Source organism: Hyaena hyaena, unplaced genomic scaffold (assembly GCF_003009895.1).
Source record: "Hyaena hyaena isolate Hyena2069 unplaced genomic scaffold, ASM300989v1 scaffold_217, whole genome shotgun sequence".
Taxonomy (NCBI): Eukaryota; Metazoa; Chordata; class Mammalia; order Carnivora; family Hyaenidae; genus Hyaena; species Hyaena hyaena.
This window is the reverse complement of record NW_024080849.1, coordinates 1,777,864-1,899,759: the sequence shown is the minus strand read 5'-3', so window position 1 is coordinate 1,899,759 and position 121,896 is coordinate 1,777,864. Positions and strand designations below refer to the sequence as shown.

At 43.4% G+C, this 121,896-nt stretch overlaps 1 protein-coding gene across 3 annotated transcripts; it reads left to right on the top strand.

Annotated features, from left to right (window-relative positions):
- Positions 1-7,092: 7,092 nt before the first annotated feature.
- On the top strand, positions 7,093-95,069 carry SLC22A15 (solute carrier family 22 member 15). 3 transcript variants are annotated; one of them, XM_039242759.1, is made up of 12 exons: positions 7,093-7,276; positions 25,103-25,315; positions 51,918-52,050; positions 52,721-52,885; positions 56,167-56,296; positions 61,915-62,130; positions 70,914-71,054; positions 73,117-73,202; positions 88,252-88,372; positions 90,575-90,647; positions 93,513-93,701; positions 94,010-95,069. In XM_039242759.1, exons 1-12 carry the CDS (start codon positions 7,190-7,192, stop codon positions 94,097-94,099), a joined length of 1,644 nt encoding a protein of 547 aa, XP_039098690.1. In that variant the 5' UTR covers positions 7,093-7,189; the 3' UTR covers positions 94,100-95,069. The 3 variants fall into 3 exon arrangements, with proteins under 3 accessions (XP_039098690.1, XP_039098692.1, XP_039098691.1); XM_039242761.1 differs by lacking the exon at positions 94,010-95,069 and adding an exon at positions 92,002-92,052 and having other exon boundaries at positions 93,513-93,598; XM_039242760.1 differs by lacking the exon at positions 52,721-52,885.
- The last annotated feature ends 26,827 nt before the right edge of the window (positions 95,070-121,896 follow it).

Here is a 121,896-nt window from a genome sequence, read left to right as displayed (position 1 = left end):
AAATGGTTTTCTGAGAAAAACGATTCACTTCCATTAGATTTGCAAAAGGCCATGTGACCCCCCCCTCCAAAAAAAGGTGAAGGATGCATCTCAAGTCCCTGTAGGAGTGGAAAATGAAACCAAGAATATTCAAAATCTTGTGCTAGAATAGATAATTGACTAGAGGGCCTGATTTGCTCTGTTTGGCTTAGAATAAGATACTCTTCTCATGCAAATGAAGACTGAGGAAGAGGAGTTTTGTTTATATTGTTTCAAAATGCATTGTGATCTTTTGGCTCAAAATAGCTGTGTGCCAGTAACCTAGGAATTCATTTGGTTCTGAAGATCATGCAGATTCATTTTGTTACTTTGTGAATTTTTGCAACTTTCTACTAACTGACTTTCACTATTCAGAGAGGTAACAAGATTTGGCTATGTTCTTTTTTCTTTTTTTTTAATTTTTTTTTTTGAGAGAGAGAGAGAGACAGAGAGAGAGAGAGACAGAAAGCATGAGTTGGGAAGGCTCAGAGAGAGAAGAGAGGGAGAATCCCAAGCAGGCTCTGCACTGCTAGCAAAGAGCCCAATGTGGGACTCGAACTCATGAACCGTGAGATCATGACCTGAGCCAAAGTCAGATGCTCAACTGACTGAACCACCTAGGCGCCCCTTGGCTACGTTCTTTTCAAAGCAGATAAACACTGGCCCAGGAGCTGATAGAATGATAGGCTGGAGAAGACAGACTGGATTGTAAAGCTTCCTTTATACTGTAATTGGTTCACATTGTTATGTTTGGATTTGAGGCTGTTTTCACGAAAGTTCAGGTAACGGAGCAAGTGTGCAATTTCCACAGTTGCCATCCGGAACTGCAGCCAAGAAGGAAGTCTTCTCTGGAAAGCAGGAATCCAGGGAGAGGGAGCAGCCCCGATGGTTTAATGCCCTATTCCTTACACCTACAACAATGCCCAGAAGGGACAAGTTGCTCAAGCCAGTGTTTGCTGAATGAATCTAATACTTGCGTGTTCCGAATGGTTTAGGATTGGTGGCCTCTCCTGAGATTGAGCAGACCAAGTGTGTCATACTTGGTTCTCTGAAATCTACTTGGACTCCCTATTTTCTGAAAGCAATGTCAACTGCTGGTTTTATCCAGAAGGCCCAGTTGCAGCTAGAATTCTCGATAGGCAGGTCATCATCAGCTTTGTGCCATACTCAACAGCAGAGGTGGTTTAGGCAGTTCCCACAGCCTCTAGATTTTAATCTTGGGCAACCTGGCAGCATGTGTATGGTAGAGGGTGAATTTACTCAATGTAGCCGGGTTTATCCACCCCATGCGTACAGCAAATTCATCATTTTGGTGTATGTTCCCTGTTGGATAATTCCCATGTAAGAAATAGTAACAGCAACCACAGACACAACAATATGGACATTTTCATTAAAACTGAGCACTCAGGAATGACTTTGTTGAATTCAATCAATGTCCTACTATCTAAGCTTAGTGCTTCTTGGGACAGCACGTAAAATTGGGTTCTAAGTGAGCAAAACACTCTACTACCTAAATTCAAGCAGACTTAATGGCTAATTTCCCTCATCTTTCATATCGCTCTTCCATAACCTCCTTAATTTTAGACCTCACTCTATTCATCCTCTTTTGTTTTACTGCTAAGGTTTAAGACATGGGAATGGTCAATTTCTCCACATTTAGATTTATCAGTATATGTTTGTCACCCACTTGAGGATGGTTTTTGAATGAGAGTTGTTAGTTTGGGAAGCAGGTTGAAGGAAACCTGTCCTTCTCACTGCCAATTCCATTTTCTTGTTGCTTCTCCTCCTTTGGCCTTCATGCTCCTTCCTCCCAGGAGGAAGGTTTCCTTGTGATCTGGTCCTTCCCATCTTATTTGCTGTGTTTCTATCAACTTAATGTTGACAGAGGTAGCTGTACTTTGGCTGTCTTTATGAAAGTACGCTGCTATGAAATACTAACAATGAAGTAGGTTAGCACAGCCTGAAGGTTTATGCAAAAGGAAAAATGTTCTGAAGATTTTTCAAAAAGATAGTAATTCTTGGTACATTTAGGAGGGTCTATAGCACTGATTGCCAAGGATCTGATGCAACACTTGACATATGTGAAGTCTATTATCTTGCACACCAAATCTCAGTAGCCTTCTGGGACATCAATTACCAATAAAGCAGAAGACATGATACAGTCTTCTACAGTGGTTAGGTGTGCAGCTTTTGTAATAATAATTTTAAAAAGATTGTAATGATTGAGTCTATTTGCTTCAAAGCTTTATATAATGTACCAGATAAAGTTTACCCTTTTTCTTCTCAGATCCCCCAATGTATGTATTTGATAGACACCCTATTGTAAACATTATTTTAATTTTTTATTATTTAAAAAAAAAATCACCCGAGATGCTCATTACTCCTGAGTGATAAAAGAAAGATTCAGGTACTATAAAATTATGGTAGGAAGGGGCTTACGAAAAGAAAAATGAGAAAAGAATCGTCAGATGGGGAAAACATGCTCTCCAAATGGAACTCTTTGCTAAGAGCCACAGATGCAATACCTTGAGCCTCAGGAGAGCTTTAATTAGGCCAGCTCTTTCTTCAGCGCATGCTCAGAAGCTCTGGCACTGACTGTAAATTAGGGCAAGAAAATCCAGCAGGGACCTGGGTGGGTTAAGGGGGAAGGGCAGGATCTTAAAGGGGCAATGACTATTTAAAAGAGCAATGCCGGTCAGCCTCACCGGTCCTGTCCACCACTACCAACCTACTCCACCTTCTGTGTTCCCTATCTCAGTTAATAGTATCTCCATTTTTCCAGTCATCAAGGCCAGAAACATAGGAGCCATTCCTGATTCCTCTCTCTTTTGCCTGTGCAAAATGCAGTCACTATCAATTTTTGAAATTTTACTTTAAATTTGACTTGACTTCTCCATCTATATTCTTCTTCTACTGGGTTAAGCCTTCAGGCCCTCCCTGGGTCTTGAGTGGGCCCTTACAACTGGTGCTATGTGCTTTTAATACTGCTGCCGAATCATCTCTTAAAAATCATGCTACTCCAGCTTAAAACATTCCATGGTTCCCATCACTTGTAGGAAAAAGTTCAAGCTCCTTAGTACTGCATACCTGGCCTTTATCAACCCATCATAGCTCATTCCTGACAGTCCCCAGCTTGCACTTCCTGTGCTCATAAGAGCCAACTGCTTTTAGCATAAATGTCCAATAGAAGAAGAATTTGTATATAAACTTGAAGGGAGTAAGATGAAATAACCCACTTTATACTCAACACGTTAATTTAGCTATAGCATATAAATATTAATTTATCGGTTTTTTTCATCCTCACACATCATGATGTCAAAGAAAAACTTTCAAAAGTTAAAAATATAACCCTTTTACCAATAGAGAATGAAAAGATTTTATTTTAATTGATGAAAGAACCAGTACTATGGTAAAGCTGGTTCTACGAGCAGGTGAGGAACTTGTAATTCCTAGAAAAAAAAAAAGAAAGTTAACAAGGAATTTCTAGATTTGATATTAAATGAGCTAATAATGGTTTATAGGGTAATGAAATAATGGATTATCTTTTCCATTGAACATAATCATTTACATGTCTACCTAACAAAAATCTACAAATTTACGTGTAAGCACGCCGTCTCTGGACTCGAATTCATAGTAGATACAAAGTTAAACACAAGTCCGTTCTCTTACTGAAGTAAGTGACCCTAGGGTGGGCCTGTTAAACAATGTTTTGTTCCCACCTTGCAAGGCCACACAGCCCTCTTCTTGCTTTCTTGTTATTTCCAAGTGTGGGAGAATTTTTCTGAACAGTTTTTAATAAAAACACTTCACATGAATCTTCCCTGTCAGTGTTTTAGCACCAAGCAGTAACTTCTTGAGTCACCTAAGGAAGTTTTCCAGCAAATAGCATCTTTATGTTCTCCTATGTTTTCTCAGATAAAGCATTCCTGGAATTGTTGGAGAGAAACAAAATTTCCCTTAGCCATCCTAGATTCTCTGGCTGGTCTAATAATAAGAAAAGATAGATTAACAGGAGAAAAACATTTAATTTCACACCTACAGGGAATATGAATATGAGATCCAAGTTCAAAGGAGGCAATTGGGACTGATATGCCATCCTGAACTAAGGAATGGGATCAGGACCAGGGCTTCAGGGGGTGAAGGGTGATTCATAGGACAGTAAGAAGAGCAGATATTTGGCAATTGGATGTTTGTCCTACATTATAGATAAGTCTTTCGGATAAAAAATTGTCTCTTAGGGGCGCCTGGGTGGCTCAGTCGGTTAAGCATCTGACTTTGGCTCGCGTCATGATCTCACGGTTTGTGAGTCTGAGTCCCGCGTCAGGCTCTGTGCTGACAGCTCAGAGCCTGGAACCTGCTTCAGATTCTGTGTCTCCCTCTCTCTCTGATCCTCCCCTGGTCATGCTCTCTCTCAAAAATGAATAAACGTAAAAAGTAATTTTTTTAAAATGATTTCTTAGTAATAGCTCTCTTCCTGGGCCAGGCCTATCTAAATTCTTTTAGGTAGTTTAAAGGAGGGGAAAATTTTTCTGGAGTTTGCTGTGCATTCAGCTAAAAATAGTTAACATGCCAAAGTGACACATTTTGGGGAGACTTGTTTTGAATCCCTTCAGAATCTTGTGTGGTTTCCTAGGAGTTTGAAAACAGATATATTAAATAACTATAAAGATTGTAGAACAGTATATAGTTATGAGGATGTTAAACATGTAAGTGTAACTAGCAAATTAATAATAATAATATAATAAAGCAATCTATAGGCCTCTAAAATAGCAAGAAGAGTGAAAGGCAGGATGAAAATAGCTTTCAGGCTCCAACAGATGGCCAAGAAGAAGAAAAAAAAAAGATGGCGAACAGAAAATACTAAATGAAATGGTAGAAAACAATTCCAAATATATCACTCACAATAAATATAAATGGATTTAACTCACATGTTAAAGGACAAAGACTATCAAATCAGATGGACAAAAAAAAATCCTCCCTCTCTAAACATTTTTAACAAATAGTAAAAACAAAAGGATGAAAATAAAGATTACAAGGAAAACATTAAAAAACCCTTATGTTGCAATATTAACATTAGACAAAATAAAAATGAAGACAAAAAGCATTAAAAAGAGGAAAGAGCTATTTTATCATGATAAAAGGAATGAGTCAATTGGTACTTTTATGTACCTATAGAAATAAAACTTGATAAAAACTCAAACATTTTGGCAGATTTTGACACATTTTTAAAAAATTGATATATCCAGTAGTAGTACACATTACGTGCTTACAATTAACATGCTTCATCTAATATATAGAGACTCTTGCATGCAAGCAAATGGAGAGTATTTTCAATACATTCAATCCATTTTTCCAAAATGACTACATTCTTGTCATTTTAGAAAACGAATGTCCAAGATTTAATATCATCTGGGTTCACAAAGCATTTAAATCAGTAATCAACAATAAAAGGGTGGTTTAAAAATAGCAACAACTTTTACTTGGAAACTAAAAAAAGAAAAGGCAAGAAAAAGGAAGAAAGCATTAACAAGTAAGGTAGTGGTTTGAAGAGTATATTACAATGTCCTGGAATATTCAGAACTAAAGGCAACAGAAGCCACACCACGACAAAACTTATAGGACAGAGCAAAGAGAAATGCATAGCCTGAAATGTAATTATTCTTTAAAAAGTAAAATTAGGGGCATCTGGGCTGCTCGGTCCGTTAAGCATCATTTCTGCTCAGGTCATGATCTCACAGTTGTTTGTGAGATACAGTCCCGTGTCAGGCAGGCTCTGATCCCACCGGACCTGCTTGGGATTCTCTCTCCCTCTCCTTCAAAATAAATAAATAAGCATTTTTTAAAACAGTAAAATTTAAAGCAAATAAGCTAAACTTTCAAGTCATGTAGCTAATAAAAGAAATACAGAGTAACAAAAGTAGCTAACGGTGAAAAGAATTCGCACAAGCCACAAAATAGAAAAGAAACGCAGGAAGAAAAACCACAAAAACTGGTTCTTCAAAACACGAATAAACTCCAGCATGACTGATAAAAGTGAACAATAAATATAAACAATATTAAGAATGAAAAACAGAACAGAAATACAACTAGAGTGTGAGTTTATAAAAGCCTATGAGAACAAGATGAACAATTACAAAACCAAAAAAAATTCTCGATTTAAATAGCATTTTCAAAACCTACAAGTAATTTAAGAACACAAAGCCACAGAAGTATATCTGATATTTCTATCTCTGTAATAGAGGGATTCCCGCCGAGACAAGGCAGTCCAGACGGTTTAAAGGAGAGTTATTTATACCAAACATTTCCAACTCATTTTGCTAAGCTGCTCTGTATGATCTTCATGCCAAATGCAAACAGGGACAGTAGAAGAAAGCAAGCTTAGGCCCATCTCACTCTTTTAGATGTGAAAGCCTAGGAAAAACATGAGCCGCTCTCTCTCTGTCCACAATGCATTGAGGGTCATGGCCTGGGCTAGGGAAAACTAGGCACTGTTAAAACCGACCTCAGGAGCGGCAGGAGTGAGGGGACTCGCAGGTAGGCGACCCCCTCCCTCCGCCCTGCCTCCTCTCCCCCAACCCTTCCAGTCTGGCAAATGCTGCTTATCCTACTAACTCCTTGGCACCCATCACCTCCTGGTTCACAGCTTAACCTTGGCTCTTTAGTGTTTCCTTTGTACCTCGTGCATATTTCTACTTGCAAATGAATCTCCCGGCTTTGCAAGAATGTGTTTATCTGTGACCGGCCCCCCCCCTCCAGCTAGCGCCGCGTGGGACGGGAAAGGCTGGCCAGCCTTCGTCTCCGAAACGCCCCCAACCCCTCGATTTGTACAAAGGGACAAACAATGCCGAGCCGCCACCGGTCCCCGGTAGTCACTCGCCCGCCCCAAGCAGGCCCGGGGATCTGCGCGGCAGCCGTTTCCGTGTTTCTCCATCGCAGAGGAGGCCTCAGCCCGCGCCCACTTCCTCTCTCCTCGCCCCCTCGCCGCGCGCACGCCAGCCCCTCTCCCACTCAGATCCCCTCGCCGCGCCGCGCGTGCACCCCGCCCGCGCACGCGCGCCGCCCCCGCGCCGGCTCTGCCCCCGCCCCGCCCCGCCCCTCCCCGGCCCCCGCTCCAGCTCCCGCTCTGTGCCGCGCTGCGGAGCCAAGCTGGGGCCGCCTGGCTGTGGCGATCATGGAGGTGGAGGAGGCGTTCCAGGCGGTGGGGGAGATGGGCATCTACCAGATGTACCTGTGCTTCCTGCTGGCCGTGCTGCTGCAGGTGAGTCCCCCTCCGCCCCCAGCGCCCCGCGGCCCCGCCTCCCGCCGATCCCCCGAGGAGCCCGCCCGCAGCCGAGGCTCGGCAAACCCCCGGGAAGGAGGGAGGGAGCGAGCCCCCCGCCTGGGCCCCGGCACAAGGTCTCCGGCAGGCCTGGCCTGCGGTGTCCGCCCCAGCCTCCGATCCTAACCCGGGGCCGTTCCGCCGGGCCCACCCACCCTGCCACCTCGAGTGGGAGAAGGAGTGGGGGCTGGTTGGGGGGCACTTCAGCCCCGGATGAGCCGGTTATTGGTAGTGGATGCCGGGTTCCGCGGTTACTGGGAATGCGCCGCCGTGAATGCGTGGCCGAATGGTTACTCACCTGCGGCTCCGTCACCTTGGAATCTAGAGCACACAGAGCGTCCTCCCGGGTCACCCGCTGCCGCCACCCAAGGTCCGACCCAGAACGGCCTCCTTCGGTTCTGGGTGTCTGCTTGCTGTCTTTTCTTGGATGCCAGGGGGCTTTCGGTTCCAGGTGGATTCCATGCGTGGGGTTTATTTCTCCCTGGTTAAGTTCTGCTGGGTCATTCTGCCCAGAGGCCAGCCTCGGGGCTGAGACTCTTATAAATTGAATAATGCCATCTACAGTATGTGTAAGATTCAGTTATAAAATAGAATCATTTCTTCACCCTACAAAATTCTCACACACCACTTGCCCACCCCAGCCTAAAAATGGGGGTTTAGGATGCTCAAGGTCATTATAGATACACTTGGCCAGGCCAGAGTTACTCTTCCTTTGCCAGCCTAAATGGCCCATTTAATAACATCGATTACGTCTCCCAATATTCTAAAGGCGTTTCATTCACAAATTCTTTATTAGTATCTACTGTGAGTCCCTCATTTTACTGCTTCTTTGTTCAACACATACTGAATGTGTGCCTACTATTTGCTTAGCAGGGGCTACAGTGGTGGGCAAATCAAAGCCCCTTTTCCGTGAAAGCCTGAGAGCCCCTCATTCTAGTGGGGATGGGGTAAGGCAGGCAGACAGTTCAATAAATACAATTAGGGTGTGATGATAATTATTGTGAGGAAAGTACAGGGAAGTCATGAGCATAACCACCAGTTGCTTGAACCTGGCGTAAGGCAGTGGCTCAACAGGAAGATAGGGGTGGGGGAGGGGGAGAGTCACCTTACTGATTCTGTTTTCCATTAAAATGTTTGCAAGTTCAGTTGTTTTTATCACCAGCCAGAAGAGCTGTTCAAATGATGGACTGATAGATGATGTCAGACCTTTTTTCTAGCAAAGCACATTCTCAGTTCACAAATATGCAGAATTCTGAAGTTCTTTCAGTTCGTTGTTTCAGCTTTAACTGTAATTTTCCTGTGGGAAGAAAGTATTTCCTGAATCACAAAACAGTATTTAATACAGAGAGCATATAATTGTACCCATGATGCCTGGTGTTCATTTATAATACTTTTTCCTTGAGAAAATTCTTTCATTCATCTTCTAACCAAGAATTCCGGGAATATAATTCCTTTTCTGAACAATCCCATCTCCCCATGCCTCTACCCCACCTGTTGCCATTATCTTGTTACAGGCCTAGCCAGGGATCTGCTTACGTAGAATAAGTTTGTTTTGATGGAGTGTAGCACTAACAAGTCCTCTGTTCTGGGTGACTCAGTCAGTTAAGTGTCCCACTCTTGATTTCTGCTTAGGTCATGATCTCATGGTTTGTAGGTTCAAGCCCCACATCAGGCTCTGTGCTGACAGTGCAGAGCCTGCTTGGGATACTCTCTCTCTCTCTTTCTCTCTCTCTCCCTCTCTCTCCCTTCCTTCCTGCCCCTCTCCTGCCTGCGTGCTCTCTCTAAAAAATAAGTTTTTAAAAAGGCCACTGTTCTGGGTTCGAGACCTGTTGTTTTTCTCATTTACTTTTCTTCATGGCAGACCCAGTTAGTTAGAGTTTAGAGCTCTAAGTCCATGACCATGATTGTTCACTGATCCCTGCCTGACATGTGGTCAGTATTTGCCACTGGAGAACCAGGTCTTACGAGTATTGGGAATGAGTGAGTGTTTATCTTGTAGGTGTGGGGTGGGAATGAGTGAGTGTTTATCTTGTAGGTGTGGGCTGGGAGGCATCCTCTTGCTGTGTCTGTCCCAACAGCTCCCTCAGTCCAGGCACAAGTGAATCCTTCACAGCAGTACATATTCACGAGGACTCACGTGCCCCATTAAGATACTTGATCGAGGTGTTCTTGGGGTCACCCAGAGCTGTCCTGGATATGAGAGTGGACATCGACAAAGACTTCTCTTCCAAGTCTCTGGCTGGAGACGGCTTTGGCGAGGGCTGGCCTGGGTAGTGGGTGTAGGGGCCCCCAACACAGCTGTAACACGGTGCTTTCATCATCTTGTGCAAGTTGCTTCTTCCAGCAGAGAGAGAAAGCAGGAAGCCCTTTTCAGGGCTGGCTTAGATGGGAAGTTGATGTTTGCTTCAAGAACCAAAGCTCTGGGCACCTGGGTGACTCAGTCAGTTAAGCGTCTGACTCTTGATTTTGGCTCAGGCTCAGGTCAGTATCTCACGGCTCGTGAGTAGGCCCCGCGTCAGGCTCCACACTGACAGTGCAGAGCCTGCTCGGGATCCTCCCTGTTTCTCTCCCTGCTCCTCCTTTCCCCTTCTTTCAAAAATAAACTAAAAAAGAAGGAAAGAAAGAAAGAAAAAGAAACACCTGACTGTCTCAGTCGGTGGAGTGTGTGACTCTTGATCTTGATGTGAATTTAAATCCCGTATTGGGTATAGCGATTACTTAAAAAAAAATCTTCTAAAAACCAAAAACACCAAAGCCCTGATCTAGGTGGAACAGATGGACCAACTGCCTAGTAGCGCTGCCAGAGAGAGGGAGCCTTGCCGGAGAGCCCTGTACACTGTAGGTGGGGTGCCAGAGAGAGGGACAGCCAGACAGGGAGCCTCTGCTTCGTCAGGAAACTTTTCTGCACCTGCAGTTTGGTAATGACCAATCCCGGTCGAGAAACACAGAACTAGAGGAACAGAGATGGCAAATTCAGATCTTCTTGCATGTTCTTCCCTCTGGGTTTTATGATTATATTCATTTTTAATGGTTTTAACTCCCTTTACTTCGAAGAAATCCAAGTTCAATCTGAAAGGACAAAACCACATTACCAAGCCAACTCTGAAGGTCTTTTCACCGACTTCGTGGATCTTGGATAGCCATCATGTAGCCCATCAAAGGTTACCTCAGTTTCCTCACTGTTAGAGAGGAGATTAATCTTCATGTGCTTTGCAAACACAATCTTTGGAATCTCTATGGTGGTCACCTTTCAGATACATAAAGGATAGATGCAGATTTTATAGATTTCCCTTCATGTGCTGATGCAAATGCCCCCTGATAGTAGCGCTCGGTGGTTTGAAAGCATAGGGGCAGAAAGCTAAAGGAAAAGGGATCGCCTTAGGTAAAAATAGTTGTCTTATGAACACACAGCAATATTTACCATTTTGTAGTTCGGAAAACTCTTGCTCTCCAAATATATGTTCCCTCCTTTGGCCAAGATCTATTTAAACATGAATAATTCTGTGTAATTTATTCCCGTTTCTGTTTTCTGGTGGTAATTCAGAGTTGATGCCAGCCCCATCATTTTGTGTTTGCGTATGTGTAGGCTGCCAGGCCGTCTGTCCGGAGGAAGAAGGTTGGAATATGGTTCTTTGTTTCTTTTGAGACTTTTGGTCACAAATCGAAAATGGAACCAGCTTCTTTGTGTTCTAAGCCATAGACTCTGGCTCCTTCATTTTCCTGGGGATCACGCACCACAGACTGTAGTATAATTTGCACAGGATTTAAAACATGCACGAACCAATGGCGACACGTAACCTGTAACAGGCATTAGTTTCACCAGCACAAGTGTGATGTCATGGTGGACCCCAGCTTGAGGTACAGACTTCTGGTGTTCTGGAATGCATAATTTTAATGTAGGCTCTTACCAACCCCAACCTCATTTATCAGACCCTGGAGCTACCAGCGCCTTCAAATCGTTCACGCAATAAACATCTTTTCATGGTGGTTTCGAAAGTGGAATGATTGACTAGGTATTGTGGAGAAGAGGAAGGTGTGATAGCCAACACAGGAAAAGGTGTTTACCTTCAGTGGTCGTCTGGGACAGGCGTATTAAGATGCCTGTGAAATATCATTTCACACTTATTAGGTGAGCAGACATGAAATAGCCTAACGGTCCAGGTGTGCTGAAAATGAGCAGGGGCGGGAGCTGCACCGTTCAGAGACCAATTTGGCACCGTCTAGTAAAATTAAAGCCCAGCTTTAGACTCCTTGGTGTACGTCCTCCGATATTGCTGGCACGTGTGCATGAAGATATGGCTTGGGTGTTCACTGCAGCACTGTTTGTAATAACAAAAACTAGTAGCCACCTTAATGGCTCCCAAAAAGGGGCCAGGCAATTAAAATATGGGCTATAACAGTTGATGTGAATGAGCCAGATCTGTAAACAACTACAGGAATGAATTTCCAAAACACAATGTTAAGTGAAAAAAAAATAACGGGCATGATATACACAGTGTGACACATAAGTCTTACTAAAAATTGTAAAAACGTAGGGGCTCCCGGGTGGCTCTGTCGGTTGAGCACTTGACCCTTGATTTGGGCTCAGGTCTTGATTTTGGCTCAGGTCATGGACCCAGGGCCGTGGGATCAAGTCCTTCGCTTAGTACAGAGCCTGCCTCAGGTTCTCAGTCTTTCTCCCACTGCCCCTCTCCCCTACTTCCACGAGCACTCTCTCTAAAATAAAATCTTAAAAAATTATAAAAGCTTAGGAAACTATACCGTATTTGGTGTATCAGTGTATATGGACAGTGTAGAAGTATAAACGTATGGGGTAGGAGGCTCCACCCCAGTTCATGAGACTGGTTACCTCCAGGGAAGGAAGGGATGGGTGGGGGTGGGAAGGGTACAGAAGAGATTTGCTCTGTGTTCATAATCCAGCATTTTAAAGCTCTGAAGCAAATATAATAAAATGTAGCTTGTTGATTGTGATGGTGGGTTCCTGAATTTTATTTCATTTTGCTTCTCTGTGTTAAATTAAAAAAAAATAAGGTGGTATAGAAAAGGTGGGCATCCTGAAAAGAACATGCTACGTGTAGTTCACTTCATGAGAATAACTGTCCGCCCTTCCCTTGCTAGCCCATTGACCAGTTCGCGCTGTGAACTGGGCTCTATGCCTTTCACACTTAGGAGGATGAGGTAGAGTGAGTTTTGTGGAGGGTGTGTTGTTGAACTTTGCGTAGAACGCTGTCCCAGTACTGTCTCCTACCTGCTTGCATTTGCCTCCCTGTCATCATTCATGGAAAGACAACTTTGGTGCTTCCAACCCCTCAGCCATAAGCATGTACTGGAGTCCGTACGGAAAACGTCAGTGAGGCCGCTGTTAGTCTCTGAGACCAACCCTTGTGCCTCAGGACAGTCCCATCACCGGCAGGGGGTCACCCGCGATGACCACATGCAGCATTAGAGCATGACTTCCAAACATGGCAGCATCTACCTGGTTCTCTGTTAGTTGTATGCTGCCCCTCCCCTCAGATTTAGTTCTGTCTGCCCTCAGACAGTGGCTGTGAGTGGGGTGATAATCTGGGAAACTTCTGCTCCTATTCTGCCATCACTGTAGGTGAGTGGGGCGCTTCCTAAGGAGACCATAGCTACACTCTCCCCCAAGAACGTCCTTGGGAAAGCTGTTGTGTCTAGACAGACACTGCCCCCTGGCGTAAAGCAGATGCAGTTGCAAATCAGACCAAATTTCCAGAAATCCAGGGAGGTTATGGAAATTCAAGGAGACTGAGGGAGCTCCCTTGAGCCTCAGGCATCTGAAGAATTGGGGTGTGCCTCAGAAAGCAACTAGCTCAACACCCCTAGAGCATCCACATCTCAAGCAGCGTGCCTGCCGGGGCCACACACAGCACAGCTACTCAGCACATGCCCTGACAGAGGTGTTACCTTAACAAGACAGCACACCAAAACAAAACAAAACAAAAGAGTCATTAAAAATGCGAAGACACACAGTGTGTGACAGAAAGAACGCTAGGCTTGAACGCTGTGACCCTGTGCTGTGAGATGGCGGAGAGCGCTTCTGTAGGTGACCCCTCAGCTGTTGGTGCGCTCTGGGAAATGGCTGGATCACGAAAGCTTAATTCCTTTGTTTTGCCAAGTTCAGGATTCCTCCAAGTTGCCCGGCGCCCAGCAGTGAGTTGGCCTTGTGTCGATGTCACCGTGAGGTCTTCAGAACACGAGCTTGGCTCTTCACCACGAGTCAGAGACTGCCTTTTACGGGACAGCTGGCAAATCCCTAGATACACACAACTCAGGAATTTCATCTCTGACTCCCTTAACCAAACGTTCAGACAGAAATCATCATCTGCATTTATGGGCGTTGTATGAGGCTCAACACATAGTATAGGGGGATTGTAGCAAAAAGAGAAAATAGAAGAGGAAAGAAAAACAACCACCAGAACTTGGACCACTCAGACATGAAACGTGCTCACATGTTGATGGATTGTCTTCCAGACTTTTAGTTATACAAACATGTACATTTGCCTTTTTTGCATACATTTGTATCTTAGCCTGGTTTTTGCCTATCAGTGATATCGTGAGCCCCTTACCGTGCTCATAAACGAACAAGCACAGGCTTTATAATGGCTGTGGCCGTGTTGCAGTGTGCGGCTGTACCGTAACTTCCATACTCCATTATCTCTTGTTGCAGACATAGGCTGCTTGATTCCTCTCTTTCAGAGTTCTGATCTCCATGCTCTTGGACCGTTATCTGGCTTTTGGCCTGTACTTCTCCCAGTTGGTTGGTGTCCGCTATTCCTAAGCCCAAATGTCTCCTGATTCCGTTGCTCACACTCTCTCCAGATGTTCTTGGTTCCAACGTTATGGCTGGAATAGAAGTTCAGACTTCCTAAGCATCTCCTTTCTTTTACTTTGACATTAATTTTTACCCTTCCCTGTCATTACATCTCTCAGACTGTCCAAGGGGAAGGCATCTCTGCCCTCCTTCCAGGCACATCTCTCACCTTTGTTCTTGATTCCGTATCACTCTTTAAGTCCTTTCTAATCTTCCGTCTTTCTGCATTCTCTGATGTCCCAAAGGATGGCCTGCATAGTAGGTCTAGGTGGTCTATGGAAATAATATCAAATAGCATTAGCTTATAAAGTGAAAGGGTTATTCCCTCTTCAGTTCTTCCTTAATCTTTCTTTTATCTTTTTTAATTAAAATTTTTATTGTTTATTTATTTTTGAGAGAGAGAAAGAGAGAGACAGAGCATAAGTGGGGGAGGGGCAGAGAGAGACACACAGAATCCAAAGCAGGCTCCAGGCTCTGAGCTGTCAGGACAGAGCCTGATGCAGGGCTCAAACCCACGAACTGCGAGATCTTGACCTGAGCCAAAGTTGGACATTTAGCTGCCTGAGCCACCCAGGCACCCTGATCTTTCTTTTATCTAAGGAGGAAATCTCATTTGGTGCTAACACATCTCAAAACTTTTGCAAATATTTCTGTTTTAACAAAGGGGATGAACTAGAAGCAAGAATTAAAGAAGGCTCACACTTGGGCAGAAAACCTGACCTAGTTGAAAATTAATAACATTATTCTGTTCTTATGGTATGTATTGGTCATTTTCATGTAAAACTGCTCTGTCAATCATGAACCATTTCAAAGGAAACACAGAGAATAATGTCACAAATATACCTGTACCTACTTGCAGGTTTGATAAGTGCTAATACTGTGCATATTTGCTTTAGGTGGTGTGAGTCCCAGTTCAACCAGAGAGTCAGGAAGCAGAACTCTTGGGATGGGGACACATGTATGTGTGTATGTGTTTGTGTGTGTGTGTGTTGTGTATGTTTATATGTGTATGATTATACGCGTAGTCAGTGAGTAATTCGTTACAGAGATTTAACTGTGTACAATTGTGAGAGTCAGTTACGCGGTCCCTGTGAGGCTGTTGGCTTTGTGTCTGCTGTTTGAGCCTGAAGTCTGTAAGGAGGGCAGTCTGGAAGGGGAAGTGTGGTCTGGAAGCCATCAGAATTGACGGGAATCTGCATTGTTCTCGTTGCCTCCAGCTTGATGAAGCAACTGCTTTTCATCATGGAAAACACATACTTGGCCCCAGGGGTCAGAGAAGCTGAGGGAGGGTCCAGGGGAATGTGGGTCAGTTGCAGGCCCAGCTGCTGTGCTGTACCAACAAAGCAAGCCAGCAAAAGAGATGGCAAAGAAGGGTGGAAAGCACCTGCCCTAGCCTTCTGAGCATAAAAACCAAGATGGCTGCTCCTTTGCTTTCACCCCTCCCCCCAAATGCTGCTTGAAAATATCTCTCCGGGCCCGCCTTAAATAAAAACACTCTAGCCAACACTTGGCATTATGACATGGTGTTTATTTTGATAGTTCCATCTGGCTGGGCATAGCTCTCTTGATACAAAATTTTATTTCCCTGCAAATTTACTTAAGTTAAAAATGTTGAACTGAATTTACAAATGACATATCTGATAAAGGATTAGTATCCAAAATATATAAAGAACTTAAAAACCCAACACCCCCAAAATGAATACTCCAGTTAAAAAATGGGCAGAAGACATGAATAGGCATTTTCCCAAAGAAGACATGCAGATGGCCAACAGACACATGAAAAGATGCTCAACATCACTCATCATCAGGGAAATACAAATCAGAACTACCTGAGCTATCACCTCACACCTGTCAGAATGACTAAAATCAGCAACAGAAGAAACAACAGGTGTTGACGAGGATGGGAAGAGAAAGGAACCCTCTTGCACTATTGGTGGAAATGCAAACTGGTGCAGCCACTGTGGAAAACAGTATGGAGGTTCCTCAAGAAGTTAAAAATAGAACTACCCTACGATCCAGCAATCGTACTACTAGGTATTTACTCAAAGAATACAAAAATGCTCATTCAGGGGTGCCTGGCTGGCTCAATCAGTTAAGCGGCCGACTTTGGCTCAGGTCATGATCTGACTGTTCGAGGGTTCGAGCCCCGTGTCGGGCTCTGTGCTGACAGCGAGCTCAGAGCCTGGAGCCAGCTTTGGATTCTGTGTCTCCCTCTCTCTCTGACCCTCCCCTGTTCACGCTGTGTGTGTGTCTCTCTCTCTCAGAAATAAATAAAACATTAAAAAAATTAAACAAAAAAACAAAAAAACCCCCCCAAAATCCACATTCAAATGGATACATGCACCCTGATGTTTATAGCGGCATTATTTATAATAGTCAAATAATGGAAGCAGCCCAAGTGTCCATTGATTGATGAGTGGATAAAGATGTGATATATATATACACATATATATACAATGCAATATTTATTCAGCCATAAAAAAGAATGAAATCTTGCCATTTGTGATGACATGGATGGAGCTAGAGAGCATAATGCTATGTGAGATTAAGTTAGAAAGACAAATACCATGTAATTTCACTCATATGTGAAATTTAAGAAACAAAACAAATGAGCAAAGGGGAAAAGAAAGAGCGAGAGGCAAACTAAGAAACAAACTCTTGGGACACCTGGGTGGCTCAATCGGTTAAGCATCCAACTTTGGCTCAGGTCATGATCTCATAGTTTGTGAGTTTAAGCCCCGTGTTGGACTTTTGCTGACAGCTCAGAGCCTGGAGCCTGCTTCAGATTCTGTGTCTCCCTTTCTCTTTGCCCCTCCCCTGCTCATGCTCTGTCTCTCAATAATAAATAAAAATTTAAAAAAATTAAAAAAGAGAAACACATTGTTAACTAGAGAATGTAGTAATGGTTACCAGAGGGGAGGGGAGGGGGGATGGGTGAAATATGTGATGGGGATTAAGGAGGGCAGTTGCCGTGATAAGCACCGGCTATTGTATGGAAGTCTTGACTCACTATGATGTACACCTGAAATTAATATTACACTGTATGTTGACTGGAATTTAAACAGAATCTTTTTTTTTTTTTTTAAATTTTTATTTATTTCTAGGAGAGGGAGAGAGAGAGACAGCGTGAGCAGGGGAGGGTCAGAGAGAGAGGGAGTGACAGACTCCGAAACAGGCTCCAGGCTCTGAGCCGGCAGTCAGCACAGAGCCCGACGCGGGGCTCGAACCCACGAACCGCGAGATCATGACCCAAGCGAAAGTCGGACGCTTAACCGACTAAGCCACCCAGGCGCCCCTAAACAGAATCTTAAAGAGACATTTTGAATCAATTTAAAAGAAGACCAGTAGGAGCATCTAGGTGACTCAGTCCATTCAGCATCTGACTCTTGATTTCAGCTCAGGTTGGGGAATTGAGCCCTGTGTCTGGCTCCATGCTGAGTGTGGAGCCTGCTTTGGGATTCTCTCTCTCTCTCTCTCTCTCTCTCTCTCTCTCTCACCCTCCCTTTACCACTCTCCCTGTGCATGTGTGCACATTCTCTCTCTAAAATGAAAAAAAAAGTCTATTAAGTAACTAATAGAAAACCAAAAATGGGCACATAAAATTCTTGCAGGGAGCACACAGGTGACCGAAGTTTGGAAAGAGATGAGCTAGCCTGTCATACGTCTCCAAAGAACACTAAAAATACGTTCTTTACCTTCTCCACTCTGATTGGCCTTCTTTTTTTTTTTTTTTTTGGCTTAAGAATTCCTTCTTCTGGGGCGCCTGGGTGGCTTAGTCGGTTAAGCGTCCGACTTTCACTTAGGTAATGATCTCGCGGTTCATGGGTTCGGGCCCCGCGTCAGGCTCTGTGCTGACTGCCAGCTCAGAGCCTGGAGCCTGTTTCAGTCTGTGACTCCCTCTCTCTCTGACCCTCCCCTGCTCATGCTGTCTCTCTCTCTCTCCTAGAAATAAATAAAACATTAAAAAAAAAAAGAATTCCTTATTCTGAGTTTGGTTTTGATTAAACCCTTACTAGCCTTTCATTACCTAGTTTAGGTATTTGCAGCCTTTTCCTTACTCTCCCAGTTAGAATCCCCGTCCACTTTCTCTGTGCTCTCATAACCTCATTTCCACCATGGCTAATGCTGCATCTGTGAAAATCTGCCTTGTGTTTGTAGCTTTTGGGGCATTTGTCCTCAGTTGGATGTATCTGCCTAGAACGAAGTAACTATTTTTTACCCATCCTCGTTATCACCTGAGGCTCATGATATAATGTTTTGCAGAATGTTTGTGCTCTGTAAAATTTTTTAAAAAAATTTTTATGTCTTTATTTTATTTTGAGAGACAGGGACAGAGAGAGAGCAGGGGAGGGGCAGAGAGAGAGGGAGACACGGAATCCAAAGCAGACTCCAGGCTCTGAGCTGTCAGCACAGAGCCCGATGCAAGGCTCGAACCCACGGACTACGTGATCATGACCTGAGCCGAAGTTGGACGCTTCACCCATTGATCCACCCAGGTGTGCCTCAATAAAATTTTTTAAGAATTAAACTGAAGTCACAGAAGGAAGGGAGTCAGGCGGGTATATTTCCATTTTATTTGGGAGAGAGAGAGACAGAGAGAGAGAGAGAGAGAGAAGCAGAGGCAGGTTAAATCACTGTTAACCCAAATGCTTCATTTGTCCTAAGTCTTAATTACTGTTTGGAACAGAGATTAGGGCCTGGCATCATCTCATCTTTTCCTTCTTTTTTTCCTACACCATTGTGCAAGGAATTCGCTGACAAAATGTATCCTAGGCTGTTAGTTACAGCGTGGTGTGTTGGGTTTGCTTGGAAGGATATGGAAATAGAAGGTTTCTTTCCTTCAGGAGATAACAGATCACTCCCAAGTCAGGATTTCCCTGTATCTATACTGTTACAGGGATTTCCTGTATCTATACTGTATAAATACAAAATAAGATTTCCCCGGTAAATAGTGCCACCATTGAATGCTTCGGAGATCAACAAAGGAGCCATCAGCATGGTCTGGAGAGGTTCCTTGAAGACTTGAGAAGGGCTGAGCTTGTGCTGAACTTTGGAGCTTGGGTTTAGAGAGGAGTGGGAAGGTCACTTCAGCTGGAAAACAGCAAAATTGGGGAAAAGTGCAGAAGAGGGAACAACTCGTAGGCTTGCTGCACGGTGCGTGGCCCAGACCAGCTGCACTGAGCCCAGGACAACTGGCTAGAGATGTGAAACTCTTGTCTCCCCCAGGCTACAGGGTCAGGCCCTGCACTTTAAAGTCTGGGGGGCACCGACGGATGCCATATTTATGGGGCTGTACAGTTTACCGCTGGTTAAAGAAAACATCCCGTTCGATCCTCAGAATAGGGTAGATACAAATGAGTTAGATAAAGGTGGGTATTACTAGTGTCCAATCCCACTGAAAAGAAAACCTGAAGTTCAGAGAGGCTTTTTTTTTTTTTAATGTTTTATTTATTTCTGAGAGAGAGAGAGAGCATGCGCAGGGGAGGGTCAGAGAGAGAGGGAGACACAGAACCTGAAGCACGTTCCAGGCTCTGAGCTAGCTGTCAGCACAGAGCCTGACGTGGGCTCAGACCCACGAACCATGAGATCATGACCTGAGCCGAAGTTGGACGCTTAACTGACTGAGCCACCCAGGTGCCCCCAGAGAGGTTTTGATTTGCTGAAAGGTTCCTAGAGCTGAGTTTCCAACTCAGGTACACGGATTCCAGCCTCTTTTCACACCACACCATGAGAAGTCTGGCATGGGGAGCTGAGTACATTAGTACAGAAAGCGTGAACGTGGAGTAGGTAGCAGCTGGCCCATATGGTGGGATCTGGAACGTTAAAAGACATTTATCCATATCCATGGATATGCTTTGGCCAGAAGAATTTCATGAGGAGTGTCTCAGGTAGACCAATATGGTGATATGCAGATGAATTAGAGTTGGGGAAGAAACAGGACTTTGAGACCCCTGTTATTCAGGGCATGATAAGTAAGTTCAATTAAAAAAAAAAAGGTGGTATCCATAAGTCACCCGACCAACATTTATTGAATACCCAGTGTGTACCGGGTGCTGGGCATTTGGTCGTGCTGTCCCGAGATGCTTGCTCATGAGTCCGTCAGATAACAGAGTACTAAGTACGAAATGACTAACACTAACGACGACAAGGTCATCTTCGATGTTTCCCATTTGTTTTCTTTTCCTGTAAATAAAGCTCCAGCCTCAGCGTAAGGTGATCCCGTTCTCATCCTGGTTTTGCTGTTAGTGTTTTACGTGATCTTGAACGACTCACTTAATTACTCCATTGTCCATTTTGCCTACTTTAAGACCAAACATCATACTTCCCATGACCTCACAGCATGAGATATTGTGATGAGCTCATTTATGGGGGAGGTTTCAGTTTCCGGAGTGGTATAAAAGCTTATAATGCTGTTGATATAAAATCACTTTAAAAACCTTCACTTTCCGCAGCTTCAGAAATCTCAGTCCCCTGGTGCACTGTAGTCACCTAATTATAATGACATGGAATGGGGGGGCAGCCACGTGTGGCACTTGTTTTCCTTCCCTGGAGGGGGCTTTGAAGAAGATAATGGCCTCTCTGCAGTTGTTGACCCCCCTGGGAAGGAGCATGGATGGTGGTTTCTGATTGTGGCTTTAAGACCCAGCCACCGGTAGGTGTGGTCATTGGAGACTCCGTGGTGAACATGTGCCTGGTGGATACGGAGTAATACAGACAGGGTTCAGAGCCTGTGGGCTCTGGGGTAGAGAAGCGGGGTTCCCGGCTGCATGTGTCTGACCCGTCTGGTGACATAAAGCCATGGCTCTGCGTGTGTGCAGTTGAGGTCCCTGGGTGCACATGCATGTGCACACACATGGGGTAGGCACGGGAAACATTGTGAGGGGTGAGAGGAGGCCAGAGAAGGCAACCAGGCTTACTGGGGCGTCAGGCTGCAAGGAATAATGCTGATTAGCACAGATCATACTGATGAGCTCGTTTCACGGCTGCCCTCTGTGAATTAGCGGGTGTATCGGCACCACATCTCTGTTTCTGAACTGTTTTCTTTTTAAAAAATTGTTAATGGTTTGATTGTAATCCCAGGACAGTTAACATATAGTGTTCTGTGAGTTGCAGGTGTACAACACGGTGACTCAACACTTCCGTAGGTCACTCGGTGCTCACTACAGCAGGGCTCTCCTTAATCCCCGTCCCCTCTTTCCCCTATCCCCCCACCAGCCTTTCCCTGTGACCCGCCAGTTCTCTCGAGTCTGTTGCTTGGTTGGCCTCTCCCTCTCCTTCCTTCCCCTTTGCCCAGTTGTTTCTTAAATTCCACGTGTGACGGAAATCACATGGTATTTGTCTTTCTCTGACTTTCTTTGCTCAGCATAATGCTCTCCAGCTCCATCCATGTCATTGCAAATGGCAAGATTTCATTCTTTTTTATGGCCGAGTAATATTCCTCTGTGTGTGTGTGTGTGTGTGTGTGTGTGTGCGCGCGTGCGCGCGCGCGCATGTGTGCATATCCATACTACATCTTCTTTATCCATTCGTCTGCACACTTGGGCTGCCTCCATCGTTTGGCTGTTGTAAATGAACCAGTAGACCCTGGGTGCATGTAGTTCCTGAACTGCTTTCCACACATTGTGGCTCCCGCTGAGAATGGTCCTCTCCATGAAGACGCATAAATACTGCACACAAGAGGACCCTTTGAGCATTTCCTCTCTAACCTAGAACATTGCTTATCTTAGAACAGTCCAGATAAAAATATGATATATTAACATATTTTCTTTTTTTAAAAATATAATTTATGTCAAATTAGCTAACATACAGTGTGTAAAGTGTGCTTTTGGTTTTTGGAGTAGATTCACACGATTCATCATTTCCATACAACAGCCAGTGCTCATCCAAACAAATGCCCTCCTCAATGCCCATCACCCACTGTCCCATCTCCCCCACCCCTCCCATCCACTCTCAGTTTGATCTCTGTATTTAAGTCTCTTATGGTTTGCCTCCCTCCCTCTCTGTAACTATTTTCCCCTTTCCTTCCCCCATAGTCTTCTGTTAAGTTTCTTAAGATCCACATTTGAGTGAAAACAAATGATATCTGTCCTTCTCTGCCTGACTTATTTCGCTCAGCATAACACCCTCAAGGTCCATCCAGGTTGCTACACATGGCCAGATTTCATTCTTTCTCATTGCCATGTAGTATTCCATTGTATAGATAAACCATATCTTCTTGATCCATTCGTCATTGATGGACATTTAGGCTGTTTCCATGTTTTGGCTATTGTTGAAAGTGCTGCTATGAACATTGGGGTACATGTGCCCCTATGCATCAGCACTCCTGTATCCCTCGGGCAAATTCCTAGCAGTGCACATATTTTCAACAAGCACCTAGAACAGTGCCTGGCACATAATTAGAATTTAGAGAAGTGTTTGCTGCTGTTATTAGCATTCTATCCTATTTATTCATTCATTCACTTGCTGAGTGTGAGCTTCAGGTATCTAGGCCCTGAGTTGTTTGCTTTGGAAGCCCAGGGGTAGATCACACAAAAATCCTGCCCTCAGGAACAGAATATTCTGGTAGGAAAAATAAGATGAGCAAATACATAAATATGATGGCGTGCAGAAAATGATCTATCTCTAAGAAAAGTCTAGATGGAGCTCTTGGGGCTGAGCAGAAGTAGGAGAGGGCTTCTGGAGGGTTCGAAAGGAAGACAGGGTAGGGGGAAGGGGTACCTGAGTTCCATCCGCCTGGATGGAAAAGGTGCAGAGACGCAGCTGAACCAGGTGAGATGCTTTCCGGGTAAAGTGAGTGGGAGGCACACAAGCAGAAAATAGCATATTTAAGAGAGAAAATATAACTAGTTTGCTTTGTCTGATGGAAGGCTGTGTTTTGAACACGTGTTTTGCGTCATCTCCAGAGTTCACGTGCCCCATATTTTTTCATGTCTTTGCCCTTCAATTAAGTTCAGCAGATTATAATAAGGAGAGGCCATTACTAACACGATGCAAATGGCTTTGTAATTATAGCTGCTGCCAAATGTGTAATCTATCTGTTCTTAATTATTAGGGTTTTTATTTTTCTAAACTGATTGCCTTCTGGTCTAAAACTTCCTTAATAGGATGCAAATAGGGGCCAGGAAGCAATATAAATCTAGCAGCCTGGTTTCCTCTGCATTCTCCAATAAATCACCCACGCGGACTGCCCTGTGGTGGCTTGGTACACCTTGGGAGGCGCGTCATTTGCCTCCGAATAGATCGGGGCTGCCTCACATCCCCTCAGCCTTGCAGAGTGTGAAACTCAAATGCTGGGTTTATGGTAGCTTTCTGTTAAGACCCGCACGGCGTCATGACTCCTTTTCTCTTTTCTTGACAGTAATCCCACCATCGACTTATGGTAAAGTACTCTGCCTTTGGCATTTTAGCTTCATCCACCTAACAGCTGGCTATGCCCCTACCCCGTGGTGTGGGAGGAGCTCGGGGTTCACTAATGAGTGGAGCTGAAGCTGTTGGGAAGTCTCTTCCTTTTCGCGCCTCAGTCAGCACATCCATCCAGTGGGGGTGTTACTATGCACTATAGAGAAATCACAGCTTTGTACTTTGGAAACACTTGTTCTGTGTAAGGTATTTTAAGATACCAGGTTCTAAATTCATGAGGATAAGTTCTTAAAATAAGATTGTCTCACTTAGTGAGACAGTTCTCACTGGAACAGAATAATTCTGTTTTCCTAATGCATTTGAAGCTTGAAATAATCACCCAACAATGAGAACGAATATAAATGGATATCCATAGCATAAAAAGGCCACATAGGGCTCAACAGCTTATAAACCTGATTGCAAATAGCTGTAAGGCCCAGAACAGTCAGAGACAAACAGCATATGTGCTCAATAATTATTTCTTGAATGAATGAGTGGGGTTTTTTTTTCCTTCTGGAGAACAATTATGTTTAGATTAAATAACGATTAAATAGAGCAAAGCGTTATAAAGTGAGTGTTTATTACGGGATTTCGAACTTCTTTACATCTTATAAGCTGCATACTATGTTTTAAAGTAGTACCGGGGAGTCTGGGGGGCTCAGTCGGTTAAACATCTGACTTTGGCTCTGGTGGTGATCTCACAGTCGTGCGCGCAAGCCCTGCTTCCGGTGAGCATGAACCCCACTTCGAGTGAGCTCTGATTCTCTCTCTGCCCCTTGCTCACTTGTGCCCTCTCTCTCTCAAAATAAAATAAAGCAAAATAAAATAAAATAAAATAGTACATACTCAAGTACATTCTTGAATGAAGTATTTTCATATGTGCTCTCTCTATATATGTTATCTACCTATACTATTCTCTCCCTATATTTTTTCTCCCTATATATAACTATATATAGTCTATAAATGTTCTTTCTGTATATACACGCTATATATATTCTCTGTGTGTATATATACACTCTGTATGTATATGCTCTATGTCCTTTTACTATGTATATATATTCTATGTATGCGGCGTTTTCTGAGACATTTAACAGTGCCACAAAAGGTTTTGTTTAGATTGTGAATCCTAGGCCAAGGTGCTCTTGGACCCGGGTGCCTGCTTATCTGAACTGAGAGTGTAGTTTTGAGGAGAAAAGAGCCGGAATCAGTCTCCTAAATCAGAGCCAGTAATATCCCCGCCCCCACCTTCGCTGGTGTCATACGGTCACCCATGCGCAGGGTCCTGAGCATCAGATGTATCGCAAATGTAGAGGAGACCCCCACGGAAAAAGCCCAATGTGCTCTATAAGTGGTATCGCTGATGACTGCCGGTAGTAGATCGGAAGCGCCCTTTCCACGTGTCTCTCCTTTGCTTCCGGGGTGTCTCGTTTGGCGTGGCTCGCGGAAACCCAGAAGCAAGACACGGGTCCTGCGCGGCCCGTGAGCTCGCTGGCTGCGACCGCAGCGCTGATGGGTTTGTGTGTTTGCTCCTCCAGCTCTACGTGGCCACGGAGGCCATCCTCATCGCCCTGGTGGGGGCCACGCCTTCCTACCACTGGGACCTGGCGGAGCTCCTGCCCAATCAGAGCCACGGCAACCGGTCGGCGGCTGATGACCGCGCCCTGGGGGCGTGGCTGCTGACCGCCAACCGCAGCGAGGTCCGGAAGCACGTGCAGTTCAGCGGCAGCTTCACGTCCATCGCGTCCGAGGTAACGCTGGGCGGCCCCTCTGATCACCGCCTGCGCGTTGCCGCTGGTCCGCACGGAACCGCGCTTCTGTCGTGTTGATGTGAATGACAGCCACCCCTTCAGACAGCTATCTGGTACATTGGAGGGTGTCAAGGGGGATACTCTCCTTCCTTCTTGCTGCAAGCAGGGAGAGCATGAGCCTTGCCAGACTGTCTGCCAGGGGATGAACTCGGAGGGGCCACCTCGCAGTTACAGTGTCCTTTTACCATTCATTCATTCATTCATTCATTCATTCATTTAAGTTTTTAATTTTTATTTTTGAGAGAGAGCAAGACAGAGCACAAGCAGGGGAGGGTCAGAGAGAGAGGGAGACACAGAATCTGAAGCAGGCTCCAGGCTCTGAGCTGACTGCACAGAGCTGGACATGAGACTCTAACTTCATGACCTGAGCTGAGGTCAGACGCTTAACTGACTGAGCCACCCAGGCACCCCTACGGTGTCCTTTTAAAAAGTGAACCAAAGCTTCCATTTCTTTTTCTTACATACACAAAAATTAACCACGTCAAGAGAGAGGAACGTGGTGAGCATCTCCAACATCCACAGTTCATGTGTCCCATCCAGTCCTGTGTGTAGACCACATGGGGCCCCTAGACTGTACAACAGACTGCCCCAATACAGATGGAACCCCCCCGCCCCTTGTGCAGGGCAGGAAGCCTCATGTTCCAGGGGGCTTGTGGCCAGGGTGGTCCTGCTGAGGACAGCACCTTCTGAGCTGACCCCAGGTAATAAGCTGAGAGCACATAGTCCGGTGAAGAGGAACCCTGGTCCAAGAGGGGCAGGGCGCATGCTCAGCTGGAGGGCAGGTAGCTGGAGAGCAGGTGTGCTGACACTTAAACACTTGAAACAGTCCTTTGCCTGCTCCCCACAAGCCTCGCCTGGCCTCGTCCTTGGACCTGGTGATCCAGTAAGCATAGGGTTAATGCCTGGTGGGCATTGCTGCTCTCTGTGTGGACTGTCATGCCAGTCAGCTGCCCCCAAATCCTTTTGGCTGCCCCCAGCCCGGTTACCAGAGTGCTTTCCGATGCCCTCCATCCCTTGCCCACCCTCCTGTGTGCGTGCGTGCGTGCGTGCGTGTGTGTGTGTGTGTGTGTGTGTCTCACCATGGCATCGGCCAGTCTTAACCTGTTGCTGACTATTCTGAGAATCACCCTTTGGATGACACGTGCCAGAAACAGAAGAGACATGAAGGCAGTAGTGGCTTGGCCTTTCCTTAACAGTTTCCCTTCAAAGCCGTAATCATCGGGTTGGTGTTCTGAGCTCCTGCCAGGTAGTGTATTTCTCTGACAGCAGTGTAGTCCTGTCACCCCTGATTCTGAACCCCCACTGATTCCTCCCACTGTGCACAGGAAACTGTGGAACCCACTTAGGGTGTTACATTCGATGCCCTTTACCCTCCACAGCTGGGGCCTGGGTGCACTTTTGCAGCCCCTTGCCTCTGCCTCCCCTCTTCCCCGCCCAGACCCTGAGTGCTTGGCCTACCTGTTACCGCGGTGGGTAACTCACCTTGGAATCCCCTGACCTGACCCTTGCGTCCACCTGGTGACATCCTAACCAACCCTCTAGTGCTCACCTTGACCGTCCCCTTCCCTGCCACGTCCAGCCCAGCCCACTCCCAGAAGAAGTAAATACACTCGCTTCCTCTCCAGTAACATTGTGTTTGCACTCACGTCACAAACCGTAGTGTGTGGTTCGACTCTGCTTCTTCTGAAGTCGTTTGAGGTCAGAAACCATATTTTGGTCATCTTTATACCTCTGTGGCCTACTAGCAACTATTACTGTCCCCGCAAGTGCCAACTGAGGACCACCACTGCTAACCTATTGAAACAGCAAGTAGCGTGGGATGGTGAGCCTGCACCAGGTGTTGTGATGCACGCCCCAAACCCATGTAACCTTCAAAATGATTGTATGACGTCAACATCATTTTCTCCATTTTACATGTGAAGAAACAGATATCTTAAGGTCAGCTCAGCTTATAGGGTCAGAGCTAGATTTCAACCCTAGTTTGTCTTAACTCAGAGGCCTGTACACTAACTTATTGCACTTTTTGGAAACCTATTCAATCCAAATCGGTATGTACATCTCTTAGTTCTTTCTAATAGATAACGATAGCTAAGGAGCTTAAATTTTTTTTTTTAATTTGGAAATAATTTCAGACTGGCAAATTTCAAGACTCATACAGAGAATAAATACTCTTACAGCCTTTCATTTCACCTATCTTTACCATCTCAGTTTTTTTTTCTAGGCCGTTTGACAGTTCCGTATACCATACCCCTCTTCTTTTATGCCCAAATACTTCTGCATGTACTTCCTAAATGTAAAGGAATTTTCTGACATAACCACAGGACAGTTACTAACTTCTAGACATTTAACATTGGAATGCGTGGGTGGCTCAGTCCATTAAGCGTCAGACTTCGGCTCAGGTCATGGTCTCACAGTTCGTGAGTTTGAGCCCCGTGTCGGGCTCTGTGCTGACAGCTCAGAGCCTGGAGCCTGCTTCAGGCTCTCTCTGCCCCTCCCTTGGTCATGCTCTGTCTGTCTGTCTCTCTCTCAAAGATAAACATTAAAATATTTTTTAAAAAAGAAATTTAACATTGATTCTGTATTTTAATCTACCATCCATACCCAGTTTTGTCACTTGACCCAGTACTGCCCTTGCTAGCACTGGGTTCCCCCTCTTATACCCAGTTCTGTTTTAGGGTCACATGTTACATTTAGTTGTCATGACTCCTAGGATCTTTTCACCTTCAGCCTCTTCCCTTTATGACATTGATACTTTTGAAGAGGACATACCCCCTCTCTTATTAAAAATAAGGATGGTCTTCATGTTGGGTCTGTCTGATGATTTCTCATGAAGGCTACACATCTGAAGTCAGAATAGTAGTAAATAATGTGTCCTTCTGGATCATGTACACTATCCATCGGCCCCTTCTTGTGTTAATTTCGATCATCCACTCCAGGTATTGCTTGATTTCTCCCCTGTATAGTTAATATTCTTTTCCTTTCCAGGAATATGGAATCTATGGAGAATCCCTTCAAGATTATGCAGATGCACTATTCCTTATCAGAACCCCCCCACCCCAAATTTAGCACCTTTTCATGATGCTTTTGTAAACCAAGCTAAGACCATGATGGATGCAAAATGATGATTCCTTTACTCATTTTTGCCACTTGACATTCTGCCTTTTTTTTTTTTTTTGAAGTATAATGGACCCCTAACACTGTATTCCTTTCAGGTGTAGGACACAATGACTCAATGTTTGTACGCCCTGCAAAATAATCATCAGGGTAGGTCTCCTTAACACCATCACTGTACATAGTTACAGAATTTGTTCTTGTGATGAGAACGTTTAAGATGTCTTCTCTTATTATCTGTAGTCACCATGTTGCACATTACGTCCCCAGGGCTTACTTATTTTATAACCTCATTTTACCCAACTCCCAACCCCCGCCTTTGGCAATCACCAATCTGTTCTCTGTATCTATAAGCCTGTTTTTTGGGTTTTTGGTTTTCATTTCTGTTCTTCTTCTTCTTCTTCTTCTTTTTTTTTTTTAGACTTCCATGGCATTCTGTTTTTAGCTGGAAGCAAAGCCCCTTCTTTTCCCTTGTCCATCTGTAGGCCTGTCTGTCTGTCTATATCTAACTCTATGTATCTACTTATATGTCTATCATTAGTATGTATTTATAGGCCCCTGTTCTTAATTATTTATAATTTTTAACCGTCTTTAATTATTTTGATGCTCAATTTACCAGTGAGAATCTCTTCAAGCTGTCCTTGAGTCCTTTTAAAAATATTTATTTGTGTGTTTATTTATTTATTTGTTTTAGAGAATGTGCAAGCAGTGGAGGGGGCAAAGGGAGAGAGAGAACCCCAAGCAGACTCCACGTTCAGCATGGAGCCCGACACAGGGCTCCATCCCGTAACCATGAGATCATGACCTGAGCCAAAATCAAGAATCCGATGCTTAACTGACTGAGCCAACTTGGCACCCCTCTAATATTTTTTTAATGTTTATTTTGAATATGTATTGGATTTTGTCAAATAGAGCAATTTGCAGTGTTCTACATCAGTTGCAGTGGTTATGTTATTTTTTTCCCCACCTTTTCTTTGGTAGATTGTCCTGACTGACTTTCAAATATTGAACCAGCTTTGTGCCTCCTGATGACATATTCTCTGTATATATTGTTGAGTTCTATTTGCTAATATTTTGTTAAGGATTTTTGCTTCTGAATCCTGAGGGATTTGATCTGTTGTTTTCTTTTCTTTTCTTTTTTTTTGGACCTTTGTCTGATTTTGGTACCAGGGTGACATTCACAAAATGAAGTGGGAAGTATTCCACTCTTTTCTGTTTTCTGGAAGTGATTGGGTAGAATTGGTGTTCGTTCTTTAAATATTTGGTAGAACTCTCTAGAAAAATCATCTGGGCTTTTTGTTGTTGCTATTGTTTTAGTTTTATTTTTTGACAGTTTTAAAATTATGAATTCAGTTTTCTTGAAGGTTATACAGCTGTTTAAATGATTTATTTTGTATTGTGAGTTGTGACAGTTTGTGCTTTTCAAGGAATTAGTCCATTTCATCTAAGTTGTCAGATTTATGTGTGTCGAGTCGTCCATTGTATTACTTTATTATTCCTTTGATGTTTGCAGAATCTGAAATGAAATCCCCTCTACTATTACCTGATATTGGTAATTTGTGTCTTCTGTCCTGTTTAATTACTTGTTAGTCATATAAGCTTGTCAATTTTACTGATCGTTTTAAAGACAGCATTTTGTTCATTGATTTTTCCCTATTTTTTTTTCTATTTTTAGTTGTATTGATTTCTGTTCTTGTCTTTATCAGTTTCTTTCATATGCTTGCTTTGAATTTCTTTTTCTCTTTTTCTTTTTAAGGTTATAGAGTTGGTAGCCTAGATTTTTAATTAGTTGTCTTCTTTACAAATGTAAGCATTTTAGTGCTGTAAGTTTTCCTCTCACGACTGCTTTAGCTGTGTCCCACAAATTTTGGTATGTTGTATTTTTATTTTCATTTAGCGCAATAAATTTTTTTTCTCCTTAAAACTTCCTCTTTGGCCCAATGGTTATTTAGAAGTCTCTTGTTTAGTTACCTAGTGTGTGATTTTCCTGTTAGCTTTCTGATTGTTTTCTAGTTTGATTCCATTATGGTCAGAGAATACACTGTGTGATTTCAATTTTTTTAATTTGTTAAGGTTTCTTTTATGACTCCGGATGTGGTCTGTTTTGGTATATATTCCACTGGCTCTTGAACAAACTGCTGCTGTTGTGTGGAGTGTTTATTTATAAATATTGTTTTGATTCTGTTGGTTAATGGTTTTATTGATTTCTTCTATATCCTTGCTGATTTTCTGCCCATTGTTCTATGTATTGTTGAGAGAGGAGTGTTTATGTATTTAATTATTATTGTAGATTTGTTGACTTCTCCTTTCAGTGTTCCTAGTTTTTCCTTCATATGTATTTTTTTTTTAATTTTAATGTTTATTTTTGAGAGAGAGAGAGAGAGAGAGCGAGAGAGCAAGCACAAGCAGGGGAGGGGCAGAGAGAGAGGGAGACACAGAATCCAAAGCAGGCTCCAGGCTCTGAGCTGTCAGCACAGAGCCTGATGTGGGGCTCAAACCCACGAACCATGAGATCATGACCTGAGCCAAAGTAAGATGCTTAACTGACTGAGCCACCCAGGCACCCCTTCCTTCATATATTTTTAAGCTCTGTTTAGTCTATGCATATTGATGATTGCTATGTCTTCTTGATGGACTTTTTCTTTTTATCATTTTATAATGTACCTTCATACCCCTGGTAATTTTCTATGTTCCAAGATGTGGTCTGATATGACTCTAGCCACTCCTGCTTTCTTTGATTAGTTTTGTTAGCATGATTTGTATTTTTCCCTTTCCTTTCAACTTGACTGTATGTATGAAGTTAGTTTCTCATAGACAGCACATAACTGGGTCAGGTTTTTAAATCCACAATGTCAATCTCTGTCTTTATGTATATTTTTAGTTAATTTACATTTAATATAATTATTTGATAGAACTTACCTCTTCTGATATATTATTTTTTATTGTTTTCTGTTCTCTGGTTTTTTCTTTGATTTTTCTTGTCTTTCTGCAGGTTATTTGAACATTTTTTAGGATTTGTTTTGACTTCTTTATAGTATTTTTTAGTATATCTGTTTGTATAGATTTTTTTAGTGATTGCTCTTAACATTGCCTTTTATTTACATAACTTATCACAGTCTATTGATGTTATATCACCAGTGACATATAGAAATTCTACTTCAGTCTACATTCCTTTGCCCTCCCCAGTTTATTTATATAATTGTTCTAAATATTTTCCCACATACTTTTAGAACCACATTACATAGTGTTATAATTTTTGCATCAACCATCAAACATAAGTTAGAAAACTCAAGAGAAAGAAAGTCTAACATATTTACCCCAGTTTTTTCTTATCGCACTCTTTTGCTTCCTGATGTTCCAAGATCCCCTTTTTATGTTTTCTTTCTTTTTAGAGAACTTCCATTACCCATTATCTTAGGGTGGTTGTGATGCTGACAAATTTTCTTAGTGTCCCTTCATCTCTTATTTTCGCTGGTAATAAATTCTTGGTGGACAGTTCATTTCCTTCAGCATTAGAAACTCCTCTGCCACTTCCTGTAGGCCTTCATGATTTCTGATGAGAAATGTGGTGGTATTTGGATTGTTTGTTTCCTATAGGGAAGGTATCATTTCCCTCTTGCTATTTTCAAGATTTTTTTAATGTTTTAGTCACTAGTGTTTAGAAGTCAGATTTTGATGTTTCTTGGTGTGAATTTCTTCAGGTTTATCCTGTTGGGGATTTACTGATCTTCTTGGATCTGTAGGTTTATGGCTCTTGACTAATTGGGAAATTATCAGCTATTATGTATTCAAGTACTCTGTTTTTAAAAAATTTTTTCAATGTTTATTCATTTTTGAGAGAGAGAGAGAGAGAGTGCACACACATGAGTGAGGGAGGGGCAGAGAGAGAGGGAGACAGAATCCAAAGTAGGCTCTAGGCTCTGAGCAGTCAGCATACAGCCTGATGCAGAGCTCGAACTCATGAACTGGGAGATCATGACCTGAGCCGAAGTCAGACGTTTAACCGACTGAGCCACCCAGGCACCCTTCTTTTTTATCTTTCCCTTTTCCTTCCAGAACTCCAGGTACAGAAATACTAGATTTTTTTTTTCCTGTAGCCCCATAGATCTCTGAATCTTTGTTCATTTACTTCTGTCTAGTTTACCTTTGTTTTCATACTAGAGATTTTCCATTGTTTCATTTTCACATTTATTGATTCTTTCCTCTATCTCTTTCATCCTGCCATTGAACCCACTCAGTGTGTTTTTTTTTTTTGTTCCAAACTTTCCATTTTGTTCTTTGTTGGTATATTCTTGTTATTTGGCGAGACGGTCTGTATTTTTGCCGAGTCTATTTAGTTGTCTGTTTCGAGTATGTTTGTAAGTGCTCCTTGAAGCAGTGTTATGATGGCAGCTCTAACATCTCTGTCAGGTAGTTCTAACGTCTCTGTCATCTCAGCAGTTGTTTTGTTTTGTTTTGTTTTGTTTTGTTTTCATTCTACTTTGAGATTTTCCTGGTTGCCGGTATCACAGATTATTTTTGTTCAAAACCTGCAGTTAGGGGGATTATGTTAAGAGATTCCGGGTCTTAACTGAACCTTCTCTTTCAGCTGACTTTCTCGGATACAGCTCTGGCCCAGGAAGAGGGGAGCGGGGCCTCATTGCTATCACCCAGTGGCAGAAATCCAGTCTCCCGGTGAGGTTGCACCGGCATCGGTGGTGGCGGTCGTATGCAGGGTTCCTCACTGCAGGAGGCAGGAATGAACGTGCTGGCTCTTGCTTGTCTTTTTCTGACACACCCAAGTGGAGTGAAGGGGGGTCACTTATTACTACCCAGCCAGGGAGGGGGAGCGGTTAGTTTCCCCTACTTAGCCTTTGCTGCTGTGGATGGGGGTGGGGCCGTTGTTTGTTTTTGTTTCTCACAGTGCTGACTGGCTGGAATAGAGCAGTTATTATCTAAAACTGTCTGTCTTCCTGGGCCGCTCCTTTCCCAGGCATTTGGCTGGAGAAAGCAGTTTTTGTCTGCGGCTTCTTTTGTCATTTCTTGGCGTTTCTGAGTTGCTGTCTTCTTCAGTACCCAGTCTTGGGCATGCGAGGCAATGAGAAACCCAAGGAACTCACCACTGCCTCATTCCTTGGGTCCCAGGGTCCTAGCTGGTCTTCCCTCCACCTTTTAGAGCTGTCTTATATTTGCTTTATACACACTGCCAGGGGTTTACGTGGTATCTACTGAGAGAAACAAGGAAAAGTACATTTATTCCATTTTCCTGGAGCTGAAAGTCCTCCTATGTCCTTCTGATGTGCCCATTCATTTGGGGGGGTTTGAAAAAAATAGGGGGGATAACATGATATTCCAGGTTCATCTTTTACACCCTCTCCACCCCAACTGTGGAATTAGCCATGTCTCCAAAAAGCCCTTGTTCTGTTTATTGTCCCCATAGAATTGTGCGGTGGATGAGAGCCATAAGTCGGCTCTCCAACAAATCCATTACCATATTACAATGAAAGTGGATCTCTGACCAAATTCTGCCATGTACAGAAGCATTTATGAACTTAATTCTTCTTATCAGAGAAGCACAAAATAAAATAGCTTGCAGGCTTGAGAAGTCCTAGCCTTGTGGTTTTACTGGTATTTTGAATTCTGTTCGCATACCAGGTCACCACAGAAAAACTCCAGTTTTCCATAGTGAGAGTACTGACACCTCCCCTCTCTGTCAGCATCAAGCAAACAGAACCTTTCAGAATTCATATTGTCTCAGGACCCGGGGGGGATGTTAGCCAAGGGCATCACCCCTTTATAAAGTATACAGAACACACTGGATTATCCCACAAATTCAGGGAAGGGTAGTGAATGCCTCTAAAATATATCAAGTTAATTCATATATATCTTAAGTGTCTTTAATTTTACCAGAGATAACCTGTTATTTAGGGTCATATCACTGCTCGTCAACAGGCCGCTGTTTAAATCAAGAAGTAGCAAAGGAACCACTGCTTATAGAGACAATGATTAAAGCCCTTGCAAGAGCTCCCTCCGGAGAACAGGCCCACTGACCACCGCTGGGCGGTACCGCCTCCACTAGACTGCTCGCGGTGGCAGGCTGGGAGCTTGACCTAAGTAACGTTCCTGCGGAATATTCCATGCTATGTACTTCCTACTTTAAAGTAAATCCGATACCATAGCAACACTATGCTTCAACACGGACACTCAACATATTTCAATGAACTTAAATTAATCCTAATGACATCTGTGATTAGGAGTGCTTTCAGGGACACTGCTATCGGCAAGGGTTCCTTGGGCAGCTGCTACGCACCTGATGCTAGGAACAGCCTTGATACGGGCCAGGGAAGGAGGGTGCCGTCAGACCCTACGCTCCAGGCCAGCGGGATTGGGTGCCCTGGTCCCCAGCGGACCTCCTGTGCTGGCGCCCGGTGACTCACCCTTCACAGTGCTTGACTGGAGGCTGAATACAGAAAGAAGGGAGCCCCGAGAGGTACCACTCCCGAAAGAAAGAGTTGGTAGCAGTGGGAGAGAGGGGATTAAATAGCTTCCCCAGCAAGTGCTGACGATGTTTAAAGCAGCTCTAAAAAAAAAAAAAAAGGATGATGGGCTAAAATGCCTTCACCTTACCTGCCTGTCATGTCCCCCTTTTAACGACCACCAGGGTACATCTGCGAGTTACTGTCTCTCTCGCCATCTGGCTTCATCAGACCGGAACTGTGTGCCTGCCCCCCTCCCTCCTTCCCTCCCTACCTCTCTCTGGCTCTCTCTTTTCTCTCATTTTTCCCGGCCTCTGTCATTTTGTCTCTCTGCACCCTTTTCTCTCTGTCCCTACCTCTCTTCATCTCTGCCTTTCTCATTATTTACCTCCCCTTTCTTTCTCTCTGCCTTTTTCTGGGTCTCTATCTCACCCTCTCTGTCACTTTCTCTGACATTGCTGTCTCATTCTCTCTGCATGTATCTCCCAGTTTTTCTCTTTGTCTTTCACTCTTTCTTCCCTACCCTTGCTCCCCGCTGCTGTTACTCACCTGTCCTTTCTCGTTCCTGAGATGTATGTACTCAGTTGTATATGCTGCTATCCATCTTTATGGTTACGTGTGTCATTGTAGATTTGTGGCTGCCTGCTGCCTCCCTCCCGTGGTGGAGGGCACACAATGGGTTCCCATCCCATCAAGAGGGCAGTCATCACCCTCGGAGGGGTATCTCAAGGCACACATATTCTCTATGTAGACAGCGGTCCTCAGTCTCCAGCGGGGGCTCCAAGATGTGTCCAGAACGGCGGGTGGGGATGGGGTTGTCTGGCTGCACAGTTGGAGACAGCCGTGCACTGCTGCTCGGTGATGTTTCCAGGGGACACTGCATGGGGACAAATTCTCTTCAGGGCATCCCAGATGCTAAACCGGCCGCCTCCAGCCCAAGTGGGTTCGCGATGCTCTGCAAGGGTGGCCGTGGCCCGCCCACTCTGTTGATGGCAGAGAGTGGGTAGCACTGGCAGCCGCACAGTGAGACAGAAGTCCACAGTCCGCACAGCGTCTTCAGCTGTGGTGAGACCAGTCCACGCAGAGTTGTGAGTGGAGACGAGTTTTATAAGGTTCGGTAGGTAGAGGGGAGGGAAGGGGCTGATAACTTTGACTCCTTTTTAATTCGCTCTCATGGGAGAGGCTCCCACTCAGAGACCTTCCCCGTGTGCTGCTTAGTTAGTGGTGGCCGTAGCCCAGCCCTGTGGGTGAAACAGCTGGCAGGCAGAGAACTGAAGGAATTTGCCCTAAATCGTGTATTGAATAAATCTCTGGTGTGGGTTCAAGGAGCCCACATTCTTTCTGCTACTCCAGTGTGCTCTTCAGACTTATTTTTCTTTAACAGACGCCTTTAGGTTTAACGGCTTCTCAGTTGGCATTTCAGGATTTAAAAGAGCCAGATACTTTGCTGCTGTCAGTGAAGAGGAGCAAGGTCAAGGGCTCCCATATCTCCCCAGCCGCCAGCTGCCGGTGGCAGCCCCAGAAGCACTTAATTTGAGCCAAGGGAGGAGCTTGGGTCCGCCCGGGGAGAGGGGCTAGAAGCGCGGGTCGGATTGGCGGGAATGAAGGTTGGCCAGGTGACCGTGGACAGTGGTCCATGGCGCACATACGAAAGCCAAGCGAAAGGAGTCCTCACCCAGCCCGGGCTGCCCATCACCTGCCTGGGTTTGCCTCCGAGAGTGAATTCTAAGGAAGAAGGGCAAACAGAGTGTTTGGATTGTGGCTCGCAAACTAAAAATACCAGAATGCGTGGACTCAGAGTAGCTGGTGGCTTACTCAGTGTCCCACAGTAAATGGAGGAGCCAGGTCACAGATTCCTGTGGCCCCTCCTACTGTGGCATATGACTGAGGTAGGAGGGAGGAGGGAGGGACGCCCGCGTGGTTCGGCCAGTTAAGCGTCCGACTTTGGCTCAGGTCATGATCTCACGGTTCGTGGTTCAAGTCCCACGCCCGGCTCTGTGCTGACAGCTCAGAGCCTGGAGCTTGCTTCAGATTCTGTGTCTCCTCCTCTCTCTGACCCTCCCCTGCTCACACTCTGTCTCTCTCTGTCTCTGAAAAATAAATAAAATGTTAAAAAAAAAGAAAAAGAAAAAAAGAAGAGAAGAGGGTGTCCGTCCACCTGCGAATCTGTCCTGAGCTTTCCCCCAGGTGATCATACAAGTCCCAGGATATTTGTATCCATCTCATGAGGAACCTGGGTAGCGGTGCCCCCCTCCCAAACAAGTAAAAAAATAAATCACACAAGTACTGTCAGAGTAGGAATGATTCAGTTAAGCCTCAGTAATCGTCAAGCCCAAATAAGCTTCGCAGTTTCCTTATGTAACAAAAAATAGCAAAGGACAAGTAAGCCAAAGGAGCGCTGTCTCCCTGCCCCTCGGGGGGCCACCTGCGTCCAGACCATCTGCCCTCGTGCGCGGTGCCACCCGCACCTCTCCTCTGGGCATATTCAGGCGGACCCCAGAGGACGTGACCTGCTTTACATTTTCAGTGCAGAGCTCATGTTTCCCCTTTTATTTTGAGGTTCAGAGAAAGTGTCTGGCCGTGGGCCCTGCGCCGACTGCTCGGGCTGCGGCCGTCTCACATGAATTCCCAACCTCTCCTTCCACCCTAGACACCGGAGCCCCGTGTGGGGGGTGTCCCAGGTCCCGGGGGGGTTCGCCGTGGCTGGTATGGGTGGCTTCCAGCTTTCCTGCTGCTGCTGCTGCCAAAATGACAAGAGTCAGCAGAGAAGCAGGAGCAGAGGGAAGAACAGTTAGAAGGACGATGAAGGAGCAGCCGGAGGCCAGTAGCGCCGGGCGGGTTGGCAACTGTGGCTGTGCCCTCGCCCTCGCCGGCCCCCCTCCTCCAGCCCTCGCCAGCAACCCCCCCCGCCCCGCCCTCGCCAGTCCCCCACTCCCTGGCCGGCTCCGCCCCCCACCAGTCCCCCGCCCCCGGCCTCGCCAGCCTCGCCCTCGCCATCCCCCCGCCCTCGCCAGCCTCCACCCTCGCTGGCGCCCCAGGGGCTGCTGGTCTCTGCCCCCCCACCCCCACCCTGGAGAGTTCGTCCTTATTTCGGTGGATGCAGTGCCCAGGCCAACGCCCCACTAACTGTTAGCATGAAGTCCATTTCCATGACCTCTGTCGTTTTTCTGCAGCTGCGCCTCCACGTCTCCAGACTGGGAGCATTGACACTACCCTTGAACTTGCCGGGTAGCTTACCTGTTGGTTGATAAATACCTGTAATATGCAGATTGGTGGTCTACAGATACTGTATGGTTCTAGTGGAAATTATTTGGTATAAAATAACCAAATTTGGTATTTGGTTAAAAAAAAAAAACAAGTATAAAAACTGTTGAGCTTTCACAAAATACCCCTGAAAATAAATACCAGGATAGAGCCTGTAGAGCTCTATAGTTTCAGGAGATTGGGTTAAAAATACATTTTTTAGAATGTAATTTATTGTCAAATTGCTTTCCATACAACACCCAATGCTCATCCCAAGTGCCCTTCTCAATGCCCATCACCCATTTTCCCCTCTCCCTCACCCCCCCATCCACCCTCAGTTTTTTCCCTGTATTGAGGAGTCTCTCATGGTTTGCCTCCCTCTCTTTGTAACTATTCTCCCCCCTTCACTTCCCCCATAGTCTTCTGTTAAGATTCTCAAGATCCACATATGAGTGAAAACATACGGTATCTGTCCTTCTCTGCCTGACTTATTTCGCTCAGCATAACACCCTCAAGTTCCATCCATGTTGCTACACATGGCCAGATTTCATTCTTTCTCATTGCCATGTAGTATTCCATTGTATAGATAAACCACATCTTCTTGATCCATTCGTCCGTTGACAGACTATTAGGCTCTTTCCAGGTTTTGGCTATTGTTGAGAGTGCTGCTATGAACATTGGGGTACATGTGCCCCTATGCATCATCACTCCTGTATCCCTTGGGTAAATTCCTAGCAGTGCTGGGTCATAGGGGAGTTCTATTGTTAGTTTCCTGAGGAACCTCCACACTGTTTTCCAGAGGGCTGCACCAGTTTACATTCCCACCAACAGTGTAGGAGGGTGCCCGTTTCTCCACATCCTTGCCAGCATCTGTAGTCTCCTGATTTGCTCATTTTAGCCACTCTGACCGGCGTGAGGTGGTATCTCAGTGTGGCTTTGATAAAACACATATTTTAAGACTCCCACCCTGCACCTTATTACATTTAGGTCAGGGCTAGCAGAAGTTATGGAGGGTTTGGGGAAGGGTGAATAAAAGGTTATGTAGATATAATTAACTTAGTATTAATGCAAAAAAGAACCCCTCTAATCTAGGAGCCTTGACTATTCTACAATGAGCTAATAGCCATTGGGGTGAATTTATGTAGCAAATTGCTGTCTGCTGTATTCAAATTATTCCCGGAGCTCTGACTCATTCAGAAAGTACCAAATATCACGGCGACACACAATTATCATGCTTAATTAATGTTTGCAACCAAAAAGAGTAAGGTTGGAATCTTTAATATCATTGTAGATATTGAAGAACTGAAATTGACTGATTATTATCTTGAGATTAATATATTTTCCCCAAGCCATACCCTGGGGTCAAAAGACCAAGTATTAAAACTATTTGAAAAATTCACTGCAATAATTGCTTTAGGGGCTAGTTTTTTTTTTTTTTTTAATGTCTTGCTTCCTTATGCCTGAGCTACTGATTGTTATAGCCTGCACACTTCACCCATTAAGTGGTAATTCAGAGTGACAAGTACATTGAAACGAAGCGAGTTAGTTAATCACCATGAAACTGTTCCTGAAATATGCTGGCCAAGTACTCCCGAATGACGGGAGACCTCCGATTACCTGATTTTCTACAGAAGTGGGATTTTCCCGGACGAAGCTGTAAATATTTTTGTGGGACGTACAGGAGGGCTCGAGTTTAGTTGGACCTGGTAGCAAAGAATTCAGAAGCTTCCATGGAGTAGTAGCCAGTTCTGTGCAGAGCCCTCAGGGGGCCCTGCGGGGGTGGGAGGTAGGGGAAGGAAGCTACCAACAAGCCAAGGGTCCAGGTAGAGCAATGGCACTTGAAATATGACTTGATTTTCCCTAAAGCAGGACTGGCAGTGACAGAGCCCTGTCAGTCAGCACGTGCCCAGTCTGGTCTGCCCACCCTGGCTAGCCCGCCTGGCCAGCGAGGGGAAGCTCCCTTTGCCTCCCTTTCCCTTTGTGATCAGGTAGGCTGCGCCACAGGGTCTGTTCCCCCCTCCCCCGGGGACATCCGAGTGGGGACTCGTGGCGGACCCCAGGCTTGCAAACGAGTTCGCCTTTCCAAGAGACACAGCCAGGCGAGGGGCTTGGCTGTCCCTCTGAGACCTGCACGGCCCCTGCCTGGCCTGCGGGTTCACTGACGGTCTGAGGGTCGTTCACGGCCACATCCTCACCCCCACAGACCCTCTGCGCTTCTCTCAGTGTGGGCATCTGTGAGCCGCTTTCGGTTCTGCAGACTTGGGGAAGCGAGTTTCAGTGGTACTGATTTTACCTTTCTAGCCAGAAAACTGCCGTTGTTTGGGGTTTTTTTTTCCCCCTTTTTATTTTTCTCCAGAGTTTTCTTTCTTATTAACATAGAGGCTACAGATAAAGCCAAAGTATCCTGTATGTCCTACAGAAGACGGAAGCCCCTCCGATTCCAGATCTCCCTCCCCCTTGCTCTCCCCGGAGCACCACTCAGTGGCCCCTGGGTGACTGGGAAGGCCATTCCCGCCCTGCCTGTCCATAAATGCACGACTCGATCCTTGAAGTTGTGACATCGTGATATTGCATATGAACCACAGCCTTCAGTCTGGTTGCAGGAATACTTCAGCGCAGGTTTAATTAGTGCTGGTCCTGACAGGTAAGCACTTAGACACACGTAGGACCATCTGACGCTCACAGCATCGTACGCGAGAGACAAGTACACGTGTTTCACCAAACATCATCCTTGAAGCAGAAATGGGGAGGCAGATGGTGCAGTGGAGTGGTCAGCTCCATGGCTCAGGCAGGACTGTGGGGGGTGAACGGGAGCTCACAGGGGCTGAGGTGGGGCTGGGGGAGCGGGGGAGAGCTGTACCAGGGGACGGTCAGTTCCTGGAGGTGCCGGGCTTCACGCAGAAGTCGAGTGATGAATGTTTTCCTGTGGGGAGCCGTGCCCTCCCCTGGGCCCTGCATGGTAGTGGCTCTGCATTATCCACATGGGAGTGAGGCTTTATTGGTATTCACCCGCCGCAGCCAAGACCAGGAAGACAGGGACACACGGCCTCCTTAGGGAAGAGAAATGACCCACTGCTGGGAAAGGCGTGGGGCAAAGGATTTTCATTTATGTAAACAGGTTGTCTCTCCCGTTAGAGTCGTATATGGCCTCAGCATATTTCTCAGCTCCCATTCCATGGAATGTCACCATCCATTAGAAGGGGGACAGCGGGCAGTGCAGGTCACAGGAGAAAACTGGAGCAGAGACCAGACAAATCTGTGACATTGACAGAGCCGGTGAGAAGTTGCTCAGGGCAGAGGCTGGCTGCGTGCCTCAGTTCTCAGAGTTAAGTTGAGAGGGGCTCTTGCTTTTTTGTCTTCCCGATATTCGTGACCAGTTTTTAGAAGCATCATACAACCTGTGTTCTAGCACTGTGGGGGAGGGGGAGGTGGCGTGGTACTGTTCGGCAGGGGAAAAAGGAAGCAAACCAGCAAAACTTTTTTTTCTGTCATGCGGGTCTATGAGGGTGTCCAACAGTATGTGATAAAAGTTCAATTAAAGATACAGAAATTTGGGGGCGCCCGGGTGGCTCAGTTAAGCATCCGACTCATGATTTTGGCTCAGGTCATGAAGATCACAGTTCGTGAGTTCAAGCATCACATCAAGCTCTATGCTGACAGTGTGAAGCCTGCTTGGAATTCTGTCTCTCTCTCTCTCTCTCTGCCCCTCCCCTGCTTGCCCATGCCTGTCTCTCCTCTCTCTCACCTCCTCCTCTCTCTCTCACTCAAAGTAAATAAAAATAAACTTAAAAAATATATATAGAAATTTGGGGGCACCTGGCTAGCTTGGTCAGTGGAGCATGCAACTTTTAATCTTGGAGCTGTGGGTTCATCCCCCACGTGGGATGTAAAGACTACTTTAAAACTGTAAAATATTTTAAAAATATATAGAAACTTTAAGCATTTGTATTTAAAACATCCTCCATGGAATGAGATAAATCCCTCCACCTCCCGCCCTCAAAAAGACTTTGCAAGTTGATTTTTTTTTAAGATTTATTTATTTTTGAGAGAGAGCCCAAGCGGGGTAAGGGCAGAGAGAGGAGGACAGAAGATCCAAAGCAGGTTCTGCACTGACGGCAGTGAGCTCAATATGGGGCTCAAACTCACAAGCCTTGAGACCATGACCTGAGCCAAAGTCAGATGCTTAACTGACTAAGCCACCCAGGCGACCCTGGAAGTTGATTTTTAAGTATGTTACTCTGTTCTCACTCTCAAGTCCCCCACACACATAGACCATGTGACCTTAACTTCATGTGTGACATGAGACCTTTCCCCTGGTATATGGTAATTTCTGTGCTTGGGATTTAACACACTTAAATATAGTGTTATACCACTGGTGAGCTCCATAATTCTCAGACTTAACTAATTCGAGCACACAGTACTCAAGGAGGTTTTGAGACCAACGTCAGTATCAAGTGCAGGCCCCATGGCTTCATCTCTTGTGATCATGTCTGAGCTGCAGCTGTGTCATCTATCAAATGGGAATAATAATAATAATAAATACTTAATCCTAAAAGGTGGTTGTTGGGATTAGCGGAGAATATGATGCAAAAGTTGGTTGGTTATTAATTATCTGGCTATCAGGTGCTGCACTTTTCCATGTGATATATCTTTGATATGTATTTATCATTACTTGGACATTAATTTTGCTTTTAGGATTGTATAAGCATGCAGTCCATTTTGAAGCAATAATTTTTTTTTTTAGATTATTCTATTTCTACCATGTCAGAAAAATGACTGAATTGACTTGTGACGTTTCCATAGAGCTTAAGGTCTGATGACTTCAAGGGAGATGCTAAAGATACATTTTGTTACTTCCTTTAAAACTTCTCTTCTCTCTAGGCACACCTGGGTGGCTCAGTGGGTTGAGTGGCTGGCTCTTGATTTCGGCTCGGGCCATGATCTCACAGTTCGTGAGTTTAAGCCCCATGTCAGGCTCCACTCTAAGCATGGAGCCTGCTTTGGATTCTCTCTCTCCCTCTTCCTTTCCCCCTCCCCACTATGTAAAATAAAAAATTTTTAAAAATTCACCTTCAAGCTTTGCTCACTCTGTGATTGATCTTTTGGTACCAATGGCTCCACTCAAATCTCTATTTCCATCTTGAATCCATTCTCTTCTCTGAGGCCCCCACCCCGTCTTGGCTGGCTGAGATCACCGTAATGAGTTTTAATGGGTCTATTGCAATCTCTGTGTTACAGCTAGAACACCCTTCCTTGACACGTGTGATACCTTATCCCTTTACGGGAGGTGACATCTTATTCTGAGTCTCTAAGCAGTAAGAATCCAGATATTAAAAAAACCTCCTGATTCTTCCCTGCTATCCAGTCAATAGTCAACACTCTTCACTTCTGCTTGCCTGCCTCATTTCTATCCTGAAGACTTGGATGGCTCTGCATGGCATCCGGCTCTGTCCCACACCAGTATTCGCCATATTTACATTCCTTTCACCTTTTACGTTTGAGGCATCTGCTGCCAGTGTCTGATTTTCCCCCAGGTCTACTTTCTTTAGACGAGTGACTGATTTCGCCCACATTTTTAGTGCTAGCCCCCTCGAGTCCTTTTTGAGAATACAACATAATAAATGCCCAGCTTATGAACTCAATGATTTGGGTAAGCATATGAACAAAAATACAGATGTTGGTTGTAAGACGGAAATAGGTTTATCTAGGTCATCCTGAAGGACTGAAAATATTTTGTCTTTATAGTCTTCCGTGTCTGTTAATGTATGGGAAAAGATTTCCAGCGTTTTCAACTTGCAAGTGATTTGTCAGTTTGAAATGTATTGTATGAAAAAGAACATTCTAGCTTTGGAATGTGGCTTGTCGCCCCTTCAATACTCTCTAGCCAGTTAAGGATTTGAGCGACTTATATAGTTATGAATTTTTGCCTGATAGAAACACACTTTGTGAGACTATAATGGTTGTCATATTTAGGTTTATTATAGGTTAGTTTCGAATGTCCTGGTGATATCCTGGTTTGGATTTTACCTTGGTTTAAGTATTGGCCAAAGGGATGAGAAAATGTGCCAGCAGTTGAGTCAAGTCTGGTGAGTGACCTCTTCCCAAGATGTTACATCAGTACCTCTTCTCAAATACTGTAAGGATCCCTGTCCTACAGTGTCTTGTGTGAGCTTTGACAAAACAGAGCTCTTTAGATCACATAGTAGGTATGTGATAAATATATAAAGTATATTTGAAAAGTTTTACAAGTTGGAAACAATGTGTTTACAAGTTGGGAGATGGTGCATATAGAAAGCTGGATGTAAACACATTGTTCTAAGTCCTTGAATCGATTTAGAATTGATTTCTAAAGCAGTTGTGCCCAGTTTACCTAGATCTGTCAGGGAGTTTTCCTGGGTTTCAGCTCTGTTTCTCTCTCAGAGAGAGCACAAGCAGGGGAGGGCAGAGAGAGAGAGAGAGAGAAAATCCCAAGAAGGCTCTATACTGTGAGCACAGAGCCCAGTGTGTGGCTTTGCTCCCACAAACCATGAGATCATGTTCTGAGCCAAAACCAAGGGTTGGATACTCAACTGACTGAGCCACCCCGGTGCCCCCTAATTTGCCTTTTTAAAAATTTGACAATGCCTTTAGATTTTTCCATCCATTCCTGAACATATTACAGGAGAAATAAGGAAGTGCATTACCCCAACCAGCATTGACATGACGTTCACACATGGAACTGAGAATCAGAATTTGGAATTTGCTGGTCAAACGTCTTGTGGGCTGCTACTTCTTATAACTGCCATCCAAGCCGACAGCTCTCCAGTCTTTGGAAGGATGGTCATTATGGCCTTTTTGGTGGATTGGAGTTCTATAGATGTGATCAACAGACCAGTTGATTATTGAGAAGGCACATTAGCCCCTTCTTAATTAGGCATAAAACAGATCAGTATGAGCTTGAACATCTTGACCATATAAACAGACTAGCAAAAATCAAGGTGCAGGATAGTCAAGACTAAAGGTGCAGGCCACATTTTAAAGGCATGAAAACACCAAAGCAAATACCAACAATGCTAAAAATATAAAAAGTTGTTTGAACTTCAAGGTATTACAAATTAATACAACAAGGCCTTGTTTATTGGCCATTGTAGGAGATGGGATATCCCTGTGACAAATACAGTCCTCTCTTTTCTAGGCCAACAGGGTATCTAATATTGGATTTATTTTTCAACCTAGAAAAATGTCACTATAGATATTCCTCATGAATTGAAAGTTCTACAGCGGAACTACCTGTAATCCAAAATAATTTTTTTACAAATTAGAATTTCTCCTTCAGCTTCCAGAACTCTTATAATCTCTTTCATGTGAAACTTTACAGTATATTTTACCCTTTACAGATCCTTAAATCAGAGCTTCTTACCATGATTGAATCTCTTTTGCTGACTCAGGCCATTCTTACTGTAGAGTGTGGTGACTGGCACCTTGAAGAGCTTCAAGAAGGTTTGAAGCAGGGTACTGGGGAAGTGAGTTGGAAGAGAAAGAGGTGGAAGGAGAGTAAGTAGGATGTTCAAAGTCAAGATTTTAGAGGTGATACAGCTATTGAGGATGACTAGGTCTAGGATGGGGGTTCTTAACCTAGGAGAATCATCTGGAGAATTTAAAAAATATGCCAATGCCTGAGCCCTACCCTAGTGTTCTCAGGGACCTAGGCTCCTTCAGCTTTTGACTGCACCATTATTAATTTGTGGCCCTCTTCATCATGGCCTTGGATAGAGTCCCAGCTTTCACATGGACATTCCAAGCAGTGGGATAGAAAGGAAGAAGGGGCAAAGGGTAAATCAGCTGTCTCTTAAGACAAAGTCCTGGAAGTTGCCACATGGTGCAACTGTTTGCATTCATTGTGCAGAACTTGATAATGTGTCACATCTAATTGTGAGAGAGATTGGGGCATTAGTCTTCAATCTGGCTAGCCATATGCCCAGTAAACACGCTATTACTATGGAATGGAGGAAGAGTGGCTGTTGCTCAAAACAAGCTAGCGTCTCTATCAGCTCTAGAAGGGTAGTGGATTATGTCATCTGGTAACGTGATCTTCCGGTGAGTTGACAATTTTGAAATTTCATTATCTTCTCCCACCCCAGGCTTTCAGGTCCATGGGTGCAAAAGGAAAAGCAGGCTCCAGTTGAAAGGGATCCAGTTCACTGAGTGATTTCCACAGGGGACCACCAAGCTTCAGTCAGGGCAAGAATGGGAAGTACAGGGAAGTTGATGTAGGGGATTTTTCTGATGATGACATTCATTTCTCTATCCACAATCCCCCTATGTCTGCTTTTCTCTTTAAATGGCATAGATTCCATTATTATACTAATTACTCTTTCATAAATCCCCACAGTGCCCTGGCACCCCTCTCTCTTTGTAATTTTCCAGAGAAGTCCCCAACTCTGTGTAAGCTTAACTCCCAATCCTCCTCACAAAATCGGTAACTATGAAGCCCAACTGTATAGTCACCGTGCCATGGCAGTCCTGCAATATTTCCTTTGAATGGGTCACATCCCGTTCCTCAGAGGAGTCCGTCATAGTCCTCCTGAAACTTGAAATGCCCCCCCCCTTCTACTTCCCTCCAACCAGTGACCTTACTTGATATTTCAGTGAAAAAGAAATGAAGCAATTGGCCAGGGGCCTCTCCATTGCCTGCTCTGAGTCCACATCCCACCTTCCTCAGTCGCTCTCTCTCATCAGCATGCACACCAGCCTGTAACCTGTCCCACATACCCATCCCCACACTGTCCCATTTCTTGGTTCCTCTTCACAGCAAAACTTCCAGAAACCATTTTGTATAGCACTGCTGCCAGCAACTCCTCATCCTCCTCCAATCAGGCTTCTGTTCACACTTCACTGAAATTGCTATTTTGAAGTGTCTGCTTGTTTCTAAATATAACTGCGTGTCTCCGTATCTTACCTGACCTCTAAAGCAGAATCCACCCGCCTGGCTGCTCCCCCCTCCCCGAATCAGATTTCTTCTCGTGGTGTTTGTGACACCATGCTCCTCCCTGTTTTCCTGCTGTGCCTCTGAGTCCTACTTGTGAGTTTGCTCTAATGGGCATTCTGTACTCTGCCTCTGAACATGGGGGTGTCCTGGACTCCAGCCCTGAGCCTCTTCCCTCTCCCTGGAGCTCCAGACCCGTGTCCAGACTTCTGCTTGGCATTGCCACTAGGATGTTTTATAGGCACCTCAACCTTAGCAAGTCCAAACAGAGCTCTTTCTTTCCTATCACATACCTGGTCCCCACTTGCCACCTTCTCCGCCTCAATAAAGGTCATCTAGTGAGTGGCCAAAGTCAACGACTTAGTTGAAACCCTTGATTCTCTGTCCCCCACCCTGTGTCATTCATCAGCAAAGCCTGCCACTTCCGCCTTCGGAATGCATCGCAAGTCCTCGTCATTCTCCATCACCATTGCTTCTACCCTCATGCAAGCCTCCATGGTCTCCTGAGCTAGTGCACGAGCCTCCCCGCCCCCACTTCTCTGTGCTGTAATGCGCTCTCCAAGAATGGTCAGAGTGATCTTTAGAAACATAATTCCAGTAATCCAACACCTTCCCTTTGCCCTGGAGTAATACCTCAGCTCCTTCCCGTGGCCCAGGACCCTGTGTGATCTGACACCTGCGCACCTGTCTGGTCTCATCATGGCACCCTGCTGGGGGTGCACTGGTGGGCCTTCACCTTAGGGTGGGGGCCCTTCTTCTCATGTTCCCCAAATAGCTTTTCAGAGTGGTCACTTCTGGTCCAGACATCACCTCCCCAGAGAAGCCTTCCCTGATTACCCTATTTGGAGAGGTGCCCTCCCAGTCTATCCCTATGTGCTTATTCTGCTGGCACTGACCATCTGTGAGGGAAGAGGCCACATCCAGCTTATTCACATCTGTGTTCCAGTGTTTAATGTAGTTGTCAGCCTTCAGTAGAAACTAATCAAGTATTTATTGACTGCCCAAACGAAAGCCTGTCTAGAATACATCTCAAATGTTTGTCTCATTGCTTCCATCCCTTGTATTCGAACCATGACTGTCACCAGGAGCAGCAATTCCTGATTACTATTTCCAATAGCAGCGACACCCTAGTCTATGATCTCTCATCCATGAGGGGCTGGTAAAACCAGTTCACTAACCTTGTAAAGGATGGTTTGGGGGAACTGGGGAATCCAGAAGTCAAGCCAGCAGTAGTGAGGAGCCGTTATCTTTGTTTATTTTCCAGTGAATATTATTGTCATTATTGCTGTGAATTTTGTTATTGTTGCTGCACAGAGACGTCCAGAAGCTGTGTGGTCAAGAACCTCACCGTCGCAGTCCTATAGGAAACACAAGAGAGAAAAAGCTCAGATGTGCTTTGAACCTTGATGACTGCTTGTCGGAGCATGGGAAGGGAGGTCAAAGACCCGAAGGGACGGCGGGGGGAGGGGGGGTGCGCCTCCTTGCATGCGTGTTGGGGCTCTTCCTGAGCCTGTCTTCCTGGACTTCAGAAGAAGGGGCTGGCATTTCCTGGTTCTCTGTCTCTGTGATTCAGGTCCACTTCTACCTTTGTAACCAAAGATCGCCATAACACACCATCAGTGAGGGTTTCAGATAATAGCGTTTTAAGCAGGAGGTGATTTCTTTCTCTTTAATTAAGTTCACAAGTTTCCCTAAACTAGAAGATTATAGTACTCAAGGGTTTTTGTTTTTTTTTGAGGATTGTAATTATATTTATTCATTCATTTTAAAAAATTTTTATTTATTTATTTATTTTTTACAAATAGTTTATTGTCAAGTTGGTTTCCTTACACCTCATGCTCATCCCCACACATGCCCTCCACCATGCCCATCTCCCCCACCACACACACCCATCAGTCCTCAGTTTGTTCTCAGCATTCAAGAGTCTCTCAAAGTTTGCCTCTCTCCCTTTCCCCCACCATTTCTCCCCTTCTTCTCCCCCATGGTCCTCCGTTAAGTTCCTCCTAATCCTCCTATATGTGCAGACATATGATATTTGTCCTTTTCTGCCTGACTTATTTCGCTCAGCATAACACCCTCAAGGTCCATCCGTGTTGCTACACATGGCCACATTTCATTCTTTCTCATTGCCATGTAGTATTCCATGGTATAGATAAACCACATCTTCTTGATCCATTTGTCCGTTGATGGACACTTAGGCTCTTTCCATGTTTTGGCTATTGTTGAGAGTGCTGCTATGAACATTGGGGTACATGTGCTCCTATGCATCAGCATTTCTGTATTCCTTGGGTGAATTCCTAGCAGTGCTATTGCTGGGTCATAGGGGAGTTCTATTGTTAACTTTTTGAGGAAACTCCACACTGTTTTCCAGAGGGGCTGTACCAGTTTACGTTCTCAAGGGATTTTTTTTAATTGAGGTAAAATATTCCTAACATAAAATGTAACATTTCAGCCATTGTAAGGGTACAGTGGCATTAAGTATATGCATGCCATGCAACTGTCACCGCTGTCCGTCTCTAGAACTTTTTTATCCTCCCAGACTGAAACTCTGTTCTCATTAAATAGTAACTCCCCAATTCCCCCACCCCGCCCCCTGTAATCCTATTCTACTTTCCGTCCTTGGCTTTGACTACTCCAGGTAAAGGATAAACTTTCCTCCTATGCCTCCTTTACCATCTACTGCTTCACTTCTGACCCTTCTGGCCACCAGACTCATGAGAGAGGGTTTGTGGGGGCAGATGAGGCAGGTCCCCACATCACACAGCTCGGCCACACCCGCTGGGTGTCCTACAGCGCGACTCACTTCCAACACCATCCACCTGGAGGTAGCATCGCATCCCATGGCTTTCAGGGCTCCGTCCCACTGATTCCCACTGATGGCACAAGGTGCACGCTGCCACCACCTTCAGACGCTGGATGCAAGTCTGCAGTGTTTCCTGTGTTTCTGATCCACCAGAAATCAGAGGGTGCTGCGGTGTCCTCCTCAGGATAGATGAACTTGCCAGAGCAGCTCACGGGACTCAGGAAAACATCTTACTAGACTGCGGGTTTGTTGCAAAGGATAGAACTCAGGGAACAGCCTGATGGAAGAGAGGCACAGGACGAGGCGTGTGGGAGGGGCGCGGGTTTCCGTGCCCTCTCAGGGCACCACTGTGCCCACACCTGCACGAGTTCACCAGCTGAACGCCTGTCCCTTTGGGATTTTAGGGAGGTGTCATGATACCGGCGAAACTGATCAAATAATTGGCCGTTGGCAATTGGCTCAACTTGCGGTCCCTCACAGCCTCCCCTGAGGCAGGGGTGGGGGGTAGGGAGGGTTCCCTTGGTGACCAGCCCTCATCTAAGGAGCTTTCCAAAAGTGACCTTAGTAAATAAACTGAGATGTGGTTGAAAGAGGCTGTTAAAATAACAGAGGACACCCACGTCTCCTTTGTTGCTCTGAAATTATTTCAGGAACGGGGAACAAAACTAAACATTACTAAAGATTTCTGTAGGAAATTACGAGGGTTTTAGGAACTGTGTGGCAGGAGCAGGGGAGGAAGACCAAGTATATGTTTTTACTATAAATCACAATATTACAGTCATAAATAAGTTCTTACAATATTTGTCTTTTATCTACTTACTTAGCATAAGGTTAAGTTTCATCTCTGTTGTAGCTTGTCAAAACCTCCTTCCTTTTTAAGGCTGCATAATATTCTATTGTATGGGGGGGGCACCTGGGCGGCTCAGTCAGTTAAGCGTCCGACTTCAGCTCAGGTGATGATCTCACAGTCAATGTATTTGTGCCCTGCGTTGGGCTCTGTGCTGACAGCTCAGAGCGTGGAGCCTGCTTCAGATTCTATGTCTCCCTCTCTCTCTGTCCCTCTCCCACTCATGCTCTATCTCTCTGTCTCTCAAAAAAATTAAAAAAATTTTTAATATTTTGTTTTATGTATCTACCACATTTTGGTTATCCATTCATTTGGCTTTTGTGAATAGTGCTGTTGTGAACATTAAGGTTCAAATATCTGTTTGAATTCCTGCTTTCAGGTCTTCTGTGTATATGTCCAAAAGTGGATTTACTGGATCACATGGTATTTCTATTATTAACTATTTTTTTTTGAAAAGTACTCGAGGGACTTAAAACCTATTAACTTCTTAGAGAAAGGGACTGGTCATTGATTGCCTCATATATGTCATGTTGTATGTTAGGTATCAGAGAAATGGAAATGAGTGGGTCATAGCTCCTTCTCTCAAGAATACAAGGACTTAGGGGCGCCTGGGTGGCTCAGTAGGTTAAGCATCTGACTCCTGATTTCAGCTCAGGTTATGCTCTACAATTCGTGAGTTTTAGCCCCACATCAGGTTCCATGCTGACAGCCTGAGATTCTCTCTATCCCTCTCTCTCTGCCCCTCCCCCATGTGCATGTTTTCTCAAAATAAATAAGTAAGCTTAAAAAAATATAAGAGTTTAGGAAGAGGGACATAGTCACCAAATGCATATATAAAAATAGCTATTATATACTGTATTCAGTGCTGTAACAAAATGTGCGTAGTGTATGGTGGGAGCACATTACGATGATGAAGTCTAGTGCTTCTGAAGACAAAATCTCCTTGGATATTATCCAGGGTAATGACCTACCAAATTCTGGTCAGTAATGGGTATTGCAGTAGAGAATTTCCAGTGTATATGTTTTGGTTGTACATCTGTTTGTTTTTTTAACAGTCAACTCAGCCCATCCATCTTTTCTGTGCTCTAAATGTCCCTTTTGTTTTTTTCTTCCTCTAGTGGTTTTTAATTGCCAACCGATCCTACAAAGTCAGTGCAGCAAGCTCTTTCTTCTTCAGTGGGGTGTTTGTGGGAGTCATCTCTTTCGGTCAGCTGTCCGATCGCTTCGGAAGGAAAAAAGTCTATCTCACAGGTGAGCCACGAGAGTGCTCATGCACTGAATACGAGGACTTATTTCCCTAAGGTTCTAAGGGAGATAATTAGGGGACTATTTCCTTAAGGTTCTCAGAGAGTTGCCCCTGGATACAGAACTGATTTTTATTACACAGGCAAGAGGCCACACTGCAGCCAGAGTTGGTGCTAGCAAAGCATTTTAAACCAGCAGCGTAGCTGAGGAAGGCCACGTGTTTGCATGTAAGCTTTTCAGAGATGATGGTACTTTCTGCACCTCAGGGATGCCAATTTATACCGTGGTTCTAAGGAGATCAGAGATGGAGCCAGGGTACTGGATCCATTTCCTTACATCTTGCATGTTGGTTCATGTCAAATATGTTCTGTAAGACTCTGTAGTTCTCCTGACAAGCTGAGGATGGGCTGGGAGTTTTCCATTCCCAACAGTAATGTGAAGAACTGTGAACAGCGCATGATCGACAGATATCAGCTTGTAACGAAGGAAGAAAAACCTCAGTTGTTCTTTATAGTTTTCAAGAGAACATGTTTTTTTTTTTTTTTTTAAACAAACACAGCTCAGAAAATTTAAGTTTACAAAGATGTATCTTTACAAATGTAACGAGTATCATTTGTTACTTTGATCAAATGCTGTTTTCTGTCTGGATTATTGATGACTATCCCTCTTATTCTAGGTTTTGCTCTTGACATCTTATTTGCTATTGCCAATGGGTTTTCCCCCTCCTACGAGTTCTTTGCAATAACCCGCTTCCTGGTGGGTGTGATGAACGGAGGCATGTCCCTGGTGGCCTTTGTCCTGCTGAACGAATGTGTGGGCACTGCCTACTGGGCACTCGCAGGTACTGCCTCACTCCGCGCAGATAAGGGGGATGGCGATTGGCCCCAGAAAACCCCATTGGGAACCAGTTTAGCCCCAGAGTCCAAAAATGCACTTGGACTTGAGACTGTCTATCTAACCATTAGATCTGCGTTCCACAGTTTGTTCTGTGTGACCTTGAATGAGTCATTTTATTCGTAGTCCTCTGTAGAAAGTCTCCCCTGGGGTCTGCCTCATAGATGGGGAACTTCCCTCACATCCTCACAGATTGTCTCCAGATTATTCCGAGAGCGTCTGTTTCCTCAAAAGGGCATTAACTGCTTTCACCTTAAACTGAAAAATATGGCAAACCTAGGAAATCCTAGACACTCTCTCCCAGTGCCTTCTTACTGTATTTATTAAATACTTCTCTCATGGGTCAGGGAGGGACACATCAGAGGGACCAGATTACAGAAGGCCCGTGCTAGGCCAAATGAGAAATTTGTTTCTGTTCAAAGTGCAGTGAGAAGTCAGTGGGTGAGTGAAGTAGCAGAGTGATAGGATCAGAATGGATACAGAAAGCCGACCCTGGCAGAGGTGGGGGAACAGACTATGGAGGGACAAGAGGGGAAATTGCGGGGTCATTTGGGAGGTGGTTGTGGTTGGCCCGTGAAACGTGGAACAGGCTTAGACAGGTACAGGGAGAGGAGCAGGGAAGAGATCCGTTTGAGCTGGATTTGGGGGGCACAGTGACTTGCTGAAGGATCGGAGTGGGGAGAAAAGAGGAATCGGGGGACCTCGTGGCTTTGCTCGAAAACTGGGTGGATCGCTGGTACCCTTTACAAAAATGAAGTCAGACCTGCCAAAATTTGGCTTTTACTTGTGCAAACTGAGCAAAAATAGCAGGCTTGGGAATTATTTAAAACAAAAGAAATGGGAAAAGTAGGATAAATATCCAATGGCCCATCAGCAGTTTTAAAACCACCAGTGTGGTTCTCCAGAATTACAATGTGCAGAAGTGGCGATTTGAAATGCTCGTATTTTTTTATTACCTTTTTTTTTTTTAACCAAATAACCACATCTGCATCTCCACGCCCTATCTCCGTTGTCATTTCCAGGCATACACGTGCTGCATCTTGCTGGACGTTAAATAGGAGTGTCACTGAGACCCTCAAGTAAAAACATTACTTTCTTTCACCTCAAATCTCCATCTCCCAGCACCTCTGTGCATGGTCATCACAGCATTTAAGGCCATTGAACTAGACCCCTTTGAATCATTTCCTCTTACCTATCACACCCAATTGATACCAACTCTTAGCTGATTGTAAGTGATGGAGACTCAACTCTGAGGAGCATATGTGTCTGAAGGGAAATTATTTGGAGAATATAACCAAACCTCTGAAGAGCCAGGCCTCAGAGAAGCCTGGAACCAGGAAGTCAGATGCTCCTTGTCTCCCCCCTACCCCACCACCCCACCCGAGAAGCTTCTGGTACATTCAGGGATAGGACCCCGTAGCTCTCTGGATTTACTATCAAGTGTAGTATTTAAACTCCTGGGTAAGGGGCACCGGGCTGGCTCAGTCGGTGGAGCATGAGACTCTGGGTCATGAGATTGTGAGTTCAAGCCCCACGTTGGGTGTAGAGACGACTTAAAACATAATCCTGTGTAAGCGCTCCACCAGCCCAGCAGAGGTCGCTGCAGTGGGGGCCAGGATGGGCAGCCCCCACTTGAACCACGGAAATGGAGTAAAGAGAGATCCGCTTTCCGGAAAGGGGAAGGAGTATTCTTGGAATTAGATACAGTGCTAGGGAGACAATATTTTGTAGCAGATACTCACCACAGGTGGCTTCCAGATGGGTTTGCTTGGGGCGGGGGAAAGTTAATAGATGTCAGGGGCTATACGCACGTGTACAGCAGGACAGCATAGCTGACATTTGTATAGCATGCATTATTTTGTCTGAAGTTAACAACTGCTCTTCGAGGTAGGTATTATGATTTCTGTTTTACTGATGAGGAAACTGAGGCTGGGAGACGTTTAGTGATTTGTGCACCACAGCAAGCGGCAGAATTGGGGTCTGAACTCAGCCCCTCTAAATGGTCCCATTGTGTGGGCTGTCTTCCTTTCGCCCATGTTGCTGTCAGTGGATACCGAGCGCTCGGAGCTGTTCTGAGCAATGACAGACAGTCTTATTCTTGGAAGCCAGGTGCTGTCTGATGCACCGTAATGAACCTGTAATAGCTATTGATTATCTTAAGTTTCCAGGGAAATCATAGCGTCCCACTTCCTTATGTAGCTGGCTGGCCACGTGTCCTGAACACGCTGAAGGTGCCGCTTCGGCTCTCCCCTCTTCCCCCCCTTTCCTCACCAGGGCACAGAGTCTACAAGTCATTATTGCTAGAAAATGAAGATCTGTGGACAAGAACGCAAGTCAGCATTTCTTTGATAGGATTGTTGAAGAGAACTCTTGTCACAAGATCAACAGCATCCTGTTGCCATGATTTGCCCACGGAAGCCCGCTTTCCCCCTGAAGGGTGGAGAGAGAGGATTGGGACAGCACACAGGCTCTGTCGTCAGGCAAACTGGGGGTGGGGTCCCAGCCATGCACACAGCTCCATGCCCTGGGCACCCAACCTCTCTGTGCTGTTTCCTCTTTGCATAGGCGTAAGGCACCTGCTTTATAGGACAATGCGTGTAAAAGGCTTAACACACAATAAGTAGTAGCTCTTACTGCTACTGATAGTGATAGTAGCAGTTGTGGAAGGTGTGTCCCAGGTAGAAATTCACAAGTATACTGAGCAAAGCTAGTGGGCTTACTACCTATCTCAGCATTTATTTCAAAAAACATAGGAGTTTTTTAAACAATCCCGTGGTTGTTTTTCGATCAGGATGCTGGTAAAAATCCATGCTTCATGGAGACAGACAAACAAATAGAAAATGTCATATATCTGGTGGTAATAAATGAAGTAGGGCAGGGCAATATGGAGAACTGAGTAGCCTGTGATGTAAAATAAGGATCTGAGGCACAGCCTTGTGAAAAGGCAAAGTCCCAGGATTGCAATCACAGGCCAGGCAATTGTCAGGACGGGCTTGAGTGCAGAAAGCATTTGGACAAACCCTTAAAATCTGCCTTGTACTTTTCTCCTTGTCCTTCCTCCTTTGCCACTAACTTGCTGGCCTCTCCTCCACGTTGATCCTTTGATACTGAGTATTTGGGTAGGATTTTCCTTCCCATTGGCATCTCCCTAGGAAGGCACCAGCTTGTGACTTGGGTTGGCAAGGGATGGGGCTTCCTCCTGTGACAGGCATCTTTTCCCCGAATTAGGATCCATCGGTGGCCTGTTCTTCGCGGTTGGCATCGCCCAGTATGCCCTGTTGGGATACTTCATCCGCTCCTGGAGGACCCTTGCCGTGCTGGTTAACCTGCAGGGAACGGTGGTCTTTCTTCTGTCTTTGTAAGTACTTTTTCCTCTTATGAGGTTTAGTTTAAGAAGCAGAGGGCATAAGAGGATGCGGGCCAATGAGCGATGCTATTCCCTTTCAGGAGTTTGCCTGAACTGACTTTGGCGAAGAGCCAAATCCAGCAGGCACTGGGAGGAGAGATGCTTAATTAATTCGGAATGCAGGTGTCCCTTGGGTGAAGGCACCAGCCCGTAGACCATATTTGGACCTGTGGGTGGTTGACCCAGGGTACCAGTTTCTTTTTTAACCTACTGCCCCAAGCGTAAAGATCCTCAGGCTGGATCAGAGCACGTGCTAGATGTGTGACTCAGGCACGTCACCGCCAGGCAGACAGACCATCCACATCAGATATGTAGTGGGTGGTCGACATCCTGAGCCTGTTATCTCCGGGCGTCTAACTGTGGGTGCGGGAGGACTCGCAGGTACGGCAGAAGCCCTTAGTGTGGACGGCTCAGTGCAGTAAAGTGTGATCCCCTGGCCAGGGTAGGGGCTCCAGGCGACTCGCTGCGGTGCCACACCATGGCACTCTAAACACGGTGAGGTGAGCTCTTTTACTGGTGCTTTTCCCCCACAGCAAATACTTTATTAATATTGTTTCTTATAGAATATGTATCATATAATGTAGAATACGATAATATTATTTGTTAATATTTCTCCCTAAATAGATTCCAGTAACAATGAAACAAATATTTAAGAGACCTTTACAGAGTTCTCCGTAAAACTAACGTTATATGCCGACCATCTTGTTGGGGCCCAGAAACCCAGTTTCACCCGTAAATACTATACCACCTTCTGAGCTTTAGTCTCAAAGAAATAATATTATTTCATCATTTTAATGATATTTAAGACCTTCAGGTTTTTAGTTTTACCTCACCGGAAGTTTTGGTGTGCTTATGAAAGGCTGTCTCCTGAGGTTTCAGACCTCTTATTTTAATCCTGAAAATCTTTGGGATAAATGAAACTTTCCAGCCAGCGGTACCGACTTCTGTGCTATAAAATGAGGGATGACTGCAGTAGAATTTTCCTTCAGATACATCTTGAATGTAGTAGTTCTTTCTTCAAGTTCTGCTAACTGAGGCTCGGTGAGGATTGAACTGAAATCTGCTCCCATATTCTCTTTGAAATAAGAGAATTAAGCACAAAAATGAATATAACAGTGGGCGTCTGACTGGCTCAGTAAGAAGAGTATACAATTCTTGATCTCGGGGTCATGGGTTCTAGACCCATGTTGAGCGTAAAGATTGCTTAAGGGGCACCTCGGTGGCTCAGTCAGTTGAGTGTCTGACTTTGGGTCAGGTCATGATCTCATGGTTTGTGGGTCTGAGCCCCATATTGGGCTCTGTGCTGACAGAATGGAGACCACTTTGGATCCTCTGTCCCCCTCTCTCTGCCCCTCCCCTGCTCATGCTCTCTCTTTCAAAAATAAATAAAACATGTAAAATTTTTTTTCACAAAAAGATTACTTAAAAATAAATAAACTTGAGAAAAAGGATAAAATAGAAATAGCTTACCTATACTTTCTTTTTTGAGAGAGAGAGGAAGAGTGGGAGACGGGCAGAGGGAGAGAGGGATTCTCAAGCAGGCATCACACTCAGCATGGAGATTTACATGGGGTTCAGTCTCACAATGCTGGGTTCATAACCTGAGCCAAAATCAGGAGTTGGACACCCAACCAACTGAGCCATTCAAGTGCCCCAGTTTACCTATACTTAAAAAAGAAAAATATTAAATGTATTCAGTTATGTGAGTTGGACTGAGATAGTTTTACTAGAAAGGGAAACTAACAATATTTTGTCAGTTCATGTTTTATAAATTTGGGGGATAAATGGGTGCCTAGTACAGTCCTTGAATTAATGAGCATTCATGTAAATATTGGTAGATAAATAAATTTTCTTTTTAAACAATCAGTCTGTTATTTCTCATTCCAGTCTGTCTGTCCTCTCTCCTTCCATAGTAGAGTGACTTTGATGGATCACATGAGCCGTTCTGACTTTCTTTTCTGAATGTGGTCTGAATTTGTTACGGCCCCAGTGCTGGGTGGGGGCATTTACTCACTGGGACGTGAATTCAGGTCAGGAACAAAGAGGAAACGAAGGGAAAAGACCATGTAAATCCAAAATAGGCCTAGAATGCAAGGCTTCCCACAGGTGGCTTCCAGTTGATCTGTCCTGAAATCAGTGGTTTCCTCTCACCCTGTTTCCCGCATCCCGTGTTCCGGACACGGCAGCTGCGTGGAGTCACCCACACTCACCATGAGCCGTGCAGTTTCCCTGCCTCCTACTCGCTGCCGCATCTGCCCCTTTAACAGCCTTCCCTCCATTTCTTCCTGTTTAACTCCTAGTGTTCAAGCGCCACCCCCTCCAAACTTCTCCTGATCACACCTCCAGCTACAAGCCATTTGCTTCTGAATTCTGTAGCACTCAACCCATGCCCTTCGAGCGGGGCTCTTGTTTCCGCCTCCCGCTGGAGTGGAGCCCGTCTCTTCCTGCACCAGGAGCTCCCAGATGGCTGTAGGCTCTCAGCTTTGTTACGCGTCCTCCAGCAGCAAAGCCCAGCACCTTCCACCCAGAAGACCCCTCGCACCCATTGGACAGGTGTTACCCCAAAACATCTAGAATTAGCCTTCAGAATGAGCCATCAGCCGCATATGAAAATATCACATTATTTTAGATTCATACCTTGTGTTTTTGTTGTTCTAGAAACATTATCGCTGAGTTTAAAAATTCCTCGTTTTCACTGTACTTGGATTTGAGCAGATTTACCTAAAAATCAGCACTCCCATAATTTACCAAGATTTTCATCTTCTAAGAGATTCACAGGACGGGTTGCGAGCCGAGGCAACATTGTTGAATTAGCACCATGGCTTCTGAAGTTGGCCTCAGCACCATGGAGAGGGCACGGTGTTCAAAGACTGCTTTTTCTTTTTTCTTTTCTTTTCTTTTCTTTTCTTTTCTTTTCTTTTCTTTTCTTTTCTTTTCTTTTCTTTTCTTTTCTTTTCTTTTTTTTTCTTTTCTTTTTTTTTCTTTTCTTTTTTTATTTATTTCTAGGAGAGAGAGAGAGAGAGACAGTGTGAGCAGGGGAGGGCCAGAGAGAGGGAGTCACAGACTGAAACAGGCTCCATGCTCTGAGCTGGCAGTCAGCACAGAGCCCGACGCGGGGCTTGAACCCACGAACCGCGAGATCATGACCTAAGCGAAAGTCGGATGCTTAACCGACTAAGCCACCCAGGCGCCCCACAGACTGCTTTTTCTTTTAAGAACACATCTCGCTGTTTGATGTGCAAAATCTGCATGTGTTTGAATTTATATCCCCAAGTCCATCCATCAGCAGCTGGGTGAGGCTTTGTGTAAGTAAGCCCATTGGCTTCCCCAGATGTGGGAATGTGTCTGGTCCTCAGTTTGTGTACGAGGTACACACTTTCCTCATATTTATTTCTTTTTTTAAAAAATATTTTTATTTATTTCTAGGAGAGAGAGAGAGACAGTGTGAGCAGGGGAGGGTCAGAGAGAGAGGGAGACACAGACTCTGAAATAGGCTCCAGGCTCTGAGCTGGCATTCAGCACAGAGCCCAATGCGGGACTCGAACCCACGAACCGCGAGATCATGACCTAAGTGAAAGTTGGACGCTTAACCGACTAAGCCACCCAGGCGCCCCTCAACATGTTTATTTCTAATAAAGTAGAAATCCTTTATTAACTCAAATTTCCAAAGCCTCAATATCTCTCAAGTCTCATCTTTAACAATGATTCATAACCATGTTAACAGTAATTCATGCTTATCAACAGTTCTGTAAACATGGACGTTTGAGGAGAATGGAAAAATGACCTAAATTAGCCAGATAACTGTTAACATTTTGGTTATTTCCTTGTCTTTTTTTTCCTCACCTCCTAGTTCTCATTTTTGTTTTTTATTATGATACACTTCTGGTAGCTCACTTATCTCCCAGGTGTACCCTCTCTATTCATCACACACAGTAGGCTTCATTTATGCTCTTTTTATTTGCATTTAGACTCATGTAGTTTACTTGGTACCTTGTAAGCAGCCTTGTGGATAGGGCCGGTGGGTCCACTTGAGGATCAAAAGACCTAACTTCTAAGAGAACAGTGTTTTACTTGACCATCCATCTTGTGTATTAGTAATAATAATCAGAGGGCAACGAAGAAGGAAATAAAGGATGGCCTGCGTTCCTGATTTTGCTTACAGTCAGATCTGCATGAATATTCTCTCTCCAGTAGCAAAGCTCTGGGAGAATTCCTACCTTTCTATTTCCTCCAAGCACCTACTACGTTGCTCAATATAAAATTGAACGTGTTCAACAAATGGTTATTGACCGACTGGCTGTCCACAAAGTTCCAAATTCTGTGGGCTTCGTTGCCACTTCACTGCCCTAATGGAAAGGCTATCAGAATTCTAAAAGTCACCTTAAATAGCCAAGGTTACTTAGAGAAGTTTCACTCTAAGCAAATAATGTCATGTTACATCAGAAGGTACTGGCACTATATTTAGTATACCTGTGTCCTTGTTCCTGTCACAGCTTGGCCTTTGACAAGTCCTCGGGCCTCTAGAAGTGCTCACACTGCTGTGAAGAGGAAAGAGACCCATCAGAGTTAAGTCTTGAAACTATTAGAAAATACCAGTGGCGATGTAACTGACATTCAGCATTCAGTAGAAGAGAATTGTTGTTTTGTAACTGGAAGTTAACCAGGAGACGACTTTTATTTAAGGTCTTGAGGGGGGTCAGGAAATATTCTGACAACATATTAAAGCCAGTGTGTCAGCTAATTCAAGTATTTGGAAGCAGAAAAGGCTCAAATATAGCTAAGATAGGATACATCCTGTTGAATTTTCATGTATAGTCTTAAAATAATCTCTGCCTTCATAACATATCACTACATTAAAAACACTTTTTATTTTTCTTATTTTTTTAATGTTTATTTATTTTTGAGAGAGAGAGTGAGAGAGAGAGAAAGAGCATGAGAGAAGGAGGGGCAGAGAGGGAGGGAGACACAGAGTCTGAAGCAGGCTCCAGGCTCCGAACTGTCAGCACAGAGCCGGACACGGGGCTCAAACCCACAAACCGTGAGATCATGACCTGAGTTGAAGTCAGACACCCAACCAACTGAGCCACTCAGGCGCCCCTAAAAACACTTTTTACAAATTTTTTTTTTTTTTGAGAAGACAAATATTTTCATCTTCTTTGCAAGGTTTTGTCAGAACTTAAACACCTGCTATCTCTGTAGTATTGTTGCAACACATGACTATGATTTAGAGCCCTCTCTCTGACCTGTGCTTTATGAAAAATTCGAATTATTCAGTATTCTAGGCTTAACTTGCCATCCACCTATTAACATGTGTTTCTAAGGAAATGCATACTGCTTACCTTTTTTTTTTTCCTGTGGTTTTGGAAGCGTGTTATTGGTTCCATTCATAAAGCAGACCATGGTTTAACACTGGCATGCTGTTGGGACCCCCCCCCCCCCGCCCTCTTGTCATTGGGAGAGTTGGTTTGAAACCTCTTATGGAATCCAGTTGTGATTGAGGAGATCTGCGTGCTCCTTCCTGTGCCCACATACCTATCTGAATATCCAGCCTTTAATGACATCTCTTTCAGATTCATTCCTGAATCACCTCGTTGGTTATACTCCCAGGGTCGGCTGAGTGAGGCCGAAGCGGCTCTGTACCTCATTGCCAAGAGGAACCGCAAGGTCAAGTGTACGTTCTCACTAACGCATCCGGCCAGCAGGAGCTACAGGGAGACTGGAAGTTTCCTGGATCTCTTCCGTTACCGGATCCTCATGGGGCACACGCTGACCCTGATGTTCATCTGGTAATTATATCCAAGGGATGTTGTCTTGACCTTCAACTCAGGGTGCTGAGTGTCTGTTGATTACGTCCTTCTGCAGGGTGACAGGAAATGTTACCCCATTTGTCAGCCTGAAGCTATTTTCACAAATGCAAGACTCCTGTCTCTGAGTGCCTCCACTGTGCTCACCTATGCTCTTGCAGCACCCTCCCTGTCCAGGAGGAACTGATGGGGGCCTGACCACAGGTTCACTGAACTTGAATAAATAGACAGCAGGAGCACATCTTTGCTCCTGAGCGATTTAATGTAATTATTTAAGAACTGCCCCCCTACCTCTAAAAATAAGAGAAAAGCAAGATAGCATATTAGAAACAGAAGAGTTTCTAAGTAGGAGTTTAAAATACCTACATTTGGTTTAGCATGAAGTGGTCAGACAGCATATTCTGGTTGCTGTGCTCCGTGCTGCACTCTGTGGCGTCCCCTCCCCCTCACTCACTCTGAGGGTGGGCGGTGTTGTTCCTTGGCTGGCTGGGATTCTGGTAGTGTGAAATGATGTACTCGAAGCCACTTGAATAGCGTATTCCTACATGCCTCTCAGAATGCCCTCAGCGTTCATGTAAATTGCATTGAATGTTGAAGATGGTTCCATTTAAAGAATGATGTGGGAAAGGGAGAAGAGGGTGGCAGTGAATATTTGAGTACTGTGTAAACCTACCATGTTTTTTACAGTTGGAGGTTGGTGGCAACCCTGTGTCAAGTGAGTCTTTTGGTACCATTTTCTAACGGTATTTGTTCACTTCATGTCGCTGTGTCGAACTTTTTCATTGTTCTATTTGCCATGGTGATCTGTGATCAGTGCTCTTTACTATATAATTTACTACTATAATTGTTTTAGGGCGCCATGAACCACACCCATAGAAGACAGCGAACCTAATAAATGTTGTGTGTGTTCCCACTCCTCCACTGACTGGCCATTCCCCTATCTCTCTTCTTCTGGGACTCTCTCTGCCTGGGACACAACAGTACTGGGTTTGGGCTAGTGAATAACCCTACAGTGGCTTCCCAGTGTCCAGATGAAGAGAACAGTCATGTATCTCTCACTTTAAGTCAAAAGCTAGAAATGACTCAGCTTAGTGAAGAAGGGAGGTCAAAAGCCAAGATAGACCAAAAGCTAGAATTCTGGTACCAAACAGCAGTGAAGGAAAAGTTCTGGAAGAAAATGAAAAGTGCTACTCCAGTGAACAACATGAATGCTAAGAAAAACAGCGCTATTGCTGATATGGGGAAAGTTTGAGTGGTCTGGAGAGAAGACCAAATCAGCTACAACATTCCCTTAAGCCAAAACCTGGCCAAGAGCAACACTCCCTCTACCCTTCTATGAAGGCTGGGAGGTCAGGAGGCTGCAGAAGGAAAGTCTGAAACTAGCAGAGGTTGGGTCATAAGATCATCACAATGTAAGAGCACATGGTGAAGCAGCAGTGCTGAGGTAGAAGCTACAGCAAGTTCTCCGGGAGGTCCAGCTAATAAGTCAGCTCATGAAGGTGGCTCCCCTAAACAGCAGATTTCCATGTAGATGAAGCAGCCTTCTTTTGGAAGGAGATGCCACAGAGGACTTTTATGGCTAGAGAGGAGAAGTCAATGCCTGGCTTCCAAGGACAGGCTGACTCTCTTGCTAGGGACTAATGCAGCTGGTGACTTTAAGTGGAAGCCAGTGCTCATTGATGATTCTGAAAATTCTAGGGCCCTTAAGAATTATGCTAAATCTAGGGGTTCTAGGTGGCTCAGTTGGTTAAGTGTCTGACTCTTGATTTCAGCTCAGGTGATGAACTTGTAGTTTGTGAGTTCGAGCCCTACATCAGGCTCCTTACTGACAGTGTGAAGCCTGCTTGGGATTCTCTCTCTCTCCCTCTTTCTCTGACCCTCCTCTGCTCGCACTCTCTCTCTTACAATATAGAAATAAACTTAAGGAAAAAGAATGATGCTAAATATATTCTGCCTGTGCTCTGTAAATGTAATAACCAAGCCTGGATGACAGCACATTTATTTACAACATGATTTACTAAATATTTTAAGCCCACCTTTGCGACCTACTGCTCAGAAAAAAAAAAAGATTCTGGAGTGCCTGGGTGGGTCATTTGGTTGGCATCCAGCTTTTGATTTGGGCTTGGGTTATGATCTCGTGGTTCATGAGATCGAGCCCATGTAGGGCTCTTAGCTGATGGCGTGCAGGCTGCTTGAGATTCTCTCTCCCCCCGCTCTGCCCCTCCCCCACCCTCACACACATGCTTTCTCTCTCTTTCAATATAAATAAACTTTAAAAATGATTTTTTAAAAAAGATTCTTTTCAAAATATTACTGTGTATTGACAACGCACCTGGCCACTCAAGAGCTCAGATGGAGATGTGCAATGAGATTAATGTTGTTTTTATGCCTGCTAAAACAACCTTCTCCAGCTCATGGATCAAGGAGTAACTTCAACTTTAAGTAATTTCAATCTTATTTAAGACATACATTTCATAAGGATATTGGTGCCCTAGATAGTGATGCCTCTGATGGATCTGGGCAAAGTAAATGGAAAACCATCTGGAAAGGATTCACTGTTGGCATCACTAGATGCCATTAAGAACATTTGTGATTCCACTACCAAAACTCAAATGGGAAGAAATAGAAAGTCTGAACAGACCCATAACTAGTGAAGAAATTGAATCAGTTATCAAAAATCTCCCAATAAATAAGCCCCCTGAACCATATGGCTTCCCTCGGGAATTCTATCAGACATTTAAAACAGAGCTAATTCCTATACTTCTCAAGCTGTTCCAAAAAATAGAAATGGAAGAAAAACTTCCGGACTCATTCTACGAAGTCAACATCACTTTGATTCCCAAACCAGACAGAGATCCAGCAAAAAAAGAGAACTACATGCCAATATCCCTGATGAATATGGATGCAAAAATTCTCAACAAGATACTAGCAAATCGAATTCAACAGCATATAAAAAGAATTATTCACCATGATCAAATGGGATTCATTCCTGGGATGCAGGACTGATTCAATATTTGCAAATCAGTCAATGTGATACATCACATTAACAAAAGAATGTTACTTTCTCACACTATACACAAAAATAAACTCAAAATGGATGAAGGGCCTCAATGTGAGACAGGAAACCATTAAAACTCTAGAGGAGAAAGTAGGAAACAACCTCCTTGACCTCAGCCGCAGCCATTTCTTACTCGACACATCCCCAAAAGCAAGGGAATCAAAAGCAAAAATGAACTATTGAGACCTCATCAAGATGAAAAGCTTCTGCATGGCAAAGGAAACAATCATTGAAACTAACAGGCAACTGACGGAATGGGAAAAGATAGTTGCAAATAACATATTGGCTAAAGGGCTGGTATCCAAAATCTATAAGGAACTCACCAAACTCTACACCTGAAAAATAAATAATCCAGTGAAGAAATAGGCAGAAGACATGAATAGACACTTTTCCAAAAAAGACATCCAGATGGCCAAGAGACACATGAAACGATGCTCAGCGTCCCTCATCATCAGGGAAATACAAATCAAAACCACACTGAGATGCCACCTCACGCTGGTCAGAGTGGCTCAAATGAACAAATCAGGAGACTGTAGAAACAGGTGAGGATGTGGAAAAGCGGGCACCCTCCTACACTGCTGGTGGGAATGTAAACTGGTGCAGCTCCTCTGGTAAACAGTGTGGAGGTTCCTCAAAAAATTAACAATAGAACTCCCCTATGACTCAGCAGTAGCACTGCTAGGAATTTACCCGAGGGATACAGGAGTGCTGATGCATAGGGGCACATGTACCCCAATGTTCACAGCAGCACTCTCAACAATAGCCAAAACATGGAAAGAGCCTAAGTGTCCATCAACTGATGAATGGATCAAGAAGACGTGGCTTATATACATAGTGGAATACTACATGGCAATGAGAAAGAATGAAATCTGGCCATTTGCAGCAACATGGATGAAACTGGAGGGTATTATGCTAAGTAAAATAAGTCAGGCAGCAAAAGATAGATACCATATGTTTTCACTCATATGTGGAACAGGAGAAACTTAACAGAGGACTATCGGGGGCGGGGGAAGAGGAAAAATAGTTACAGAGAGGGAGGGAGGCAAACCATAAGAGACTCTTAAATACTGAGAACAAATTGAGGGTTGATGGGGGTGGGGGAGAGGGGAAGGCGGGTGATGGGCGTGGAGGAGGGCACTTGGGATGAGCACTGGGTGTTGTATGGAAACCAATTTTACAATAAATTATATTTAAAAAATATTAAACCATGAAACTCCGCTCTAAAAAAAAAAACATTTGTGATTCATGGTAAGAGGTCACGATATCAACATTAACGGGAGTTGAGTCCATCCCTCATGGAAGACTTTGAGGGGTTCCAGACTCCAGGGGAGGCAGTAGCTGTGGATGTGGTGGAAACAGCAAGTGAGCTAGAATGAGAAGTGGAGCCTGAAGATGGGACTGAACAGCTACGATCTCACAATCAAACTTGAGCGGGTGCGGAGCTGCCTGTGACGGATGTGCAGACAATGGTTTCTTGAGATGGAATCTGCCCCTGGTGAAGATGCTTTGCAGACTGTTGAAATGACAACACAGGGTTTAGAACATTCCAGAAACTTCTTTGATAAAGCAGCTGCAGGGTTTGAGAGGATTGACTCCAGTTTTGAAAGAACTTCTACTGTGGGCAAAGTGCTGCCCCACAGCTTCACATGCTACAGAGAACTGATTGTGAAAGAAAGAGTAGATCAATGGGGCAAAGTTTACTGCTGTCTTCAGAAATTGCCACAGCCACCCAACCTTCAGCGGCCACCACCCTCTTCAGTCAGCAGCATCCACATCAAGGCAAGACCTGCCATCGGCAGAAAGATGATGACTTGCTTAAAGCTCAGATGATGGTTAGCGCTCTTTAGCAATAAAATATTTGTAATTAGGTATGTGTATTGATCTTTTAGACCTAATGCTTTTGCACACATACCCAACTATAGCAGTGTAAACATAACTTTTATATGCACTGGGAAGCAAAAAAGTTCATTTGACTTGCCTTACTGTGATCATTGCTTTATTGCGATTACAGTGTTCTGGAACGTAACCCGCTATATCTCCTCGGTATGCCTGCACCAAGTGCTAGGATGCCATAGATGTTATTTGGTCCAGTATCAGGTGGGAGCATCATATTTACTGGCCTAAAGGACTGCTGTGCTGTGGTTGGTATATATTTGCCTCGAAGGCTGCGTGGAGACCTACATTTTCATGTGGGAATTAAGGAGAATTATTCTATTTTATTATTATTTTCCTAAATGTTTAGATTTGAGAGAGAGAGAGAGAGAGAGAGTGGGCAAGCTAGAGAGGGGGAGAGAGAGGGGGACAGAGGCTCCAAAGCAGGAGCTGCTCTGTCAGCAGAGAGCCCGACGCGGGGCTCGAACACACGAACCACAAGATCATGACCTGAGCTGAAGTCCGCCGCTAAACCGACCGAGCCACCCCGCCTTCCCCGGGGTAATAATTTTATATGAAAGTGATCTTAGGTACACAGCTGTAAAGAAGAGCAGACTGAGAACAAGAAGGTGTGAATATACTTTTCCATATCACGATTCTCCCTGGCTGCCACCTGTATGATCAGGCCGCACCCCCCACCGCCTTCCCCACAGACCCAGCGCAGTGCTGGGAGATGGCAGGTGCATAATGAATGTTCAACAGGAGACACAAGGTTGGAGGCGCAGAGAGCCAAGGAACCATTAAAAGCCAAACCTGACGACCTAGCACAGAAGCAACTAATTTGAGCTTCTGCCTTGTGCACACGCTTACAAAATACATTCAGGCGCTTAGGGCTCCATAAACTCAGCATTTGCATGTCATATAAACAGTCAAACCCTCTGCCTGCTTCTTGAGGATAATTTACTTTTTATGTTTAGGTTTTTTGTTCTTCTGAGGCATATTAACTTCTGGATTCTGGCCTCCGGGGGACAAAAAAAAAACAAAACAGACGAACAAACAAAGCAGACGCGGGGCCAGGGACGATGTCCCTGTTTATTTTATATTTTACACAGCCAGAGGAGTTCTCCTCAGATAAACCTCTTCCCTCTGGGCTCCGAGCGCTAAAATACACAGTCACAGAGGCAGTGTCATTCCACATAATGCCACTCTTTTTGCAGCTGCCATAAAATTCAGAATTCTTTTCTGTCCATCCGTCATTGAAGAAAGCCCTTCCCCGTGGTAAAATTATACCTCTGTGTCTCACATCTGTTCTTCTGGCTACTCCCCACAGCGGCTCCTTTTTCACCAGTTCTTTGATGCCCTAAATATACCATTAAATATTATGAAGGCATTTTAAAGTATGCTCAGGGCCCATAAAGCGGATCGAAATTATTTTAATAGCTGGAATTACTCATCCCAATGACCAACTTGCCATTAAGGAACTTTGCAAGCACAGTCCTCGCCTTGGGACCCTAGGCCTTCCCTGCCTGTGCTCTCCCCGTTCTTGCTCCCCACCAGCGGGCACTGAGTGCCTCTCACGTCCTGAACTGGGCTTTGTTTATGTGGGCCTGACCTGCTGCTTTCACAACTGGGTTTAAATATGCATGTGTGTTTCCATGGCGGGAATTGCTTCACAGGGATAGTTAGTTTATTTATTTGTTTTCATGATTTTTTTAAATGTTTACTTATTTTCGAGAGAGGGAGAGACAGAGCATAAGAGGGGGAGGGGGAGAGAGAGAGGGAGACACAGAATCCAAGCAGGCTTCAGGCTCCAAGCTGTCAGCACGGAGCCCAACGTGGGGCTCGAACTCATGAACTGTGAGATTATGACCTGAGCCGAACGAAGTCGGAGGCTCAAGCGACTGAGCCACCCAGGCACCCCTGGGGTTTCTATTTTAAATGCAGAGTAGACACACCCTGATAGAGACCCAAAAGAGGGCATGTACTGCAGGTATAAAGGATTTTAAACATACTCTAGAAGACTGCATGGGTTTAAATTTGCTTAGCTCACAGCTTACAGACAGGGTGCTGGGGGGACAGGGAAGACAGACAACTCCGTGTTCCCTGCATCCTTACACATGACGTCCTGGCTCTGACACTGCCCATCATCCTTAGAAGGCGGGTGACAGCTCCACCCAGTGAGAGGCAATGGGAAGTACTCGGTTGCCACGCAGGGATGAGCGTGAAGCAGTGGAGCTCCAGGGCCCCCGCTTCCCACCTCCTGCGCGGCCCCTGCTCACTGCAGCCCCTTCTTCATAGCCCAGGGCGCTCGGCCCACTTTGCTGCCTTGGCAGAGATGGAAAGAACGCTTTGCCTTTCCTGTTTGATCTCATCATGCCACAGCTCATTGGATTTTTTCTAAGGAAAACTAAAGGGAAGCCAACGGAAACGTCCCCAGAATAAACACCCGTCCAAGGGAATTGCAAAAACTGATAGGCTCCCAAAACCTGTAGTGCATTTAATAGAAGTGTCTGGTGCCTAAAACATACTCGTAGACTAGTAAAGCCTAGTTTCAGGGTTTTATTTTTCTTCATTCTGTCCTGTTTTATTTTTAATAACGCAGCTTCCTAGCCACACAAGTTTGTATTATTCCCTTCTCCGTGTGGAGCTTCAGGATGGTACTTTGTGTGGCATATTTAAAGCTCTTGGGCTTGGGACGCATGGGAGGCACCTGGTGAGCTTCGTCATTTGGGCATCCGACTTTGGCACGGGTCATGATCTCGTGGTTCCTGAGTTCGAGGCCGGCGTCGGGCTCTCTGCTGTCAGCGTGGAGCCTGCTTCAGATCCTCTGTCCCCCTCTTTCTGTCCCTCCCAATGCTTGTGCTCTCTCTCAAAAATAAATAAACATGAAAGCCCCTGGGTTCCTCAGTTCCCAGACCTTCAGAGGTTGGCTCAGTGCCTGCCACCCATGAGGCTGTCCCTAAGTATTACAGTAACAGCATGCAGAAATAAGCTAGTACCCTCTTAAAGGGCCCTTCCTCAGCTGATCCTCCTGGAGGACCCTGCCTCTGCTGAGGCCCTGGCCTTCTCTTTCCTGTCTGGGTGTCTACAGCAGACACCTGCTGAATGCTGGGTGGGATCAGGAACCTGGTCAGGGAGTGCAGTGCCAGCCATTTCCGGCCCTGTAAGTCACCACCACTGACTCTAGTCCCTTCTCAGTGCATGTTCTCAACACCATCCTCCGTTGGCTTTCCCATGGGAGTTCTTTCTTTTTTTAATGTTTTTTAATGTTTATTTTTGAAGGAGAGAGAGACAGAGCATGAGCAGGGGAAGAGCAGAGAGAGAGGGAGGCTCAGAATCCGAAGCAGGCTCCAGGCTCCAAGCTGTCAGCACAGAGCCCGATGTGGGGCTCGAACTCACTAACCGTGAGATCATGACCTGAGCGGAAGTCAGACGCTTAACCGACTAAACCATCCAGGTGCCCATGGGAGTTCTTTTCTAGACTCGTTTTGACCCAGCAATCCCCTATGACAAGTGTTCCATTAACTGCTGGGTTAAAGTAGGAATAGTCTTTGTCTTCCGTTAAATGCAGGTATTGTGACGAAAGGTCAACATGTTTGCTCTTTCAGGAGCTGACCGCTCATTTGCTTTGGAGAACATCTAGGGGCAGCTCAGATCATTTCCAAGGCCCCTTACCTTTGTATTTTTTCGTAGTAAAGTTTACATTGGGATGTAGGAACGTCAAGCTCATTGCCTCAGACACATGGCATTACCCCGAACCAGTGATTGAGTCTTCTCTGGCAGATTCTCACATACTTGTTCTGTTGTCCTTCTTGTCTTTCACCCCCAACTGCAGGTTTGTGTGCAGCTTGGTGTATTATGGCCTCACTCTGAGTGCAGGGGATCTAGGCGGAAATATTTATGCCAACCTGGCCCTGTCTGGCCTCATAGAGATCCCTTCTTACCCAATCTGCATCTACTTGATTAACCAAAAGTGGTGAGTATAGGTGAATACGACGTGCACCATGTCAGATACACACATACGCAAGCTCTTGTATCCATAACTACTTAAATGTTAGTGTCTTTGTCCACAGGTGGTGTCTGTTAAGTACTCCCTGGTGATTTATTTTCAGACCAAATGCAATTAGGATTCATTTTTTAAGGTGGTGTTTTTGGGTTTCCTGTTTATGGGTTCCTACGTAGGTTTTCAATCCAAATGCACTCCCACCAGAGGGTTTTGGAGTAGTCGGTGTGTCACTTGTTAGCTCCAACAGATAGTGTGTTGGCTTTATAGATAGAACTCCATCGACCCAGCCCCTGTGATGGGCAAGTTCCTACACACGGCATAGAACTGGAGGGCCTGTAATGACTTTCCTTTCCCCTTAAGACCTGCTCTACTTTGTTGAGGGGAGGAATACCCCCTGCTTTTGCTACTCGTCAGTGGGGAGTCTTACAAGGCCTTTTCAAAGTCTATCAAGACTACCTTTTCCTTGGTTTAGTGAGGTCGCTTCCAATCCTGAGCACCTGACCAGGGCCTCCGAAAACCCCATTTGGTACGAACTAGGAATCGGCCAGATAGTGCCACGTCCCACAGCCCAGAAACCATCATTTTAACCAAAACAGCATTCCTTGGTGCTGTGGTCATGGCTGGTGTGTTTAGTGCCTCCTGAAGGGCAAGTTTGGATTCTGTTCAGTTGAAGGCTTTTCTCGGGGGGGGGGGGGGGTCTCAATTGACTCTGCCAACCTCTGTTAGTGACCAAGCTTGGGGTCACGGTGGTCCAGGAGCGAGGTCAGGCTGCGTATTCAGAAATCCATCCCCATGACCTCTGGCGTGCTGGTGCCCCTCTTCTGTGCTGTCACAGCTGCCCGGGCACAGCTCTGATGACCGCTGAAGGTCTAGAAGGACGCCATCCATGGGGTTCCCTGTCAGGCTTTACCTCCCCGCTGCCTGCCTAGCATGGTGCCTGCCCGCTGAAAGCCATTCAGTACTAGTGTTATATGATGCACAGTGACCTAGGGACCCACGTCCCGCCCTGTCTCCTAGCCACTGAATTCAAGTCTAGTCTTAGCCATGTGTTAGTGTAAGGCTTTGACAAGCTCAGTAAGCTTCCGTGTACTTAGCCTTAAACTGGGGATTATAAAATCTCCTGGTAAAATGGTCAGAAAAGTTACAGGCACTACTGAAGTTCTACAGGGCACCTAGCAAGCCATAGGCTCCTCGTGAAGGGAGGCTCGTCACCGCCAATGTCTTTTCACCCAAGCTTCAAGCTCCTCTTTGAAAAGGATTTCCGTTCACCAAGTGCATGACAAATTTCACTTGATTCTGACATACTAACAGGAAATTATTTTCACTCTGCAATTTTAAGAGAGAGAGCCTTGTTTTACAGTGTTTAAAATTTGAAGTGTTTGGGGCGCCTGGGTGGCTCAGTCAGTTAAGCGTCCGACTTTGGCTCAGGTCACCATCTCGCAGTCTGTGAGTTCGAGTCCCATGTCACAGTCTGTGCTGACAGCTCAGAGCCCGGAGCCTGCTTCAGATTCTGTGTCTCCCCCTCTGTCCCTCCCCTGCTCACACTTTGTCTCATGTCTCTCAAAAATAGATAAACATTAAAGATTTTTTTTAGAACTAAATAAGATAAAATTTGAAGTGCTTAAGATTTAAGTACCGAGGAAAGGAAATGAGTGGAAGACTCCATTCTCCATATTTTATTTATTTTCATTCTCTGGAAGACAGAGGGCACAGCACACACCTAACAGGTTTATTTTGAGGAGTAAGGTACTTGACAGAAAGCATTCAGAACATAGTGAACCGTCAGAAATAGAGCGGTTCTCTGTTCTTTGCCTGCAGACGGCATTTGATCCGGCCATCCTGCTAGTTGTTTGTGTTATGATGGTCACATATTTTATGTCCTGGTCACTCCTATTTGCCACCATTCCTTAAGCCAAGACAAACGTGTATAATGCCACTGAGGACGTTTCAGAAAGAAGGTTTGGGAGAAGCAGCTGATGACTTTACAAGATAGAGCCTCAAGAGAAACATGCGATTTCTTTCCATCGTTTAGGTGTGGCCGGAAGCGGACCCTGGCAGCATTTCTGTGCCTAGGAGGACTGGCTTGTCTTATCATAATGTTCCTTCCGGAGAAGAAAGGTATGCCTTTCAGATTTCTCCGTGAGGGTTCCGAACAGCGCTTTTATTACAATGAATCTCAACATCAAGGAGAGATTACCATATGCCTGCTTCGTTTCTGTGATTGCATATTATTTAGCGATCGTGCGGGGTATGATGGGCCACATTCTTCCGCTCGCCTAAACTGTTCTCTGGGTGAATCACGTGCTTAGAGGTGCACTATTAATTCTTTCGGGCGATTAAGCTGACATCTGGGGTGTCTGGGCGGCAGTGCTGTATTGGAGTTATTTACTTGATGATGGGGAGGGCTGTTTAGTTCTGCAGAGAGAAACTCCATCCAGGGTTACAGATGGCACTCACGTTCCAGCCAATCACAGATCAGAGACGCCGGTTCTCGGTGGCAGCTCAGGCACCCTCAGCACCTCCATCCATACCCCCAGGTCGCACTGATAATAACGGCAGCAACAGCAAGAGTAGTGTTTACCATTGGTGACAGCCAACATTTTCTCAGTCTTATATAAGGTATGAATAAAGCATCTTTAGGAAACTTCGGCATTTTTATGTATTTGTGGCTGTGCAAACACAGCTGAAAAAAAAAATAAAAGGGATCCCTTTGGCATCTTATCTAACCTGATTTCTGCCCCTTTATAGAAAGTATAGAGACAGCGATGGCTCTCAACCTTTTTTTTTCTTTTTTTTTGCACTAACACACGTGAGGCATGCTCGCTAAAATGTCAAAAACTCATTTGGGCGGTGATTTTCTTTTCTTTCTTTTTTTTTTTTAAAACATTTTATTTCTTTTTGAGAGGCAGAGACAGAGCACGAGTGGTGGAGGGGCAGAGAGAGAGGGAGGGAAACACAGAATCCGAAGCAGGCTCCAGGCTCTGAGCTGTCAGCACAGAGCCCAATGTGGGGCTCGAACTCATAAACCATGAGATCATGGCCTGAGCTGAAGTCGGACACTTAACTGACAGCCGCCCCGTGGGTGGTCATTTTCAACAGCGAGGAGCAGGCCGTCGCAATCCCGGTGCTGCTGGGGGCATGTGGTACAACAGAAGCCCTGTCTGGGGGGCTTCTGGATCCTAACGGGTCTCCATCCTGGAGGTCTCACTTCAGGTGGGAACCATGGGGAGGTGGTGTCCCATACAGTTTGACAATTTCTAGAAGCGCTGCTGGATGATGTCTTTCCTGACAGCATGTCAGGGATGAAACACACCTTTGGCCGTTGCTTCTCCGCAAGACCCCATTGTCCCAGGGTCTCACTGCAGCCCCCACAGCCTCGTGTTCTAGTTCTGGAACCTTCCAGGACACCTGCCGTCCCACCTGTTGCCCCCACACGTTCTGTGCCTTGAATGCAAATGGCAGTTTGTTCACGACAGCGGATTTGACCCAGTTATTTAGAACAGCCTTGCAGTGATTTTTCCCAGACTCGCAGAAGCTAGAGAATCCAGTACGTTTGCCTGTTTTTTTTTTAATTCTCTAAGGAAACTGTTCCCTTTGCTCGTGCCGAGAAAGGGAGGCCGCGTTCAGCCACTGCCCTGCTGCAGGCTTGTAGATATAAGTGCCCACTTTTGCTGGTCTGGGGCACACGGTACGGGTTCAAACCATCCTATGGTAGCTTTAGATTCAAATTTTGTTCTTCCTAGACCGCTGGGAAATTCAGTTGCTTTCTGTCTGTGATAGTCCAGTACTCTATCTGTCACCTCATAGAGAAGCCTATTTCCTAGGGGCTCTAAGCATACCTGTCACTGGTCGCATCCCTGCTGGCAAGGCCAGTGCATGTCTCCCCCCCCCCGCCCATGTCTGTGCACCCCGAGGAACCCCCACTTCGACACTGTGCATGTGGCCCTGGTCTCCATCCAGACCCACCTTCCTCTGGCTCACTTCAGGTCGGTTATAAGAGAAAAGGTCAGTGGGGCCCTGGGTGGCTCTGTCGGTTAAGCGTCCGACTCTGTCTGTCTCTCCAAAAAATAAATAAAGAAATAAAACATTAAACAAATTTCAAAAAAAGAGAGAAGCTCAAGCCCTTTGTTGATCGGGCCCCTGGGGGGACAATGAGTAAGAAACGGCGCAGCAGGGAACCCTTCAAACCCCAGGACTGCGCCTCGGCAACATGGTACCCCCGTCACACTTAGAAAACTGGCTGTTGACTCTATTTTTGAAGATTTCCAGGGAAAGAAATCTCACACTGTCCCTTAGAAAATTGTTTCTATTTTTAATAGCCATTAGAGTGGGCCCCTTGCGCCACAACTGAGCCCGTTTCCTTTCATTTTATTCATCCCTAGAGCGAGAGAGCAGATGGCCACCCCCTTTTTCTGCATAATCCTTTCTGTGTTCGCCGAGAGTCTTCTTAACTATTCCTGAAGCTTGTCTTCTTTGAGCTGAAAGCATTTGTTCTCTAAAACTTCCTTTGAACCTTTCCTGTTTACTCCTTAAAAGATTTCGATGGCTCTCTTGTAAATCTCAGTTTTTTTCAAAGCGCTCTGCCTTAAGCTGCCTCTTCCAAAAGTTCTGATAAATATATATTAAGAAAGACGCAGTAGTTTGAAAAATTCTATTAGCATCTTGTCAGGGCTTTGTGTGCCCCTTTTTCCCTCACTTTTTCCCGCCAAACATACATTCCCTCTCTGCTTCCTGCCAACTTAGGTCCCCAGGACCTGCCAGCTATTCATTTTTTTATTTTTTTATTTTTTTAAATTTCTGAGAAAGAGTGTGTGTGTGAGCAGGGGAGGGTCAGAGAGAGAAGGAGACACAGAATCTGAAACAGCCTGCAGGCTCTGAGCTGTCAGCACAGAGCCCAATGCGGGGCTCAAACCCACGAACCTGAGATCATGACCTGAGCCGAAGTCGGACGTTTAACCGATTGAGCCACCCAGGTGACCTCTGCCAGCTGTTCTTTAGTACCTGAGTAGATTGCGGTTCTCTGTGTCAGACGGACAGACAGACAGGCACACCTCTAGAAGAAGCAGCCAGTAAGCTAGAAAACAGATCAGTTGGCATTCCTCCACCTGTGGTTTATAATTATTAGGCAGTGTGTCCTGCCCAGTGCATATTTGCACATTGGGTGGCCTCCAAGAAAATGTTCTCCCTGGGGACAGTTGTTACCAGGTGGCTACTAATGCATTTTACCTGATTTCAATCTTTGCTTAAAGGACCCTAATTAAACCTACAATACTACCATTTATTTTTTAACATTTATTTACTTTTGAGAGACAGTGAGACAGAGCATGAGTGGGGGAAGGGGCAGAGAGAGGGGGTGGGGCACAGAATTCAAATTCTGTGCTGACAGCTCAGAGCCTGACGCGGGACTTGAACCCACGGACCGTGAGATCCTGACCCAAGCCAAGGTCGGACACTTAACCGACCAAGCCGCCCAGGCACCCACTCCTATCATTTATTGAGGGATGATGAATCCTGGGTTCTCTTCATCTATATTAGGTATTACCCCCATTTTATAGGGAAACTAGAGTTCAGTGAAGTCAAGCAACTTATCTAAGTTTGCACAGCAGGTAAGCAGCACACCTAGGATTCAGATTTCAGGTCTTTCTGGCTCTAAAATCAGTGCTTTTGGGGGAATGCTGATTTGCCGTCTTTCGTGTACTCATCGCACATGGTGAGACTTTCATCTTAGAGAATTAATGCTGCCTGATTAGAGTCAGTTCTTCACTCTTCAGCAGACAGGTCTGATGAGAATCGGCCAGGGGTCAAGAACCTGGGCTGTCAGAGTGAAGCTGGGCTCTTCTTGGCAAGGAGGTTCCTGGCAGTTATGGTCCTGCCAGAGTCTAAATAATGAGGAAGTCGCAGCTCACGACCAGATGAACAAGTCTCATAGTTAACAACGTCTCACGGTGCTCCTCTCCGAGCACCTTCATGTCTCCTTTCTTCTATCCACCTCGCTCTGCCCATGCTTTATTCACTTGACTTCTCTTGTGCTGGCTGCATTCTACTGTACAGGGTACTGTTCATAAGCAAGAGCTAGTGCCTGGACTCCAAGAGCTTACAGTCTTGGAGGAAGATGAGTGATTAGAGAGAAATGACAACAGTAAAGTCAGAAGGTACCGCATGAGAATTGACAGCAAATGGCTAAGAGGACTTCAACTTCAGACCATGGTAGTGATGGAGAACAGCTATCCTCCTGTGTTAAACAGCCATAAAAACGGATAAATGTAAGAAACACTGATTTTCAGACCCTGGAAAGCAGGGTGCCCGGGATAGGCAGTGGTCCCCGAGGGGACTGAAACTAAGTGCTCCCTACGACTGACCTAACTCAGGGTCTCCAAGCCACAGTGCAGGGATGGGGAGCAAAGCGCCGAACTGAGGAGACAGTACTAAAACCTGGGGGGCCACGATTTCTAGAATTTGCTAGAAAAATGACTGGAGAGGAATTAGATACACAGAGGAGGAACTGGAGATCTGCAGAAGGGGCCTCTGAGTCTCAGGCAGCTTAGTGATTCCTGCAGGAGTTTGAGGACACTACTGAGGCCAGAGAGGGGACCACCAGGAAGCAGCATTTGGAATAATTCTTGGAGTCCAAGGCCGTGCCTAGTTTGTGTTCTTTGCAGCCAGATGTGCAGCCCTGGGTAGAGACCTCCTGGGTCAGAGTAGCCCTCCACTAAAGGACATTCTCTGCTTGCCCTCCAAGTGCTTTAGAAGCATCAAGTGATTCAAAGTAACAGCATCCCAGAACAAAGAGAAATAATAGTACATCAAGGAAGACCGTAAAATCCAGCACCAAACAATGTAACATCCACAGTGCATGGCATCCAGCCAGTCCTACCAGGCAGGAAAATACCACCCAAACCAGGAGACATAGAGATAGAAACAAAATCAGAAATGACCCAGATGATAGAATGAGGAGGCAAGAACTTTAAAACAGCTGTTATCAATATGTTCCACGTGTTTAGGAAGATAGAGGAGAGCATGATCATCATGAACAGAGAAATAGAGGGTATAAAAAAGACATTTGAGGGTCATCTACGTTATATGAAGCGTACGTTATATGAAAACCAAAGTCAGTGAATGAGATTAACCACAGAAGATCGGTGAAAAAGACATATCAAAAGAAACTATGCAGGATGAAGCAGGAAAAAATAATTAAATGAAGAGTTAAGGTATCCATGAGTTATAGGACAACACAAAGACTAACGTGTGTTTGTAATTGGAGTCGGAGAAGGAGGAAAAAAAGAAAACATTATTTGCAGAAATGGCGATCAGATACTTGCCTCATTTGATGAAAGCTATAAAGACATAACGAGAAAGCATGTTCATCAAGAAGATGTAATAAGCCTGATTGTGTATGCATCTAATAACAGATTTAAAATAAAGGGAGCAAAATTGGATAGAACTGAAAGAATAAATTACAAAACTCCAAAATCACAGTTGGATATTTCAATACCCCTCTCTCAACAACTGATAGAAAAATCAGATGGAAAATGATTAAGGAGATGGAGACTTGAACATGACCTAACTGCCATTTGTCAAACACTCTACCCTAATACAGCAGAACATGCATCCCATCTGAAGAGCACATGGAACATTTACTAAGAAGGGTCACATTTGGGCCATAAAACAAGTTTCAAAAATTGAAGAGGATTGAAATCTTCCAAAAATAGTTGTTTTTGAAATATTTTTTTGAGAGAGAGAGAGAACACAAGTGGGGATTAGGCAGCGAGAGAGAGAGAGAGAGAGAGAGAGAGAGAGAGAATCCCAAGCACACTCTGTGCTGTCAGCATGAAGCATGATGTGGGGCTCAAACTTATGAACTGTGAGATCATGACCTGAGCTGAAATTGAGAGTCGAATGCTTAATTGACTGAGCCACCCAGGTGTCCCCTCCAAAATAGTTATTTCATGAGCATGGAATTAAGCTAGAAATCAGTAACCAGAAGATATCAGGGAAATCCTCAGATGTTTGGAATTTCAAAGGCATTCTTGTAAAAATGGGTCAAAGAAGAAAGGAAATCACAAAAGAAATTAGAAAATATTTTTAATTAAGCAAAAATTGTAACACATCAAAGTTTGTGGGATGCAGTAAAGCAGTGCTTAGGGGAAAATTTAGTTGAAAATTTATCAGGGAAAAAAGTTTTCAAATTAACGATCTAAGCGTCTTTAAGCAAATAAAAAAAAATAATGACAGGGGCACCTGGGTGGCTCAGTCTATTAGCGTCTGACTTCAGCTCAGGTCATGATCTAGCAGTCCAAGAGTTCGAGCCGTGGATCAGGCTCTGTGCTGACAGCTCCGAGTCTGGGGCCTGCTTTGCATTCTGTGTCTCCTTCTCTCTCTGCCCCTCCTCTGCCTGCACTCTATCTCATTCAAAAATAATTAAACATTAAAAATATTTTTTAATGACAAATTAAGCCAAATGCAAAGAGAAGAAAGGAAATAATAAGAGCAAATATCAGTGAAATAAAAGCTGGAAAATATTAGAGGAAAATCAGTGAAACCAAAAGCTGGTTGTTGAGATCAATAAAGTCAATAAACCTCCAGCCAAACTAATATAGGAAAAAGAGAGAAGACTCACATTATGAACATAAGAATGAAATCAGGGAACCTATAGAAACTATTGGCATTTATAAGAGAATATCGTGAACTTTTTATGCCACTAAATTCAACTTAGGCAAAATGGATCCATTCCTTGAAAGATACAAACTACCAAATCACCCTCAAAACCACAGATAACCCGAATAGACCTCTATCTGTTAAAGAAATTTATAATTTGTAGGTAAATACATTCCTGTAAGGGAATTCCAGGCCCAGATGGCTTCACTGGTGAATTCTATGAAGTGCTTATGGAAGAAATAATAACCAATTCTGTATCTTCTTCCAGAAAATAGAAAAGGGAGGAATATTCTCCCAACCTCTTGTGAGGCCAGCCCTTACCCTGATATAAAACCAAAGACCTTACAGAAGACTGCAGATCAGTATAGATGACAAAAATCCTTAACAAAATATTAGCAAATTGAAGCCAGCAGTGCTCAAAAAGGGTAATCCATCATGACCAAGCAGGATTTATGCTCTCAATGCAGGCTTAGTTTGACATTCAAAATCGAATCAATGTTATTCACCATCTTTGAAAGCCAAAAGGAAAAAAAAATCATATGATCGTTTCAATATGAGTAGAAAAGCACTTGTCAGAATTCAGTATCCATCCATTACAAAATCCATCAAGAACTGGAAATAGTTGATAGAAATCAGCGGGAACCCTGCAGTTAACATCACATTTAATGGTAAAAAGCTAAATGCTTGCTCCTTATGATCAGGACAAAGGCAAGGATGACCATTCTTGCCACTTCTGTGGAACATTGTCCTGAAATGACTAGTGAATACGATAAACCAATAAAGAGAAATTAAAGGGATCTAAATTAGAAAGGAAGAAGTAAAACCGTCTTTATTCACAAGGCTACATGGTTGTCTCCATAGAAAATCCAAGGAAATATACCAAAAAAATCTACTGAAATTAATAAATGAGTTTCAGAGTCAGGTGACACCATTTTATTTCTATATATTAGCAACAAACAATTTAAAATTTAAAATGAAATGGGTGCATGGGGCACCTGGGGGGCTCAGTTGGTTAAAGGTCCGACTTTTGCTCAGGTCAAGGTCTCGCAGTCTATGAGTTCAGGTCCCACGTCGGGCTCTGTGCTGGCAGCTCAGAGCCTGGAGCCTGCCTCAGATTTTTATCTCCCTCTCTCTCTGACCCTCCTCAGCTCATGCTCTGTCTCTCTCTGTCTCTCAAAAGTAAGTAAACATTAAAAAAAGAATTTTTAAATGAAAGAAGGGTGCCTGGCTGGCTCAGTTGGTAGAGCATGCAAGCCTTGATCTCGGGGTCGTGAGTTTGAGTCCCACATTGGGTATAGAGGTTACTTAATTCAATAAATAAACTTAGAAAAAATAAAATTGAAAGAAAACAATACCATTTGTAATAAATTTTTAAAAAAATGTATTTAGGGATACGTTTTACAAAATATGTTTCAGACCTGTAGAAAACTGTAAAATATAAAATGCTGATGAGAGAAATCAAAGAAGGGACTACATAAATGAATTGGTGGTAATAATAATAATAAAATAAATGAAGAGATTACCATACTAAGGGTCCAAAGATACTGTTTAAGGTGTCAGTTCTCCCCAAATCAAACTGCCTTTGGTGCAGTCAGTCCCAATAAAATTTCCAACAGACTTCTTTTTGTGGACAGATATTGACAAATTAATACCAAAATTTGTATGAAGATGTAAAGGATCTAGACTATCCAAAATAAGTTTTATAAAAAAAAAATAAAGTTGGGGGGTGCCTGGGTGGCTCAGTTGGTTAAGCTTCCGACTTTGGCTCAGGTCATGATCTCACAGTTCATGGGTTCGAGCCCCATGTCGGGCTCTGTGCTGACAGGTCAGAGCCTGGAGCCTATTTCACATTCTGTATCTCCCTCTCTCTCTGACCCTCCCCTGCTCACACTGTCTCTCTATCTCAGAAATAAATAATTTAAAAAAATTTTAATTAAAAAAAATAAAAAGAAAGTTGGAAGGCTTGCCCTACCTGATTTTAAAACAATCTACAAAGTTACATGAAACAGGACAGTATGATACTGGCAGATAGCAATGGCTATATAGATAATAAGACAGAATTTAGTATGAAATAAACCCATGGATATGGTCAGGTGACTTTTATTTCTTGAGGGGGCCTGAGGTTTTGATCACCTTTTAATGTTTTATCCAATTATAACATTATAAAGAGAAAAATGCACCTGGTTAATTGATTTTTGGCAAAGGTGACAAGTCAGTTAAATGACAAAAAGATAATCTTTTCACCCCTTAGTGCTGGAAAAATTGGCTATCCATGCGCAAAACATGTAACTTCAACTTGCCTGTCACATCATATGCAGTAATTAACTCAAAATGGGTGAGAGACTTAAATGTAAAGACTAAAACCATACTACTTCTATAAGAGAACGTAGAAGAAAAATCTTAGTGACTTCAGTTTAGGCAAAGATTTCTCAAATAGGGCACAGAAAGCACAAAATGAAAAGAAATTGTTACTTAGACTTCAGCAAAATTAAAAGCTTTTGCTTTATGAAAGACATAATTAAAGACATGAAAAACAAGGCACAGACTGGGAAAAACAGTTGGGAAACATACCTGATAAAGGACTTATCCCCAGAATATAGAATGACTCTTGCCATTTATAGTGAGGGGAGAAAATGGGCAGAAGATTTGAACAGACACATCTGAAAAAGAATTTAAAAAATGGTAAATAAGTGGGGAAAGATGTCCAGTCATTAGACACTAGGGAAATGGAAATCAGAACCGCAAGATCTACCACTACACACCTCTTCTAATGGCTAAAATTTAAGAATGAGCCGTGTGCCTGGCTGGGTCAATGGGTTGAGCATCCCACTCTTGATTTCGGCTTAGGTCATAATCCCAGGGTCGTGGGATTGAGCCCTGCATTGGGCTCCATGCTGGGTGTGGGGCCTGCTTGGGATTCTCTCCCCCCCCCCACGCCCCTCCCCACACACATGCATGCGCTCTCCCTCTCTTTCAAAATAAATAAATACACATTAAACAAACAAACAAACAAACAACAACAACAACAAAAAAAACGACTGCCATACCAAACACGGACAATGATAAGGAAGAACCAGAACTCTTATATACTGCTGATAGAAATGTAAAACGGTATGGACACTTTGAAAAACAGTAGTAGCTTGTTTAAAAGGGAAATATACACTTGCTATATGATCACCTTTACTGAAGGGAAGCAGAAACACAGATTTGCCACAAACTTTGTGTTTTTCTAATTTTTTTTCTTATGTTTTATTTATTTCTGAGAGACAGAGACAGAGAGGCAGCGTGAGCAGGGGAGGGTCAGAGAGAGAGGGAGACACAGAATGTGAAATAGGCTCCAGGCTCTGAGCTAGCTGTCAGCACAAAGCCCGACACAGGGCTCAAACCCACGAACCGTGAGATCATGACCTGAGCCAGTCGGATGCTTAACCAACTGAGCCACCCAGGCGCCCCAGATTTGCACAAAGACTTTGATGCAAATGTTCATAGTAGGTTTATTAATAATAGCCCCACACTGGAAGGACCCCAATACCCACCATTGGAAGAATCCACCATACCACACTGTGGCATATTCATACAGTGAAGTACTACTTAACAACTATAACAAAAGGATTGAACTGTGACCTACGGGTACCCACAATAACACAGATAAATGTCAGAAGCATTAATGCTAACTAAAAGACACCAGACACAGAAGTCCACAAACTGAATCATTTCTTTCATGTGAAATTTTAGAAATGGTGAAGCTATAGTGACAGGACTTTGTGCATTTAGGGTATATTTCTTTAAAAAACAAACAGGAAGCAAATGAATTGTGGGGTTTTACCCATAATTATGTATCCTAGCAGAGGGCATACCACTGTCTTAAAGAATTTTAACATATACACGAGCCATCACAAATTTGCCATAATCACCTAGTGAATGAAGTGGATGATTAAGTTTAATTTTTACTATTTTGGGTCAGTGAAATGTGACTAAAACGTACTTTTTGTCCTGATGACCTCAAATGGGCTCTAAGGAAACTTGCTGATAGCTAGTACCAAGAATGATGTTCGTACAACTGCATCATTGGAAAAAACTGATAACCTCTTGAATATAGTGCTGTGAAGGATGCAGGTGTTTTAAGAATTGCCTTTTTCCCTCAAAGATAATTGAGTTTAATTTTCCTTTTTAAATCACTCTTTTTTTCTAAACAGTCACTTTGGATATTCACTGGTAGTAGATAGTAATATCTGATTTTATTTTCAGATAAAGAACCCAGGTCAAGAATCAAAGGATTTAGCCCAGTGGCTACAAAGCACTCCTAAATATTGATCCAGGATGACCCAAGAGTCTAGAACCTCCCCAGGAAGGAGACTCAAAGAGGATAAGAGGGGCACCTGGGTGGCTCAGTCGGTTAAACCCCCAACTCTTGATTTTGACTCAGTTCATGATCTCACAGTTTGTGAGTTTGAGCCCCATATCGGGCTCTGAACTGACAGCATGGAGCCTGCTTGGGATTCGCTCTCCCTCTCTCTCTGCTCATCCCTTTCTCTCTCTTAAAATAAATACACTTTTTTTTAAAAAGGATAAGAAATAATTTCCTTTTTATTAAAATTTAAATTCAAGTTAGTTAACATACTGTATAGTCTTGGCTTCAGGGGTAGAACTATTCATCTCTTACATATGACAGCCAGTGCTCATCCTCAAAAGTGCCCTCCTTAATGCCCATCACTTATTTAACCGATCCCCCACCCACATCCCCTCCTGCAACCCTCAGTTTGTTCTCTGTATTTAAGGGTCTCTTAAGGTTTGCCTCCATCTCTGTTTTTATCTTATATTTCCTTCCCTTCCCCTATGTTCATCTGTCAAGTTTCTCAAATTCCACATATGAGTGAAATCATATGACATATGTCTTTTTCTGATTTATTTTGCTTAGCATAATATTCTCTAGTTCTATCCACATTGTTGCAAATGGCAAGATTGCATTCTTTTTCATCACTAAGTACTATTCCGTTGTATTCATAAACCACATCTTCTATATCCATTCATCAGTCAGTGGACATTTGGGCTCTTTTCATAATTTGGCTGTTATTGATAGCGCTGCTATAAATGGTGGGGTGCTTGTGCCTCTTTGAATCAGCATATCTGTATCCCTTGGATAAATACCTAATAGAGCAATTATTGGGTCATAGGGTAGTTCTATTTTTAATTTTTTGAGGACCCTCCATACTGTTTTCCAGAGTGAGCTGTACCAGTTTGCATTCCCACCAACAGTGCAAAAGGGTTCCCGTTTCTCCACATCCTCACCAACATCTGTTATTTCCTGAGTTGATAATTTTAGCCTCTCTAGGTGCAAGGTAGTATCTCATTGTGGGTTTGATTTGTACTTTCCTGATGATGAGCGATGTTGAGCATCTTTTCATGTGTCTGTTGGATGTCTTCTTTGGAAAAGTGTCTATTCATGTCTTCTGCCCATTTCTTCACTGGGTTATTTGGTTTTGGGGTGTTGAGTTTGGTAAGTTCTTTATAGATTTCAGATACTGACCCTTTATTAGATGAGGAATTTTCTAATCAACAGAGCTGTCTGAAATCGACATGGGCTACCTTGGGTTAAAGTGAACTCCCCCCAGATTCGAGTGGTGACTCAGACTCCATTGGCAGGACCGCACAAGAGAAGTTTCAGGCATCTGCTGAGGTGTTGGGCTGCTGCAAGCACCGGTACACGGCCAGAGCCACGCCCCACAAATGGGTTACAGCTGGAAGTGTCCTGAGCGTCACACAAAAGACTTCTTACAGCTTTGGATCCTGTGGGTGTCTAGATAAAAGTCTTTTGGGGGCACCTGGGTGGCTCAGTTTGTTAAGCATCCAACTTCAGCTCTGGTCATGATCTCATGGTTCGTGAGTTTGAGCCCCATGTAGGGCTCTGTGCTGACAGCTCAGAGCCTGGAGTCGGCTGCGGATTCTGTGTGTGTCTCTCTCTGCCCCTCCCCCACTCACACTCTGTCTCTCTCTGTCTCAAAAATAAATAAACACTAAAAGAATTTTTTTGTAAAGTCTTCTGTGGTGTGCCACTAGAATTCAGTTTTCAGGATGGCAACCCCCTAACCTGTTGTTAAGGATGTTAGAGTGTCACTCTACAGTTCTGAAAGACGCCATCCTGTATGGATTGAAAATAGTCCCAGAGATCATTTGCAGTAAAGCAAATATGCACATTTCTGTTTGTGTCAAGGCCACCTTTTATTGACACACTAAGTTTTCTGGAAAATAAATGCCTTTGATGAATTGCCTTATTTTCGGTTTAATTGAAGAGATTGTTAGATCTCAAGTGCAGACATATATCTTGGGGAAAGTGCTGAGAAGCATTGTTGTTTTTCTAGAAGCACCCCATGGCTAAAAATAATATATTCAGCCCTTAAAAGAACTAGCATGTTCTTCCAAACAGCCTGGCAGAGGAGGAGAAAGCCCCAGATGGTCGGATTTGGCAGTACCTGGGCCACTGTGTTCGGGACGCCATCTTTAAAGTAGGTGAAGATTTATTTCATCGTCAAGCAGGGAAGGTGAAACACACTTGAGGATAGCGTGTTTAAATCACCCCCTCCTTAGAAGTCGAAAGAACCTGAACACAGATTCTTTTCACCAAATTAATCCCTATTGTAGTCCTTCTACTTAGTTGTTCCACAGATATGTAGTGAGCACTGCTGAGTACTGTACTACCGCAGATGGTATGCAGTGAGGGGCACAGATACAAACAGGATACCAGCTTTCGCCTGGAGTAACTCAAAATATATTTGGGGCAGACAAGACGGAAAAGTAAGCAACTACAGAAGTGTGTCTGCAGCATGCCACCTTAATGGATCAGGAAATAAGGAGGAAAGGATATTGCTTTTGAGCTTTTAAGGGTGGAGTGGTTTCTGTGAGCCCTGCAAGCTGTCCCAGGGAAGGGACAAGTGTATTCTATTTGGCAGAAATGTCAAGGGCAATGAGAGGCAATTACTTTGGTGATTAGGACTTCACTGTTGACCTTCAAGAGTAGGACTTTCAGGAGAGGATGCTATTAGAAGTCAGAACACAGTGAGCTACAGGGCAAATGCAGAGAGGGCAACAGAGAGTTGCTCACTCATTGAAGATGTTTGCTAGCAAAGGGAGAAAGTACAACCGAGTCAATAGGATTTCTTTTTTCCTCAGAAGGAGAAATTGTTATTTTGAAAGCAGAGATGAGTGCGTTATGGAAGGGAGAGGTTAAATATGTTTGAAAGGGATTAATTACATTGTAAGATCCCAGGGAGAATAATGTTAATAAAGGAAAGAACCGTGAGATAATTGGTAGTATTCTTAAAATTTTTTAGTGGCTTTTTTTTTTTTTTTTGAGAGAGAGAGAGAGGGAGAGCAAGCAGGGGAGGGGCAGAAAGAGAGGGAGACCCAGAATCAAGAGCAGGCTCTAGGCTCCGGGCTGTCAGAACAGAGACTGATGCGGGGCTTGAACTCATGAATCATGAGATCATGACCTGAGCCGAATTCGGACGCTTAACTGACTGAGCCACCCAGGTGCCCTGATAATATTTTTTTAAAGTTTATTTATTTATTTTGAGAGATACAGAGACAGCATGAGTTGGGGACGTGCAGAGAGAGAGGGAAAGAGAGAATCCAAAGCAGGCTCTGCACTGTTGGCACAAAGCCCCATGCAGGGTTCAAACACACAAAGTTGCAAGATCATGACCTGAGCCAAAACCAAGAGTCAGAGGCTTAGCCGACTGAGCCACCCCGGTGCCCCTGATCATATTTTTGATAGGGAAATGAACTGCCATAAAATGTATTTTTGCATTTTATGTAAAAATGTTATGTTAAGAAATTGCACTGTCATTGGCGATTAGTAATTCAAGTAGGAGTTTGGAGAGGAAGAAAGATTAGAAGTAGTTCCATGTTGAGAGTCTTTCTTTAAAGAACATTAATGTTTTATACCTTCTGATTGTAATTTAATGGGATTATTCCTTATCCTCCAATGGAACACCAGGAAATACAACCTGCAGAGAGGAGATTTTCTGGACCTTGCCTCTGTCTCTTACATGTGTCAGACCTCCTCCACATATGCCAAGGCCCATCATGCAAACCACCATTTCACATCACTGGGTGGGGAACAAGCTTGGGAAGGAGAGGCGAGTAGCCCCCGTGCTGGGCAAGACTTATGATCCCCATGAAGCTTGCTTTACTACCCTACAGAAGCATTCCAAGAGCTCTGCCATTGAAGAGCGGGCAAGTTCAACCTCCATAATGACTGCCATGTTGGAAGCCTTCACAGGGACGGCCAAGACACGGAAGATTCTTTGTGTGTGTGTGTGTGTGTGTGTGTGTGTGTGTGTGTGTGTGTGTGTTGCGTGTGCTCACTAAACCTTCTGAACGTGTGTTCAGTTATACCACCTCCTCACTGTTTGAGGTCAAGTGAATGCCTCTGGCTCCTATAGGATTAAACGTGTCACTGAAAGGAATTTTCCCCCGGAAGGACCTCACAGCTCTTAACCCTTGTCCTCCTCAGGCACAGGCGTGCTTGCAGTGGTGAACAGCCATTCCCTGGCTCTGCTCGGGAAGCTGACGATCAGTGCTGCCTTTAACGTGGTGTACATCTACACGTCTGAGCTGTACCCCACGGCCATCAGGTGCGCCTCACATCCCGCATGTTTCGCTGTAGATGCTCACGGCAACAGAGGTATGGTTCTCATTCCACTGGGCGTGTAGGCGGCGGGGGCCAGCAACACTTCCACGAGCAGCTGCAAGCCCAGAAACTGTCTGTGTAGACCACACTTGGCCCATTTGGCTGAGGAAAGCATAGCTGTATTTTGGGCCGAACCCCCTCGTGTAAACCGGGAGAGAGGCACTCTCCGCTAAGCACATCTCATCAATCAAATAGAGCTCGGATGCCATTTTTATTTCTGCGGACTTGATTTATTCAGTCACTCATCCTTCGTCAGGCACAGACAGACAAGGGGACTGGGGTCCCTGTTCTCCCAGAACCTACATTTCAACACAAGATATACACATTTAAAAAAGATAATCCAGGGTCACATGGGTGGCTTAGTTGGTTGAGCGTCCGACTCTTGATTTCCACTCACATCATGCTCTCACAGTTCGTGAGTTTGAGACCCATGTAAGGCTCCACACTGACAGTGCAGAGCCTGCTTGGGATTCTCTCTCTGCCCCTCCCTTGCTCTTCCCCTCAATCAAGCTCTGCCTCTCAAAATAAATAAATAAACCTAAAAAAAGATAATTCCATATAGTAATAACTGAAGATGAGGCTTACATATTAGTTGTTAAATGTGGTTTCTAACGAGTAGGACATGCTTATATTAAAAACATGTTCTATCCGAAGCATCCCCTCCTAAAAGAAGTCAGAAAATGAATCACACACGGAAATTTGAAGGGCAGGGACCCAGCTTAGCCGCCTCAGAATCGCCTCTGCGAGCCCAGTGGGCACTCCCTAGGTCAGCCCTTCCCTAGTCCTTTGGAGCAGCGTTCCACAGGTTCCCGCACCCGCACAAACTTAACGGTTCTTTCTGCCTATGAATTTAAGGCCCCTTTTCCCCCAGTTTTCCCCAGACTTCCCGTGATTGACTAGTCATTTCCTAATTATTCCTCTGACCTGTTCTCTCTGCCTGCTGGCTATAAAACTAGGGTGATCATTTTGTCCAAACTGGGACAGTTTTGGGAATGAATATGGGCCTTACTAACCCTGAGTGGGTGAGAGCGTGATGGATGGCCACCCTGCCTGTAACCCTTCTCCTTCCCGCCCCTACCCCCTCTTGCGTGTCCACACTCCTCATAAACGTAATGCTCCTGGTTTACCGAGAAGATGTGCTCAGTCAGTTCCTATTTATATGCCTGACCCTTTAATCGCCAGTTACTTGACTTTAAGGAAATGGGCAATGTTCTCAGATCACAGAGCCCTGCCTCTCCGTGGCTATATTAATTCATAGGAAACCTCACACACAAAACCCCATGAGAACATTTGACAAGAAATGGTCACATGGCCATTTCTGTGCCATCCTCTATCCTAACTGCACTGTCCAGTGTGGTAGTTACTAGCCTCATGTGACTATTAAATTTAAATCAATTAAAGTGACATAAATTAAAAATCCAGTTCCTTGAGGTGCCTGGGTGGCCCAGTCAGTGAAGCGTCTGACTTTAGCTCAGGTCATGATCTCACGGCTTATGAGTTTGAGCCCCACATCGGGCTCTGTGCAGAGAGCTCAGAGCCTAGAGCCTGGAGCCTGCTTTGTACTGTCTCCCTCTCTGCCTCTCTCCTGTGCATACTGTCTCTCTCTCTCTCTCTCAAAAAAAAAATAAACTTTAAATTTTTGTAAAATAATAGACCCATTTTGGTGCCTGGGTGGCTCAGTCAGTTAAGCTTCTGATTCTTGATTTAGGTTCAGGTCATAGAGCTCATGGTTTGTGAGTTTGAGCCCCGCATCAGGCTCTGTGCTCGCAGCTCAGAGCCTGGAGCCTCCTTCGGACTCTGTGTCTCCCTCTCTCTCTGCACCTCCCCCGTGCACACTCTGTCTCTCTCTCTTTTTTTTTTCTGTCTCTCTCAAAAATAAATACACATTTTAAAAAAATCCAGTTCCTCATTCTCCCTAGCCACATTTCAAGGGCTCACAGCCGCAGGCTTCCAGCAGCTTCCGTACTGGACGGTGCAGTTATAGGACATTCCCAGCATCTCAGAATGTTCCAGTAAGCAGCACTGCTCCACAGCAGCCTGTGCCTCCTCCACTGTGGGACTCACTACTCTAGGCCCACTGTCCCGTAGCATCTTTAAAGTCCACCCAGAGTTTACTGACCGCCCCTCCCTTTTCTATTCCTTCCAGGAACGTTGGGCTCGGAACGTGTTCCATGTTCTCCCGAGTTGGTGGGATTCTTGCTCCCTTCGTCCCTTCACTGGTTGGTTTGTGCCTCCTAGTTTCGTTTTTCTTGATGTTCTGCCTCGGAAATGCTTATGCCTTTGAGTGGAAAGTGGTGAATGAACGATCAGCCTGTGTGAAGCCTGCATCTTTTAGATTAAGGACGCTGTAGGTTAGGGATCCCTCTGGGTGGAGGGACTCGTATCAGAGGCTCTGACTGTGCTCTGATCCGCATTCACCGGAGAGTTAGCGAAGGCCAGCTTGCCCCTTCCTGCCTCTACTCATTGGTTAGTCAGCGAATATTTCTTAAGCTTTGGCTGCGGGCTGGGCTGTATGCTGAGCACTTCAGCATATAGCATCTCATGTAATGTTCTCAGTAACCCCGTGAGGCAGGCGTTATTGTTATCCTCTGTTAAACTTGAGAAGGTCAGCAGAAGCAGATTAAGTAACTTGCTCAAGGGCATACCACTTAGAAAAGAAAGTTAGGGGGCGCCTGGGGGCTTAGTCGGTGAAGCGTACAACTTCGGCTCAGGTCATGGTCTCGCGGTTTGTGGGTTCGAGCCCTGAGTCAGGCTCTGTGCTGGCAGCTCAGAGCCTGGAGCCTGCTTCAGATTCCGTGTCTCCCTCTCACTCTGCCCTTACCCCATGTGCACTCTGTCTCTCAAAAATAAATAAACGTTAAAAAATTAAAAAGAAAATTAGAAGAGGAAATATGGCCTAGCAGTGTGTCTAGTAAGGGTTTCTAGCATTTTCTAAATTTCATAGTCAAAAGAAAGGGGATAGATTAAATGGCAGCCCTGAGAATCCTTCTGATCTTGAAATGTTCAGGTTCCTGACAGAGTCCTCGGAGTCCCTCGGGTGTCTGCGCTCGGTGGGACCCGTGGCCTTCCCAGCTGGGCCCCATCGAAGGCGGGCTGGATTTGGTGTGTGGACGGCTCTTCCTCAGTCAGGCAGTTCCTCTCGCCACTTGCCAGCCGTGCTGGCAGCCAGGTCCGCGCACCCGGAGGGGGTCCCACCTGCCCACCCCCCAAAAGGTGAAAGCAGTTTATTGAAGACACAGAGAGAGCAGATACACACAGAGTGAGTGTCTGCGAGGTTCAGGAAGGAAAGGAGAGATCTTGTCGATGTTCAGAATCAGGGTTTTTTGGGAGGACAGGGGTCTGGGGGCCGTGTCCTCTCAGCCATCCAGGAACCGGTTAGGACACAGATGACAGCCCATGTAGTACTCCTTGGAGCCAGACAGGGCGGTGAGCTGTCTACCCCAGGGTCTGGAATACGCACATACAATAGCTTCGTCTGGTCATTCTCGCTCGCCTCTTCCTTAGATGTTATCTGTTCTAGAGAAATCATTAACTCCTTGCCCCTTACAAGGACATATGCTGTTTACATTACAGGCATGGGACGTGTGGGGGTGAGGCTGCAGGTCTTAGCAAGAATACAAACAGGTAAAGCAGCAAAGCTAAAAAACAGCTTTTTTTTTTTTTTTTTAAATCTCAAAGGGTCCCATTGGTTTCCCGGTATCATCAGTACAAGCGGACGACTTGGAAATGCCTTTCCTTTTCTGAGCACCCTTCCTTTTCATGAGCATCGCTTTTCACGTTTCATGGTTAATTTCACGTTACAAGACCCTCATATGGATTAGCTCCATTCTGCAAAATGTATCGGGGGGTTGTCTCCAAAGAGCTCCGACTTTGGGTGGCCCTCCTGGGCTGCTAAGAAACCCAGTGCTCGGTCTCTACCAATGCCTGCTCGGTTGAGGAGAGGTCAGAGCATCGGTCCACCTTGATTCAGTGACACACCCACGTGTTGGACCCGTGTTTCCACATGGGCGCCCGGAGGTGGGATTCTCTCTTCCCTGCTCCCCATCATCTCCATTCTCCCCTGCCAACTTCTCCATCATCTCCATCATCTCTTTACTTCTGAAAAATCAGGAACTTACTCTCCAAGAGGAGATCCTAACTAGTAGCAGTCCTATCCGCAGAGTTCAGAAGCCCAAGCAAGAAGGCGATCCTGCTAAGCCAGTCCTGTGCACGCATTTAAGAATGTTAATCTGCTCACAAGTGCCCCAGAGAAGCACCCCACAAAGATAGTCTTCTGTGTTATCTTGTTTGTGTTCCATTTTTTTATACATTTATTCATTTTTGAGAAACAGAGACAGAGTGCAAGTGGGGGTAGGGCAGAGAGAGAGGGAGACACAAAATGTGAAGCAGGCCCCAGGCTCTGAGCCGTCAGCACAGAACCCGACGCAGGGCTCGAACTCAGGAACTGTGAGATCCTGACCTGAGCCGAAGTGGGACGCTTCACCGACTGAGCCCCCAGGCACCCTGAACCGGCTTGTGTTTAAAGAAACTACGTAAATATTCCCAAGAATGTCTCTGAAGCAATCTTGAAGTGTTGTGTTCGGTTCAGGTAGTTTCCAGAACACATGGTGTGCTTGGTTCTCCGGGCTTCTCTCTTTCTTTACGGGGTGTTGACATCTTTAACCCCTGTCCCCCTGGCTGTGGTGCTAAGTGAATGAGCAAGCAAGCGTGGGCTCAGTTGGCCGATTCCAGGGCTGAGAACTTGGAAGTCCATCACGAGCAAGTATTTGGGGGGTCTCCCAAGCGAAGAGTACGTGCAGATGCCCGTGTTTTAAGTGAGTTGCCTGGAGCGAAAGCCCTCCCCTCCCCACTGCTTCTGCTGCCTTTTTATGTTCTCGCCCCCACTTCTGTGTGCCTGAGCGACCACTCAGCCATCTTCCAGGGTGACTCTCAATGGGCAAACAGGTGCCTGACAGTGCGTTCTAGGGGGAGGCCGGGTTGGAGAGTAACCGGGGCAGTCCCTCGGTCATACGCTGCTGACGTCATGTGCTGGGAAACCCATGCTCAGTTTTCGTATGTTTTTGTTCTACTCTCTGCCCCCACAGAAATATGTGCAACGGTCCTTACCCTTCATTGTCTTTGGAGCCACTGGCCTGGCTTCGGGCCTCCTGAGTTTATTATTGCCAGAAACCCTTAACAGCCCACTGCTGGAGACGATTTCTGACCTTCAGGTGTATTCATATCGGAGGCTGGGGGAGGAAGCGCTGTCCTTACAGACCTTGGATCCCCCACAGGTACAGGCGGGCAGTAGTTTTCTCTTTATCATTCAGATGATGAGAGTTCAGGAAAGAAAAAAGAAGAAGAATATTCTGGTTAGATTTAGTAGAACTAAGCAAAACTGCCAGAAAACAAAGGTGGGATTAATGGCAGCTGATTTTTTGAGAGACATAAAGATGGCCAGTGATTCATTCACTTCAGGGCCGATTCTTAGGGGAAATAGATATCATAAAATGTGTCTGTGTGTCGAATGCTAGGTAATAATTTCCATTTTAGAAATGTCATGGTGCCACTTGACTGCCCTTGGTCTCCTTTTCCATTTCAGTCTGGGGACAAGGAGAACACTTTAGGGAGTGAAAGTGAGGAAGAGGAGGAGTTTTTCGATGCGGATGAAGAAACCCAGATGATTAAGTGAAGAGGCCCAGACACCCCTGCCCCCCTCACCTCACAAGCAGATGCTCTCCTTGCCTCTGGTGAAGGCAGGCTCTTCTGGAAACTCCAGAGAGTTTTCAAAATACAGGCTTGAAGGTCCATGGAAGGTACTCTGCACGGGCTCATTGTTCTCAGGCACAAAGGAAGATGGAGAAGAGATTGTAGAAGAGAAACATCACTGTACTGGTGTGGGGTGGGGTGGGGGAACAGTTGTTGACTTGGATCTGTCCAGAATTCAGGTTCAGTTCAGCGCCATGGCTTCCGGCCAGGTAGCTCACATCCACATGCTGGAGTGGAAAGCTCATTTATTTCTGGAAGTATAATTACGTTGCTCATCCTTCTTCATGACCTAAAGGCAGACGTGTAATATTTCTTCTCACCATGTTAGTGGGAAAAGAGAAACCATCCTTAACATTTCATCTTAATACCTTATTTGACGTCTACTGCTTATCATTTGTGCCTCACTCAACAGGAATCTGCTGAGGCAGATTGGTGTGAGCAGCTCATTTTGGTGCCAGAGGAGAAGCACTGAGAGGTGACTGTGTGTGGCCTGAGACCCCTGACTGATGAGACCTGGGTCCTCAGCTTGGTTCCCAGGCTAACGTTGGCTTGAACTCCCTGTGCCGTTAGTCCCACAGACAATCCATTTGGAAAAGCCAGCTGCACTGAAGGGATTTCCTCCGAGCCAAAGGCGTGGCTGCAGATGCCCTTTCACTCCCCTTTTGATGCTCAACTTGGGTCATTTCTTCAGTTCCCACTTGTGTGTACCTCCAGGAAAAACTCTTCTCAGATTCTAGTACCAGCAGTAACTTCGGAACCGTGTCAACAAGCGCGGAAGCTTTTTACAGATGAAGGGCAGTTAAACAGTGACATGTTAAGGGGCGTCTGGGTGGCTCAGTCGGTTAAACGTCTGACTTTGGCTCAGGTCATGATCTCATGGCCTGTGGATTCAAGCCCCACATTGGGTTCTGTGCTGACAGCTCAGAGCCCGGAGACTGCTTCAGATTCTGTGTCTCCCTCTCTCTCTGCCCCTCCCTTGCTCATGTGCTGTCTCTCTCTCTCAAGAATAAACTAAAAAAATGTTTTAAAAAGTGACATGTTGAGCACTTGGATGTTAGGGGGGAAAAGGAGCCATTTTTATAAGGAAAAAAAGAACATGACCTTTTGCAGTTTTTTGTTGTTTTTGGCATTGTGCAATGAGGGACATGGGCAACATTTAAGAGTTTGAACGCTTCTACTCCCAGATCAGTCTCTGCCTGTTTAGTCAGAGTGGAAAGCAAGTAATTTCATAGGAAATGTTGGTTTTCCTTGAAGTACTGCCAACCTTCAAATAAATCAGTTACACTTAGTTTTCTAAAATCATATGCTGAAAATATGTTTGCCTTGAAACTTGAGTGCTGTCTCAGACAGGAGTACTAACCTGGACCCGACAAGTTTGCTCAGCACTGCTTCAGGTCACTTTCCCAACTAGGAGCTTTTCTGTGTCTCCAGAGTATCCCCTTCTACTAGCTCTTGGAGAAAAGCAAATTGCATTGGAAGTAAAGAGAAGACGGCATCGTGACAGCTTCTGAAAACCTTGGAGGCATGGCCCCCAGTGGGCTCTGACAACTTTCCCCACCCTCTTCCACATTAACATCTTGGTTTGCACTATGTTAGCCTCCACCTTTGTATTAAGGTATTTTTCTGTCCTTCATGCCCTTGATCATGTTTTGAGTTCTTCATAAATAAAGACCATCTTTACTGCCGTTCGTTTCTCTCTGTTGTGCCCAGAAGAATATGGCCCTAGACGCAATAAGGACCTCATAAATGTTACAATTCCTAGCCATCCAGAAAACTATGGGACTTCTTGCAGTATCATTTTTATAAATCCCAGGCAGATCTGACCCAAACCCCCAAAGTGTGGAATCCTGCGTGTCTTTGTCTTGGCCAGTGGAAACCCAAGCCACCCCCAAGAGAGGAAGAGAGAAGGAAATTACAAGGACACTTAGAAGCTCTTCTTAATGGTCAGGTGTTAAAAATAGAACACTGATCTAGCATATATGTTCTCTTTGGTCAGTTAGAATGGCCTTTGCATTAGAAGAGTAATACATCCCATTATAGAGAAGTGGTAAACTTGAAGTTTAAAAAAAATCTATTACTCATAGACCCAACACCCAGTGGCAACTGGTATGATGGCTTTGTTCTAAGTGAAGACCAGTTGGAAATCCATCTCTCGGTGGCACAGGCTAAGTAAAGGAGGGTTCTGTTAGCTCCATCCCTGGGTACCCATCATCTTTTCTCAGCTATGTGGTGGAAGAGGGGAAGGCAGATACACAGTTTGAACACATGTTGCTTAAAAAGGACGGGCAGGCTATCAGCTGCTCACGTCAGTTGTGTCACTAATTAAGCAGTCATTTCTTTCTAGATGGTCTTCTGGTGAAGTTTAATAATAATTATTGTTTTTTCATTCTACTGCTGTTTATAAAATCAGATTTTTTTCCTTTTGATATTAACTGTCGAAGAATGTACAGTGTGTGTATTCGTGTTGATTACGAATCACCGTAATTGTCAGAAAGATTTTAATTTACAGGTAACATATTTTGTTTCTGCAGGTGAGTTGTAAAAAACATCCTTAAAATATTTTTACGGCATTCCAAATTAAATTTCTTTTCTCCTCACAAGCAGCAAGAGAAATGTAAGACACTTAAAGGTCAAAGGTCTTACAGCAGCTGGTCTGGACCTTGGGACCACACTGATACATTAAAGAAATTGTTGTAGTTTCCTGGTTGGGTGACTGCAATCCACTGCCCATTGAAAATGCAGTATTTGTCATTTGGCTGCTTTTGAGCAATATAGACATTCTTTAGTATTTACAAATCAGCAAATAGGGGCGACTGAGTGGCTCAGTCGGTTGAGTGTCTGACTTTGGCTCAGGTCATGATTTCATGGTTCATGGGTTCGAGCCCCACTCGGGCTCTGTGCTGATGGCTCGGAGCCTGGAGCCTGCTTCAGATTCTGTGACTCCCTCTCTGTCTACCCCTCCCCCATTCATGCTCTGTCTCTCTCTGTCTCCCAAAAATAAATAAACGTTAAAAAAATTTTTAAATGAGCAAATAAACACAATACAACAAAAAAGCACGTGAGTGTATCTGGGGCACTGCTTATGTGAATATAATCCAGGCAGGTATTTTTGTAGAGGTCAAATTGATGAAGATAACGTTAGTAGATGTTATATTCCTAACAGAAACATAGAAATAATTGTCCCTAACATATCAGAATTAAAATACAGCTCTCCAGTGGGACTTAGTCCTCCATTATAAATTCTTATTAGACCATTGGTTCTGAAATTGGAAAGGTATCTATAAAGGATTTTTTTAAACTAAATAAAGTACAGGTATTTAGGCTTCTTGTTGATTTAATAAAGAATCACAGAGCACAGGCTTTTTTTTAAAATATTTTTTAAAATTTATTTCTAGGAGAGAATGAGAGAGACAGTGTGAGCAGGGGAGCGTCAGAGAGAGAGGGAGTCACAGACTGAAACAGGCTCCAGGCTCTGAGCTGGCAGTCAGCACAGAGCCCGATGTGGGGCTCAAACCCACGAACCACGAGATCATGACCTAAGCAAAAGTCGGACACTTAACCGACTAAGCCACCCAGACGCCCCAGCACAGGCCTTTTTTGTTGTTAGAGAATGCATCAGGACATATAGTAGCATATTTGACAAACTGGGCAATACAGAATCTGCTAGAAATTATGGGTGGTATATGGAACAGAGGTGTAGTAAAGTTAGTCATGGCCCAATAACGAGGGCACAATAGTGAGGGCAAAATATAAAAATATTTTTAGAGAGAAAAATGCAAAGATAATACAGAGTTGGAAAATTCATCTGTGTCACATATTAAAGGAGAAGGAGAAAGAACTTAACGATTACCTCAATATATATGTAAATTTTATTTGGCAAAACTCACCTGTTCAAAACAAAAGCTATTGGCAGATGACGAATAAAAGGAAACTTCCTTAGCAAACAAAGAGATATTGTAGAAGATGTGGTGAATTAGCAAACAGCCTCTCTACACCTTTCTGGGACCTTAACCTCCAACCTTTCTTGATCATGATCCATAATAAGAAATGTTTTCTTTTTTTATATAGATTTTCTTTCTTCCTCTTATTCTCTCTTTCTCTTATCTCTTATTTATATAATGTTAAATATTTTATATATATGTATTTGTATAAGTATTGTTTCATAGAAGTTTTATATATATAGTTCTGATATATACTTTATGTATATATATGTACATATATACAAACCCGTAATGAAACTGTTCATGCTAGGCACACTGATAACTTATATTCTGTTCTGTTTCATTTTTTTAAAACACCATTTATGACCCACTAATAGAAATCAATTATTGAAAGTAACTCATTTATTGAACTCAATAAATTGATTTCATAACCCACTATTAAGTTGCCACTCATAGTGGGGAACCCACCATTCACTTCTCTGTGCTGCCATGGTTTTAAAGCTAATATGTACTCTTCCCAAAGCCCCTTGCAGCCATGCTTCTCGGTGTGATTTAGTGTCCATCACTCAGCGACAGCTGGAATTTGGAAGATGGGAGAGATGTGGAGGCCATGCTTGTGAAGTGTTGGTTTTTCAGCTGCAGCCTGTGGTGATGGAGGCATCTGGTTTTGCTGAGGCAGTTGCATCTGCATCAGTGACCAGGGCAACTTTTATTAAAATCTTACCAGATTTTAGATAGAACATAGATTGAACCAGATAGAACCTAGATACAACAAGACTTTAACATAGAACATGGCAAAATAATTCTAGTGTTTGTATGGAAAAGTAAAGATCCAAAAATATTCACTGAACCTTTTGCAGCCCTGAAAAATAAGAGCAGGCAGGGGGACCTGACTTCCCAGATATTGAAACTTACGAAGAATATCTAGGATTTATGCAGAAATAGGCAAGTGGAACAACGGAACCTAATAGAGATCCCAGAGCAAGAACAAGCATATAAAACAACTTGGCATTCTTTAAAGATAACATCACAAGTCAATGGGAAAAGAGCGAACTACTCTGGATCTCCATATCAAAGAAAATAAAACTAGGTCTGTCCTTCTCACCCTAATAAAAGTAAATTCCAAGTGAATTACAGACCTAAATGGAAAAAAGCAAAACTTTAAAACTATTAGAAAGCAATATAGAAAAATATTCTCATGACCTTGTGGGTGAAACGAATTTCTCAGACAAAAGGTGAAAATCACAAATTGTTAAAAAAAAATAGTATGATTGATTATATCTAATTTTTCCTTCTAGACAACTAAACACACCACAAATCTCAAAGAAAAGCAATAAATTAGGAGAAAATATTTGCAACTTCTATATGAGATAAGGATTAATATTCAGAATATATCAAGAATAAGTGCAGCAAATTACCAATATCAAGAAAAAATGAATAGACATCACTACAGATCCTATAGGTTGGTAAGACATCATCAACAACTTTATTCCAGTAAATTCTACAATTTAGATGAAATGGAGGAATGTTTTGAAAGACAAACTGCTAAAGCTCACCCATGAAGAAATATGTAATCTGAATATTCAGTCTTTATCAATGAAAGAAATTAAAGTCATAGTTACAAACCTTTCCACAGAGAAAGCTCCAAGCACAAGTGGCTTTACTTGTGAAGTATTTAAGGGAGTAATGTTACCAATTCTACAGTCTTTCAGAAAATAGAGGAGAGGGAACATCTCCTACCCCTACCTCACAGAAAGACCTAAAAGATTTAGAAAAAAGCTACCACAACTAAAAACTTGTATAAGGTGTATAGAGTGACAGGATATAGTCTGTATGTAAGAATCAATTGTATTTCTATGTCCTAGCAACAAATAATTGGAAATGAAAATTAAAATGTACCTCATTTCAGCTGATTACAAGTAAAACAGAAGAACTTTATAATTAGATTGCCTGGGTGTAAATCAGAACCCCGTCATTTACTAGATGTGTGATCTTCAATAAAAATTAAGATTTTTTTTCTTTTAAAAAAGCTGAAAATTAGAAAAGTTATAGGAAATTTACAAAAATTCAGTTTTTGTTTGGCAATTCACAGATGAAAAGATGCTCCACTTCACTGGAGGGTCAGAGAGATGCAAACTGAAACAACATAAAGATATCATTTAAAATCTATTAGATTGGGGAGGGAGAGTCATGAAATCTAATTTTAAAGATATGAAGAAAAAAGAATTCACTTACGTCCTTATAGAAGCATAAATTCATTCATCAACTGGATTACTAATAGAGAGTCAGATTGAAAATACATTTTCTGGGAGCGCCTGGGTAGCTCAGTCGGTTAAGCGTCCAACTTTGGCTCAGGTCATGAGCTCACAATTCGTGAATTTGAGCCCTGCATCAGGCTCTGTGCTGACAGCTAGCTCAGAGCCTGGAGCCTGCTTCAGTTTCTGTGTCTTCCTCTCTCTGCCCCTCTCCTGCTCACTCTCTGTCTCTCTCAAAAATAAATAAACATAAAAAATTCTTTAAAAACAAAGTACATTTTCTGTGATACAGAAATTGTGCTCCTATGTATTTAACTTAGAACTGTTTTCAGATATTTTGACTAACCCATTCCAAGAAAACTGTTTTGCACTGTGAAACACATGGTATACACATCTCTATGCATATCCATATATATTATGTAAAGTTTTATAAAATAATGGTTACCCTTTCTATATACATTGCTTTGTATTTTCTATCTTATTTCGTTTTAAAATGAAAAGAATGCTGGTGAAGACACAGAAAAGTGATTTCACAGTTCATAAGCAGGTCCCAACATGGAGCTGGTAAAAGTGAAACAAGTTACACTTTGTATTTGCCTTAATACTTGCCTAGTAGGCGTGTGCAAGGAGGTATGTACAAAAATGTCCATTGTAGTTGTAGTGAAACAATGAAATTAAATACCTTCAGTAGGGCAGTGTGTAGATACAATTTTATACTTACAGAATGGAATGAAACATAGGAGTTTGCTGTATTGAGGTGGATACATCTCAACACTGTTAAAATATTTGCAAGTTTTTGCTACATCAAGGTCATCTGTTGCTTAATTCTTCAGTGAGTGAACAGAATACTTGTGAATCATAGAGATTCATATGCTTTTTATGCCAATTACTTATAGTGAAGACTATTGATACTCTGTAACAAAATATATAGAAATCTCATTGTTATTCCCATCCAAAGAGCTCTCCCTCCTCCATATAGGGTGAAATTTCTCTTGAGAAAGAGGTTTGCATCTGTGGAGACATTTAGACAACTTCTCAGCTGAAATCCTAGAGTTCTGTAATATAAAGCTTAGAAGAGATTACTTATTTATTGAAAAACATGAAAGGTGGATGTAGCCAAATTAGTATTAAAATAACTTCAGTCTAGACCCCACAGAACAATTGATTTTGAATGGAATAGATTCTGATGGGGGCGCCTGGGTGGCTCAGTCAGTTGAGCATCTGGCATCTGCTCATGTTCATGAGTCCGAGCTCCACATCGGGATCTCTGTTATCAGCGCAGAGCCTGCTTCAGATCCTCTGTCCCCCTCTCTCTGCCCCGCCCCCTCTCATGCGTGCTTTCACTCTCAAAAATAAATAAGCATTTTAAATAAAAGAATAGATTCTGATGGAGTTTCTTTGCTTTAAAATATCTCATCTAATGGGAGAAACAGATGAGAGGAAGATCATCACAGTGCAGCGTTGTGTGAAAAATTCACTCTCAGAAGGCCTGAAACCTTTGTTGTTTCCTAATCCACAGATATCTGAATAGATTCTTAAATATCTTATGTGAGTAAACTTACAAATCTTCAAGTCTTTTTACTCAAGTAAGAAAAACTTTCTTCATCATGACCCAGTAAATACAAACACATGAATCTGAAAAGCATTTTTTATTAAATTATACTTTTTATATAAAAAATATATATATAATTTCAAGAAATTGAATGAGATGATTGTGCAAGACTGGCAAAGAGTGCACACTCCCCTCAGAGGAGAGTTTAATAAATGAGTGATTTACCAATCTGAACAGAGTTTCCAGAAACCACAGAAGTCAGTATGTGGAAGGAAACCCATTGATTGATAACAGTGCACATGCTGATAACAGGGGCTCTGGGTCCAGAGAGGCAGTCAGGAGATACTTAGCACTTGGAGGCACCTGAAAGTTAGTGAATATCCATCACATTAGGGTTTTAAAATCATGGAAGCTAAGCTCTCCTTGCAGGTGGTAATAAAACAGATTTGTTTGCTTACTCCAGACACTTTAATTATTATAGACGCGCTTCATATTACAGATGTTTGCTTTCCTATTTGCTATTGCAGGCAGCACACATCCACTTAATTGTGTAGCACGATCAAGTTGTACGTTTATGGAAGTAAAAGAAGAGGGGCTGGAATGTGTTTTCCGCTGGCTATGGCTGGAGTGTGACTGGCCACTCTTACCTCCTTTCCCCACTAATTCTTTCTGTGGGCACTAAAGAAATACTAACAACATCAAAGATGGCATTTCACCACAATGCTGATCTTTTTTGAGGAAATAAAGATTGATCGTCATCAGCAAATTATTCAAAGCCTCATGATTACCCCCCCCCCCACACACACACTAATTTCCCTGATAATAATAGCAAATAGAAAAACAGTGATCGGAAATGAATTGTTAGGTCTACAATATTCTTGCCTCTAATGCAGCCTAGACTGGAAAGCTTAATTCTCAAATTTATAAGGAAAAAAAAATTGGTAGAGAACAGTGGTTCACTTTCAAACAATCTTCTTCATGTATTAGTCATTGTAATTCATTTTTCCATCATAGTTTCCTCTGAATGGACCCTGTAACCAAGGCAGAGGAGGAGAATGAAGAGTTTTTGCTTCTGCAGAAAGAATGGCAACAGAAGGGACCATGGTAAGGAAATACCAGTCACACTAACTTCCATAAAGACTCCCAAGGTTCTTTTGTGCTGACATAAGTAATAGAGTGGCGTATCTGTGTCCTGTCGCTCTAACAAATTAGCACACCACCTACTGGCTTTAGAAAACACAAGTTTATTCTGTAATATTTCTAGAGGTCAGATTATAAAATGAGTCCTCAAGGGCTAAAACAAAGATGTCAGTGGGGCTGGTGGAGGGAGGGTGGGTGGCTTCTGAATTCTCCAGGGAAAACTCCATGTGTTGTCTCCTGCGGTGTCCAGAAGCTGTAGTATTCCTTGGTCCCGGCCCATTGCGCCAATCTCTGCTTCTGTGGCCACATAGCTTCCTACTTCTGATCTTCTGCCCCCTCTTTTAAGGATCTAGTTACTTTGGGCTCACCTAGATAATTCAAACCAATCTCCCCCTTTCAAGATCCTTTCCTTACTCACCTCTGTAGAGTCTCTTTTGCCATAAAACGTACCATTTGCAGGTTCTGGGCATTAGAATGTGGACGTCTTTGGGGGCAGGTATAAAGCTTATCACAAATGTTTTTTAAGTGTCTGCCATCAAGGGATCCCAAGTAGACCATGCTCGCTTCGGCAGCGCATATACTAAAAAAAAAATGGGGGGGGGATCCCAAGCAAACAGGATGCGCTGGCTCATTCGTGTCTGACTGTTAAGTCTTATAGAATAACCTCATCATCATTGGAGAAGCCAGACCCAGACACTGGGTAACAGTTTGACGTGTACATTTATTGTTGAGCATATTGGCCCAGTTGGTTAAGTCTGAAGTCTTTCACTTACTGTTTGAAGACAGACCCGCTTACAGAAGAATTTAAACCTACTGAAACCATATTTGTGCCTGTGTCTTAAGAGTCTTTCACAATCTCTCAGCAAAATCAACGCTGCTATTCCCTCTACCTTTGTTATGTGCCCTTAGACAGCCTCTACTTTTCCCCTATAGTACTTAGTGTATAATTTAATAAATGATGATATCTTCCCTAGGTTGTTCATAGGCCATAAACTCTACAAAAACAAGGAACATGTCTTTCTTTTGTTTTTACTGCATACTAGCTCACTGCACTGAACCCTGGGTGTCATAGGCATTTGAATATTCTTGAAGGAGTGCATGAATTTCTCACCCCTCCTCCGGAGCACCTCTGTTGCTACACTGCGTTCAAAAGCAAACCAGGACTGTATCTTATCCATCTTAATAACTAAGAACTAGCACAGTAATTGTGACACAGCAGCGGTTTTGAAATGAATGCCCAGACACAAAGCAAGATTAGCTTAACTGGTCTGTCAAGTAATGTACTCAAAAGGGATATTCTTCTCCAAAATTAACTTGAGAAGGGGTCTGTGGGTGGCTTAGCTCTGAGAAAGCTCCTTACAGATGACCAGAAAGACTTTCATTCTACTTTAACCTTCTTGCTATCTAGACTCACCAGCTGTGCAAAATTAGAATTAGGACTAGAATATATTCAAGAGAGAAGTGATTCCCCCTTAACAAGGTCTGAGATGTCTATTCTGAAAATGGAAGTAAGCAAACAAGGATTGATTATTAAAAAATCTTGGTCCACAAAATAACAAGAAATAAGTGTTGGCGAGGACATGGAGACAAAGGAACCCTCGTGCACCGTTGATGGGAATGCAAACTGGGGCAGCCACTGTGGAAAACATCATGCAGGTTTCTCAAAAAATTAGAAATAGAAAAACCATGTGATCCAATAATTCCTCTACTGAAAATTTATCTAAAGAAAATTAAAACACTAACTCAAAAACGCATATAGCCAAGATATCAACCTAACTGGCCATCCAAAGATGAATGGATAAAGAAGATGTGGCATACATATACAATGGAATATTACTTAGCTATAAGAAAGAATGAGACCTTGCCATTTGCAACAACAGGGATGGACCTAGAGGTTATTAGGACATGTGAAATAAGAGAAAAATGCCATATGATTTTACTTACATGTGGAACCTAAAAGACAAAACAGACCCATAAATACAGAAAACAAACTGATGGTTGTCAGGGCGGGGGGTGGGCAAAATGGGGGAAAGAGAGTGGGAGGTATAGGCTTCCATTTATGGAATGAGTAAGTCATGGGGATGTAAAGTACCACATAGAGAAAATGACCAATGGTACTGTAAAAAAATAATCTTGTCCATGTACTTATAGATTTATTACCAAAATATCAATCATCCCAGCTGAGTTGTAGAATAAATGAAATCGGTGATTTTTTTAAACTGAAACATTTCCCTGCCTCCATAGGGAGGTAATGTATTATCTTAATTCCTCAATTAAGGAATTTTTGGTGCCACCATGAGAGTTCCTAAAATAATTCATCTAAAAGAAACATGCAGAAATTTCAGAAATGGTATCAGTTTGATTCCAGGCATTTGAGGGAGCAGCACATTCAGAAAAAAAAGATCACTAGGGGTTGGATCAGTGTCTAGATGTTTCTGTTTGCTCAGTAGCTGAGAAGCTGGCTCTTGTGTGTTGACTAATCTATAGGTTGCCTTTGATTCATCAGAGGAATGCTTGGTCAGAAGAATGAATACATACCTGCAAACAACTGAGGATCAAGCCTAAGGGGGAAGTTAGACAATAAATAGTTGTCTATGTCTCTGGTCTGCTGCATCCCAGAAGAAGCTACCCATTAATTTGTGAATAGCTCCCAAAACATCTTCATTTTTTTGTGAAGAGACAATCTTCCCAGGGCAAAAGAATTTATAATCTTCCCAGGCCAGTCCATCCGGAGAGGGATGCGGCTTGATAAGGAGTCAGCTGATAAGGAAAAGAGGGACTAGGTAAAAGGTTGCAGATCTGGGGAGGCAGCTGAGAATTTGGGGTAAAAAAATTTCAAAGAGTGACGTTTGTGTTGGTTTGGTCTTGTGGAACAAAGTATCTGAGTTCAGCACAAGAAGAGAATCGAGTTTCGTTGACAAGGGTCATAAAATGGCATTCAGTGAGAAACGGAGTGGCCTCCTAGACTTTGTGTGTCTCAGTTTCCTTTCAAGCATTTCAAACCACCCCAGATAGCTTCAAGTTTATCCTAGGAAGATGTGCACAAGGTACCAAAAGTTTTCCTTAACCAGTTTCTAGTATTCCAAAGATAATTTGCGGGGGGGGGGGGAGGATCACATTTATTTATTCATCAAATATTTTGAGTGCCTACTATGTGTTGCATTCTTTTCTAGGTTCTACGTTAAAAGAAATAACATGTATTGAGCATTGTCCTAAAAATTTGCATTCCTTGGCATATCTAATCCTCAGAAGAAAACAATGAAATATATGCTATTGATTCCATTTTATGGATGAGAAGACTGAGGCTCTAGTTAAGTAACTTTGCTTTGGGTAGTATCTACATTTTAACACTGTTTGTTTTTCCAATCCAGGAGTATGGAATATTTTTCCCTTTTTTTGTGTTGTCTTCAATTTTTTCATAAGCTTTCTATAGTTTTCAGTGTTTAGATTTTTCACCTCTTTGGTTGGGTTTATTCCTAGGCATTTTATGGTTTTTGGTGCATAGATCACATTTATACATTTATGAATGAATCATATAGTATTTGTCTTTCTAGTCTGACTTATTTCTCTTAGCATAATACCCTCCAGGTCTGTCCATGCTGTCTCAAATGGCATGACTTCATTTTTTATGGTTGTGTAATATTTCATTGTATATACACCACATTTTCTTTATTCATTCATCTGTTGATGGACACTTAGGTTGCTCCCATGTCTTGGCTATTGTAAACAATGCATTGAACATAGTGGTGCATATACCTTTTTGCCTTAGTGTTTTCATTTTCTCTGGGTAAGTACCAATAGTCAAATTATTGAATCATATAGTATTTCTTAAAAAAGTTTTTTTAATGTTTATTTATTTTTGAGAGACAGAGAGAGAGTACGAGTGGGGAGGGGCAGAGAGAGGGACACAGAATCTGAAACAGGCTCCAGGCTCTGAGCTGTCAGCACCAAGCCCAACACAGGGCTCAAATCTACAAACTGCAAGGTCATGACCTGAGCCAATGTCAGATGCTTAACTGACTGAGCCACCCAGGTGTCCCTACAGCATTTCTATTTTTAATTTTTTGAGGAACCTCCTTATTGTTTTCCACAGTGTCTGCACCGATTTATATCCAAACCAAGAGTGCACGAGGGTTCCCTTTTTCCCACACCCTCACCAACACCTGTTGTTTCTTGTCTTCTTGATTTTAGACCAAGGCTCAGACATTTTGATTGGGCTCCTTATGTAGGCAGACCATTTTAAGAAAGGTCCTCCCTATATTTTAGAACCATTGATATTTTTTTCTCCAGCATTAAATGAGTGGAGGAATACATGTGTTGGTCAATAATATGGATTGAGAAGCTTGTCAAAATTCAGACCTCACATTAATGGACCAAATTCAGTTATGATCTCATAGAGGAGATGGAAAAGTTTGCCATGTCTCTAGGGTACCCATTGGAATTACTTTCATTATTCACTCTAGGGCTGCTATTAGCCTTCCATTCCACCAAGTATATTCAAGAAAGATATACTGGGGCCTAATCTGTGCAAGGCATTGTAGTAGGCTTGACATTGTCAAAAACCAGTGAGGTGGGTTGTTCAAGCAGTGAGCCTTCCAAAAGTCTTTGACCTACATGGCATGTGGGAGGGGTTGAAATACAGCAAAGGTGAAAAGGCCTGCAGTGGGGTGGTTACAACTTCTGGGATCCAAGTTTGAGAAACTTGTTAGTAATAGAAATGGATTTCTTTTTCAATGAAGAACTTCTTAAGATGATTAAGAACTACCCATTATTTCAAGGGAATTCCAAGTCATATAGCTTCTAAGTTATCCTTCAGAGTATACCTTTAATTATGCCAATAATTAAAGTTAATTACCAGCCTAAAACCTGTTATCTCAGGAGAAGCTTGCTGCTAACAGCAAAGGGGAACATAAATACTTTCTTGTAGAAATACTCTCTCCCCTTATCAGATTAGCCAAACATTTCAAAGCCCAGAGCAAATGACCAGGCTTCCCCAACTGCCACCATTTTTTCCCCACATTCTTCATAAAACTTCTTTATTTGATGTTTAATAAATTTTAGCTTTAGGGTAGTTCAGAATATTCCCAAAAGATATCTTAGGTATCTTTTGTGGTATTCACAATATCACATGAATATGGTTTTAGAATCATGGAGACTTCTAGTTCTCATTTTCTTCTTCTTTAACATGAAATGTCAATAATACAATCTTTATTATAATTCCATTGTACCGATCACTCTGCAATACGTATGTAACATTCCACTGCCAGTAGGAGGGCTTCAATTAATGATACCACTTAGGAACTGCCCTAAGTTTTCAAACAAGGATTTAATCCACTCATTTTTACAAGTGATGAAAAAAAAAAGTGAACTCTCATGGCACCATATTTTTCCCAAAAATGAAATTGATATAGACTGTTTCAAGAAAACATATTTTCTTTTTTTTTTAATTTTTTTTAATGTTTTATTTATTTCTAGGAGAGAGAGACAGCGCGAAGGGGAGGGTCAGAGAGAGAGAGGGAGTCACAGACTGAAACAGGCTCCAGGCTCTGAGCTGGCAGTCAGCACAGAGTCTGACGCGGGGCTCGAACCCACGAACCGCGAGATCATGACCTAAGCGAAAGTCGGACGCTTAACCGACTAAGCCACCCAGGCGCCCCAAGAAAACATATTTTCATTGGACCCACTTTACTGGCCAACTAATCACTTAATTGAGGAGATAAGACTTTTGTGAAACTACTTCATTGGCTTCATTGTACTTGAAGATCTGCATTTCCTATAGAGGAATTGCCTGTGAGCCGTGAACAGCACCCGCCCCCGCCTCCCCCCCCCCACTTCCCCACCCGCTTTTCTATGGAATCCTGGATTGGGAGGAGGCAATAGCCTCTGGGTGGAGGGATGGAAGGATTATATTTGAAAAACACTTCCTCTAGCTGAGGTCAACAGATCTTCTCTCTTCACCTTTTGGAACCAGCTTGGAGGGGTAAGTGTGGGAGAGTTAATTGGGAAGGGTGTGTGTGTGTGTGTGTGTGTGTGTGTGTGTGTCATATAGACCTCTGTTAGGGAACTGGGGAGAGGAGGCCAGGAACCCTGGCTGCACCGTGAACTGGGTCACAATGGAGAGAGAATGATGATCCTTCAGGGTTCTTTGGGTGTGCTCTGGAAGGGTCTGATCTGCCCAGGGTAGGATCTGCACTTAAATCATAAAAACCCAAGGAAGATTTAGGTAATTGAGCAGGAGAGCAAATTCCATTACACCTTGTAAGCACCACCCTGAAGGTTGATGGACAGGTCTCACTGTTTTAAGGACAAAAAAAAAAATACTATCAGACTCACTCATATCTAGTTGTTTCCATGGGCCCTGCCCTTCGCCTTTCCTCTTTATACGCTCTCTCAGAGCAATCTCAACATCTGCTCTGAATACTGAGTTTGATTATCTGCATATTACATCTTATTTCTGATTATAAAAATAGCAATACGTGAATTGTAAGAAGAAAGTTATACAATGACAAAAAAGCTAAGATGGAAATAAAACTTAGATATAATCCCATTACCTAGAGAAAATGATTCTTAACCTCTATGTGGGAGTAGTGTTTTGTGACCTACTTGTTTGCATTTGTCAATACATGGCTAACATTTGTTATTAACTATTCTTTTACTATGTAATTTAAAATTTTTAAATGTTCTTTTTTTTTTTTTTGAGAGACAGAGAGAGGCAGAATGCAAGCAAGGGGGGAGGGGCAGAGAGAGGGAGACACAGAATCTTAAGCAGGCTCCAGGCTTTGGGCTGTCAGCGTAGAGCCCAACATGTGTCTGGAACTCATGAACTGTGAGGTCATAACCTGAGCTGAAGTCAGATGCTTAACTCACTGAGCCACCCAGATGGCCCCTCTTTTACTATGTAATTTTTAAAGGCTACTAAGTCTTCCATCAACAGTGCTATAACTTATAGCCGATGTCCAATGACCAATAGTTTATGTCCATTTTCCTATTATAAATGAGACATATAGAGATTTAAAATACCTCTCATGTATCCTTCAGATGAATTTTAAGATGTAGACTCATTGGGTTAGTGGCCATGATTTTTTAAGCTGTAATGAAAATTGCTGTATCAATTTAGACTGCAGATGTTAATATATGAGGACAGACTCCCCACAGCCTCTTAAGCACAATTATCTTTTTCTTATTTTTGCCAAATTATCAAATTGGTTGGGGGGGGCAAGAAGGAGATAAAGAGCATATCTCATTGTTAGAATTTAACTTGCACATTTTTGGTAACTAGAGATGTAATAGTTTTGTGCTAATTAACGATTTGTATACCTTCTTTTGTGTATTGCCTATTCAGGATCTCTGCTTATTCCCTACTGTGAAATTATGTTTTCTAATTTTGAAGTTTTGAATATTTAATTAAAATTTTCTATACCTTCAGGGGTGCCTGGGTGGCTCAGTGAGTTAAGTGTCCAACTTTTGATTTTGGCCCTGGTGGTGATCTCATGGTTCATGGGTTCGAGCCCTGCATCAGAGTCCACGCTGATAGTGCATTGCCTGCTTAGGATTCTCTCTCCCCCTATCTCTCTCTGCCCCTCCCCCACACTCTCTCTCTGTCTCTAAATGCATAAACTTAAAAAAATTTTTTTCTATACCTTCAGCATATAATATATTCCTCATACACACAAGCTTAGATAAGTGCTCATCTCCATTTCCTTCTGATTCCTTTTGCGAGTTGTGCTTATATTTAACTCCTTAATTTAGCTGGAATGCATTTTGGTGTATGGAGGAACATAAGGACCTGGCTCTATTTTCTTCTAAAGAGGTGAATATGTTCCCTTCCATCATTTACTCAGTTTATCTTGTCCTCATTGATTAAAAACCTCACCTTTATCTCAAATCCTGTAAGCATCCAGCTCAGGTGCAGACAAGTTTGTCTGGGTGGAAGAAGGGTAGTGGGTGGGAAGGAATGGGGGGCTTGGGAAAGGCAGTAAGGAAGGAGATTTCACTTGTCAATTATATATATTTTTAAAGAGCAGCAGAAGAATGACAAATGTTTTCATTTATAAAGTCTGAATGTATGGGTCTAGGAGTTTTTTCTCTGTTTTTTCTGGTGCTCTATAAAAAAATTTTGGAGAAGTATATTTTCCCTGGAAGTTTAAAAGAATTCATAAATTGAGCCCTGCATTTTCTAAACAACTTTATCATCTCTTCTGTAGTGGTTTCCCTTAAAATGTTCTTACTTCTTTTCAGTCAACTTTCCTAATTCATTTTTTTCTAGAACATCATCTACTTTATTCAGATTTTAAACTGATTAGCATATGGTTTAGCAGAGTAATCTCTCCATATCTGTGTCTGTATCTTTCTGATTCTTATTTTGTATATTATATACTATAATTTTCTTTTACTTGATAAGATTAGCTAAAGTGTCTTGTGAGTGTCTTTGTTGTTTTTAATTATTAAAAAATTAATTTTCCAAGTAGTTGGAATTGGCTTGTATATAATCATTATTTTTGTTGTTGTTTTCCACTGGTCAAAAGATGTAGCCAGTATGGTTTCTTTTTAGAATATTTAAGATTCTCTTTGCCATGGATTTTATTTAAAAATTTTTAAAGATTTTATTTTATTTTATTTAGTTCGTTTTTTAAAAATAGTTTATTGTCAAGTTGGTTTCCATATAACACCCAGTGCTCATCCCCACAAGTGCCCTTCTCCATGCTCATCACCCCCTTCCCCTCCCCCCCACACCCATCAGCCCTCAGTTTGTTCTCGGCAATCAAGAGTCTCCCATGGTTTGCCTCACTCCCTCTCCCCCACTATTTTTCCCCTTCTTCTCCCCCATGGTCCTCCGTTAAGTTCCTCCTAATCCTCCTATACGTGCAAACATATGGTATCTGTCCTTCTCTGTCTGACTTATTTCGCTCAGCATAACACCCTCAAGGTCCATCCATGTTGCTACACATGGCCAGATTTCATTGTTTCTCATTGCCATGTAGTATTCCATGGTATAGATAAACCACATCTTCTTGATCCATTCATCTGTTGATGGACACTTAGGCTCTTTCCATGTTTTAGCTATTGTGGAGAGTGCTGCTATGAACATTGGGGTACATGTGCTCCTATGCCTCAGCATTTCTGTATCCCTTGGGTAAATTCCTAGCAGTGCTATTGCTGGGTCATAGGGGAGTTCTATTGTTAGTTTCCTGAGGAACCTCCACACTGTTTTCCAGAGGGGCTGTACCAGTTTACATTCCCACCAACAGTGTAGGAGGGTGCCCGTTTCTCCACATCCTCGCCAGCATCTAGAGTTCTCTGATTTGCTCATTTTAGCCACTCTGACTGGCGTGAGGTGGTATCTCAGTGTGGTTTTGATTTGTATTTCCCTGATGAGGAGGGATGCTGAGCATCGTTTCATGTGTCTGTTGGCCATCTGGATGTCCTCTTTGGAGAAGTGTCTGTTCATGTCTTCTGCCCATTTCTTCACTGGGTTGTTTGTTTTTCAGGTGTGGAGTTTGGTGAGTTCCTTATAGATTTTGGATACTAGCCCTTTATCTGATATGTCATTTGCAACTATCTTTTCCCATTCCATCAGTTGCCTACTAGTTTTATGGATTGTTTCCTTTGCCTTGCAGAAGGTTTTAGCCTTGATAAGGTCCCAATAGTTCATTTTTGCTCTTGATTCCCTTGCCTTTGGGGATGTGTCAAATAAGAAATGGCTGCAGTTGAGGTCAAGGAGGTTGTTTCCTGCTTTCTCCTCTAGGGTTTTGATGGTTTCCTGTCTCACATTCAGGTCCTTTATCCATTTTGAGTTTATTTTTGTGTATGGTGTGAGAAAATGACCTAGTTTCATTCTTCTGCATGTTGCTGTCCAGTTCTCCCAACACATCTGTTAAAGAGGCTGTCTTTTTTCCATTGGATACTCTTCCCTGCTTTGTCAAAGATTAGTTGGCTGTACATTTTTGGGTTTAGTTCTGAGTTCTCCATTCTATTTCATTGGTCTATGTGTCTGTTTTTGTGCCAATACCATACTGTCTTGATGATGACAGATTTGTAGTAGAGGCTAAAGTCTGGGATGGTGATGCCTCCCGTTTTGGTTTTCTTCTTCAATATTACTTTGGCTATTTGGGGTCTTCTGTGGTTCCTTACAAATTTTAGGATAGTTCCATCCAAATTTTAGGATAGTTTTAGGATAGTGCAATTTTGATTGGAATTGCATTGAATGTGTAGATTGCTTTGGATAGTAATGACATTTTAACTATATTTATTCTTCCAATCCATGAGCATGGAATATTTCTCCATTTCTTTGTGTCTTCAATTTTCCTTCATAAGTTTTTTTAGAGTTTTCATCATACAGATCTCTTATATCTTTGGTTAGGTTTATTCCTAGGTATTTGATGGTTTTTTTGTGCAATTGTGAATGGGATCAGTTTCTCGATTTCTCTTTCTGTTGATTTATTGTTGGTGTATAAAAATGCAACTGATTTCTGTATGTTGATTTTGTATCCTGCAACTTTGCTGAATTCATGGATCAGTTCTAGTAGGCTTCTGGTGGAGTCTGTTGGGTTTTCTCTGTAGAGTATGTCGTCTGTGAAAAGTGAAAGTTTGACTTGTTTGCCAATTATGATGCCTTTGATTTCCTTTTGTTGTCTGATGGCTGATGCTAGGACTTCCAGCACTATGTGAAACAACAGTGGTGAGAGTAGACATCCCTGTCGTGTTCCTGATCTCAGGGGGAAAGCTCTTAGTTTTTCCCCGTTGAGGATGATGTTAGCTGAGGGCTTCTAATAGATGGCTTTTATAATGTTTAAGTAAGTTCCTTCTATCTTGACTTTCTCGAGGGTCTTTATTAAGAAGGGAAGTTGTATTTTGTCAAATGTTTTTTTCTGAATCTATTGACAGGATCATATGGTTTTTATCTTTTCTTATGTTGATGTGATGTATCACAATTGATTTGTGTATGCTGAACCAGCTCTGTAACCCAGGAATGCATCCTACTTGATCTTGGTGGATAATTCTTTTTATGTGCTGTTGGATTCAATTTGCAAGTATCTTGTTGAGGATTTTTGCATCTGTATTCAGGATATTCAGCAAGGATATTGGCCTATAGTTCTCTTTTTTGCTGGGTCTCTGTCTGACTTGGGAATCAAAGTGATGCTGGCTTCGTAAAATGAGTCCAGAAGTTTCCTTCAATTTCTATTTTTTGGAATAGCTTGAGAAGAATGAGTAGTAATTTTTTTTAAATGTCTGGTAGAATTATTTATTAAAATTTTTAATGCTTATTCGTTTTTGAGATATGGAAAAAGAGGGAGCATTAGTCATGGAGGGGCAGACATAGAGGGAGACACAGAATCCAAAGCAGGCTCAAGGCTCTGAGCTGTCAGCACAGAGCTCTATTCCACGGATCATGAGATCATGACCTGAGCCGAAGTTGGACACTTAACTGACTGAGTCACCCAGGCACCCTTAATGATTTTATTTTTAAGTAATCTCCTACTTAAGTTCATGGGGTTGTGGGGTTTGAACTCACAATCCCAAGATCAAGAATCACGCGCTCCACAGACTGAGCCAGCCGGGCATCCTTACACAATTTTTTTTAAATATTTTTATTTATTTCTAGGAGAGAGAGACAGAGAGACAGCGTGAGCAGGGGAGGGTCAGAGAGAGAGGGAGACACAGACTCTGAAATAGGTTCCAGGCTCTGAGCTGGCAGTCAGCACAGAGCCCGATGCGGGGCTCGAACCCACGAACCGCGAGATCATGACCCAAGCGAAAGTCGGACGCTTAACCGACTAAGCCACCCAGATACCCCCCTTACACAATTTTTATGAGTATTTGATAAGATTGCCCACATTTCTATTTTATTTTTTGCCTTCTGGATCTGCCAAAGACTGAAAGAGACATGTTAAAATTTCTCCTACTATGGTGTTTTTGTCAGCTTTTTTTTGGTACTTCTTAGTAATATATACTTCATGTGATTATTCTTAATGTTAGTAATGGGACATAAGGATTCTTGCTTGACTATTACATCTTCATAGTGTCTATTAAAAAGAGCAGAAAGGTGAGGGACACCTGGGTGGCTCAGTCGGTTAAGCATCCAACTTCAGTTCAGGTTATGATCTCAAGGTTCGTGAGTTCGAGCTCCGTGTTGGGCTTGGTGCTGACAGCTCAGAGCCTGGAGCCTGCTTCAGATTCTGTGTCTCCCTCCTTTTCTGCCCCTCTCCTGCTTGTGCTCTGTCTCTGTCTCTCAAAAATAAATAAACATTTTTAAAAAAGCAGAAAATTGAAATCACTGTGTTCCATTTGAGAGTCCACAAAGGAGTTTAACGCATAGCACTTATCATCATAATTGATATTTTAAGCCTCTGTCATCTTCTGTTTCTGGCCTGTATGTATCCTTGCGATATTATATACTATATTTTTCTATATGGATTATGTTTTTATGTGATAAAATTAATGTAACATAAAATTCACCTAATCATTTTTAGGTGTACAGTTCTGTGGCATTAAGTACATTGACATGATTATACAACAGTCACACCACTACCCATCTCGGGAATGTTTTTATCTTCCCAGATTGAAACCCTATTCATTAAACATCAAATCCCCATTCTTTATCCCCCTAGCCTCTGGTAACTATTATTCTAATTTTTGATTCTATGAATTCGACTACTTTAAGTGCCTCATATAAGTGGAATCATTCAATATTTGTGCTTTTGTAACCAACTTATTTCACTCAACACAGTGTCCTCAAGATTCATCCATGCTGTACTGTGTTGTCAGATTTTTCTTCCTTTTATGATTGGAATATTTATTCCAATGTTATATCCAATATAATTTAAGATTATATTCCATTATATTGTATACCACATTTTGCTGATTCATTCATGTGTTCATAGTTAGTTGGATTGCTTCTACCTTTTGGCTCTTCTGAAAAATGCTGCTATGAATATAGGTGCATAATGAGAGACTCTTAAATACAGAGAACAAACAGAGCTGCTGGGGGTGGGGTGGGGGGTGGGGCAAATGGGTGACGGGCATTAAGGAAGGCACTTTTCAGGATAAGCACTCGGTGTCATGTGTAAAAGACAAATCAGTGGGTTCTACTCCTGAAGCCAAGACTACACTATATGTTAACTAACTTGAGAATAATAAAATAAAATAAGAATATAGGTGTACAGTAACTGTGAATTTCTGCCTTGATTTCTCTTCAGTATATACAGAGAAGTGAATGGCCATATCATGGTAATTAAATGTTTAACTTTTTGAGGAATTGCTATACCATTTTTCACAATGGCTGCACTATTTTACATTTCTAGCACCAAGGCACAAAGTTCTAATTTCCCCACCTCCTCCCCAACATCTCTGTTATTTTCCAATTTCTTGAAGTAGAGCCATTCTAATGGATGTCTAATGGTAAGCATCACATTATGGGTTTTGATTTGCATTCCTACTGATTAGAGATGCTGAACATCTTTTAATGTGTTTATTGGCTACTTGAAGCTCTTTGGAAAATAATTATTTGAGTCCTTCGCCCATTTTTTAAGTTGAGTTGTTTCTTTGTTGAGTTGTAAGAGTTCTTTATATATTCTGTATATCAATTTCCTATCAGAAATATATATGATTTGCAAGTATGTTCTCCTATTATGTATGTTGTCTTTTCAATCTCGATGATGTCCTTCGATGCACGAGATTTTAGTTTTGATACAGTCTAATTTATCTATTTTTACTTTTGTCACTTATGCTTTTGGTATCAGATCCAGAAAACCACTTCCAAATCCAATGTCATGAAGCTTTTCCCTTACATCTTCTGCTAAGGTGTTATGGTTTTAGTGTTTACATGTAGGTCAGTGATCCAGTGTGAGTTAATATTCATATATTTGTGAGGTAACTTCATTCTTTTGGCTGTGGAAATCCAGCTGTCCTCATGAACCTGAGCAAATTTTTCAGGATGACTATGTAGCTGTATGTTTTCTAAATTCTTAGATATCTGAGGATGTTTTTGCCGGCTTCATGATGGATAAGAACATTTTCCTTCAAAACGTTGTCAATTTATTGTAGTCTGTTACTTATTGTTGTAGAGAAGTCTGAGGCCACCTCAGTTTTTGCTCCTTTTTAGGTTGTTTTTCTCCATCCTGGATGTTTGTAGAATTCTTTGTTTATCACTTAAATTATAAAGATTTGTTTGGGCAGGTCTAACATAGCTTATCTCTTCATTTATGTTGTACGGAATGCATGAGTCCTTTATTCTCTGGATTCAGGCCTTTTTTTCACCGGATGAAGGCTTTATTCTATTTTTTATTTAATTATTGATTCTATCCTATTTGTTCTGATCTGTTCGTAACCTGCACCGATTTTCTGTGTCGGGTCTCCATTCTCTTTCCTTCATATCCATCACCCTCTCATCATTTTAATATTTTTGCCTTTTTCCTTTGCATTTTTGCAGAGGTTTTTCTAATTTGTTCACATGATTTTTTTAAAAATATTTTTTGTAAGTATTTTTTTTAAATTTATTTCTAGGAAAGAGAGAGACAGCGTGAGCAGGGGAGGGTCAGAGAGAGAGGGAGATACAGACTCTGAAATTGTCTCCAGGCTCTGAGCTGGCAGTCAGCACAGAGCCCGATGCGGGGCTCGAACCCATAACCGCGAGATCATGACCTAAGCGAAAATTGGACGCTTAACCGACTAAGCCACCCAGGCGCCCCAATTTGTCCACATGATTAATTTGACTTTCTTTTATTTTGTTTGTTTACTTATTTTGGGGGGGGTTGCAGAGAGAGAGGGAGAGAGAGATAGAATCCCAACCAAGCTCAGCACTGTCAGTGTAGAGCCTGAGGAGGGGCTCAAACTCACGAACTGTGACATCATCAGGTCTTTCACCATCAGGTATGTTAGTTGTGGGCTTTTAGTAGATGGCCATTTACATAGATGGCCTAACAAACTTTGTAACTTGTTGATTATCATTTTTCACCAAGAAAAGATGTTGGATTTTGTCAAATGCTTTTTCAACTCTACTGAGCTTGTCGTGTGAGCTTTGTTCTTTACATTATGCATATTTGTATTACATTTTTAAAATTTTTATATGTTAAAACAACCTTGTGTTCCTGCAATAAATTCCATTTGGTCATTGTGTATGTATGGTCCTTATATATGTTGCTGGATTTGGTTTGCTAGTATTTTGAGGATTTTTCAATCTATACTCATGGAATATTGCTCAATAGTTTTCTTTGCTTGTGATGTCTTTGTCAGCTTTGGGTATTACCTCATAAAATAAGTTGGGAAGTGGTTCCTCCTCTTCTATTTCTTTTGGAAGAGTTTGTAAATAACTGGTGTCAATTCTTTATTTTTTTTAAGTTTATGTATTTTGAGAGAGAGAATATGCAAGAGCAGGGAAGGGGCAGAGAAAGAGGGAGTGGGACAATTCCAAGCAGGCTCTGGACTGCCAGCATGGACCCCGAAACAGAGCTCCAACCCATAGACTGTGAGATCATGACCTGAGCCAAAACCACGAGTTGGATGCTCAACTGACTGAGCCACCTAGGTGCTCCTAAATTCTTTTTTAATTGTTTGGTAGAATTCACCTGTGAAGCCATCTGGTCCCAAGGTATTATTCTTTTCTGGGAAGTTTTTTGATTTTTAATTAAAACTCTTTATTTGTTTTAGGTCTATTGAAATGTCCTATACCTTCTGGAGTCAGTTTTTATAGTTTGTGTCTTTTACTAAAATATGTCCATTTAGGTTTTCTAATTTGTTAGCATACAAGTGGTCATAGTGTTCTCTTATTATTATTCCCTTTGTACTTCTGTAGGATTCTTAGTGGTGTCCCCTTTATCATTCTTGATTTTGGTATTTTGAGATGCCTCCCTTTTTTCTTGGTGATTCCAACTAAAGGTTTGTCAGATTCATTGATCTTTTCAAACAATCAACTTTTGGTCATTGATATTTCTCCATTATTTTTCCATTTTCTGTTTTATTTATTTCCACTCTCATTTTTATTACTTACTCTTTTCAGCATGAGTTTAGTTTGCTCTTCTTTTTTAGTTTCTTTAGGTAGAAGTTGAAATTATTAATTTGAGATCTTTGTTTTTCATGTAGGCATTTACAGCTATAAATTCTGCTAAGCACTGTATCCCATAAGTGCTGGGATTTCCATCCCATTTCAAAGTCTTTTAAAATTTCTCTTGTGATTTCATTTCTGACCTGTATGTTATTCAGGAGTGTGTGGATTAATTTTTACTATTTTTGAATTTCTCAAATTTCTTACTGTTACAGATTTCTAAATTAATTCTTTTGTGATCAAAGAACATATTTCGTGTGATTTCTGTCCTTTTAAAATAATACTGATGTTTTCTTTATGGTCGTGCATATGGTCTCTCCTGGAGAATGTTCCATGTGCACTTGAGAAGAAAGTATATCCTTTCTGTTGGTAGGTGAGTGTTCTATAGATGTCTGTCAGGTCTAGTTGCTTTACAGTGTTGTTCAAGTATTTTATTTCCTTGTTGATCTTCTGTCTAGTTCTTCTATCCATTATTGAAAGTGGGGTATTGAAGCTTTCAACTATTATTGTTTAATTGCTTTTTTCTCTCTTTGATTCTGTTATTGCTTCCTTTACTGATGCTCATTTTTTTGTATGGATTCAACTTCCTGTCTAGTGTCCTTTTATTTTAGCTTGAAGGACACCTCTTAGTAGTTCCTGTGGAGCCAGGCTGCTAATGATAAGTTTTCTTAGTTGTTGATTTTCTGTGAACATCTTCATTTCTCAAGGATAACATTGCCTAATATAGAATTCTTGGTTGACAGGTTTTTTTTTTCTCTTCCTTTCAGCACCTGGTATATGTCATACCACTACTTGACTAATTCTGTTGTCTGTGTTCTATGTTGTGTGTGGACATTGAAGTCTCTGCTCATTTAGCTCACTGGTCAACTAGTGATTGGACAGAGGTTTCCTTAACCTGGAACCAATATGGTTCCCAGCCTTTGCCAAAAGATTCTGTCATGTGCTGCGACATGCCTTCAACAAACAGCCAGGCAGTTTACAACTTTGTCTTAGCATTCATTTCCTGCTTGGTGTGGGGCTTTAAGTCAGCCAGAGGTGAGACTGTAGGACTTTTTCAGGTCTTCCTTGAGCATGTTTTATCCCATGGGAATGTGCACGACCACATGTAGAGGCATAGCCTTTTGGATTCCCAGAAATACCCAGGAGGTTTCCAAAGCCTCTCTAAAGATCTCATTCTCCAGTTCTTCTTTTTAAGTTCTTGGTAAGTCTACTATTTGCCCCAACAATTATTCACCTCTTCCGGCAGCCATGAAGTGAAACTATTGATGCTAATTATTTTGACAAATGTGCTCAGGGAAAAGTCTGTTTGTACTGGAAGGACCTGGGGTCAAGTCAAGTAATAGACAACAAGTGAGGTCAGATACAGACAGCAAGAACAGGAGTTACTAGCCAGGCGAAATAGCAATAATTCTCTGGCAATGCGGCTGTGGAGGGACTCCATTCCTGTTCTGTTTCCTCCATTGGCTGCCAGCCTGCTGGTTTTCGTCATGATTATGGGCCGCTAATTTTCAAGGCTACTCTAGAGTGGGGAGTGAAATGGAGGAAAAGTTAAAACACCACCAAACGCTTTCTTTTTACCAAGATTCAGCTACTTTTTAAAAAAAAAATTTATTATTTATTTATTTTGAGAGAGAGAAAGCATGATCAGGGGAGGGGCAGAGAAAGAGAGAGAGAGAATCTCAAGCAGGCTCTGTGCTTGGTGTGAAGCCCTACAAGGGGCTCAATCTCACGACTGTGAGATCATGACCCGAGCCGAAATCAAGAGTTGGACACTTAAGTGACTGAGCCACCCAGGCGCCCCTCAGTTGTTTTTCTTGAATAAATCCAGCCCTGATTGCTGGAAGGCTTTAATTAGTTTACTGCTTTCCGAAAAAGTTGATTTTGACCATTGTTGCCAGTTTTCTCATTATTTTTATGGAGGAGAGAATTTTTGAAGGTCTTTACCATTTTCACTGACGTCACTTGCTCCCGTGCTTTTGAACCTGCCATTTTCTTGTCATGAGCATCCTTACCGTTCTGAACATCCTCATGGATCCTTTTCTCCTTTAAGGCTCAGTCTAAATGTTCCTTCTTCAGTGAAGTTTTTCCCTAACCTGCTGGTAACATTGCTCTTATTTACTTTAGCACCATCGATGGTCTTGTGTGTATTTATCACTGTTGTGCTTCCTCTCACCCTGCATTACAATTAAGTGTCTGTATTTCTCCCATCATTAAAATGGGTCTTTTTCATTTCTCTTCCATGGTTTTGCAACTTTTCAGTGTGGTGCCTTGTTTAATGTAAAGAAAAGGGTTATCAGTGTTCTACAGCTTCATTTAAATGCACACAGCTAATCTATAGATTTTACTTAAGGCTTTAAGGTAGAAAATGTAAAATTCACTTATCAAGAGTCATGGATAGACCCTCAAATGGCAGACAGATTTATCAGTTATGTATTTTTCTGTCTATTTTACGTAGCAGTCGCTCTAGGAATAGTTGGCTTTTACGCAATTCAGGATTACAAACTATATGAAGAATAATTACTGTGTCCTCAGCTTGTGGAGAAAAGCTATTATACAAGTCCCCAGTGATTATAGCCATGGTTCGTTATATCTTTAACTGTATCATTTCAATGAACCTGAAATATTTATAACAGATATTTTGGTTTGGGAAGCTTCTAGAGATTGTTAATCAGAAGAAGTTGCTGCGAATTGTACGAGGCACCCTAGCTAGGACACAAAAAACTACAGATGTGGTTGACCCTACATTGTTTCTTCCATTTTCTTTCTGATAGGGCTTTCGTATGATTTATTTGT

Coding starts and splice junctions, on each gene's coding strand:
- SLC22A15 (XM_039242759.1), top strand. CDS start 7,190: ATGGAGGTGGAGGAGGCGTTCCAGGCGGTGGGGGAGATGGGCATCTAC. Junction 25,316..51,917: donor TCACGTCCATCGCGTCCGAG/GTAACGCTGGGC, acceptor TTCTTCCTCTAG/TGGTTTTTAATTGCCAACCG. Junction 90,648..93,512: donor CTCCCTTCGTCCCTTCACTG/GTTGGTTTGTGC, acceptor CTGCCCCCACAG/AAATATGTGCAACGGTCCTT.